Raw genomic sequence first — 144179 nt, forward strand, 5'->3', positions numbered from 1 at the left:
AGTATTTGAAATAGATGCCGATGCTTTCCCACCTGCTCTATAAATAAATAACAAACTCTCGTGAATAATGTGAAACGAATTGTGTATAATGTTTCCTATGTAAAGATTTGTGATACCCAAACATATGGATGTATATATGTATATAAGGGCGATCAACGTAACTGAGGTTAAGCATGTTCATTCTATAATATGTAAATGAATCTATTATTTACAAGTTAAACTGATATCACCATTTATGAAAATAATCAAAGCTAACGTAGCGTTTGAACTATTTCCAAAATGAAACTCGATATGAAGTAAGTGTGAGTGGAATGTCAGCAATAATATGTAATATATCAGTGTATCAAAGTTGTAACTACGTAAATAACGATTTATTTAAAGAGTAACAGCATACGAAAGCAGATACTTTATGCAAAATAAATGATTAATAGAGTTGGACGGCAGTTAGGGAAAGAACCTGTGTAAAAGTGATTTTTTTTTCAAAAGTGAAGTGTGTTGACACTTAGTACGTGTGTGCAAACCTACAAAAATTTTTACTAACCTGCACTCTGAATAAATGGAGGAGTGTTTTATAAGGAACTCTCCTTATCGGCGGGTGCTTATCGACCGATTTCCTCTCCACTGAATAAGTGCATTACGACGGGCAAACAATGGGTCCTGTGCCGTAAAATTGGAGGTCGTCTGACACAGCATCGAAATTACCACAAGGGCGCACACCGTTTCCAAGAAATGAAAAAATATTTGTGGAGGAATCCATGGTGCAAAATATGACGACTTCGCTGTTTCACTCTGTGTGAAGTGGACACGCACGAGTTAAAAGTATTCAGCGAGGACGCAACTGTTAAGGTCCCAGTGCCCGTCTGCCAACTACTTGTCACACGCGTGGGCTCAATAATGAGAGAGACTTGACTAAACCAAGCACTGTTGAATACGCACAGTATTTGGTATTTGTACCCGTATTTTATAACTTGTTTTCCTTTTTGTATTAGAATATGTAGATATAATAGGGTAAAGCTGATATCTCCACTCAACATAAGACTACTAAAAGACAGAGAAAGAAAGTGCTTTGACCCCAACCCTCCATACCGGCAATAGATAGCAACCAATTAATCATATACCACTGCCTAACACTATACACCTCCATACAATGTCAGTGTACAGTGGGAGGGGGGGGGGGGGGGCAATTGTGTGATACGACTTTTGTTTCAGTCTCGCTTCAGACTACTTAGCCTGTGTTTAAGATCTCACACGTAAAGGTAATGTGTAATTTTTACTCGTGCGTCAACAGTGTGTGTAGCAGATGCTATGTGTGTATAAAAATGCAAGAAAATACATATATTAAAAATCATCACAGCTGCAAGAATATTTTTATTTATTACGCCAAAATATTCCAAGATTCGTTAATTAGCATGACTTTTGCCTGGAATCATGAGAAGAGGCAATAATTTCTTCCATCCTGCAAGACATCTTAAAATATGTATGTGCTAATTATCAAGATTTCGTGGATGGAGTGTATGATCGGCAACCACAGAAAATTAGAGGTAAATTAATGATATCAGTGCAAAGTAATAGTGACTTCTATTAAATATATATGTGTAATAATCGAATAATTGACTTTTTGCTAAGCACCATGTTTGCTGCAAAGTCAGACATTCTAAAAATCTCCATGGAAGGAGTAAGAAAAATTATCCTCTATACATTATTCATTTTTGTGACTTCAGTATTTGTACGTTGCATTGTATTTTTCTTACACTATGAGGAAAACTGTTCACGGCACCGATTTAGTTCCTACAAGAATCCATGCTTTAATTCCAGTACTGCAAGTATCAATTATCTCTCATTATGTAAATTTCATGCCGATTCATACTCTTTGCGTTAGCTGTTGGACTGATTCCCAGCACGGTTATTCCGAAACCGATCGACAGACTAACACAAAGTGCAAGATACTGTGAAACTTTCTCATTTCTTGTCAGTGGCCGGCATAGGAGTTTACCGCCTCGCTCAGAAGTTATTTCCGACTCGTAGGGCGGAGTTGCTAGTTTTTGAAGACTCACAAAGTATTGTGAGAATCAAGAGCAGGTTGTTGCAGCTTGTCACAAGTTCTTTCGATTTCGGAAAACGCCAAAACAGGCATCGTCAGTGGGTCACTGAACTTCAGGGTTTGGCACGACAGTGTTGTTTTCAATGTAGCTGTGGACAGTAGTGCAGTGATACAATGATTCATAATGCAATTACGTACAGTGTGCCAGACAGTCGGATTCATGCGCAAATTCCTAAACATTATTCTCCTACTTTGTAACAAGTGTTACAGATTATTGAATAGCAGGACTCATGTAACAGTTTCATGGGAATCTTGGAAGTTTAATGCAAAGCTTCTTCAACTGAAGAGGGCAAATTACTCGACTGCAGACAGTTGACAGTATCCACTACACTGTGATACGCAAGGTGGCATCCAGTGTGCTACTGTTCCTTTTGCGTATGGTCCCATAAAGTCAGCTTTCGGACTCCACAGACCTCGAAACCGACTGGAGAACACGTGTCTTTGTCGCAGTACTGAAAAGAGGCAAAAGACAGCAGTCAACTTTGTACCAAACGATTACGATTTCCTTTTGTATTGAAGAAACACTGAAACGATTAGTTAAATAACAGTTGGAGTGGTGACCGGAATCACACAACCTCTTGGCTTCTCCCAGATTTGGATTTAGAAGAGGAAAAGGAGAAATTAACGATATCGTTCTTTGGCAACAGATATCTACACCCATTTCAAAGGATGGAAAGATCACAGTTATGCTTCTGTATATCAAGGGATCATGTGACAGTGTAAACATAGATCCTTGAGAGCTCTAGGTGTATCAGCAGAAATCAGCCATCACTCCCCAGCAGAGTAAGAAGGTGAACAATACCATCACATTTGAATGTCAGAAGTATTATTATTACCAATTTCAAATTCTTACAGTTTTTCTTCTTTTCAACAGCACAGCACTAGCTGCCATATTGGAGCAGGACACATATCTCTTCAAGCATATATAGGCTGAATTGCCACCACTCATTGAGCCACAGTTCAGTGGTCCCAGTGTACTATTCATGCACAGGCTACCAGATGTATCTGATCAGGACACATACCTACAGTTAAGTGGTTCTAATGTACTATTGTTTGTCACGACATACAATTTGACAACTTGCAGGTCTAAGCATGTAAATACAGGCATACAAGCAGAGACTGAATGTCATGTAGTAATTGAAACTGAGTGTGTCAAGTACAGTGTTAATGTGCAGCTTGATCTTGATCAGATATGTTGAACGAGCTATTCATGCAATGCCATAAACTGATATTCAGTGTACCCCACCTCAGCTTCTCTTTCAGAGATCAGCTGCTATGGCTTGAAACTGTCTCTCATACAGATGTATTGAGGTACAGCACTCAAGATAGCATCTGGAGATTCCTGTATTTATCTACATCATTCAAGTGTTATGAACTTATGTGACGTAGGGAGTGCATTATCGGCTGTGTATGACAGGTTGAGTGTGTGTCAGCTATATGTTGAAGCTGTATTCAGTGATCTTGTATGTTACCTGTTTGAGCACAGTGTACGTGTGAATGACTTAGAGCGGTGTATAAGTTCATGCGTCTGCATAGTACCAAAGTCAGACACTAGTAGACCATTAAGTATTAACTCCATACATGCTAATTTACAAATGGGATACCAAAGATTATTGTCTCTCCTATATGTATGTATGACATGCTGGTTGAATTTATGATGTGTGAGAAACAGTTACTTGGAAAATGCTGTACAGATGTTGATGAAGCAAAAAAGGAACCAGTGAAACATAATTTGCTGCACCTGATGTATGATTATTATTGTGTAATAAAATATTTCACTACATATTTTTTTTTATTTCTTCAACCCCTCATTTAAATATGAGTAACAAACTTTATAAAGATATACAGCCATTGTAGCTCAGTGAGTAAGGTAACAAAAGAAACAGTCACTTCCAAACTGGTTAAGCTAAGGTGGCTGTGCCTTTTTAAAGAAAAACACATATATGAAAAAATTATGTTATTTGTTCCTTTTTACAGACCCTATAAAGCACTTTAATAGGAGAAGGTCCATCAATTTGACATCATGTATTCAAAACATAACGTTTACAAATAGGTTCATCTTTAGAAACGAGCACATCTCTCTGAAACACTTGAGATAGCCATCGAAAGCTGTGTAAATATCACATAACAATAATATCAGAGGTTTAGGAAATAAATAACACTCAACTGCACTCAAACTTCGACGCCATTCTGTAAGTTTCCCATAAATGTCAAAAGTACATTACACACATTTCAAGACTTAAACCACCTGAACAGGGAATAAGCATCTACACCCTCATCCTCTTCCTTCACATCAAATCTATAGTCCTACAACTGCAGCATTGAAACATATTTAAGGACCAATGGGTACCTGCAGTTAGTTTTTATATGAAGCTCTCTACACGGGTCACAAATTGCAGTACTAGTATTGAAGCTGAGACAGTTAATTGATTTAACATTTCAGGTACTTATCATTTATCCAAAGACATTTTACATCACCATATCCCAATAAAATATATTTATGTAATTATTTTTTTATACATGGTAGGCTACACACAAATCACACCCTCTTTGCATGTGCAAAATGGAAGAGGCATAAACAATCATTTTTGCAACAGTTACAATGTCTGAAAGTAGTGTTTCTTATGAGTGCTGCAGTTCTACTTACTTTGATCACGTATATACTAAGAGACTTTTTAAAATTTTACATGCTGCCAAGTAATAGTTTCATGATAATACGTACATTGATGAGGCAAAAGATTGTGACCATCCTGTTTAATAGCTTGTTTACCAGTATTTGGAACGAAATTCGCCACAGATTCTATGTATCAGGGATCCAACAGTTTGTTGGTAGGTTTGTAACGTGGCAGTAGATGTCTACGCACAGGTCATGAAATTCGTTTAGTAAAGAACGGGTCTCTGATATGCGTACCCAATGATGTCGCCCCCTGCTGGGTTCCACAGGATTTACGCCAAGAGAATTTGGACGCTGAGACGTCAACATGAGTTCACTATAACGCTCCACAAATCACTGTAGCACGGTTCTGCCTCCCAGGCATGGACAATTATACTGCTGAAAAATGTATAAGGTGGCTGTTTTTTGATGATGTTATTGGATGTGTTAATATTTGTAAAGGAAAATGTTATATTTGAAGAATTGTGGTCAGAGAAACAGTTGTTAGGCAATAGTATCTTTGTCTGCGATGGCAGCACTGTGGAGTCGTAGAATCTTTGACAGTCATACGAGTAAAGACTACTCAAGTACTCAATTACACTAGATATCGCCGTCGGGGAAGACATTGAGCATGCAGGGATGCAGATGGTTCGCGGCTGTCAGCGTGTCTTTGATTATTACCAAAGGTTACATGGAAGCAGAGGAGAATGTCTCCCATAACATAACCTTGATGCCACCAGTCTACTTCCATGACCCACTGCACGTTTCGAGCCGCCGTCCACCTCAATCATGGCGTTTGTGGAGACGACCATCGACCAAGTGCAGCAAAAATGTGATTCACCCGAAGAGTCGACACGTTTCCATTGATCGGCTGTCGAATCCCGATGACCTGTAATCATAACTGACGATGTCGATGGGTAAACGTGTGAACACGTAGGGATAGTCTCTTGCGGATCTCCATGTTCAACCATGTGTGCTCCAAAACACTGGTGCGTGCACCAGCATGGTGCTCTTTCAGCAGAGATGCCACAGATAACCATCTATCCTACTTAATAGAGCACACAAGATTCTGAACTCCACGTTCCAATGAAGAGCTGTGGGCGTTCAGCCATTTAGCGCCCAGCGGTAGTTTCACTGTACTTCTACCTCTTTCCGTAGATTCTCAGGACAGTAGCATGTGAACATTCGACCGCCTTCCCCGTTTTCTATGTACTCGAACAAAGGCTTTGTGTAATAATAATATGCCCTTTACCAGAATCACTAATCTCAATGGATTTCCGCATTTGCAGCCCATAGGTTCGCTAGGATGATGACCCGTCAGTTTCTGCTCCGCTTACTTACTTGTGTTACGGCATCACGTGCCTGCAATGACACCAGAAGATATTCAACGTCGCGGGGGGCAGTTGTCTTAATGTTTTCGCTGATAATGTATGGTTATTTCAGTTTAGGCTCTCATCATTTCAAGTGGTCTACGTTTGTCATTATTTATATTTGTCCCAATATACTACAGTTAATCTCTAAAGTTGTTATATTGTTCTTCCATCTTTTCCTTCAAATCACCAAGAAGCTTATGTGCATGTTTTCCAACATCATATTCTCAAACTCTTTGTTATACTTGTATCACTATGCTCAGTTGTTTTGTACTGTGTCAGTTTCAACTGGCTAAAGACCATTGGCTGTCAAAGACGAAGTAAATAAATAAAATATAGTCTCTGCTTCCATCCAAACTCGTTTCTTTCCACTGGACCAGTAATTAATTTTAAAGATATTTTTGCAGGTTCTTGTTTTCACCAATACAAGGGAAGAGAAGACGGCAGGAGATTATCAGGGAGGAGAAGGACAGTGGTTAAGTTCTTCAACTTGCACTATGGTCAGTTAATTCAAATACCGGTCACGGACCGACAAAGAGTATAGAGAGTGTGCATGAGGCCCAGGAACTTTCAGTTATTTATTGCACAAGAACTAAACGTTGTACAGATGTCATACATATTGCATTTTGAAGAGAAACTCTGAAAGTTTTTTCTTTTTTCTTTCAAACATTCGATATGTGAACCATGAGTGACCCGGCAGACATCAATACCGTAATCGAATTCTTGCCATACCCATCCCAGCATGGCATCGTCGACTGTGGCAGTCGCTTCCCGTATTCTCTCCCGGAGCTGTGCTACATCACGTGGTGGAGGCGGTACATACACCAGATCTTTAATGTGTCCCCACAGAAAAATGTCACACGGAATGAGATCTGATCGGGGAGGCCATTTCATGAAGCAGCTGTCCCCTTCTGTAGCACGGCCGATCCTACGATTCGGCAGTTCCTTTTTCAGGTACCCACGAACTTCACGGTGAAAATGGGGTAGAGCCCCATCCCGCTGAAAGATGAACGGAGAGTCCGATTGCATTTGAGGCATCAGCCATTGCTGCAACATGTACAAGTAGGAATATCCAGTGACAGTGCTCTTGGCGAAGAAGATTGGGCCGTACAGTTTTCGACGTGACAAGGCACAAAAAACATTTACTTTTGGGGAATCACACTCAAATTCAGTGCATTGGTGTGGATGCCTTGGACCCCAGATTCGACAATTACGCCTGTTCACTTTCTCATTAGTGTGAAAAGTAGCTTCGTCGCTAAAAATTAAGCGATCAACAGTGCTATCCCCACCCTCATTCAACTGTTGCAACTCAAAACGCTTCTCTTTGTCGTCGTCACTGAGCTTCTGTACTAGCTCCAGTTTGAATGGTTTCAAAGACAGCTTCTGTCGCAGGACTTTCCACACTGTTTGGAGCCATTTCGAGTTCATGGGATGCACGACGCACCGATTTCTTTGGACTCTTTATGAATGTCTCTCGTACGCGTTCCATATTCACTTCACTCACGATGGGACGTCGGCTTTGTGGTATCGATAGCAACGATGCCACGGAATAGTTTCTCAAGTTGGCACTACGAGAGACACAGACGACAGCGCCCTCTAGCCGGTGCTGTTGAGGTCTACGAGCTCCGCGACTGCTTCAGCCCCTTTGATCAGGTGCAGGCAGCCAGGACACTTCGCTTCAGCATCGCACCTACGTACAAAGTTATGTAATCGTTTATCACCTTGTTTTTACACCAGTAAACCATTTTCTTGCAGTACCGACTTATTACCTTTTCCCATTCCTACCGACACGCCACCCAGCTCCCAGACGGGATACAAAATTTTTGGCAACGTGGATGCCACATTTCATCTCCTATCGTTTCCTTTTTTCTCGCTAATGCTTCAGCTTTTCTTTTTATTTCACTGTGTGATCGTTGGGTGTATGACTGTTTCCCCCAGTTCCTATAAAACTTTCATTTGTGTGCACCATGGCTTCACCATAGGTACAGGCTTCGCTGTCCGATCTTGTACGTTTTCAGGCTCAGCAAATGACCCAGCTGCTTGCTGCCATGAATAGACTGGTCACACTACAGACCGCAGCTACTTTGGCGTCTCCGACGCCACCGCTTGTACCGACGCAGTCGCCGACGGCGCCGCCATTTCGTGCTTTCAATCCTGATGTTGAACGCTGGCCAGAATGCATCGCCCAGCTCGAGGCACACTTCACAGCTTATAATGTACCACGTACAGAGCAGATTGCTTTTTTTTCATTGCCAACGGGGATGTTGTGTTGTACCATGTGCTCGTGAAATTGTTTCCCACCACCCGCCCAGAAACTAAAACTTGCGACGAAGTGATTGAAGCTTTGAACTCCGTATCGGTGTAAATGTGGTCGCTGCACATTACAAATTCTTTCGCCTACGGCGTGGCCCTACTAAGTCGAATAAGTCTTGGTTAGCGGACCTTCAGGGACTAACTTCTGATTGTGATTTTAATGGCTCATGTGGATATAATTAGAGACGCTACTGCGCAGAATGTGTCGGATCATCGCATCCGGGAACAAATTCTTAGCGTTAAAAACCCGTCTTTGCAGGAAGTAGTGGACTTGCTAGACAGACAAGATACATTAGACATGGCTACTTCCGCGTTCGACGTGACTCCGGGTGTGTGTACTGTTAGCGCGGCACAACACGTGTCCTTCCGCCTGGTCCTAGTACTCCTAGCCACACCGCGCCGTTCGCGCGCAAGTAAACATGGTTCAGGCCAGGCACCCTCTAAGAAACTGAAATCATGTCCTAACTGCTTTCGTGCCCACCAATGGGACAGTTGCCCATCCCGTCAGCACAGTGCTATTTTTGTAGCAAGAAAGGACACGTGCAAGCTGTGTGCAGTAAGAGAAACTCTAATTCCCAACTTGTCTCCCGTTCGCGTGACTCGCATCGCTGTCACCGCAACGGCAACCGCCATGATTCACATAATTTATTCCAAGCCTTCTGCTTCACGTGCTTCTACAGCTCGTCGTGTGAATCAAGTTTTGCCAGACACCTCTCGCATTCAGCACGATGCGAGAAAACTTTTTGTTACTTTGAACATTTGTGGACGTTCTGTTCGCATGCAGCTGGACACTGGTGCGTCAGTTTATTTACTGAACAAATCAACGTATGACTTGCTTGGTTCGCGCCCGCTCCCGCTTTGTCGTTCGCATTCCAAACCGACTGCATTTACTGGACAGGAGACCTCAGTGCTCGGTGTGTGTAGTTTGCAAGCCACGTATGGTGCAACGACCCGTACAGTGTCTTTCCATGTGCTCCGTTCTAGTGATGCTACGAACATTTTTGGCATGGACGCATTTGAACTCTTTGGCCTCGCAATTCAGTACAGTGTACTTTGCATCAACGCTAGTGACCATGCAGACAGTGTTGCCACACTATGCGATGATTTTGCTGGTCTCCTTTCTGATGGACTTGGCTGCGCCACAGACTTTGCAGCACATGTTGTAGTTAAAGACAATGCCATGCCTGTTGTCCGGCGCTCACGCTCGGTACCGCACGCACTGCGCGACGCCGTAGCTGCTGAACTTACGCATTTGCAAGACAGTGGTGTCATTGACCCTGTTTCTGCTTCGCCATGGGCTTCGCCTACAGTGTGTGTGAAGAAACCAAACGGTCGTCTCCATATTTGTGCTGACTTTGAGTCTACAGTAAATCCCCAGACAGTGGTAGCTGCCGGCCGCGGTGGTCTAGCGGTTCTAGGCGCTCAGTCCGGAACCGCGCGACTGCTACGGTCGCAGGTTCGAATCCTGCCTCGGGCATGGGTGTGTGTGATGTCCTTAGGTTAGTTAGGTTTAAGTAGTTCTAAGTTCTAGGGGACTGATGACCACAGATGTTAAGTTCCATAGTGCTCAGAGCCATTTGAACCATTTTGAACAGCGGTAGCTACATTTCCCTTACCGCGTCCTGAAGACATTTTTGGTAAACTTGATGCGGGAAAATTCTTTTCCACGATTGACTTGCGAGACGCCTACTTTCAGATTCCGCTCGACAAATAGACGCACCGCTATTTTGTGATAAGCACCCACCTTGGCTTGTTCAATTTCGCAGCCTTTCGTTTGGTTGTACTTCGGCTCCTGCTATTTTTCAGTCTTATTTGCAGCAGTTTTGTGCCACTGTCCCTGGTTGTGCCAATTATCTGGACGATATAGCTGTATCAAGTCGCACCCCTGACGAACATTTGCAGAATTAGCGTGCCTTATTTACTGTACTTTCGCAGGCAGGACTAAAGTGTAACAGACAAGTGTAAATTTTTTCAAACTGAGATTCAGTATTTAGGACATGTGATTAATGGACAGGGTATCCACCCCTCACCGTCACATTTCAGTGCGATTAGAGACTTGCCACCGCCCAGGAACTTGAAAGAACTTCAGTCTCATCATCATCATCAGCCAATTCAATCATTAGATGATGTGGCCCCTTCGAGTCGTGGATTCAGGTAGGCTTTCAGAAGTCTTCTCCAAGTGGGACGGTCTTGGGCAGTTCTCTGCCAGGTGTTACCAGCGATCTTCTTGATGTCTTTGTCCCATCTGTCTGGTGGTCTTCCTCTAGGCCTCCGGTGCTCTCTCGGACTCCACTCCAGTACTAGCTTCGTCCATCTGTTGTCTTTTCTTCTTGCGACGTGGCCAGCCCACTGCCATTTCAAGGAACCTACTCTCTCTAAGATGTCATTAACCTTCGTCACAGACCGGATGTCATCTGCCCTTTTCCTGTCCTTTCTTGTATAGCCCAGCATTGATCTCTCCATGGCTCTCTGTGCTGTCCTAAGTTTCCCTTTTGTGGATGAGTTCAGTGTCCGTCTCGCATCCGTACGTCATCACAGGAAGAATGCATTGATCAAATACTGCTTTCTTCAGATTTACTGGCATTTTTGATCTGAATACTTTTGAATTCTTCCCAAATGCTTGCCAGCCAAGCTTGATGCGTCGATAGATTTCTGGTCTTATGTCTCCCTTCATATTTATAATCTGGCCAAGGTAGACATATTCACTGACCTCTTCTAGTAGACTGTCCTTCACTTTCACATCTCCAGCTGGGACCCATTTGTTGGATATTACTTTTGTTTTGGGAAGGTTCATGTTTAAGCCAACCAGCTGACATTCCGATACAAGATCTGTAACTAAGTTTTGGAGCTCTGCGAAGTCTTTGGCCAGTAAGGCAATATCATCAGCAAATCTCAAGTTGGTAAGCCTTCAGTCTGTGTTGGGCAAATTACTTACTATATTCGGTTTATACCAAATGCAGAGCAGATTACAGCGCCTTTGCATCGCCTTCGGTGTAAGAACGTTCCCTTTGTTTGGTCTTCGGAATGTGACGCTGTTTCCACAAGCTCAAATCTGCTTTGTTGAGTGATCGCTGTTTGATTCCTTTCGATCCCTCCAAACCAATTGTTTCGGCTGTCGATGCATCTTCTCACAGCATCGGAGCGGTTCTCTCGCACTGCATTAATTCTGTCGGTCGCCCGATCGCTTTTGCGTCTAAATTGCTCAATTCTGCCCTGAAAAACTATTCTCACATCGAGAGGGAGCTTTAGCTATTGTCTATGGAGTAAGTTTCATGATTTCTTGTACGGTCGGAAGTTCTATTTGGTCACCGACGATAAGCCTTTGACGTCGTTGTTCCACCCGTCAAAGCCAGTGCCGGCCCATATTGCACAAAAGTTGCAACGTTGGACTTTGTTTTTGTCCAACTATAATTACGAAATTTTGTTTCGGCCTACTTCCCAGCATGGCAATGCTGATGCTCTGTCTCGTATGCCTATCGGTCCTGACGCAGTGTTTGATTCTTCCGAACTGTCCTGCATGTTTATCGACTCGTTTGATAAGGACTTAGCTGATGGTTCTGTGGTGTCACCGCCAGACACCACACTTGCTAGGTGGTAGCCTTTAAATCGGCCGCGGTCCGTTAGTACACGTCAGACCCGCGTGTCGCCACTCAGTGATTGCAGACCGAGCGCCGCCACACGGCAGGTCTAGAGAGACTTCCTAGCACTCTCCCCAGTTGTACAACCGATTTTGTCAAAATACGTTCTCATTTGCCGAGACGATAGCATAGCCTTCAGCTACGTCATTTGCAACGACCTAGCAAGGCGCCATTATCAGTTGCTATTGATATTGTAAATAATGTACAGACAAGAGCTACGTTCAACATTAATGGATTAAAGTTAAGTATTCCACCATCTGCGTCCGTTTTCTAAGTTCTAATTTCCTTGTCCTGTTCCAGACCTCACGCCAGCCTGCGTGAGCTAAAACGCGTGCCTTTCGGCTTCCTCTATTCATACGGGTTGGCTCTCCTGCCAGCCCACAACAGGTTCACGGTGGATTTTCGTCGCATTGTTGCCACGACAGCCGCCAATGCTTCTTTACAGATTCTTTTGCAGTATATTCGTACTCAATGGCAACCAGAAATCCTCCGATTGCTGCACGCTGGTCATTGGGGTATAGTGTGGACGAAGCAATTAGCGCGTCGTCACTGCACTTGGGTCGGCATTGATAGACAAATTGAGACTTTGCTTGCTAACTGTCGCTCTTGCGCAGAGCATGAATCTGCTCCCCGCCAGCGCTTCTTTGCGTGGCCAACTCCTACTGCGCCTTGGCAGCGCATTCATATTGATTTTGCGGGTCCTTTTTGGGACACCCGCTGGTTGATAGTTATCGATGCGTACAGCAACTTTCCTTTTGTTGTACATATGGCCTCTACTACCTCTGCCAGCACTATTCGGGCTTTGACATCTATTTTTTGCATTGAGGGCCTTCCTGAAGTTATTGTCTCCAACAATGGCCCCCAATTCGTGTCCTCAGAGTTTGAAGCGTTCTGTGCTGCCAATGGCAATCGCCATCTGACCGCAGCCCCGTTCCACCCCCAGTCAAAGGGCGAAGCCGAACGCTTTGTGCGTACGTTTAAGTCGCAGATGAGCAAGTTGCGCGCCACGCACTCTCGCGAACGTGTGCTCTTGACTTTCCGTGCTTCCCATTGCTTTCAGCCGCGCGCCATCCCTTCCCCAGCGGAGCTGCTACATGGCCGTGCCCATTGGTCGCTCCTGCAGCTATTGCACCCCGCTCCCGCTGCTTCGCATCGTTCTGGCTTGGCACTGCATGATTTGGTGTTCTATCGCGTTTCTCTGGCAGGCAGCGCTGGGACAGGGGCGCATTCTTCGCCAGCTTGGCCGCGCCTTATTTGTCATTTCTGGTCCCTCCGGCACTGTCAAGCGACACTGGAACCAGATTCGTTTGTGCCGTCCTCGGCTTTCTGCGGTTGGTTGTTTTCCGTCAGAATTGGAGGCTTTGCGGCTTCCACCGCCACGGCCCACAATGCCACCGGCGGCGTCTCTGCAGCGGGTTCGCCTCCAGGTGTCGCCGCTGCCGGTCCAGTCACCTGCTCCGGACGGACGCCTCCCGCCGTCGCCGCCGTTGCCGCCGTCGTCGCCGTTGCCGCCGTCGCTCATGGAGGTCGTTGCTCTGCCGCCGCCTCCTCCTCCTCCGAACATACCCAGTAGCGGTGCACGGTGTGGGCAGGTTTTCCACAGGTCGTTTTCCTCGCCCCCTCGCGAGCAATTCGGGGTCGCAGGTGGACAGCGCGCCCCGGCAGTTCCACTGTCCGCCCCCTCAGCTGCGCTGCTCCTGGGTCCCTCCACCCGCCGCCGGAAACCATACTCAACGACGGTGCATCGTTTCAGTGGAAAGGATGTGGTATCAATAGCAACAATACCACAGAATAGTTTCTCAAGTTGGCACTACGAGAGACAGACGACAGCGCCCTCTAACCGGTGCTGTTGAGGTCTACGAGCTCAGCGACTCCTTCAGCCCATTTGATCAGGTGCAGCCAGGCAGGACACTTCGCTTCAGCATTGCACCTACGTACAAAGTTATGTAATCGTTTATCACTTTGTTTTTACTCTAGTAAACCATTTTCTTGCAGTACCGACTTGTTACCTTTTCCCCTTACTACCCACACGCCAACTCCCAGGCGGGATACCAAAGGCTTCTCTTTGCCGCGCACAAGCAACCTGTCGTAACGCATTTGTTGTGCCAGTGGTAAATGGCCTTCTTTGTTGGTGGCTTCCTACCGTACTTGGTCCTAAGCATCCCCTGAACAGCTGTAGCACACATGTTTCTGCCAAACTCCAACACACAGAAAGGTCGCTCTGCACCTGAACTCACCATGTTAGCGACTAGTGTTGACTATCGGCAAATTACCAAACTACGCTTTGACGGTATATATGAAAAAAACTTTCAGGGTTTCTCTTCAAAATGACATATGTATGATCTGTACAATGTTTACTTCTCGTGCAATAAATAACTGAAAGTGTCCCTGGACTTTATGTACACTCTGTATATTCGGCGAAATTTGAATGTGAACTGAAGCAGCAAAGGGTGTTTATGCATTCTTGTCCATCCTGTTTGTGCCTTCCTATGGTGTGATCATGGGAGGGTGCAACATCCATATGTGCGTGAAGAAAACAGAAAATGGTCCCTCTAAGACTCCCAGCTTGGCAACACCATCAGTGCTATCTGTACGCATTTGTTGAACGTTTAAAAATGTACCTGCGGGCAGGCGACCCCTCAGATTCCGCGTGCCCACAAAGGAGCAGTAGAGAACGAAATGCAGATGAATTTCCAACTGTTCCAGCTATTACGTAGTGCACCTCTTCGTCACAGCCAGGGAGAGCATGTTAAAATAACTAGACGACACTCTTAACCAGTTTCTCTGAACCGTCTTCTCACAGTTAGACATAAATAAACATTTGACATTGTCCTTAATTGCATCTGTGATGTATGAAATCATAGGTGCACTCGGATCTGCTTCAAATGTTTGATGACAAGGGAGTAAAGTGATCTCACTTTGATTGCCCACCTGTATTATGCCAAGGAGGCGTAGCATTTCACATAACTGCTCTGAGACTACACTTACCACTGTTCAGTGCCTCAAAGGTGCATTGTTACACACACTGGTGTATAATTGTCTCAAAGATTCCATACGTAAGAAAAAGCATAAAATTTCAGTTTACTTCATGCATTTATTGCTAGATGAACCGGTCTTGAAAGAAAGTGAATGCATATCGTTTACCATTTATTACTAACTAGAAATGTCAGCTGAGTGGTCATCGCAGAACGCCATGCAAGGGGCCTAGATTTGGTTCCTACCTGGGTCAGAGACTTTCTTCGCTTGAGGACTAGGTGTTGTATTGTCCTCGTCAATTCATCCTCATTGATGTGTGAGCTGCATCAATTCATCCTCATGTGTGAGCTGCCGGGGTGGCGTCAACTGAAAAGTCTTGCACCACGCGACACATGAGCTTAAGGCTCGTTTCACACTGGCACACTTGTGATGGTCACCGGTGACTGTGGTCAACACTGCTGGGTCACTGGTGTCCCACACTGCAGCCGTTGCCAACTGATGAGTCGGTGAAATGCACTCGAGTGAGGAGGAACTGTTGTTAGTACTTGTGAGGAGGAGGAGGAGGAGAATGAAGACAAAACGTTCATTACCCATACATCCACTGCTACGTGATCGGCTGGAGAAAGGATTGTATTACACCCTTTATGACGATCTGAGACACTCTGAGAAGTTTTTCAGTATTTTCGAATGTCAAAAACTTCATTTGATGAACTACTAGAAAATGTGAAGGAAGCAATCACAGGAAAAGACACTATACTAAGGAAGGCTATACCACCAGAGGAAAAACTTGCTCTTACATTAAGGTAGGTACTGTAGTATTATTTTATTTTATTGAAAGCACATTTCACAGATTTTAACTGGTATTAATATACATTACAAAATATTGTAAAACTTTCACTGATAGTTTTAAGTTCACTGTTTCTCTGCCTGTGCTGTTGAAAAGTATATCAAGGACTCGTAACTGTACAGCTAGTTACAATACATGACATAGCTCCATTCAGCAATACTAAACAGTCCTCCAAAGTAGTACGTTCAGTCAACGATTTAACAATTGCAAATTTCAGGGAAAGCCTACAGCAGTTAGACTGGGATGAGGTGTACCGTGAACCTGATGCCAATTTAAAATATAATTTATTTCATGACATTTTTGTAAATGCATTTGAAAACTGCTTCCCCAAGAAAATAGTTAAATATGCTCGTAAGAAACCTTGTAACAAACCATGGCTTACTAAGGGTATAAAAATATCTTGTAACTGGAAAAGGGAAATGTATCTGACAGCAAGAAAGAGTAGTGACCCAGAAACTATCAAACATTATAAAAACTACTGTTATATTAAGAAAAGTTATTAAAAATCCAGAAGTATGTGTATCATGTCTGAAATCAGCAACTCTGATAATAAAATTAAAACAATTTGGAATATTAAGAGAGACAGGACAAAAAGTCAGAAGTTGAAAATATTTTTAATAATCATTTTCTAAACGTTGTGGATATAGTAGGATCCAGGTGTTCATTAGAAGATGTTAGGCTGTTAATGGAAGAGGCCATACCTACGCAATTTGATACAATTGAAATCTCACCCACTTCTCCCTCTGAAATTAGGAAAATAATAAACTTGCTTAAAAGCAAAAACTCACATGGAATTGATGGCATTTCCAGCAAAATACTAAAAGCTTGTTCTCAACAGAAAAGTAAGATTCTCAGCCACCTGTGTAATAGCTCTCTGGAACAGGGCATTTTCCCTGATAGACTGAAATATGCTATTGTTATACCTTTGCATAAAAAGGGGGATAGATCTGATGTCAACAATTACCATCCAATCTCCCTTCTAACAGCTTTATCCAAAATTTTTGAGAAATTAATGTATTCAAGAGTAGCTTCACATATCTGTAAAAATGAAGTACTAACAAAATGTCAGTTTGGTTTCCAGAAAGATTTTTCAACAGAAAATGCCATATATGGTTTCACCAATCAAATTTTGAATGATCTGAATAACCGAACACCACCCATTGGGATTTTTTGTGATCTCTCAAAGCCTTTTGATTGTGTAAATCATGAAATTCTGCTATACAAGCTAAAGTATTGTGACATGAGTGGGACAGTGCACAAATGGTTTAATTCGTACCTAACTGGAAGAGTGCAGAAAGTTGAAATAAGTAGTTCTCATAATATGCAAAGATCAGCACATTCCTCAAACTGAGAACTATCAAGAATGGGGTTCCACAAGGGTCAGTCTTGGGTCCTTTGATGTTCTTAATATATATTAATGACTTGCCATTCTATATTCATGAAGAGGCAAAGTTAGTTCTCTTTGCTGATGACACAAGTACAGTAATCACACCTGACAAACAAGAATGAACTGATGAAATTGTCAATACTGTCTTTCAGAAAATTACTAAGTGGTTCCTTGTAAACGAACTCACTGAATTTTGATAAGACACAGTACATACAGTTCCATACAGTGAATGATATGACGCCATTAATAATTATAGACCTTAATCAGAAGCATATAGCTAAGGTAGAATATTCCAAATTTTTAGGTGTGTCCATTGATGAGCGATTAAATTGGAAGACACACATTGATGATCTGCTGAAACGTTTGAGTTCAGCTACTTATGCAATAAGGGTCATTGCAAAATTTGGTGATAAACATCTTAGTAAATTAGCTTACTACGCCTATTTTAACTCATTGCTTTCATATGACATCATATTTTGGGGTAATTCATCACTGAGGAATAAAGTATTTATTGCATAAAAGCGTGCAAGCAGAATAATAGCTGGAGTCCACCAAAGATCATTCTGCAGACATTTAAGGATCTAGGGGTATTCACAGTAGCTTCTCAGTATATATACTCTCTTATGAAATTTGTTATTAACAACCAAACCAAATTCAAAAGTAATAGCAGTGTGCATAACTACAATACTAGGAGAAAGGATGATCTTCACTATTCAAGATTAAATCTAACTTTGGCACAGAAAGGGGTGAATTATACTGGCACTAAAGTCTTTGGTCACTTACCAAATAGTATCAAAAGTCTGACAGATAACCAACAAGTATTTAAGAAGAAATTAAAAGAATTTCTGAATGACAACTACTTCTACTCCATAGAGGAATTTTTAGATATAAATTAAGAAAAAAAGGAAAAAAAAAAACAAATATTTAAAAAAATTAAAAAATAAAATAAAAAAGACAAAGATAAAGTTGTTATATTAACTTAAGTATGTTGTTAAATTAACTTAATTATGTCATGTATTGGAAAATTTGACTCGTTCCACATCATTACGAATTATCATATTCATGATCTATGGAACTAGTATTAATCTAATCTACTCGGAGGCCGCTGGCGAGCACACAGCTGGTAACTGATCGGACAACCTCGACTGTCCTCCAGTGTAGCCTTGAACTGTTCCATGATATGCACGGTCGTGATGCAGATCCCCCGTAGCGTAATTTGGTACCGGCACAAATCCTATTTGGGACGAAGAGGAAGCAGAAGCGCTGTAATATTGTTGGGCATTAATAATGACATTTATCAAATCTGATTCCACTTTCAATCTTGCATGACTGGGTAATTTTTTTAATTCAGGTACTGTGCTGTGATGAATTGTCTTTTCTGGCGTACTTTTCCTTCAAAATGTTATATAGGATACCTTCTTCTTCAAGACTCTTCTTTTCACGTGGCCTTTTTTGCCGTCGCTCAGCAGTTTTTTCACGTGCCTCCTGCTCTAAATTTTCTCCTTCACCAAACTCGTTTCTGTCTTCACCACACTCGTTTCTGTCTTCGCCGCTCTCGTTTCTGTCTGTCTTCGCCGCGCTCGTTTCTGTCTGTCTTCGCCACACTCGTTTCTGTCTGTCTGTCTGTCTTCGCCACACTCGTTTCTGTCTGTCTGTCTGTCTGTCTGTCTTCGCCACACTCGTTTCTGTCTGTCTGTCTGTCTTCGCCACACTCGTTTCTGTCTGTCTGTCTTTGCCACACTCGTTTCTGTCTGTCTGTCTGTCTGTCTGTGCGTCTTTGCCACACTCGTTTCTGTCTGTCTGTGTGTCTTTGCCACACTCGTTTCTGTCTGTCTGGCTGTCTGTCTTTGCCACACTCGTTTCTGTCTGTCTGTCTGTCTGTCTGTCTTTGCCACACTCGTTTCTGTCTGTCTGTCTGTCTGTCTGTCTGTCTGTCTTTGCCACACTCGTTTCTGTCTGTCTGTCTTTGCCACACTCGTTTCTGTCTGTCTGTCTGTCTGTCTGTCTGTCTGTCTCTTTGCCACACTCGTTTCTGTCTGTCTGTCTTTGCCACACTCGTTTCTGTCTGTCTTTGCCACACTCGTTTCTGTCTGTCTTCGCCGCGCTCGTTTCTGTCTGTCTTCACCGTGCTCGTTTCTGTCTGTCTTCGCCGCGCTCGTTTCTGTCTGTCTGTCTTCGCCAATGCTAGAAGTAGTGTTCTTACAGTCAGTTGTTAGTAATAGCAGCTGATCGAAGTAGATATACTTCTTCCTACCAGTTGCTGCAGAACCACTCTTTTCTGTTTTTTGCCTTAATAACTCTCTGGTATAACTAGCCCTTAAGCTCTTCCATTTTTTTTGATGGATTGTCCCTGCAACAAACAAAAACCACCACAGTATTCTAATATCTAATGTATAAAAATGACTGTTTGTTTGATTTTGTTCGGTTTTGTTCGTATTCTATGCACAGCGATGAAACTTTGTCACTTTTTATTTATTTATTTATTATTGTCACTTGCGTGAAAGTTATAGGCATAGTACAATTATTAACATTTATTAAAATTATAGTTGCCAGGTGTTTCAGCTGGTTATCTATAATGTCTGTGTGTTGTGCGTGTGTATGCTTGTGTGTAACCTGCATGATTTTGTAGTTTTGTTCCATATGCTTTATCTTTTTTTTTTACAGGTACTTGGGGGCCGGATCATCCATGATGGACTTACATTTTCAGTACAGAATTGGTGTATCAACTATCTCGTATATTATACGAGACGTTTGCTCTGCCATATGGCGTAAAATGAAGTCAAAATGTTTTCCCAACCTCTCGAAAGATCTATGGCTTGCCTCAGCTGAAGGATTCCATAAGAGGGCCAACTTTCCTCATTGTGTGGGTGCAGTGGACGGGAAGCACATCAGAATTGTAAAACCGACTTCCAGTGGTTCACTCTACTATAATTATAAGAACTATTTTTCCATTCTGTTGTTAGCTGTTTGTGATTCGATGTACAAATTCTGATAATTTTATTATCAACGCCAAAAACAGGTATCTACGACTGCCAGAGTTAAGTAGAGAAGAGCCTCAGGTAGGACTAGGAATAGGAAATGTACAATACATTTCAACCAATATCAGGAAGCCTAGGAGTATGCAAGGAGTTGGGAAGAAAAAATGTGGTGCTGCTAGGTAGTAGCGTAGCTCACGTAAGAAACAGATTGCCCAATCGCTTGGTCTAGCAGGCAACCCTTGTCAGGGAACGGCCACCAGGCGGCAAAAGCGTCGCACCCTTACTTGTGGAATCAACCACTTGATGGCACTCCGTTCTGTGAAATATGTGGCAACATCGGCCCAACGCGTGCAGCTTTCCACTATTTGGCGTCTGTGAAGTACAGCTGTTTCTGAGATACCAGTGGTAGTGGATCGAGTCCTCATGCCGAGGGCCTGAGAGTATATCAGCTGTGGAAGGAGTAGACGAACAAATCCTGAACTAAAACTGTTCAGATTTCCCATCAAAGATAAAGAAAGGTTACACGAGTGGATTTTAAATTCAGGTTAATCAATAAATTAGTTATGAGTAAGAATTAATGAAGAGCCCTAAGCATTCGATCCTATCTACATTTTGTCGATCTTATATTCTGATATAACGTGGCAGCCCTTCCTGTACAACAATCATATCATATAATTTTTAAATGAAATCTTTGCTGCGATTTGGACTTTTTTAAATGTTTAAAGACAAGTGTAGTAGAACTGTCTCAAAACTGAAAATTATAAATATGTAGTTTATTCATATTGTATTTAAGTACCAAATAAAGATTCTCCGTTCGGCTGCACAAATAAGTTTCGTTGCCTTTCCTTGATCACTCTACCACGTTTAACTAGAAAGAAGTAATGTGTTAAATCTGAGCAAAACAGTACTGCTTGTGACAATAGTAGATGTGCTGGCTGCAAAGTTAAGATGTTTACCATCACAGAATTTTTTTTGCTCAAGATATTTAAAGTTTCACAATATTTATTTTTTTTGAAGATATCATTGTTAAGTGCATACATGAAATTATATTCGTTTACAACTAACAGTAAGCAAATGCAAAATGTGGTTATACTTAAGAACACTTACAGAAATACTTAGAAAGGAAGCAAAACTTATTTACAGTCTCAATGTGAAAAAATCTTGTGATTATAACTCACCTAATCCCTATACATGCTTTATGCAAAACAAATAATAATGTCGGTAATGTCAAGACGTGAAACCCACTGCTCAGTGCAATATTTGTCAGTAAATTAAAGGATTATATTTCAAAGACGTTGAGGTTTTGAAAACTTTCTAGTGTTAACCCGCACGTGGAGATCTTTTTTACCACCATAATCTGTATCAGAAGAGCTGTATAACAAAGGGGATATAGACGGCATGGAAGGCGAGTGTAAAACCTATGCGACTGCAATACAGTCTGCATTTAAACAGTAACTCACGAGAAATATTTGTGTGTTACTTTTCATTTATTTAATTTCTCATATGATTGTGGGAAGTATCCCTATAGAAGAAATAAACTTGGTTTGTAGAATTACAGGAGCTAATCTACATTCTTCGATTGAAAACTCGGGAAAAACCATAGCCGATCATGGTCTACAGTCAGCTGTGTGACGAATGCATTTCGCGCGCAACGCTCTAGCCGAACACAAATCAGTGTCATTCACGTCACCGAAGATACAGCGTTGCCAATTCCGCGAGATGGACAGGTCAGTTAGCATTGTAGCGTCACCTGCGACATCTGTTGACCGACGGGAAAACTATTTTTACGGTTGCCTGTTCCGCCGTAAGGACGGTCAATCTGTTTCTTACGTGATCTGGGGTAGTAGTCATAGGCAAGATGTAGGCCTCAGTTACAGAAAAAATTAGGGTAGCATACAAGGTCATGAGTATATTCAAACTAAATTCAGGGCTTTGTCAAATGATGGGGGATTTAGGGTCTTTAGCTACGGATTTCTCAACAGATGACCATGTGGTGATGGTGGGTAGGGGTCAGAAACAGTTGGGACAGGAATGGGGCATAAGACATAGGTGGTGACCTGGACAAGACAGTTTCCCTGACTTATGGCACAAATGCACACTTAGAACAAGTTGTTCCAGTGTCATGATCAGCCACACATATATGGAACTTCGAGGCAGATTAATGTGGGGTTACAGAAGGCATTGATGGCAGCCAGGTTCACACATGTTGCTGTCATGCCTGTTGATATCACGGCTTGTCACTAGACATGGCCTAGTCCTAAGAGGAAGAGAAGATTAGTACAGTAGATTCATCACAGTGTGTGGGGTGTACCTTGGGCCAAGCATGGTGAAATATTTGATGTCATACACAGGAGAAGCAAATCCTTTTTATGATAAATCCAGATAACAATTTCCCCAACTAAAGAGTATCTGCAGCAGATAAAAAAATCTGAAACAATAGCTTACAATATGGATAATTTTACATGTCATAAGAAAACAAGAACCCATCAGAAGAAGTATCATGGGACATTCCAGAGGCTTAACAACTCTTCATCAAATCATACAGTCAATAAAACATAAAATACAAAAGTCTGAAGGTGAGATCCAATCTTTGTACTGCACAGTAGTTTCTGTCACTGAGCACTGGTGTAAAGACACAGAAATCCAACATGTATTATTAGCATCGTATGAAAGGACAGACGTTTCCACATGGCTACTTCGAAAGGGTTGAGGATTGTGTATTTATACAAGAAAAGGAATGTGGCTCAAATCAAGGTGTGTCCTTGGTACAATAAGTGAAGACAAACACTTAGAAATATCAGCTACTGAATTAACAGGGCTTGATACAACCAAAAAATTAATCATATTGTGTGTGCATCAAATTCCTGGTAGTAATGTGGGAACTTTCTTCAATACATTAACAGAAGTTCTAAAACTCAGATACTAAAGTAAACAAACCTCTCTGTGGAGACATAAACACAAACAAAGCGAGTATAACCCTCATCAATATTCTTCAGAGTTTTTGCATGTCCCTGTTGGTCAATAGTGTAATAAATATTACTGCAGTGACTCCATTGGTGATTGACAATGTGGCCACAAACATGGACAGGGAAAAGTGTGATGTAGCTGAAAAATATCTTTGGCTGTCAGACCATTTCTGGCAAATAACAGCAGTAAAATCTGGCTTGGGAAAATCCCTGAAACTGCAAGCTTGCGGAAGACATCTATCAGAAATAAAAATAGAAGAAATTTCAAAATAACAAGCAAACCAAAGTTGAGATGAATCATATGGAGAAACTGATGTAAATGTGAAAATCTCTAAATTCTCAACATTTTTAAATTGAATTTTGAAGACATTTCCAGAGGTACCTACATCATATAAGTATCTCACAAAACAAATGGATAACGGCAGATATTAAAAAGTCCTTCTGAGCCATTAAGTGCCTCAGTTCCATGAAAAAGTCATGGTGATTCAGTTCTTAAATAATTATCTGAAAGCTATGATAAAACTATCAGGGTTCAAGTATCTAATGATATAGTTTTGATGGGAGAAGGGAGGGATCTTCTGAGAAGCTTTCCCCAACTCCCCCATTTTGGCTGAGCTGCTGTGGGTGGCAGTTGTGTGTGCGTGAGATGTGCTTGCTTGTGTGAATGAATGATGTGTTTCTCTTTATCTGATGAAGGCTGTGGCTAAAAGCTTGTGTTTAAGTGTCTTTTAATTGTCTGTCTGCAATTTAACATGTAAACTTTATGGTAAGCAGCAATGTGTCTTTTCCTACATTGTTGATATTCTTCCCTGGAGTTTCCGTTGTTTGAATTTTGACAATATGCTCTAATAATGGGCCTGTTTAATGGCATACTACCTATAGAGAAGGAAACAGTGAGGCTGGCTTCTATGCTCCAAATAGTAGAAAGGGTAATATGTAGAGACCTCATGGACATGATTTTAAAATATGAAGCAGCTTCTCAATGGAGCATGGATTCAGAACAAGTCACTAGTAGGAACAATAAAGACCTGGAAAAAATGTTACATTTATTATGATTTAGCATTCCTACTTACCACAGTATGTAAACACAGGTGTGCAGTGGCTAGGGCATTCATCATCAGCACCATGCGATGTTTTAAATATCACTAGTTGGGTCTTATGGTAATGACCTACAAGGGTAAGACATCTTACAGCAAATATGTTGAGGCACACATGAAGCAGGCAGCATGTACCCCATTGATGTACATTGACCAGATACCTCTCAGATTTGAGAAGTGATTACCCTATTTTCCAAGCAGAGAAAGGTTGTAATAAGTAAAAATAATGAAAGGAATCACATTCAATGGACTCAGGGTAATTGTAGGTCACCAAATCACAGCATTTGTGGCCTATGCTGTTACAGCGGTGAAGACAGTGTGAGGATGTGGAACCACTGGCTTTACCCCCCAATAATATTGCTGCCCTATACTGCAGCAAGAACTCTCTCTTTGCCAGATCAATTCTTTTTAGTTCGCGCTCTATGCTACATCCATTGTGTATATGCTGCAAGAATACAAGTATTCATAGCAAGTGCTGAGTGATTATTTATCATCGTAATTACCAGCTCCTCACTGCCTACATCAACAGAAATGTATGCACTAGCCAACTGTCAAACGATCAAAATCCTCCACCTTCAGCTGCTCTTGTCATAAGGAAATAAGAGTAGTGGTCATGGCAACTGGAAGACTGTGGAAGAAAATGTTTCAATGTCAAACTCTAGTGGTTGGCTTTCTACCCAAAAGCCAAATACTCCCCAGCCCACACAACACTGATGCTTACACATTAGTGTCTGTAAGTCCTTTTCCTACCCCACTGATCAGTTGCCCACTGTCACAGTAGGAGGGTAGAAGAAACAAAGTAGATAAAATTGCACCCATGTAATGGGTTACAGAATTCACATAGAGGAAATGAAGCTCATAGTGCTGGAAAGACCATTGTCTGTTTGCAAGGAACATTTTTGAACCTATTGACACTCCTGTAATGGTAGACAATAGCCTCCACTGAAGAGAAGACAGTACCAATCACAGAACAAAATGCGGGCTGGCTGTTTTGTCAATGACATATATCAGCCTTCAGAGCACCCTTAATCACATCAGCATAGGCAGTTGCTGTGATGGTACATGCCTATTTAATGTCACAGTGTCTTCCACCACATGATCCTTGACAGTGAGACCCTCTAAGAGGTTATCGCTCAGTTTTCACAGATAATTCTCCTGCTAGAAGATTTTTATGCATACAGTGTAGTATGAGGGGAGTGTCACCTGGCTGAGGATTTGAGAAAATGAGGGTCTCACACAGACAGAAAATGTCATTCTATGCTATGCAATGCATGCTACCTGCTTCAGCACTGCTACAGGGTCACCTACTACCATAGATCTGTTCTCATCCTGCCTGCTCTTCTTGACAGAAACTGCACATTGGGAGGTGGCTGTCAACTTTTGTATATGTGACTTCTTCCCCATCTAAACCCACACAACAGATAAAGTAGACCTGACAGAGGGAATGCCCAAAATGGCTAACTGGGCAGTAGCCAGCCAGTTGGCTGTCTTTAAGTATTATGAAAGCATTTTATTGCTTCCATGTTCCACCAAGCTACTCACACATTCATCCTCATGAACTTTGCTTAGCAAAGAAATGTCTACTGACTTGAAGGAAAATAATTAGAGAGGTTAAGTAGAATTTGAGTTCCTTCAACAGGTCAACTTTTGCAAATATTTGTTACTAAATTTTGATTGTTATTTTAGAACTTTTAAAATGATTAACAGAATTGTTTTTCTAAAGATGGTGGATAATTCACATTAGTCTAGTGATTACTCAGTGACACTACTCTTGTTTGTGTCTGATTATCTCATTAAGTTTGTCTTAAAGACCCTCTGTCGTTTTCTTTCATGGGAAATTTTAGTGTGTTCAGAGGGTGGCTGGGGTTGGCCAAATATGTTCCACATTTACTAAGCAGCAAAATTATTCTATTATATTAATTATTTTCCCCTTTTTGACAAGAGTTTATCTAATGACTCAATGTTGTTGTTTAAATTTTGTTTCTCTGAACTTTTTTTTAATCCAAATCCCCCAACCACATGTTGGGGTGGGTGAAAACTAACCATACATAAGTATTAAATATTACTGTTTTATTTTGTATAATAGTATTATTATACCATCTCTATTATACATACATGACTTAAGCAGGGAGATGCCATGTCTCCGCTACTTTTTAATTTAGTCCTAGAATATATTGTACGAATGACAGCAGATAATTCAGAGGGTGTGGAGTTAAATGGAAATATTAAGATATTAGGGTATGCAGATGATCTAAACATCATTAGCAATAGGAAAAAAACTGTAACAGCAAATGTGAATGCGTTAATCAAGGCTAGTGAAGATGTAGGTCTAAGGATAAGTGGAGACAAAACTAAATACCTGGTTACTACTAGAATGCCGACAGCAGTAAATCAGGAAATGTTAAGAGTTGGAGACATGCAGTCTGAAAAAGTGAACACATTTAAGTATCTTCGAGAAATGAGATTGCATCTGAACTGAAGAAGAGATTACGGGTGGGAAATGTGTGCTACTTTTCACTGAATAAATTACTTTCATCACAGATATTGTCTAGGAATTTAAAGATTAGAATATACAAAACTATTAGTCTACCAGTAATGCTGTATGGGTGTGAGACTTGGTCTCCCACTGTGCAAAATGAAAAGCCGTTTCGAATATTTGAAAACAAAATTTTGAGGAAAATTTTCAGAGCAAAAAGGGATGACATTAGCGAAGAGTGGTGAAAACTGCATAACAAAGGGGTTCACGAACTCTATTCAAGCTCTGACAGAATCAGTATCATTAAATCACGTAGGCTGCGATGGGTGTGTCACGTAGCTCGAATGGATGAGGGCAGGGCAGTGCGCAGAGTACTGGTAGGGCACCGAGAAGGAAAACGTCCTGTGGGGAGACCGAGGCACAGATGGGAGGACAATGTGAAGGCTGATTTGAGGAGCCTAGGTATTGAAGGTGAATGGAAGGAAATAGCCCAAGACAGGGACAGATGGTGAAAATATGTTGCTGCGGTAATGGACTCTAGAGTCAGGTATGTCTGTTTTGTGTCTATCTACCAGTGCTTTCTCATTTGGTAAGTCACAGCCTTTTTTAACATAATGTAAGTTTTCTTTATACATAATTATTTTTTGAGTATTATTTTGAAAGCCCTCACTCTAAAGTTAAAATGTCTGACTTCATTTCTGATTTAAATTACTACTCATAATACAGTAGTACATCAGAAACAACACACACTGAAAACATAACAATGCATAACGCTCTAAATCAGAAAGTTATTTATATCAGTTCATAATTTATTTAGCTGCAGTGTACTTGTGTTAAGTGTTATGCATCCTACATTTCATCAAACGTCATTTCACAACAAAGACAACTACCAACATACCTCAGATCATAATAAGATTAGGTTGACAGAAATTCTGGAGGTAGTGAAAGTGATTATATAATTGAATTTGCTGTGAAATTGACATTTATCACAGTAATGCAAATTTCCTCCTATGAAAAGGATTAATTAGTCTCATTATAACACTAGATCCAGTATATTTCATGACTCTTGACAGTTAATTTCTCAGTAGTTAGCATACATTTCTTTCTTGAGATCATTCTTGGTATGAAGGTACTGATCACAACTGACAATGTAGCTATTCTATTATCCTCTGAAAAGTTTTGTGTATCACCACGAGACTTCAAATATTATCAATTATCTATAGTGTGAGACCTAATATTTTTATTTTAAAAGTGTTCTGCACAGAAGTAAAAGTTTCATTAATTGCATCTTTATGCAGTCACCATCTTGGCTATTGGACATAGAGATGCATAACAAGAACCCCAGGGATTATGTGTAAACACACAGAACATAGAAAAGATTCTTGTTTGGGTGATATACCCTGGCGAGAAAAAAGGGACCAGACTCCATTCTGGCTCAATGTCCGCTGTTATTAAAATATCCTGACTAATTGTTCAATAAGTCATGTGTATTGGCATGATATTATGTGTTACCAGTTCTCAACTCAAGCAAGCATTAGTACTGTGGTACATGGTGACAGCACTTGGATTTCGTTGAAAAAAAAAAAAAAAAAAAAACAAGAAACTGGTCAGAAATATATTCCAAGGAACTGCAAGATAATGTGATTAATGGTGACTTAATTCCTTCATTTGCTTGTCACATCCCAGTTTTTCCACTATTAGATATGAACAATAACCTAGCTTCATGGGAAGTGATATACCAATTAGAACCATGTGTGATATATACACTGCAAAAATGAAATCTTTCACAGTGCAGTGGAGTGTACTGTTTTTGAAATATTAATGAAACATGAAATTTGTGAACCAGCCCGAGCCCGAATCTGAATCCAGATACCACACTGGTTTTTGTAGAATAGCTCTTGCCAATTGAGCCAGTCATCAAACTTTGATAATCTACTACCTCTTTCCATATCTTTCCAAACAAACCAGTGGCTCTCTCCAAGACCTTCCAGGAAGACCTTTATTGATTGAAATGATAGTGAAGAATTCGTACTCTCAGCCTAGGGGCTGATTTTCTGTTAAATGTAGAGAGATATGGAGGGAGGTGCTGGGGATAAAATTGTGAACCACCTGTGAGATTTGCTTCAGAGGCTCAATTTGTTTTCACCTTCAATACATTCACATTACATAACATATTTCGGATGGCTATTTTCTTGACACCACAGCACAGTGAATAGCATTTAATTATGTGTAGAACAGGCAATGCAATAATGAAAATGAAAATTCTTCAGTGATATAATTTTATTGAATCATTAACTTTCTATAAATTACTAACACAACAGAGTAAACCAAATGTAGGGAACTAGGTGCATTTAGCCTGAGACTCAATATCTGAGGTTCCAAACTACAGTCTCAATCATAGATGGTTAAATTCTCTCACTGGTCATACAAATGATGTAGCAAACTATATTTGAATATTCAGATAACTGTATTTGATAACACAATCTGTGCTATACTACATGCCACAATTTCTATTGTTTATTTGGATAGTGCATCACATTAATATTGAAAAGTTGTAAAATTTAGAACATTATGAAATAATTCCACACATACAGTACCAACAGTACAATGAAATACATACATTGTACCTTGTATAAAATAAAAATTTACTGAGTACTCTGACAATATACAACCAATCATTTAATTGCAGATACATCAGTACATAATGAAATGACATGAGTAATAAAGTATTACAAGAAACAGATTACAAGTGGACATACAAAAAACATAATTACATTGGCCACTTAAGGAGAAATACTGCTTCTACCATGATGACAGTGAACAATCTTACATTACTATAAATGACAGACATAAATCTTAAGAGTTGAAAGTACCTATTTGTCTTTACCTCCAGCATTTTTGATGTTCTTTTCAAACCTTTAAAAACAAACTTTTGTAGGTCACAAGTGCAATAGTAAGGACATGGAAAACATTCTGAGAATCTATCATCAGTGTCCAATTGGGACATTCTTATGTTTGTCAATAGTCGTGCATTAGAACATGACTTCTGCAGTGATAAGGGTATACCTAACTATTTCAAAAAGCTAAAATTAATAACTTTTGCAGCTGTGTTACATTACATCAAAATGTTTCAGAGGACACATTCATTGTGTGAATTATGCTACAAGAAATCTTGCGCAATGATGATGTTACCATCATTTGTGTTGAAATTGTCAGAAAGACACACACACAAATTCCCATCTGTTCATGTCAGAGTAGCACTTACATCCATGTCTTAAATATTTGCTCCATGTATTTGAATTAAACCAGCAATTAATGCTGGTAAGTCAAATGAGTGCTTTTAAATGCGAAGTGTGTTGGCAAGAGTATAATTACAGAAAGAATGTCAGCATGTTTGCAAAAACCATCAACAGGAGCTGCCTGTTGCCACTAAAGCTACTGTAGCTTCTTATCAGTGCTACGTGTGTGACAAAATTTTTTCTCTTAAAAATAATTTGTATCACCACCAACGAAATATTCACGGTTGATAGGAAGGGGGGTTGTTCTTCAAGTGTACATCGTGCCCATTTGAAAGTAGTTCAAAACGCGGTTGGATAGATCATTTACAAACTGCTCATCAAATTCAAGTTAATTCCGGAGATCTGCAGTTCTCAAATGAAGATGAGTTTTTACAGTAGAAAGAAGACACTGAACACACGACACATTCAAAGTTTATTAAAACGCGTGGGTCTACTAGCTCTACACGTTATTATGGCTGCCATCGGACAGGTAATTTTATCTCCAAAAGTAAAGGCACAAGACATCTTAAACTGACAAGTCAGCAACAAATTTTTGTGTTATTATTCAGACAAAACTGATAGTTCTATGAAGGTGGCATATACTCCATGCAAGTAACTTTTACATCAGAATCCAAACACACTACATTGCTACTGAACTGCAATTATTGTAAATATTACTTAATCTGACATCTTTAGTTGATATGAGGACATTAGAGCAGTATGAGATACATTGGGAATAATGGGTCCAATTAAGTGTTACCTGTTGTGCTGTGTTGCACATTTGGTATGGCATAACCATGCTGCGCAGCAACAAAATGGTTCATGTTCAGCCCTGTAAATTAATTTTATATTATATTGCAGACAGTAAAATAGAATATCAAAGTATCAATATACATATATAACTTCAGATTTCATTATACTCAAATAATGTTATCTCCATTAGATTTACTTTACACACACCTGAACCACCATGATGAACACCTGGCTGTCATGACATAGTGTGTGGTTGTTCCACAACATGGACCTGATTGTGGGTGTCAAGTCCTGCAAATAATTTTTGTGTTATTATACAGACAAAATTGAAAGGTGGCATATACTCCACTGCAAGTAACTTTTAAATCAGAATCCAAACACACTACATTGCTACTGAACAGCAAACATTGTAAATATTACTTAATCTGACATCTTTAGTTGATATGAGGACATTAGAGCAGTATGAGATACATTGGGAATAATGGGTGCAATTAAGTGTTACCTGTTGTGCTGTGTTGCGCAATTGGTATGGCATAACCATGCTGCGCAGCAACAATGTGGTTCATGTCCAGCCCAGTAAATTAATTTTATATTATAAAGCAGACACAGTAAAATAGAATTTAAAGATATCAGTATACATATATATGAATTCAGAATATCATCATATTCAGATAATGTTATCTCCATTAGATTTACTTCACATACACCTGATGCACCATGATGAACAACTGACTGCCATAACATACTGTGTGGTTGTTCTGCAACATGCAATTGATTTTTGGTGCCAAGCCCTGCAAATAAATTTCATATCACAATTGAGGCAAAATTGATAGGTACTGAAACATAGCATATACATATACTGTACTGCAAGTAACTATTGCATCAGAATCCAAACACACTGCATTGCTACTGAACAGCAGAATTCTAAATTTTACTTAATGTGACATGTTTATTTTGTGTGAGGACATTAGAGAAGTACCACACATATTTGGAATGATGGATCCCATCAAGTTTTACCTGTTTTGTGTGCTGTACATCTGGCATGGCACGACTATGCTCCACAGGAACATCATGATTCATGTCGAGCTCTGCATATAAATTTCAAATTATAATTCACACAAAGTTGACAGGTACTGAACACAAATTCGTATATTAACCATGAATTACATTTTACTCTGCCAAGGTTCAACACATACATATCTACTCAATAAGTTGAAAAATATTACATGCTGATTTCTTCTTAGTGGAAAATAGCCTCCTCTGTGGCATTAGCTTTCTTTTCTGGCCCTTATCTGTTTGTCTGAAATAACCGTTTCGGGTTCGAACAGCTCCTACATTTGCCTTTAAGGATAACACAGTTTTTTGGCCAACTGCAGTTCAGTCTCTGTCATTACACTGACAATATTGGAAAACACTGAAATAAGCTTCTGTATCCCTTCTAACAAGGATTTCGGTGTCTTTGAAACAGATTTTGTGCTTACTTCGGCTAATATTGCTGCTCTCTCACTGGTAGCTTCAACATCAATATCAGTACCCAGTACCTCTGGACTTTGCAGGGGATTTTCACCGACACTGTCATCTCGGCAAAGAGTGTGAATGTGCTTACACATATTGAATTTAATGCTGTAATCCATACATGTACAGTAATACCTATGTATGCACACATTGCAATCACTACATTTTAATTTGCACTCACAGTTGACTCTTATCTTTAACAATGTACACTTCTGAAGATGATGTGGATGACACTTCCCAACCACCATCTACCTCAGTGATGAGGTCCTTGTCTATTAACAAACTAGTTTTGTTCTTATTACGAATGTCTTGAACTTTGCTTGTAACCTTCCCTTTCACATTTGCTATAAGCCAGTCAAACACCTTGGCTGTAACTAACAATTTCAGGAAATATGCAAAACGTATCCAAATACAAACTTTCTTTGTACAGATTCTCTTAAGAGAGACTGCTTCACGAAACATGGGATGCATCTGAACAAAAAGGGCAAGAAACTTTTGTGTGGGAAAATCAGTGAAATGTTAGAGAGACTGAACAAACATAGTGACAGCATGTCATTACCATTAGCTCCAACAGTTTTAAAGCAAGCACCAGCAGAAGTATTTCCTCAAAACATGCTAAAAGCATCAGAAACAATCACAGCAACAACAACAAAAGCAGCAACAGCAGCTACATCAACAGCAGAGCCACCTCTGCTACCAGCAACAGCAACAATCAATGGCAGCTGGACCAACTCCGCCAAAAGTAGTAAAAGCATCAAGAACGGTTACACTAACAACAACAAATGCAGTAACATCTCCATCAACTGCAGAACCAGCCCTAATACCAGCAGGGAAATCAACAGCAAAAGCAACAGAACCATCATTAGCAACAGCAGAACCATCCACAATAGCAGCAGAATCAACTCCAACATTATCAGAACCAGTACTGTCAACTAAAAAAACTTCAGACAGCAGACGGAAGCCAGTGCCTCCATCCCATCTAAATGATTTTTTAGTGGAAACCAGAAAGAGGAGGAAGCCCACAAGAGAAACAGAGATTTGACCTTATTTAAGTCAGTAAAGTAGAGAAATCTACAACAAGGTATTTACAACTTTAAAATAATCCACCAGAATGTACAGGGCTTGAGTAAGAAATATGAACAATTAGATGTGTTTGTAAATGAAACTATGACTGATGTGCTTGGTATTAGTGAACACTGGCTATCTGATGCCAAATTAGAACTTTAAAAACCTCTAAACATGGTACCAGCTAATAAGTTTTGCAGTTCTACTATCAGAGGTGGGGGTGTATCAATGTATGTAAAGAGCACATTTGATTTTAATTCTGTAAATGTAAGTAAATATTCATTAGAAGGAACAATTGAATTATGTGCAGCACGTATAAAGATACCAAATGATGAAATTTATGTTATATGTTTATATAGACCACCAGGTGGAAACTTCGAAGTTTTCTTAACAATGTTTTGTGACATGATAGAGAATGTTTTGTGACATGATAGAGAATGTTTTTATATCACACCTGAACAAGTTAGTAATTACAGGAGATTTCAACATAAATGTTTTAGCAAATAAGTTAAACACTAGACTATTCAAGAATACTCTGCTTGAATATAATGTAAGATACCTGATAAACACTCCAACCAGGGAGACTGAAACATGCGAGTCTGCAATAGATAACGTAATCACTGGTATTCATCTTTATGATCTTACATCTTCTGTTATTATAAGTGTTTGTCAGACCACCATGCTGTAGAACTATGTGTGCACATAAAAAAGGTTCCTACACACAGTTGCTATAGATATATTAGGATGAATACAAACCAAAATATAACTCAGTTGAATAATATGCTAAGGAATGTGGATTGGAACAGTGTTCTAACGACACTCCATAGTTATGGCAAATTCTCAAGTGAACTATTCTACATTCTTAACCAAGCCTGCCCATTAATAAAAAAGAGAATTCAGTCACATGCTGTAACCCGAAACTGGATATCAAGTTCAGTCACTGAGGCTAGAGAAAAACTAAGATGGTATGAGTATGCTATGTTAAATGACTTGAGCAATAAAAAATTGAAAGAAGAGTTCAAAAAGTATCAGAAATACTATGTAGACCTCCTAATTTCAGAAAAACAGAAACATTTTGAAAGTGTCATTCATAACTGAAATAATATCTCCAAAACATCATGGTCACTAGTAAATAGAGAAATAGGTAAATCTGGGAACCATACAACTGAAAATCACTTGCTGATAAAGGGCACAATAGAAACTGATCAGAATAAGATAGCAGATCTATTTAACAATTACTTTGCTTCTGTTGGCTCCAACATAAACAATCAGCTTAAAAATCATAAATACATGTTCAGAGGAACACCAGTGTCAGGAAGTATATTTTTGATGCCAACAAGTAAAGAAGAAATAACTAAAATAGTGAGTAGCTTAAAGAATTCCCATGCAGTAGGATATGATGGTCTTAGTCTGAACACTCTTAAGAAATGTATACATAAAATTGTATCACCTTTATCAACAGTTATCAATTCTCGTATGGAAGATGGTATACTTCCAGATGAGTTGAAAATTGCCTGAGTTATGCCTATTTTCAAGAAAGGAAACAGGAATTTAGTAGAAAACTTTCGACCCATTTCTGTTCTTCCAATAATATCCAAAATCTTTGAGAAAGTAATATACCCAAGAATCTGGAACTTCCTGGTATGCAAAAAAGTGATTTCTAAGGGGCAGTATGGGTTTGTCAAGGGGTCATCCACCATTACAGCAGCATCCAACATAATCGAAGGTGTCACTCAAGCAATAGATAATAAAGAACATGTATGTGCCGTCTTTCTAGACTTACAAAAAGCATTAGACTGTGTTGATACGACCATATTGCTGGACAAACTGTGGAACTATAGCATTCGAGGCACAGCCCATAATCTGATGAGGTCCTACTTGACAAATAGGAAGCAGTTTGTGTCTATTAGCACTGCAGAGGGAACATACAAACCAAACACCACTGACATAAATTTTGGTATCCCACAGGGGTCAATATTAGGACCACTTCTTTTTATTATCTATGTAAATGATATTCAGTCCATAACAAACCATGCAAGAGCTATCTTATATGCAGATGATACCACATTAATATGCAGCAATCCAAGCTATTCACAGCTCGAAGTGGAATCCAATACTGCAGCAGGCTTAATTCATTGTATTTTAATGAAAACAAACTAAAATTAAACACAAATAAATCTGTCTATATTGAATTTGATCTTGGGAGGCAAAAAACTCATGAAAACCAAATCTTAATGGGTGATGAATACATTAAAAAACAATACTCGACCAAATTTCTTGGCCTGACACTAGATGCAGAGTTAAACTGGTCTGATCATGTGAATTATATTTGCAAAAAGCTATGTACTACCATATATGTCCTAAGAAAACTAACACCTTTTTGCAACATCACCACTCTGAGGCAAATATATTTTGCACTATTTGAATCCCATCTAAGTTATGGGATAGAGGTATGGGGATCCAGCAGTAAAGGTAATATGAAAAGTGTACTTACCTTACAAAAGAAGGCACTTAGTATTATGGGAAAGAAATGTGCCAGGGAGTCCTGCAGAAATTTGTTTAAAGAATTTAAAATACTAACTGTTCATAACCTGTATGTGCTGAAGATAATCATTATGGCAGTAAACAGTAACAAAACACTTAATAAAGAAATACACAATCACAACACTAGAGGTAGAGAGAGACCCCACATCATCTCTCATAGAACAACACTTTATGAGAAAAGCCCTCACTATGCAGGCATAAATCTACTGAATTGCTTCCATCCTAATATCTCCAAATTGCCCATTACAAAACTAAAAATGAAATTAAAATTATGGCTCCTAAACAATCCTGTATATTCAATAGATGAGTTTCTAGATTTAGTACACTCATATGACGGAAGACCATCTATCTAAAAATATATGTAATCTCAGGTCTTAGACTGTGTCACAAACTGTAAATATTTGAATGTCAGATATGAATACTATGTTACAAACTGTAGATTCCTTAATCTAAGTATGGCAATAACAATTTTTTTATGTATAGTCCATATATGTAACTCTGTTCTCTCAACTAAATTTAGAAAAAGTTGTGTAGATAAAAGTGCCAGCCAATAATATGTAACCTTAGTAAGTAAGGCTCTGACTTATCCAGAAGACTGGAACAAAAAAAAAAACAACCTTTTTTTGTAATCAGTTGATGTTGGATCAAAATAAAATAAATAAATAAAGAGGGACATTAGTGTAGATATGCCTTTCTCCAGTCGTTTTATCTGCCTTGCATTACCATGTATCTCCTTTAACGTCCTATGCATACTTTCCACATGCTTGTTGGTACTGAGACCAGCATACATGACAGTAGGCACAACACTCCACATTTCCCTCATAGTGTGTCTTTAAGTATGAAGCAAATTCTGATGTGTGTCGGTCACTACTGAGCTTCTGCAGTGCTTTTTGCAGTCATTCCTGGAACATACATTTCTCAGCATTGACACTGATTTAATGAGCTGATACACACAATTTCTTTTATCCAGATCTCCAATTCTCCACTTGATATTAGTTTTTCATGCTCTGTCCACATGCCAGGTACAATAGTCTCATCTTAGGAGCACCCATTGTCCTGTTCCATGCAATACTGCATGACTGCCAAATCAGACATGAATACATTGGGGCAAATTGGTCCAACCTGTGATTTTACATACTGTAAAAATATACTTAAAACATCGGCGCCCTTCCTGTTCGAAATTAGAAAAGCACATGGGAATCCCTGCCTGAGATCATCCAGTACTAAGAGAATGGTCACTTCGAAATCATACCCCTTAAGCTCATGGGTTCCATCAATACAGATACAGTCTTCTAAATATTTTGATAACATTTCGCGTTGTGCTCTGTTCATTATCACTAATACGAAATCCTCACTCCTCAGTTCTTGATGTTTACTAGTCGAGTCTTGTGATTTATAGAATAACACACATGGATTCTCACTTTCGTTCATTTCTTTTACCCAAGCTTTGACACTGATTGCATCATTTTTATGTCTGACCAACTTGGAGGAGAGGTTATGGCTTGCTGCAATGTTATATAAGTCTTGCTTGGTAGTCAAATGGATTCTCTGCAAGTCCGAATCCTGCAAACTTGTCCGTACGTTATCTAGAACTTTGTCATACGGAAGTCCCATTGCAATATCTATTGCTAAGGTTTCCCGCCCTTATTGACTCGGGCAGGTGCCTTAAATCTTGTTTGTGACCAGCATAGGGATACACAAAACTTACTTGGTATGTTCCTCCTTTGTGTACAGTTACTTTCATCTCTGCAGGGCACTTTCCATTCATTTTGTTGCTGACTGTCAATTTAAGATGTCTTTTGCCTTTACCTTTGGAGATAAAGTTACCTGACCGATGGCAGCCATAATAATGTGTAGAGCTAGCCCAGATAGCACAGTAAGCCGGTTTCAAACTTGTTTCCAGATGTAAAGTTCAAGTATATAAGCTTGATCAAAGCTGGAATATTCGTGCCTGTTAGTTGGATTCAAGTTTGAAACAAACATCAAAGTTGGCAGAGTTCAAGCTATATTTCAAGCTTGACTTATCAAGTTTGGCTCCAGCTGTATATACACATGTGGAATACAGCCTGGTATTTACAGCTTGTTTTAAGCTATATAAGTATTAATCATAATTTATTGAACCTACTTAATTAAATAAATATCAGAATGGAAATGGTGTGAAAAAAATTATCAAGACATGTATGTTTAAATTTTTTTATTTTCAAAGTGTTTACAATTGTTTTATTTTAAAATTTAATTATTCTGAAGCCCCTCCTGCCCCAGCACACAGACCAGAGCAGGATCAAATATCGCTGATTTCTGCCAGTATAATGGTAAAAGAAAATGTTAGCCATACCTAAACATAAAAAATGTAGAAAGTTGAAACTGATCAACCTAAATATAATTTATGGCCCAGATTAGCAAAATAACTTCAAACTCACTGGTGTAGTAAGAATCATTAACTAGTATAAACGTCATTGAGTATTCATTCATGGTGTGACACATGCAAGTACTTACAAGAAAACAAATGTAATAGGGTGATATATATAAAAAGGTGAGATTTTAAAAAGGTAAAATAACATTAAGTTTTAATTTATTGGTGCCACTTACTAGAGAGCTAGTTTAAAATAACCTCTTTTTGCTGAACAACTTGTAATATGTATTCTTAGCTGGTAATCCATTTCACTTTCATCCAGGCTCAATTTTTCTATGTAAAAGAATACGATATTTCTTTACGTTATGTAATAAGATTTAACATTTGTAATATTAACGTATCAATAGAAAAAATGCACCAACGTACCTGTAATACACTATATATCCTCTTCAGATCCAATGTAGCAGTAAGGCAGGAGACGCCACACACTTACTGAACTATTTTCCAGTATAAAACAAACTTCACAACAGTCAACAATCATTAACGTGCGTCACAAAGGTAAAATGCCGTAAAACTAGCAGAGTCAGTGCAAGGCTTATAAACGCTTGTGGCGCTTCCCGTGGACGTTCCGTGGAAGCTATGCTGCACGCGCATCTGCTGTACAGCCTTCCAGGGAAATTACAGTTTATTTCAAGCTTGGGAAAATTATTTTAATTCAAGCTAAATTTTTACAGCTTGATGTAAACTGTGTAACAGGTTGATTTTTCAATCTTGAATTTTCAGCTGAACCTAAACTCAATATCCATCTTGAAATAAACTGTGTAACAGGTTGACTTTTCAATCTTGAGTTTTCAACTGAACCTAAACTCAATATCCACCTTGAAATAAGCTTGAGTGCTAGCTGGGAGTAGACCCATGCATTTTAATAAACTTTGAATGTGTCGTGTGTTCAGTGTCTTCTTTCCACTGTAAAAACTCATCTTCATTTGAGAACTGCAGATCTTCAGAATTAACTTGAATTTGATGAGCAGTTTGTAAATGATCTATCCAACCCCGTTTCGAACTACTTTCGAATGGGCACGATGTACACTTGAAGAACAACCCCCTTCCTGCCAACCATGAATATTTCGTTGGTGGCGACACAAATTATTTTCAAGAGAAAAAATTTCTGTCACACACGTAGCACTGATAAGAAGCTACAGTAGCTTTAGTGGCAACAGGCAGCTCCTGTTGATGGTTTTTGAAAACATGCTGACTGAGATTCTTTCTGTAATTATACTCTTGCCCACACACTTCGCATTTAAAAGCACTCATTTTCGTAACACAATCGCTACACTGTAATCACAATCAGTAAAAAAAAAAAAAGACGCACAAAAAAAATACCACGGGCACTCCACACTCAATGATTTAAAAACAAACTAAAATACCACGCGCACTCCGCACTCACAATGAAAATAAAGAAAGCACGAAATACCACGCGCAGTCCGCACTCCCAACGATTTAAAAACAAACGAATATACCACGCGCACCCCGCACTCACAATGATTTAAAAACAAACGAATATACCACGCGCACTCCGCACTCACAATGATTTAAAAACAAACGAATATACTACGCGCACTCCGCACTCACAATGATTTAAAAACAAACGAAAATACCACGTGCACTCCGCACTCACATTGATTTAAAAACAAGCGACGCAAAAACCAAAATAGCACGTGCACTCCGCAAATGCAGGTACTGTTTCCAGTCTTCCGTTGTGGGGGAACTATAGGCGGTGGGGTGAGGTCCCGTTCGTGAGCGAGGTATGGGGATGGGGTGGAGCGATCTATATGGGGTGGGGTGAGTGTCGCAGGGAGGTAGAGTGGGGGGGATCCTCGCTGGGATCTTCACAGGTTTTAACGTTTACTCACGCGACCTGTCTATCCGACAGGAAGCCCCAGCCCCACACACGTTTCATTTCACTATAAATATCGCTGATTCAAAACTTCACTTGTCAGCAAACGCAATAAACCTAGAATATAATTTTCATGTTTTGAGAACGCCTTACCCTTTAGCTTCCTGTTCTGATTCCATGCTTTTCAGTCCTTTTTTTTTCTTTTTTCTTTTTTTTTACAATATTTATATTTCTAAAAGTCCGACACTACCCTAGAAATAAACAACAATATCGCCTGAATAACAATATCTCGAGTCCGTAATTGTTCCGCGTAAAATAGAAATTTCCTCTCAGAAGATTAATTCTCTTCGGTTCCGCTGCTTCTCTCTACTGGCAAATTCTTGCGTATGCTGTTTCATCACATTTTTCATAGAGCAGGGCTTTGTCGTCTAGTAATGCATCATTCGACAATTCACGCCCACAATTTTACATGTCAAAGAATGAATAGTAATTTTAGAATCTTGTTTGTAATATCTTAGAATATTCATTCATAACTGCTTCCACTTACGCTATAAAACATGCCGGAGGAAGGAAAAAAGAAAGCAAAACGCACGTTGGATTTAATTATGTGAGGACAAAGTACGGCCCGACAAAATCGCACACTCAGCTGAGAAGTTACTCCGAGACATCTAGCGTGCCGTCTTCTCCTTGAAAAACTGGCACTGAAAAGTTGAAGCTCTGCAGTGTGCATGATCAGGTTAGGCACGTTGGAATCCTGTCATTGCTACGGTTTTAAAATTAGTTAATTTGTATTGTTAGAGCAACAACAGCTAAGATTTGGACGAGTAGTCTGCTTACAGCGCGCGTTTAAAGAAACTTAGGTTGTGGTGGTGATGATGATGATGATTAATGTTTCAGGGTCATCATCATCATTGTAGACGGGAGCGGAGCTGGTGGTGTCTACAAGCAGATATACTGTCTAGTTCTCCTATGTGAATTGACAAAACACCCACAGTGAGAAAGTATTCATATAGTGGAGACATTTTCAATTTATTAAATGAGTATTTATCTGCAGTAATTAAGGGGGATTTCATGGAAAATACGGCTCTGTAAAGAGTGGCTGAAAAGTGCTTAATTTCTAAATGTGACGTTGTCAGTGAGTTATGTAGTGTTGGTGGGAAATGAATTGGATTGATAAATGTGGCATCTCATTTCTGTCTATGATTAACAGTGTACTGTAAAGCCGTGAAATTGTGTTGTAGTCACTTTGTGGTTTAATTAATGATTAGAAATGTAACTGCATCTTTCTCACCATTAATTGTGTTGCTGGTAGACAACATAAATATTTTTCATTAAGGAATTGGTGGCACTTGTAGAGTGGGACACCCACAGTCTATATTCCAGCATGTGTGTGAATTCATCTGTTGGAATGTGACTGATCATGTGCAAGTCTAGAACAGTACTTTGCTGCAGTGCATTTCTTGACTTATGACGAAATATCTCAAGTTGGATAACACTTGGGTGTCCTACTTCTACTCCAGAGGGAGAAAATACAAATGTCTGGGCCTCTGCAGATGTTGGGAAAGCTGAGGCTGGGGTGATGCATTTGATACGCCTGTGGGACAGTGTTAGCGGAGGCAATGAAATAAACATTGTCTAATACATACTGTATAAATTACTCACCAATGGAAGAGAGTGCATTTCAGTATTTGCTCAGTAAAGCGGCTCCTAATAATCCAGAATACTCACTTGACTAATGCCCTATGTGCAGAAGAGAGGTTCATCAAAACACTGCGATTTCTTGCTACAGGAAAGAGCTACTCTAACTTACTATACTGTATAGCTCTCGAATGCCACAGTGCATATTAACCAAAACAATTCCAGAAATGAGTGAAGTGATTCATAAAGCACTGAAGGAGGAATATCTGAAGATAAAAATAAATGTTTAGTGCACTATATGGGCATTAAGTACTGGCGCTAGGGTGTTCTACTTGCATCGCTGACATCGATATTCGGCTGTCTCGCTATCTTTGACTGATCCCCCCGGCAGGTTTTCCAAATGAACGTGTGACGGAGGAGTCTCCGGTTGGCGTTTGTCGAGCTGACTTGTGTTGAAAACAAGCCGGCGTCCCTAACTGTGGTGCATGGGCCTCGCCGTACTCGCCGTCCTTGTCTTTTGTCGCGTTGGATGTACGGTGCCGACGATTGGGCGCCTTGACATGTAAAATTGTGGTGGGTTCATCGTCTCACACTGAACAGCTTCCCAGCTTGTACTTTGCAAGCTCCAGGATATTCTGTGTTTAACTAAGAAGATTGTTGAAACTTATTGTGGCATGGGTAGCTACTGGAGATGGTTCTGAACTTGGTTCCACAGTGGCCATTTTAAGGAGGCTGATAATCCTCATTTCGTTTCTCATCATTTGTGGAGTGTGTGTTTTAAGTGGTTTTTGTGCAAGTTTTAACTTGTTTTAGGACATATTCACCACTTGGGGACTGGTTGCCCTTGTGTACGCTCCCGGCTGCCATAGAGTTTATGGTTTAATCATTTTTCACAGCAGGATCTGGTATGTTTATTTAATGTTGAAAGTGCCTTAAGGCAACTGTAAGTGATCTCTAAGTTTCCTGCTAATTTACTGGCAGACAGGTACTGTTGGAGTATTGCTCCATACGAATTTGGGGGCATGCTTATTATACAGGCTGATTCAAAAAGAATACCACAACTTTAGAAATTTAAAACTCTGCAACGACAAAAGGCAGAGCTAAGCACTATCTGTCGGTGAATTAAGGGAGCTATAAAGTTTCATTTAGTTGTACATTTGTTCGCTTGAGGCGCTGTTGACTAGGCGTCAGCGTCAGTTGATGCTAAGATGGCGACCGCTGAACAGAAAGCTTTTTGTGTTATTGAGTACGACAGAAGTGAATCGATGACAGTTGTTCAGCGTGCACTGAGAATCCGCGGGAAACAACTCAGTATGAACGTGACTCGCCTAAGGGGAACGTTTTCTGTGCCATTTCAGCCAATAAAGTTTTTGGTCCCTTTTTCTTCGAAGGTGCTACTGTAACTGGACTACAGTATCTGGAGATGTTAGAGAATTGGCTGTTCCCTCAGCTCGAACAAGAAGCACAACAATTCATATTTCAGCAGGATGGAGCACCACCACATTGGCACTTATCTGTCCGTAACTACCTGAACGTCAACTACCCGAGGTGATGGATTGGCCACCAGACAGCCCGTGACAGAGCACTTCATCACTGGCCTCCAAGAAGCGCTGATCTTACCCCCTGCGATTTTTTCTTATGGGGGTATGTTAAGGATATGGTGTTTCAGCCACCTCTCCCAGCCACCATTGATGATTTGAAACGAGAAATAACAGCAGCTATCCAAACTGTTACGCCTGATATGCTACAGAAAGTGTGGAACGAGTTGGAGTATCGGGTTGATATTGCTCGTGTGTCTGGAGGGGGCCATATTGAACATCTCTGAACTTGTTTTTGAGTGAAAAAAAACCTTTTTAAATACTCTTTGTAATGATGTATAAAAGAAGGTTATATTATGTTTCTTTCATTAAATACACATTTTTAAAGTTGTGGTATTCTTTTTGAATCACCCTGTATATTCCAGTGTGACTGTGATTTGACCTTGTTTTCATTGCAATCTATTGGTGCTGCAGGCCATTTGTTAAGTCTGCTCGTTTCCTGGCGTCGGTGCCGTTATGGATTCTTGTCAGGACCGCGCATTGTGAGACAGGTCGGACTGTATATAAAGATATACCGCCTGCTTGTGAGCCTGTGCACAAGCCGTGGGGAGTGAACGCTCTGATTGCCTGCCGTCTGTAGCGTTATTGCTTCCAAATACTACTGTGGGCCTTAACGCTCTTCTCTAAAGTTAAGTGAGGCCACTTTGTTAATATTAGCATTTCTGTAAGTTGTTTTACTGATTATTACTAGCCATTCTTATTCAACACTTATGTTAATCATTTGTGTATCTTTAATCTTGTGACACGAGTGTTTGTTCATGTTCACTAATATGTTTTGCTCTTGCAGGAAGTTGCCCATCATGAGGGGACGTACCTGCCCTGGAATTAAGAAGGGTGTAAGACAAGGCTGTAGCCTTTCACCCCTACTCTTCAATCTGTACATCGAGGAAGCAATGATGGAAATAAAAGAAAGGTTCAGGAGTGGAATTAAAATACAAGGTGAAAGGATATCAATGATACGATTCGCTGATGACATTGCTATCCTGAGTGAAAGTGAAGAAGAATTAAATGATCTGCTGAACGGAATGAACAGGCTAATGAGTACACAGTATGGTTTGAGAGTAAATCGGAGAAAGACGAAGGGAATGAGAGGTAGTAGAAATGAGAACAGCGAGAAACTTAACATCAGGAGTGATGGTCACGAAGTCAGTGAAGTTAAGGAATTCCGCTACCTAGGCAGTAAAATAACCAATGACGGACGGAGCAAGGAGGACATCAAAAGCAGACTCACTATGGCAAAAAAGGCATTTCTGGCCAAGAGAAGTCTACTAATATCAAATACCGGCCTTAATTTGAGGAAGAAATTTCTGAGGATGTACGTCTGGAGTACAGCATTGTATGGTAGTGAAACATGGACTGTGGGAAAACCGGAACAGAAGAGAATCGAAGCATTTGAGATGTGGTGCTATAGACGAATGTTGAAAATTAGGTGGACTGATAAGGTAAAGAATGAGGAGGTTCTACGCAGAATCGGAGAGGAAAGGAATATGTGGAAAACACTGATAAGGAGAAGGGACAGGATGATAGGACATCTGCTAAGACATGATGGAATGACTTCCATGCTACTAGAGGGAGCTGTAGAGGGCAAAAACTGTAGAGGAAGACAGAGATTGGAATACGTCACGCAAATAATTGAGGACGTAGGTTGCAAGTGCTACTCTGAGATGAAGAGGTTAGCACAGGAAAGAAATTCATGGCGGGCCGCATCAAACCAGTCAGTAGACTGATGACCAAAAAAAAGTACAGGTGGAGATGGGTAATCTTTCCACCGAGCAAGTGTGCGGGTTAAAAGAGGTCCTAGAACGCTATCCTGAAGTGTTGTCCGAGCGGTTAGGCGAGACGAAACTGCTGGAGTAAGAGATAATTTTGACTGATAGTGTTCCTGTGCGCTAGGCGCCGTATAGATTTTCACCCCCGAAGATGGTGATACTAAAGCAAAAAATTAATAAGATGCTCCAGGAAGGGGTAATTAGGCCATCCACCTCGCCGTATAGTGCCTCAGTATTTTTGGTTCCGAAAGAACAGGGTAAAGATTTTTGGGTTGTCATTGACTATCGTCATCTTAATAAGAAGATAGTCCTGGAGTCGGTGCCACTGCCTGACTTACACAATTGTTTTACCTGGTTTTCTGGCACAACCGTCTTTACCATCCTTGATTTAAACCAGGCGTATTACCAGAGTCCTTTGTCGGAAGTGTCAAGGCTGGTCACGACATTTTGCACCGACTGGAACCTTTTTGAATTCAACTGGGTGAATGAAGACCGAAGAATATCGACTGGATGAAAAAAATTCGTATAGTCACAAATCTTTGTGCAACGGTAGGTAGAAATGCCATGAAAAATATACCAAAAATCCTGACGATCGGATGTGAGGGTTGGGTTGAGGGGGAGTTTACAGATTCCTATGTTCTTCTTCAATAACTCAAAAACACGACTTGTAGCGAAAATGGTTCGTAGTAGAGAATTAAACCGCATTAAATATCCCACAAGAAAGATCCCATTCGTGTATTCTGTAGCATTAATAACTTCTGCGTTGCAGGAAATGAAAAAATCGCAGGTTACTAAAAGTATAGTTTTAACAGTAAACTAATTTTATGTTCAAATTAAGTGGGTTGAAAACAAGTATTAAATGTTTTGTTGGGCTCCATAAGGTTCCCTCTCTGTGCAGCGACCGTAGTAACCAGTTGCAGAAACATAATTTATTTATCTTGTTGCAAATCTATTTCGACTGATATCAGTCATCATCGGTCCTAAAACAAATATAAGAGACAGGCCATAAACAGCTGCTTTAACAAACGAAAAAATTGTCAATAAAACATAGTTACATCAATTACAACATATACAGATGTCTGAAATTAAAATTCAAAGTCATAGCATACCATTTTTCTAACCGATACATGCCATAAGTAGAAGTACTGTCCTTGGCAGATTTCTATTATGAAGTAACACATAATAGGTCAACACTACAACAAGACCACCTGAGGCGGCACCACGGTGCAGTAATCGCCCTCTATGTAAAATACAAAAGTAATGTAAAATACAAGCAATAAGGAATATATCACATTACAAAAAATTTTTCTTTTTTTTCTTTATTGAATTTCAATTCACCATAGGGGCGGGTTGGCAGCATCATATGCGCTGCTCTTCAGCCAAAAGACAATAAAGATACAACAGAAGACATTGAAAATGACAAAGGAGAAAATATGACGGACAAAAAAATAAAAAAAAGGGGGAACATAATGGACGAGAACAGACAAAAAGGGGGCCTCTGAAAAATGGAGACAAAAACCTTCAAAAGTATTGATCACAAAAAAACCACACACTGGTACAATTAAAAGAACACAAGCCACAATATGGCTGCAGCATAAAAGTGTTGAGGGACGGCATAGCACATAATGATCACTGACAGTAACAATCTGTTCTAGTCCAGCACACAATTAAAATCACAGCTCGCGACACACAGCAGAACAGCACCAAACACAACACTGATGTAGCACAGTTATGACAATGAGCAAAACTCAGAATCTGCCAGGCGACTGGAGATGAGGGAGGGAGGGGGGAGAGGGGAGGAGATGGGTGGGGGCGAGTCAGAGAGGGCTGGGGAAGGGAGGACGTGGGAGGGACACAGTTGAGGAGGGGATGCTGGGACTCAGGGGGGAAAGAGGAAAATCCGCTCTGGGAGGAGGAGGGGAGAGGAAAAGAAGGGCCCTGGGGAGGGGAGGGAGCAAGGTAAGGTTACAGTTAGAAGGAAGGGCATATGTCACAGAGAAGTTCAACATCTGGGAGGGGGAGGTGCTGAAAATTGCCCTGATGAAGGAGATGGAGGGTGCAGAGGTGGAGAGAGGGAGGGAGGGAGGGATACAGCGATAGAGGCATGGAAACGGGTGGGTGGTGGAGAGTAAGGAGGAACCCAGGGGGTGGGGGGGAATCGAGCCTGCAGACAGTGTAAAGGATGCGGAGATGTTGGAGGAAAAAGAGGAGGTGGGGGAAGAGGATGAGGTCGTACAGGAGCCATGTGGGGGAAGGAAGGTGGATATGGAAAGCAAGGCGTGACGTTCAAGGACTTGAAGGACCTTGTAAAAGCGGAAGGGGGCAGAGATCCAGGCAACACTGGCATAACGGAATAGGACAGATGAGGGATTAGTAGGTGTGGATGGTGGAAGGATGAGCTCCCCAGACGGGAGTTTCAGGAGGTGGAGGTGGGAATGGGCTTTCTGCTGGATGGTCAGGAGGTGAGGAGTCCAGTTGAGGTGACAGTCAAGGGTGAGGCCAAGGTACCTCAGGGTGGAAGTGAGCTGGATGGGACAATCATAAAGGGTGAGGTAGAAATCATGGAGACAGAAGGAGCGGGTGGTGTGGCCTATGATGATTGCCTGGGTTTTGGAGGGTTTGAGACGAAGGGACCACTGGTTACACCAAGTGTTGAACTGGTCAAGAGCCAGGAAGGCGGTGTCATCAGCATATTGGAGAAGGTGGACGGGTGGTGGTGGCTTGGACATATCAGCTGTGTACAAGAGATAAAGGAGAGGGGAGAGGACGGAGCCCTGGGGGATGCCAGCAGTGGGATAAAAGATAGGGAGTTGGTGTTGTAGAGGGTGACATAGGAAGGACGACGCGAGAGGAAGGAAGCACCAGATGGACAAACTTGGCAGGCAGGACGTAGGTTTGGAGTTTAAAGAGGAGACCAGGATGCCATACATGGTCATAGGCATTTTGGAGATCGAGAGAAACAAAAATGGTGGAGAGTTAAGCTGGAGGGTGAACGAGGTTAAGGAGTTGGTCCTCACCAGAAAAGGAGGGTCGGAAGCCACAGTGGACAATGTGGAGGAAGTGTTGTTGATTAAGGTGCTGATGGATACGATGGGAGAGGATGGATTCGTAGACCTTACTGAAGATGGAGGTGAGGCAGATGGGACGATAGGAAGTGGTGATGGAAGTGGTATTGTTTTGTTTGAGGAATAAGAGGACGCAGGAAGTCTTCCACAGGTTGGGGTAGAAGCCCGTAGAGAGGATGACATTACAGAGATGGGCAAGGACTGTCAGGAAGGTGAAGGGGCTTTCTCTAAGGTGGTGGTGGGTGACACAGTCGTGACCAGGGGCAGTGTTGCATTTGGACCGGATGATAAGTTTAATTTCTTGTGCTGTGATTGGAGTATTAATGTTGGAGGGGGAAACTGCCCCAAATACTGGAGACTAGGAGCAAGTGGAGCGATTGAGGTATCGGCGCATTCCATGATGCTTGGGAAAAGAGAATAATCAAAGTGGGGATCATCAGGGAAGGATAAGACCTCTGGAAGATGGGAAGCAAAGTGTTTGGCCTTACTGAGGGTGTCAGGAAGAGGGTGGTCGTTATGGAGAAGGGGGTAATAGGGTGCAGAATGGGAACCAGTAAGGCGATGGAAGGTGGACCAGTACTTGGAGGAGTTGATAGGGAGGGTGGCATTGAGTCGTGTGCAGGTCTGGCGCCAGTCCTGGCATTTCTTTGCTGTAATAAGGTTCCGTATGTGTCGCTGTATTTTCCGGTGGTGTTGGAGTGTATCCCCATCATGAGTGCACAGGAAGGAGCAATAGATGTGGTGGGATTCATGGAGGAGGAGGACAGCCAATGGAGGGAGAGTGTGATGGTGGGTGTGGATGGTTTTATTAGGAACATGGGCCTCCATGGCATCAGTAATAACTTTCTGAAGAAAGGAAGAGGCATGGTTGATGTCATCAGGATGGTGATAGGTAAGAGGGTGGCTTTTCACCTGGGTGGCAATGGATTCCCGGTAGGCATCCCAGTTGGCATAATGGTAGTCATGGACGACCTTGGGAGCGGTTGCAGGGTGAGGAGCCAGAGGCAGGTGGTGAGCAGACGTGACGGTGAGGAGGACGGGGAGATGGTCGCTACCTGTGGGGTCAAGGATGTCAATGGTGATACACCCAAGGAGGTTCGTGAAGGCAACGAGAACATCGGAGGTGGTGTCACTTTTGGGATGGGTGTGCTGAGGAAGGGGGACAAGGTCACCTTGGATTATGGAGAGAAACTGATGCCACTGCTGAAGGGCAGCAGGGGAGCGGCTATGGATGTTGATGTCGGTGCCAATCACACAGTTGGAGAAGGTGCGGTGAATGTGGGAGATGAAGTCATAATGAAGAGAAGCAGTGGATGGAACATAGATGGTGGCACAGGTAATGGTGAGGGAGGGGAAAAAGACGCTCAGGATAAGGTGTTTGGTGGGGTCATTGAGGAGGGGTGGTAGTCATATGGGAATATGCTTAACGTGGCCAATCGCGGCTCCACCCTGGGCTCGAGGACCAGGAGCATCAGTGTGATGGAGGATATAGGGAGAGGTTCAGATAGAATGGCAGGGCTGGAGAAAGGTTTCATTCAAGAGGAAGGTGTCGACCTGGTGGTGGGAGAGGGTGTTTATGGGTAGGTATTTGTTGGAGCGGATTTTCTGGAAGAGGATGCGACACACGTGCCATGCCCTGACTGGAAGAGAGGGGGGGGGGGGAAGAGAGGGAAGGCAACAGTCTTAAACTATGGTGTCGAGGCAGGTGAAGGTGAAGTGGGCTTGGTTGTGTGAGTAAGTGGCAAAGGTGTTCAGGTGGAAGATGGAGCGCACGGCAATGGACATCTGTTGGAAGTTGTGGGGTCTTTGAAAAGGGTGAATGTTTTGGAGGACAACGGTAAGAAACCAGATGATGTAATCAGCTGTGGGGGGTAGAGGGAGTGAATTGTTGGAGTGGATGGGGGGGATCAATGGGATGGACAGGGACTGTAACCTTGGGGGTGGCAGGAGGGGGTTTAGCTTTACACCTGTGGGAATAGGTGGGATGGGGGCTGTTGCAGGTGTTACAGGAAGGAGGAGCAGCGAGGTTGGGACAGTTCTTAAGAAAGTGGGAGGCCTTGCAATGGGGACAGGTGGGGGGTTTTGCAGTTGGGGGTCAGGTGATCATTGTACATGAGGCATCGCTGGCAGTGGTATGATTGGGGAGGGGATTTGGAGGATTCAACAGGGTGGCGATGGTGGTAAATCAGAGCACCCTGGGTAAGGATATGGTCAGTGGAGGGGGTGAACTCCAAAAAGACCTGCATGAAGTAGGTGGGACCGGAGGAATTGTGGATATGGCGGGCAGAGCGGATTCCCAGGTCTGGGTGGGAGTTCAGTTCCGTCAACACCTCATCTGCCGTGATCACTGGGCTGAGCTTAGTGATAACAGTGGTGTAGGTGGGGGGCTGACAAGGAGAGGAAGGGTGTCAGGGACACATGGGGGCCAAACATAACACGTGGTAGTTTACGGAGGAGGTCCGTGTGAAAGGAGGGGGATGGGGACTTGATAAGGACTGAGTCGCTGCAGGGAATCAGTTGGGCGATAGGAGCACCAGGTAGATAATTTCGTATCTCCATGGTGAGGGGTTGACAGGGCAAAGGTGTGGAGGGTGGGGGCTGGGGCATGGGTGGCTGGAGGAGGGGTGGTGTCCATGGAGACAACCAGAGGAGGGGGAGGAGGTGGTGACTTTTTGTGGGAAGTGGTGGGAGCAGAGTCGGCAATGACGCGCTTTTAGGGTTTTTTGGAGCCTGTCGACTGAGAGGAGGGGAGCGGGATGGAGAGGAGAGTGAGGTGGCGGGTGGCAGATCCCAGTGGCATGGTGGAGGTACCGGGAGAAGCAGCTGGTTCAGTGGTCTCGATGGTGGCCCAGCGTGACATGATGCATGTGGGAGATGCAATGGTGAAGTGATGGGAGGGGATGAGAAAGGGGAAGCCAACCACCTGAGGGGTGGCAGCAGAGACGTCGACGGAGGCATACATGAGAGCGGCAGCAGGAGTGGGAGCTGTTGAGGGTGTGGAGGCTGGAGGAAGGGTGTAGAGGTGGGGGTACACAGCAGGGGAGGAGGTGGGGGAATGGGTGAGTGGGGAAAGGGGTGGCGAGGTATAACAAGGATGGCCAGGGGCAGCAGCGACGATGGACGGCGACAGACGGACAGCAGGCGGCGCCGAGCCCTGAAAGGTGACGAGCAGGCAGGCACACAAGTTGGACAGACGACAACAGCAGCAGGCGGCGGCGGCGATGGCAGAGGAAACACACAGGCAGACAGACCGACAGACAGACACACTAACAGCAACAGCAACAAGCTCATTGAAAATGTAGATTTCACCCTGAGGGTAGCCCAGGCTCTGGAATCTGTTGCCTTCGAAGGAGGGGATCCAACCCTCTAGATGAACAAAAAATTATACAGTAGAGGTAATTGATAATACCAATTTAAATAATTACAACAAGTGAAAATGTCTGAAACATTGTTTGTCAGATAACAAATGACTGAAGGCCTGAATTAGAAGTCAGAAGAACAATTCCAAATAGCACACATTTCAACAGATACTTTACTTTTAAAACAAGTTTGCTTTAAAAAGAAAAAAAACTTATGGTAACACGGCTGAAGGCCTTATTATGAAAGAAGTGAAATTATTACTCAGCTGAAGACCACACACAACTTCAAATCACAAACGGCTGAAGGCCTGAATTAGAAGTCAGAAGAGCAATTCCAAGTAGCACATATTAATATGAATACTTCGTTTTAAAACAAACTGTAACATGGCTGAAGCCCTTGTTATAAAACAAGTGAAATTATTACTCGGCTGAAGGCCACAAACAACTTCAAATAACAAATGACTGAAGGCCTGAATTAGAAGTCAGGAAAACAATTCCAAATAGCACCTTTAAAATAAATGCCTTGCTTTTAAAACAAGTTTGCTTAAAAAAAAAACTTACTGTAACACGGCTGAAGGCCTTATCACGAAAGAAGTTAAATTATTGCTCGGCTGAAGGCCACACCAACAATAATTAGAAAATTACAAATATCCTTAAAACAATCATCACAATCTAAGGAATCAGGACAAGTGGTTCTCAGCAAGTGTTCCAAGGGTCGGCCTGGGAAGATAACTCAAACATAAGGTAAGGTGAGACAGGCAGCCAAGAGTTGTACTCACGTAACAGAATCGCAACTCAAACTAGGGGCAGCTTAAGCGCCGGTCGACCGACCAACCAATCCGCCTAACGTCCAATCACCGGTATAACAGTGGATTATTTTTAGGCAAAGGCGAAGAGACAGACCAGGGCCGAAGGAAACACTAGAACCGAGGTAGACCTCCCAAAAAATTTGCACAATAGGCTGTCGGACTACATGCCGTGTCGGACAGCATCAACACGACAAGGAAAGGTACACTGCCAGAAAAGTACGCTAACCTCCAGGGTAGGTAACTGGGGCGTTGGCGGCCACAAGGCAGAAAATATCGCTGGTTGCACTTCACTAGTAAGAATAATACTAAATTCAATGATGAATAACAAATAGAGAAAGACAGCTGCAATATTTCACCACCTCCAGAAACTTCACTCGTTGCCACCAGGCGCAGTGGCTGGAAGCAACAACCTGCTGACCAAAGGCGAGATCCCAGGTTGCGTTAGCAGTTAACTCTTCACTCAACTGAACATCCAGGGTTCGGTGTGCAATGAAGTTGTCGCTCTCGCAGCTACCCCTCCTCGATCCGGCAGTGGCAGCACGTCGCCAGTCGTTCCGGCTTGCCCGCACACTGCGCGGAGCTGCTCGCTGTTGCACCCCAACCGAACTGATGTCTGTTCGCAACGCCCACCGAATCCAATACACAGACAGCATTAAAACAACTGCTCATTCAAAACCACAAGATACACACGTATCCGGGAAAACAGTTCCACCAACAGCGCACAGTACTAAAACCAGTCACTGTGAAACATCACAGACGAATTATAAGTCGACACAAACACAGAGAAGCCGAAGCCATTGGAAGACCAAATCCACGTCGTCCGCTGTGACGACCGACCGAACGATCAACCAACGGTCGTCCCCACTGAGGTCAGGCACGGGAAAGATCCCACTATAAATCGTCGACTGACAATTTATTGCCATGAGGTCACTTCAATGCGCGGACACACACACACACACACACGTGAAAGTTGCACTACTCGTATATCACGGTCCATTCAACTAAAACTCGCTGAATCTGGTCCTTGACGTGGTCGTGCACTCTCGCGTCAACATCCTTCTGTCATGAGATTACAATTAAAGCAATACGATTAGCTGCTGATGGGCGTTGATATTTATCAACGGGGACAGTTGAAAATGTGTGCCCCGACGGGGACTCGAACCCAGGATCTCCTGCTTACATGGCAGATGCTCTATCCACCTGAGCCACCGAGGGCACAGAGGATAGCGCGACTGCAGGGATTTATCGCCGGCATGCTCCTCGTGAGACCCACATTCTCAACTCATAGACCATACACTACATTCGTAGTGTCCCTGCTACTATACCCATTACTTGCGGCATACAATCCAACAAGTCTTGTAAGAGTTCAGGCAATTCGTGTGCATCCGCACTGAAAAAGGTCATCAGCCAGTTAGCCTTAACGATATGAAGATGGCATCTGTTCTTTCGGACTTGTCCGAAAGAACAGATGCCATTGGTGACCGTGCAGCTCTCTAGAATGGATTTATAATTAAATCAATACCATTAGCTGCTGATGGGCATTGATATATATCAACAGGGACAGCTGAAAATGTGTGCCCTGACCAGGACTCGAGCCTGGGATCTCCTGCTTACATGGCAGACGTTCTATCCATCTGAGCCACCGAGGGCACAGAGAATAACGCGACTGCAGGGATTTATCGCCGGCACGCTCCCCGTGAGACCCATATTCTCAACTTATAGTCCACACACTACATTCGTAGTGTCCCTGCCATTACACCCGTTCCTCGCGACAGACAATCTACAGAGTCCTGCAAGAGTTCAGGCAATTCGTGTGCATCTGCAGTGAAGAAGATCATCAGCCGGTTAACCGTTCTTTCGGACATGTTTGAGAGAACAGATGCCATCTTCACATCCTTCTGTCGGACAGAGCATGTGGGTCGCCAGTGGTCGGGCGGGTACTGGCTGTCCGGACCTCATTGCTGCTCCGTCCCGACTCAACTAGCTCGACACACCACGACCCGGAAATACTAGAGGCCGCTCCAAAGATGGTAACACACTATGCGCTATTGATAAGCGCTGCTGCTGCCATTCACGGACAGACAAGGCGAGCAAACGTAGTGGCGCCAGTGAACACACTAAGAAAACGAGACGCCACTATGCCAAGCTATGAACGGCATCAATGTGGGCCGCACACGGCTCAATAGTTTCTGTAGACCGAACCAAGCAAAGTGTCTAAAGAATGTATAAAAAAAATATTGGTGGGAAAGAGAGAGAGAGAGAGAGAGAGAGAGAAAGAGAGAGAGAGAGAGAGAGAGAGAGATGGAAAGAGGGTTGAAAGAGAACGAGGTAGAGTGAGACAGAGGGAGAACGAGAAGGTATGCACAGAGAGAGCGCACATGTTCAAGTGGCTCTGAGCACTATGGGACTTAACATCTGAGGTCATCAGTCCCCTATAACTTAGAACTACTTAAACCTAACTAACCTAAGAACATCACACACATCCATGTCCGAGGCAAGATTCGAACCTGCGACCGTAGCGGTCGTGCGGTTCAAGACTGAAGCGCCTAGAACCGCTCGGCCACCTCGGCCGGCAGCACATGTTCACTGCCTGATAGAATGTGTGCAGGCTCCCTTTTGTAATGCGGAATTCACCACTAAACGTCACCATTGGTGGACCCGCCAGAGTAGAACGAGGCTGGGAATACTGCACTGTCAGCAGGGAAACAGGGAAGCAACAGGTCGGCTAGGAGAGGTCGCTCGCTAGTCACTGGATGTCACCTGAGAATCGAATCCATCAGGGACGTTCCACCATTTCTACAGCAGCCCAAGTCGACGGCTGCCGATGTGGCTCTGGAGTGGAAACGCGAAGAAACGACCGCAGCTAAATCGAGACCGGGCAGACTTGTACGTATACTGACGGACAGGGACCGTCCAGCACTGGGAAGGCTGGTTGTAAAAAGTCGCATTAATCAGCGGAAGGAACGACTCGTGAGTTCCACAGTGCCGCCAGCAGCCCGTCTAGTGCAATGGCCACGCATCTGAGAGTGAATGTTCTGTTAGTCAGTCAGTTACTATCATGTTCCACAGATCATTTTGCACGATAAATCATCATGACGTGGAACGAGTAATTTTACATTCTATTGCAAATTAATATGTACATCTATTTGTACTCTAAACATCACCATATAATTCTTTTTCTTTTTCCCAAAATGAAAACAAGACATAGAGATTGAGTTAGCGATTCCTACCCACCACATTTTCCACATTACAAACATAGCAATTCTTCTGCGGAATAGGAGTAGTTGTCAAGGAGAAACTTTTTTAATTTATTTTCAAGTCTTACCTTGCTGTCTACTAGACATTTTACACCACTGGGTAAGTGGTCAAAAGTTTTTGTTGCAGCGTTGTGCACCCCTTTCTGTGCTACAAACAACCTTAATGTTGGGTAAGGAATGTTATTTTTTCTTCTAGTGTTGTAATTATATACCTCATTGTTCCTTTCGAACTGTAGTGGATTATTTACAACAGACTTCATGAGGTAACAAATATACTGTGAAGCAGTAGTCAGAATGCCCAACTCCTTAAACAGATGTCTACAAGATGACCGCGTTTGAGCACCACATATTATTCATACAGCACGTTTTTGGGCAATAGAGACCTTCTTTCTTAAAGATGAGTTACCCAAGACCACTACTTCATACGACATTACTGAATGAAAATAAGCAAAATACGCCAACTTACTGATTTCTCTCTCCCCAAAATTTTCTATGATTCTGAGTGCAAATGGGCCTGGACTAAGTTGTTTTAGGAGTTCCAAAATGTCTTTTTTCCAATTTAAATTCTCATCAATATGGACACCTAAGTATTTTGAAGTTTCCACCCTATGTATTGTTTCATCACGATGTGTTGCACTTATCACTGGTGCAGTACCCTTACAGGTGCAGAGCTGAATATGACGAGTCTTTGTCAAATTCAGGGTGTGACCATCCGCAGAAAACCAGACAATGATACTTTTGAGAACTTTGTTCACCATTCCTTCCGTTTCTGTATGTATACTGGGAGTGATTACAATACTGCTATCATCTCCAAAAAGAACCCATTCTGCTTGTTGTACATTAGGCGGTACATCATTTACATACACGAGAAACGGAAGTGGACCTAAGATTGAGCGTTGGGAAAACCCCTACGTGATTTCTCCCCAGTCAGAATTATGTTCTTGGATTCTGTTGATTCAATTACTACTAAGTACAAATATCTGCATTCTTTTGGTTACATATGACATGATCCATTGGTTGGCTATGCAATCAGTCCCACAAAACATCAATTTATCTAGGAGTATACTATGATTCACACAGTCAAATGCCTTGGATAGGTCACAGAAAATACCTACCGGTGCTATTTTGTTAGCTGGCCGCAGTGGCCGAGCGGTTCTAGGCGCTACAGTCTGAAACCGCGTGACCGCTACGGTCGCAGGTTCGAATCCTGCCCCGGGCATGGATGTGTGTGATGTCCTTAGGTTAGTTAGGTTTAAGTAGTTCTAAGTTCTAGGGGACTGATGACCTCAGAAGTTAAGTCCCATAGTGCTCAGAGCCATTTTGCTATTTTGTTATTTAATGCTTGTAATATCTGGGGTGTGAACGTGTAAATGGCATTCTCAGTAGAGTAACCCTTGTGAAACTCAAACTGAGATTTGTTGAGAATATTATTGTTGCCAAGGCGACATACTATTGTAGAATACATCACCTTCTCAAAAATTTTGCAAAATGATGTCAGCAGTGAAATAGGTCGGTAGTTACTGACGTGGGCAATAACGTTACTGAAACGGACTGGTTTTAATGAAAATATATATATATATAAAATGAATGGATGAAAATGGGCAAGAAATGGCTTTAAATATTTTTTTTATTTACTCTTTCAGTACGAACTTTGTTGTAGAACCCTTTTTTTACGTGTGGTAATAAAAATTCATTTAGACGGAATTAAGCACATTTAAAATTACGTGAACTTTAGCAACCCTCTCATGCTGATAAATTTAAACTAACTGATTAATAACATTTATGACTTTGAAAATTATTTAAATTAAATTTTTTACGTATTTCGGTCTTGGCACACATTTTCTAAATGCAGTGGGTTTTTAAATATTTAATGAATTCTTTCCCGGCGTTAGCTATGGAACACAAGACTGTCTCTGTTAGCATAAAATGGTTAAATATTGCCAAGCCGACCTGAACGTTTAATTATCATTGACAAAACACACTTCACTATACGTTTAAGTCATTTGCTTTAGAAATTGAAAGAACCAACAGATTAACGACTTCAACGTTAAGTATCCGCCTATGAATGCACAAATGTAAAACCAGTAATAAATTCAGTCAGCCGGCCGAAGTGGCCGTGCGGTTAAAGGCGCTGCAGTCTGGAACCGCAAGACCGCTACGGTCGCAGGTTCGAATCCTGCCTCGGGAATGGATGTTTGTGGTGTCCTTAGGTTAGTTAGGTTTAACTAGTTCTAAGTTCTCGGGGACTAATGACCTCAGCAGTTGAGTCCCATAGTGCTCAGAGCCATTTGAACCCTTTGAATAAATTCAGTCAGCCTCAGGATCGCTGTAAAAGAAAAATATTTCGTAATTCACTGCTAATTTTACCTGCTCCCGATTTACGGGTTTGGTTAATTTTATAGCGGAACAATTTTTTAAATGTGCCGCCGCTGCAAATCGTTCGGTCGCATCACCAACGATAATCGCTGAAAGTGCTGAAAATTCTTTAAAGAGATATTATAGATGACATGGGCAAGCTAATTTACATTAGTAATACATAATTTTGATAAATTATAATGTATTTAGACTACAACAATAATTTAAATTACACACCTTTATAATTTCTTCTCTAATGGCGGCTAAAGACAGATACAGACAAAAGAAGTCTACCCATGCAAATAATGCTCTCGAGGAAGACGACAAAGAATGCACATTATGTAGTGCTATTTATACTATTGCTGATTATTAATATCTCTTTGTAATCTTACAACATTATTTTCCTCTGTGGCTATATTTTACATTTTTTTCATCGCAGATATTAACATATTTCGTAATTACATTATGAGTATAGAAATAGTACAATCATAAATACATCGAGAATATTATTACAGAAAATATTACAATAATAACCAACGTCCTTTATACAAAATTAAATAATATTTTTTGTTAAACAATTACAGTACATACGAATTGCTTCATAGCGGCGTACATAGTACAATTAAACGTCATTTCAGTTTATTAACAGTGTGTGTGCTGCCAGGGAACGTTACATGGTGTACCCAGTGGAACGTCGACTTCACGCCAGACCCCACCATGCAAGATCAGTGCCTCCTCTGGCGTCGGTTCTTGAGGGAGGATGCGCCGCCATTCCTCGCAGACATTGAGACACCTCACTGAAAGTGTCTCCAGGAGTCGTCAAGCAGTCATAAAGGCGAAAGGTGGATACACTAAAGCTCTGTATAAAGGAAAGTATGGCCATCACATTCCCCTGCGTTTGCCGCAGTCCGCAGTTAGTGGATTGGCTGAAACCGCGTCACGTGACTTAGCTGCTATTGTGGGCCCAAGCGTTACGTGTGAAGCATAGGAAGTGTTGTGTATTTCATAAGTTTTACGTAGAATAATGCCTCAGTACTGTGCTTTTGACTCTTCATTTCGAGGAGAAAGGGGAGGAAAACTGTATAGAGTTCCTTCCGAAGGAAGAGATGCAACAAGAAGGAGAATATTGGTCGCAGTGGGGAAGGTTGCAGGAACTCGACTTAACCATTCAGTTAATATTATTCATTTCTGACCTTTCGCTTTTGTCTCCTTTTTATACGTCTGTTACTTAGTTTTCAATCCATTCGAACAGCAAAAAAGTCAGAAGAGATAATAGGATAGTTTAATGGTAATATAATTACAAAGCTGAAATCTTAGAGATAAAACTGCCACTTTTAGCATATAAAACGAAAAATAGTGAGTAGCACCATACAAAGTTATCATGACTGGTAAAAAATTTGATCTGATTGAGTGTACAGTATGGTTTCAACTTATATTTACGATGCTCACAATAGTAAATTGTACTTTTTTCCACACAATATAACGTATAAAAAGGAAAAAGAAAATTCCACTAGACATGTACCGAACCAACGACCTTTCTTTCAGTAATCATAAACATTACTAGGAAACTATTATTACTGTTGCGAGCTTGCTGCTAATCTACATTGTATTAATACGAATACAGTTGTTACTGTCTCCTACAGCCTACTTCTGATCGTAGGTCAGGTTTTATTCTAACACATGTTAAAAATATTGTATTGTCTTGTACTTTCGTAATCATTCTCCTAACGTCACAGAACAATTTCCAAACGAAATTTCATGGCATAGATCTGACAAAAGTATAAAGCATGCCTAATCATATAGGCACGTTTATCTTGTATTTACTAAGGCGCTCCGCGTATATATAGGGTGCGTCAAAAAATGTGTACACACTTTGAACTGTCATAGACAATTTATTTCGCGTTCTACAAGGTTAAATATCTGTGAGAAAGTAATGTTATGTTTCTTCAAGAGGTGGCACCAGTGGCAAGAAAGTAACTACAACATGGCGGACGTGCGTTTGAGCTTTGAAGTGCGGAAGTAGATAATTAAGTGGTACTGGAAGTTTGAAAATGTAGCTGCGGTTCGAAGACAGTGGAGAAGTGAGTATGGTACAAAACCACCTTCAAAGTTAACAATTACGCGTCTAGGAGACAAATTAGAAATTCGTGGAACAGTGTGTGATGTGCATAAAGGTCGATCGGGGCAACCTCATACAGCTACAAGTGATGATTCCACAACTGCGGTCTTGGAACTGTTTCAGCGTTCGCCTCAATAATCTTCAAGGCAAGCGGCACTGTAAGTGCTAGTAGTGTGGTACGCATTCTGAAGAAAGGCAAGTTTCGTGTGTACATTCCAAGGCTGGTGCAACAGCTAAGTGACGACGACCCAGATCGAAGGTTAGATTTTGTGAATGGGTTCAGGAGATGGTGAGATGTGAACCGGGATTTATGGCTAGCATAATTTAGTCGGATGAAGCCCAATTCAAACTCAATGGAACTGTCAATAGGCACAGTTGTGTGTACTGGGCTGAAGATAATCCACACATTACATTTGAAAAGGCTGCGAATTTGCCTGGTGTAAATGTGTGGTGTGGTTTGTCTGCAAGGGAACTCATTGCGCCTTTCCGCTTTGAAGGTACTGTTACTGGTGAAACGTACCTAACAGTGCTTGCTGACTCCATATTCCCTGCCATTCGTGCATTATACGGTAATGATGAGTTTTATTTCCAACAAGACGGCGCCTCGCCGCACTGTCATAAGGACGTACGAGCATACCTCGATCACAATGTACCAGGCTAGTGGATAGGACGCAGGGGACCAATCGAGTTTCGTGCACGCTCTCCAGACCTCACGCCGCTGGATTTCTTCTTATGGGGCACAGTAAAAGATGAGGTGTACAAACGTGAACCACGTAACCTGGACACACTTTGGAATGAGATTCAGGTGGTGTGTGCAGAAATTTCGTTGGACACTTTGGTACGATGTACGGAATCAGTGGTGACTCATATTCAGAAATGTATTGATGCTGAAGGCCCCCAGTTTGAACATTAATCACATTTGCATAGTACATTTATTTTTCCAATTGGACCTTAAGCTTTCCATTTCCAGAAATTTAACATTGCAGAACAGGAAATAAATTTTCTATGACGCTTCAAAGTGTATATACATTTTTTTGACCCACCCTGTATTTGAATCCAATACTTTATTTCGTATAACAAGAGAGACATTGGACGAGTTTTCTTAGAACCGAGTAGCACGAACAAGAAGTAAGTCGGTATAGAGCTTTAAATTGACGATGGATTTTTCCTTGTACTTGCGAACTAATATTGATTCCCTTTTGTCCTGCTGACTATTGGATAGGACCAGTCTAACTCTAATTACGAAAACAGGTGTTCAAATTCGATACCACAACAAGAACTGCGAAATTTGCTTTCGCTATTACATGCAGCTTTACTGTATGATTAAATGATGATGGCGTCCTCTTGGGTAAAATATTCCGGAGGTAAAATAGTCCCCCATTCGGATCTCCGGGCGGGAACTACTCAAGAGGACGCCGTTATCAGGAGAAAGAAAACTGGCGTTCTACGGATCGGAGCGTGGAATGTCAGATCCCTTAATCGGGCAGGTAGGTTAGAAAATTTAAAAAGGGAAATGGATAAGTTAAAGTTAGATATAGTGGGAATTAGTGAAGTTCGGTGGCAGGAGGAACAAGACTTTTGGTCAGGTGATTACAGGGTTATAAATACAAAATCAAATAGGGGTAATGCAGGAGTAGGTTTAATAATGAATAAAAAAATTAGAGTGCGGGTTAGCTACTACAAACAGCATAGTGAACGCATTATTGTGGCCAAGATAGACACAAAGCCCATGCCTACTACAGTAGTACAAGTTTATATGCCAACTAGCTCTGCAGATGATGAAGAAATAGACGAAATGTATGACGAGATAAAAGAAATTATTCAGGTAGTGAAGGGAGACGAAAATTTAATAGTCATGGGTGACTGGAATTCGTCAGTAGGAAGAGGGTGAGAAGGAAACGTAGTAGGTGAATATGGATGGGGGGGGGGGGGGGGGAAGAAATGAAAGAGGAAGCCGCCTTGTAGAATTTTGCACAGAGCATAACTTAATCATAGCTAACACTTGGTTCAAGAATCATGAAAGAAGGTTGTATACCTGGAAGAATCCTGGAGATACTAAAAGGTATCAGATAGATTACATAATGGTAAGACAGAGATTTAGGAACCAGGTTTTAAATTGTAAGACATTTCCAGGGGCAGATGTGGATTCTGACCACAATCTATTGGTTATGAACTGCAGATTGAAACTGAAGAAACTGCAAAAAGGTGGGAATCTAAGAAGATGGGACCTGGATAAACTGAAAGAACCAGAGATTGTAGAGAGTTTCAGGGAGAGCATAAGGGAACAATTGACTGGAATGGGGGAAAGAAATACAGTAGAAGAAGAATGGGTAGTTTTGAGGGATGAAGTAGTAAAGGCAGCAGAGGATCAAATAGGTAAAAAGACGAGGGCTAGTAGAAATCCTTGGGTAACAGAAAGGAGAAAATATAAAAATGCAGTAAATGAAGCAGGCAAAAAGGAATACAAACGTCTCAAAAATGATATCGACAGGAAGTGCAAAATGGCTAAGCAGGGATGGCTGGAGGACAAATGTAAGGATGTAGAGGCTTGTCTCACTAGGGGTAAGATAGATACTGCCTACAGGAAAATTAAAGAGACCTTTGGAGAGAAGAGAACCACTTGTATGAATATCAAGAGCTCAGATGGCAACCCAGTTCTAAGCAAAGAAGGGAAGGCAGAAAGGTGGAAGGAGTATATAGAGGGTCTATACAAGGGCGATGTACTTGAGGACAATATTATGGAAATGGAAGAGGATGCAGATGAAGACGAAATGGGAGATAAGATACTGCGTGAAGAGTTTGACAGAGCACTGAAAGACCTGAGTCGAAACAAGGCCGCGGGAGTAGACAACATTCCATTAGAACTACTGATGGCCTTGGGAGAGCCAGTCACGACAAAACTCTACCATCTGGTGAGCAAGATGTATGAGACAGGCGAAATACCCTCAGACTTCAAGAAGAATATAATAATTCCAATCCCAAAGAAAGCAGGTGTTGACAGATGTGAAAATTACCGAACTATCAGTTTAATAATTCACAGCTGCAAAATACTAACGCGAATTCTTTACAGACGAATGGAAAAACTGGTAGAAGCGGACCTCGGGGAAGATCAGTTTGGATTCCGTAGAAATGTTGGAACACGTGAGGCAATACTAACCTTACGACTTATTTTAGAAGAAAGATTAAGAAAAGGCAAACCTACGTTTCTAGCATTTGTAGACTTAGAGAAAGCTTTTGACAATGTTGACTGGAATACTCTCTTTCAAATTCTGAAGGTGGCAGGTATAAAATACAGGGAGCAAAAGGCTATTTACAATTTGTACAGAAATCAGATGCCAGTTATAAGAGTCGAGGGGCATGAAAGGGAAGCAGTGGTTGGGAAAGGAGTGAGACAGGGTTGTAGCCTCTCCCCGATGTTATTCAATCTCTATATTGAGCAAGCAGTAAAGGAAACAAAAGAAAAATTCGGAGTAGGTATTAAAATTCATGGAGAAGAAATAAAAACTTTGAGGTTCGCCGATGACATTGTAATTCTGTCAGAGACAGCAAAGGACTTGGAAGAGCAGTTGAACGGAATGGACAGTGTCTTGAAAGGAGGATATAAGATGAACATCAACAAAAGCAAAACGAGGATAATGGAATGTAGTCAAATTAAATCGGGTGATTCTGAGGGAATTAGATTAGGAAATGAGACACTTAAAGTAGTAAAGGAGTTTTGCTATTTAGGGAGTAAAATAACTGATGATGGTCGAAGTAGAGAGGATATAAAATGTAGACTGGCAATGGCAAGGAAATCGTTTCTGAAGAAGAGAAATTTGTTAACATCGAGTATAGATTTAAGTGTCAGGAAGTCATTTCTGAAAGTATTTGTATGGAGTGTAGCCATGTATGGAAGTGAAACATGGACGATAACTAGTTTGGACAAGAAGAGAATAGAAGCTTTCGCAATGTGGTGCTACAGAAGAATGCTGAAGATAAGGTGGGTAGATCACGTAACTAATGAGGAGGTATTGAATAGGATTGGGGAGAAGAGAAGTTTGTGGCACAACTTGACTAGAAGAAGGGATCGGTTGGTAGGGCATGTTTTGAGGCATCAAGGGATCACAAATTTAGCATTGGAGGGCAGCATGGAGGGTAAAAGTCGTAGAGGGAGACCAAGAGATCAATACACTAAGCAGATTCAGAAGGATGTAGGTTGCAGTAGGTACTGGGAGATGAAGAAGCTTGCACAGGATAGAGTAGCATGGAGAGCTGCATCAAACCAGTCTCAGGACTGAAGACCACAACAACAACAACAACATTAATAAAGAATACCAGGGGAAAAACTGTGTTTAATGCTCGCCACAGCAAATGATTTTCGATTCATTTAGCAAATTTGTTGAGATTTTTTGGTTGCTTAATATCCGACATTTTCCGTTTGAAGCCACTGATCAGTTTTGGTAGTGCATTAGACTTCTTTAATATATATGGCTAAATATGTTGCAGATGTCAATGTATCACCAGCGGCGCAGTGGGCCCAAAATGGCAGCCACTCGCAAGTTGGCCGTACAGAACTGTAGGATACACCATATACAGAATTAACGCCTTCTAATAGATGTGCGAGTTCAAAATGGTTCAAATGACCTTGAGCACTATGGGACTTAACTTCTGACGTCATCAGTCCCCTAGACTTACAACTACTTAAACCTTAGTAACCTAAGGACATGACACACATCGATGAGCGAGGCAGGATTCGAATCTGCGACCGTAGCGGTCGCGCGGTTCCAGACTGTAGCACCTAGAACCGCTCGGTCACTCCGGCTGGCAGATGTGCAGGTACTATTGACCACATAGTGTATGTTAACCATGACAGAGTTATCGGCTGTTGAGAGCGTGATTCCAAACGGTTTCTCATTGTGAATTAGCTTATTTGGAATAGCTAAATAAAGGCGAGTGGATCGAGATAGTGAGAGTTCTGATGTGGGGTTGCATTTAGCAGCAGTGCAAAAGTTAATGGTTTGTATACTAGTTGATGGCTGTATTAACATATATGTATTAGAATATTGATAAACTGCTGAGGTAACACATAAATCATGTGTATTAGTAACATAATGAAACAGTAGGACGTATAATTCGTTCATGCTTCATTAATTCAAATAAACTTGCTTCATAATGGAGGCAGAGTCACGCGAACCCTATAGCGGGAGGAACAATAAATATGTCCGGTTACAGTAATTTATATTTTCAATTGATGTTGATATTGGTCACAGTCATGCATGACCCAGACTGTTCACATTTAAAATCAACTGGCGTTGATTGGGCAAGAATCCATAAAGCAATCTACCAAATACTGATGCGCCGCATTATCGTTGTACGCTCCGCTACGCACGCAGTTTCGTACTCAAAACATCGCCTGACTGCTGGATCCGCAGTAATCTATTCTCCCGATGGGAAAGTAATTGTTGTCACGGTTTGTTGGACAGAAATGTGGATTCTGCACGCGAAACACTTGCGCAATCGAACGCTCGTTATAGTTGACGTCTGTATTTCCTCGGGTGACAGACGAGCTCGGCCGCGAGACGGACGTCTGCTATGTGCGCATGCGCGACGGACACGTGCGTGGCGGTCGGCGGCGGCGCCGGCGCGCTGTTCGCGCAGCTGCTGGCGGCCGTGGCGCACGCGCAGTGCGCTCTCGCGGACCGCGGCGCCTACCCGCCGGACGCGGCGCGCCCGCTGCCGGAGTACGACTTCGTGGTGGTGGGCGCCGGGTCGGCCGGGAGCGCGGTGGCCGCGCGCCTCTCGGAGGAACCCGCCTGGACGGTGCTGCTGCTGGAGGCCGGCGGAGACCCGCCGCCCACCGCCGACGTGCCCCTCCTCTTCCCCGCCCTGCAGAAGACCGAGGTACGGCCAACTCGGCCCCGCACACAAACGCGTGTCTGTTCTCAGCGCTGGCCTCTGTCTGGAAGGGGCGGCCGTCGCTATACTTCGTTCGTCATAAGAAGAGGGAACCGGTTGGTGGGACATGTTCTGAGGCATCGTGGGATCACAAATTTAGCATTGGAGGGCAGCGTGGAGGGTAAAAATCGTAGAGGGCGACCAAGAGATGAATACATTAAGCAGATTCAGAACGATGTAGGTTGCAGTAAGTACTGGGAGATGAAGAAGCTTGCACAGGATAGAGTAGCATGGAGACCTCCGTAAAACCAGTCTCAAGACTGAAGACCAGAACAACAACAACAACAAACACAAGCTCGATGATTGGACAGCAGCCGTAAGTCTCGTACACTGGTGTCGGTCCGCTTTTGGAACTATGTCCAACTTATTATTGTTGTGGTCTTCAGTCCAGACTGGTTGGATGCAGCTCTCCATGCTACTCTATCCTGTGCAAGCTTCTTCATCTCCCAGTACCTACTGCAACCTCCAGCCTTCTGAATTTGTTTAGTGTACTCTTCTCTTGGTCTCCCTCTACGATTTTTACCCTCCATGCTGCCCTCCAATACGAAATTGGTGATCTCACGATGCCTCTGAATATGCCCTACCAACCGATCCCTTCTTCTAGTCAAGTCGTGCCACAAATTTCTCTTTTCTTCAATTCTGTTCAGTACCTCCTCATTAGTTATGTGATCTACCCATCTAATCTTCAGCATTCTTCTGCAGCACCACATTTCGAAAGTTTCTATTCTCTTCTTGTCCAAACTATTCATCGTCCACGTTTAACTTCCATACAGGGGTACACTCCATACAAATACTTTCAGAAACGACTTCCTGAGACTTAAATCTATACTCGATGTTAACAAATTTCTCTTCTTCAGAAACGCTTTTCTGGCCATTGCCAGTCTACATTTTATATCTTATCTACTTCGACCATCATCAGTTATTTTATTCCACAAATACCAAAACTCCTTTACTACTTTAAGGGGTGTAGGACGTCAAACGGGTCGACTTGGAGCAGGAGAGGCATCACAGGACATTTTAATTTCCAGTGTCTATACTTTTACAAATAAATTCAAAAACTTTGTCAGCATGACCAGGAAGGATTCAGGATTCACAATCATAGCAGTGGAAGTTCAAAAAAATAACAAAATACATTTTTTTTACATGTGAAAGTTCATCATTTTTTCACTTCTATTGGCTGCGTTTGTTGCTACAGGTACACGTTTCTCCATACGTAAGAGAGATTCTTCGATGAATTTTGCACAGCATACAAACCATACTTACAGGTGTATGAAACTCTAGAATTTTCCAAATCTATTGAAAACGGTGGTAAAAATTGAGATAATTAACTGCAAAATTTGATTTTTTCTAAACATAAAGTTCAAAACGTAATAGCTTATTAATTTTTTATAAATGAAATAGATTCTAGAGTTTCACACACCTGTAAGTATGGTTTGTATGCTGTGCAAAATTCATCGAACAGTCTCCCTTACTTATGAAGAAAAGTGTACCTATAGCAACAAATGCAGCCAATAGTAAGTGAAAAAATGATGAAATTACACATGTAAAAAAATTATTTTGTTATATTTTTGAACTTCCGCTGCTACGAGTGTGAATCGTGAATCCTTCCTGGTCATGCTGGCAGGTTTATGAATTTACTTGTAAAAGTATAGACAGTGGAAAATAAAATGTCCTGTGGTGTCCCTCCTGCTCCAAGTCAGCCCGCTTGTCGTCCTACCCCCCTTAAATCAGTTAATAAAAGCAAATCTTCTGGTCCAGATTGTATACCAATTAGGTTCCTTTCGGAGTATGCTGATGCATTAGCTTCGTACTTAACAATCATATACAACCGTTCGCTCGACGGAAGATCCGTACCCAAAGACTGGAAAGTTGCACAGGTTACACCAATATTCAAGAAAGGTAGTAAGAGTAATCCGCTAAATTACAGGCCCATATCGTTAACGTCGATGTGCAGCAGGATTTTAGAACATAAATTGTGTTCGAACATTACGAATTACCTCGAAGGAAACGGTCTATTGACAAACAGTCAACATGGGTTTAGAAAACATCGTTCCTGTGAAAAACAACTAGCTCTGTATTCACATGAAGTGCTGAGTGGTATTGACAAGTGATTTCAGATCGATTCCGTATTTCTGGATTTCCGGAAAGCTTTTGACACTGTACCACACAAGCGGCTCGTAGTAAAATTGCGTGCTTATGGAATATCGTCTCAGTTATGTGACTGGATTTGCGATTTCCTCTTAGAGAGTTCACAGTTCGTAATAATTGACGGAAAGTCATCGAGTGAAACAGAAGTGATTTTTATCGTTCCCCAAGGTAGTGTTATAGGCCCTTTACTGTTCCTCCTCTATGTCAAGGATTTGGGAGACAATCTGAGCAGCCGTCTTCGGTTGTTTGCAGATGACGCTGTCGTTTATCGACTAATAAAGTCATCAGAAGATCAAAACAAACTGCAAAACTATTCAGAAAAGATATCTGGATGCTGCGAAAAGTGGCAGTTGGCCCTAAATAACGAAGAGTGTGAGGTCATCCACATGAGTGCGAAAAGGAACTCGTTAAAGTTCGGTTACACGATAAATCAGTCTAATCTAAAAGCCGTAAATTCAACTAAATACCTAGGTATTACAATTACAAATAACTTAAATTGGAAGGAACACATAGAAAATGTAGTGGGGAAGGCTAACCAAAGACTGTGTTTTATTGGCAGGACACTTAGAACATGTAACAGACCTACTAACGAGACTGCCTACACTACGCTTGTCCGTCCTCTTTTAGAATACTGCTGCGCGGTATGGGATCCTTACCAGATAGGACTGAGGGACTACATCGAAATAGTTCAGCGAAAGGCAGCACGTTTTGTATTATCGCGAAATGTGGGAGAGAGTGTCACTGAAATGATACAGGATTTGGGCTGGACATCATTAAAAGAAAGGCGTTTTTCGTTGCGACGGAATCTACTCACGAAATTCCAATCACCAACTTTCTCCTCCGAATGCGAAAATATTTTGTTGACACCGACCTACATAGGGCGCAACGATCACCACGTTAAAATAAGGAAAATCAGAGCTCGTGCGGAAAGATATAGGTGTTCATTCTTCCTGCGCGCTATACGAGATTGGAATAATAGAGAATTGTGAAGGTGGTTCGATGAACCCTCTGCCAGGCACTTAAATGTGATTTGCCGAGTATCCATGTGGATGTAGATGTACACTGGTGTCGGTCCGCTTTTGGAAGTAGGTCCAACTTACGTATTAGAAATCTTATTACTATGTCGTAAATAAAACTTTAAGACATTCTAATGTATTAACAGCCATCAACGTTTTTCTTAACCGTACTTTAGTTACGCCATTTTTATTCCAAAAATCGTGTACAGTCACAGTCTCTGTAAACGCTACTTGTGCTCGGATTGTCTAACTGTGAGTACGTACTGAGCAAATGGGTGAGACTGCTTCCTGCTTCATATGGAAACATGCGAGCGGAACACAGTTAATGGAAAGAAACAAACTGTTCTTAATGTTTTTCACAAACTTACAGAGAAAAATCAGCTCTTTCGTTTTTCGAGAAACACTATGTAATAAATAGGCGATGGGAGTTAAGCAATGTGTGTGGCGCAGTCGGTAGCGGCAAAAGTTGAAAATCGTATGTGATTGGGGGTTACAGTTCGAAGCTAGTTCTGGTATACAATTTTTTTCGGTTTGAATACATAGATGCTTTAAATATGAAATTCATCAAGCATAAGTTAATTACCTCATACTTAACCATCATTTTTTTTAAAAGTGTAAGTATTCTATTTTCTAAATACAAATTCCCCCATCCCCATGAACCATGGATCTTGCCGATGGTGGGGAGGCTTGCGTGCCTCAGCGATACAGATAGCCGTACCGTAGGTGCAACCACAACGGAGGGGTATCTGTTGAGAGGCCAGACAAACGTGTGGTTCCTGAAGAGGGGCAGCAGCTTTTCAGTAGTTGCAAGGGCAACAGTCTGGATGATTGACTGATCTGGCCTTGTAACAATAACCAAAACGGCCTTGCTGTGCTGGTACTGCGAACGGCTGAAAGCAAGGGGAAACTACAGCCGTAATTTTTCCCGATGGCATGCAGCTTTACTGTATGATTAAATGATGATGGCGTCGATGGCGTCCTCTTGGGTAAAATATTTCGGAGGTAAAATAGTCCCCCATTCGGATCTCCGGGCGGGGACTACTCAGGAGGATGTCGTTATCAGGAGAAAGAAAACTGGCGTTCTACGGATCGGAGCGTGGAATGTCAGATCCCTTAATCGGGCAGGTAGGTTAGAAAATTTAAAAAGGGAAATGGATAAGTTAAAGTTAGATATAGTGGGAATTAGTGAAGTTCGGTGGCAGGAGGAACAAGACTTCTGGTCAGGTGACTACAGGGTTATAAACACCAAATCAAATAGGGGTAATGCAGGAGTAGGTTTAATAATGAATAGGAAAATAGGAATGCGGGTAAGCTACTACAAACAGCATAGTGAACGCATTATTGTGGCCAAGATAGATACGAAGCCCACACCAACTACAGTAGTACAAGTTTATATGCCAACTAGCTCTGCAGATGACGAAGAAATTGAAGAAATGTATGATGAAATGAAAGAAATTATTCAGATAGTGAAGGGAGACGAAAATTTAATAGTCATGGGTGACTGGAATTCGAGTGTAGGAAAAGGGAGAGAAGGAAACATAGTAGGTGAATATGGATTGGGGCTAAGAAATGAAAGAGGAAGCCGCCTGGTAGAATTTTGCACAGAGCACAACATAATCATAGCTAACACGTGTTTTAAGAATCATGAAAGAAGGTTGTATACATGGAAGAACCCTGGAGATACTAAAAGGTATCAGATAGATTATATAATGGTAAGACAGAGATTTAGGAACCAGGTTTTAAATTGTAAGACATTTCCAGGGGCAGATGTGGAGTCTGACCACAATCTATTGGTTATGACCTGTAGATTAAAACTGAAGAAACTGCAAAAAGGTGGGAATTTAAGGAGATGGGACCTGAATAAACTGAAAGAACCAGAGGTTGTACAGAGTTTCGGGGAGAGCATAAGGGAACAATTGACAGGAATGGGGGAAAGAAATACAGTAGAAGAAGAATGGGTAGCTTTGAGGGATGAAGTAGTGAAGGCAGCAGAGGATCAAGTAGGTAAAAGGACGAGGGCTAGTAGAAATCCTTGGGTAACAGAAGAAATATTGAATTTAATTGATAAAAGGAGAAAATATAAAAATGCAGTAAATGAAGCAGGCAAAAAGGAATACAAACGTCTCAAAAATGAGATCGACAGGAAGTGCAAAATGGCTAAGCAGGGATGGCTGGAGGACAAATGTAAGGATGCAGAGGCTTATCTCACTAGGGGTAAGATAGATACTGCCTACAGGAAAATTAAAGAGACCTTTGGAGAGAAGAGAACCACTTGTATGAATATCAAGAGCTCAGATGGCAACCCAGTTCTAAGCAAAGAAGGGAAGCCAGAAAGGTGGAACGAGTATATAGAGGATCCATACAAGGGCGATGTACTTGCGGACAATATTATGGAAATGGAAGAGGATGTAGATGAAGATGAAATGGGAGACACGATACTGCGTGAAGAGTTTGACAGAGCACTGAAAGACCTGAGTCGAAACAAGGCCCCGGGAGTAGACAACATTCCATTGGAACTACTGACGGACTTGGGAGAGCCAGTCCTGACAAAACTCTACCATCTGGTGAGTAAGATGTATGAAACAGGCGAAATACCCTCAGACTTCAAGAAGAATATAATAATTCCAATCCCAAAGAAAGCAGGTGTTGACAGATGTGAAAATTGCAGAACAATCAGTTTAATAAGCCACAGCTGCAAAATACTAACACGAATTCTTTACAGACGAATGGAAAAACTAGTAGAAGCCGACCTCGGGGAAGATCAGTTTGGATTCCGTAGAAACACTGGAACACGTGAGGCAATACTGACCTTACGACTTATCTTAGAAGAAAGATTAAGGAAAGGCAAACCTACGTTTCTAGCATTTGTAGAGAAAGCGTTTGACAATGTTGACTGGAATACTCTCTTTCAAATTCTAAAGGTGACAGGGGTAAAATACAGGGAGCGAAAGGCTATTTACAATTTGTACAGAAACCAGATGGCAGTTATAAGAGTCGAGGGACATGAAAGGGAAGCAGTGGTTGGGAAGGGAGTAAGACAGGGTTGTAGCCTCTCCCCGATGTTATTCAATCTGTATATTGAGCAAGCAGTAAAGGAAACAAAAGAAAAATTCGGAGTAGGTATTAAAATCCATGGAGAAGAAATAAAAACTTTGAGATTCGCCGATGACATTGTAATTCTGCCAGAGACAGCAAAGGACTTGGAAGAGCAGTTGAATGGAATGGACAGTGTCTTGAAAGGAGGATATAAGATGAACATCAACAAAAGCAAAACGAGGATAATGGAATGTAGTCGAATTAAGTCGGGTGATGCTGAGGGAATTAGATTAGGAAATGAGACACTTAAAGTAGTAAAGGAGTTTTGCTATTTGGGGAGTAAAATAGCTGATGATGGTCGAAGTAGAGAGGATATAAAATGTAGACTGGCAATGGCAAGGAAAGCGTTTCTGAAGAAGCGAAATTTGTTAACATCGAGTATAGATTTAAGTGTCAGGAAGTCGTTTCTGAAAGTATTTGTATGGAGTGTAGCCATGTATGGAAGTGAAACATGGACGATAAATAGTTTGGACAAGAAGAGAATAGAAGCTTTCGAAATGTGGTGCTACAGAAGAATGCTGAAGATTAAATGGGTGGATCACATAACTAATGAGGAAGTATTGAATAGGATTGGGGAGAAGAGACGTTTGTGGCACAACTTGACCAGAAGAATGGATCGGTTGGTAGGACATGTTCTGAGGCATCAAGGGATCACCAATTTAGTATTGGAGGGCAGCGTGGAGGGTAAAAATCGTAGAGGGAGACCAAGAGATGAATACACTAAGCAGATTCAGAAGGATGTAGGTTGCAGTAGGTACTGGGAGATGAAGAGGCTTGCACAGGATAGGGTAGCATGGAGAGCTGCATCAAATCAGTCTCAGGACTGAAGACCACAACAACAACAAATACAAATTGCACGCAAAATTTTGGTTTTCATTGCAAATACAAATTATTAAGTATTGATATTTTATAGAAGATTCCACACTGCTGCTACGGTCTCAGGTTCGAATCCTGCCTCGGGCATGGATGTGTGTGATCTCCTTAGGTTAGTTAGGTTTCAGTAGTTGTAAGTCTATGGGACTGATGACCTCAGATGTTGAGTCCCATGGTGCTTATATCCATTTGAACCATTTTTATAGAAGATTGTTAAAGATTGCTGAAGTTAAAAAAACATTACACATTCAATCTTTTTGAGTAAAATGAAAAATCGGATACTCTTTATTTGAATATGCTTATTGCTTTGTATGAGAGATGCGGTCTCACACGAAACACAGCGATAAGCATCGTAGAAACATGGAAAACAAAAATATTCACGGCGTTGTGCGCAGTGTAGATAGTCTGCATTTTTACAGTAGTCAGCTTACTACTGCTATCTGAACCCGGTAGGACTGATCTAGAGCGAAGTCGAGGGGAAATAACAAGACGTTCAAGCTGCCAGACGTACTGGAACTAATGCATGAAGTGATTCTTGAGTTTCTCCCGGCGTATTTGATAGTCAAAATATCCACGGCTGTGCTGCCGGTCTATAGTGTCCAACGGGCACAATATTTCGGCGATCATACATGTCGCCATCATCAGGTGAACTGACGGACTGAGCTCCTGTGAACGTGCCGGCACGGAGATCCGTACGCTATGACTGCTCAGAGGGAACTGGGTTCGGTCGCGGCGGCGGCCGATTTAAATACCCTCCGCCCGCGGCGCGCTCCCTCCACCGTCCGCGCCCCGCGTCACGGTCGCACGGTGGAACAGATTGCGACGGCGTCTGAGATGACGTCGATGTGATGGCTCTGTCCGCCGTGGTCGTCACAACTATACGTTTGCTCGATTTACTCTTGATTAACCCGATCGCTGGTTCCCAAGCCTTGCTAAGATTATAGCCACAGTCACGGTTTATGAGGTCGTCATTGGTGCGAATTTCGATGGCCTCTCGAACAACGCTGTCCCAGTATCTCGACGTCTGTACCAGAATCCTCGTGCGGTCATATTCCATGGCGTGATTTTCCGACAAACAATGTTCAGCGACCGCCGACTTGCTCGGATACATCAGGCGAGTGTGCCTCTGGTGTTCACGGCATCGATCCTCGACGGTACGCATCGTCTGACCAATATACGACTTGCCACATTGACACGGAATCTGGTACACGCCGGCCTTCCTCAAACCGAGGTCATCTTTGGCGCTCCCCACCAGTGCACGAGTTTTATTTGGAGGACAAAACACAGTTCCGACCCGGTGTTTCTTCAGAATGCGAGCGATTTTCCCCGAGTGTGCGCCTGTGTATGGAATAAATGCAGAGCCTACTATGATGTATCATGCAGCGTAACTTGCTGTGACAGTGCGAGAGAGAGACAAAGATATTGTTTATTACTCTGTGGCGGACAGCGCTCACATAATTATTCTTAGGATATAGTTTTGTTTTGTTCTGGTTAAGAGTAATTTGAGTAGAGGAGAGAGCCATTCTTGTGATGTAAAAAATCGACGCCATTGCGAGTTTTTGATTCACATTGTAAAATATAAGTGCATATGGAAGGAAATCAGTTAATAGAACAATAAAATATTGTTCATTTCAAGAAGCTGAACACGGTATCTGCGGCATCTGGAGCAGATTTCTACGACAGCGGAAGCGTGTAATCGCCATCAGTTTTGACACACCGCCCTGTGTACGCTGTATGTATTTACCCACAACAGTGAACATACAGTTACTCACACAAATAGAAAGACAATACTAGGTGGTGTGGGGAAACATTTCAGTATAATGGCCCTGTAGAGCTAAACAGTAATTAGCCTAGTAAGAAAAGGAGTCGTTATAAAATGTCTACCGTTAGACAGGACACGATCCTGATACAACACTCATAGTGAACCTGCAATACAAATATGTTAGTAATTTAGTAAGTATGTTTCATTGTGCGTATATATGTCTAGTCTTATAGAGTAACTACATTATGGTCCTTTGTATGTTTCATGCTAACGCTAACGTGCGGGAGTATCTTGTGAAGAGAACGAGTGCGCCGTCCCAGCAGTCGAGCAGAAACTTCAAAAAGGCCAGAACATTTGAATTACTAGCTTTCTTGAGCATTTATGCATTGTAGTGACCCTTCATGTAGAAATTTTCTAAGTATAAATAGAGTTGCTATATTACCCTTACTAGAATTCCAGTATTTCAGTAGATATAGTAAGACAACATTTTATGTGTTATCTATGCACTGTTTTTGTGTCACATTGTAAAGTGTACATTAACAGCATTAGGACATTAACGTTTTTGCGTGTGTAAAAGTTTAATAGTCACTTTTGTAGGACTTACTTAGAGCAGAAACTGTCAATTGCTCATTTACATGGTGATAACTAGATCTATGTTCAAAGCCAATAAGCAAGCACGCATCACAATGCCACAAAATGAATTAAATAGTGTGAATGCATCGTCAACTAGTGCCACAGAATTTAATACCGCCGTAGTTAGCGATATGTCGATTACGGCTGAGCAACCAGCAATAATTAATGCGCTCACGCCATCGACACAAACGGTTGCTAGTTCCGACATTCATATATCGAAAGAAGTCCAGAGAAATATGCAGCAACCAACAAACAACATGAATTTCATCTCTGACACAGACGCGTGCGAAAACGAAATGACTGTGCCGAAAATTGTGTCGGTACAATCCTCATTAAGCCCAGTGCAATCGCCAATTGCTGAGAATACCGATTTGTTATCCCAGCTGATGTCAAGTTTGACTGTCATAACACAAGGGATTAAAGCATTGGAAACATCGCAATCTAATCTTGCAACGGCACAATCCACGTTTGCAAACGACATGAATCGTAGATTCCAGGCATTGGAGAGTGCGCAATTTAATATGGCTCAGGAGCAATCTAATAAACTAAAAGAAATAAATGATAAGATTACTGAAAAATTCCAGAGTTTGGAAACAAAGCAGAGTCACTTGATTACCAGTCAGGCACAACTCATAGTTACACAAGAACAACAGTATCAGGAATTAACAAACAAATACAAAGACATCTTATGTCGTCAAGATACACTAAATCATCAAGTGCAAGAAGTTATTCATGTACAGAACACTATTGCGCAAGACGTGAATACAATTAAGCACGATAACGAGCAAGCTGTCATTGAGCTTACTCGGAGGATAGACACTCTCAGTCTCGAAGGCGAGAAACACATAGAGAAACTTTTCAATGAACATAAGATCGCATTTTCTAAGGACATTGAAGATTGGGCGAAAGAGCAAACCGAGACAGTGCGAAATTATGTTGACAAAACCTTGAAAGAAACGGTTTCTAACGTGCAAGTTAACAACGAAGCTGCACAAGAACAACTTAAAGCAGAAGTTAAAGAGATTAAGGAGAATATAGGAGATGAATTTCCTGCTTGGAAAGCAAAGATAGAAAATACATTAAAAGCATGCCAGCAGGGTCTAGTTAATACTAGAGGGGGACATACTACTTGCAGTTTATCAAAAGCAGACATTATTCCTGATGAAACCAGTGGAACCGAATCCATGCAACAATGTCCATGTACTGGTGCATATTTACGTAATCAACCAGAAACAAATTATCGAGATTATCATTCACCGTGTAGTAGCCACCAGAATACACCTGTGACTATGAATGAAGAAAAAATGCTTAAATATCGTCAGTTCCAGATATTTATTCCCGAAAGGAAGTCGATCAATCCCGTGGTATTTATCAAGCAATTTAAAGGGATATTGCCGCGAATGTGGACTGAGCAACAAAAAATTATGCACGTTGCAGGTTTCACACATGGAGATGGATCGATGTGGGCGTCAGAAGCATCCGATTGGTGTCAAGATTATGACCAATTTGAACGCGCTTTCTTGCACAAATACTGGAATAAAGGTGTACAAGAAAGACTACGTAAGGAAGTTTTTGACCCACAACCTTTTTCTTTCAAAAATGGATCTTTAAGAAAGTATTTCGAGAAGTATATAAATAAAAGTAAATACTGGAATGAACCAATCCCGACGCAGGATATCATTCGAATATTAAAGGGCAAACTTCCACTTGAAGTTAAGGACAAACTTCTACATGTGCCTGAACAACATGTGGAAGATTTTCTAGCCACATTGGATTCAATAGACATTCTGTTCGAAGAATCTCGTATGCGCTATAACCAGCCAAGTTACCAACCTAACAAATACAATAGTTACAACAAACAGTATGGAAACAAACCTTTTGCACACAATTCACCAAACCCACAGGTGAATTATTTCCAGAAAAACGTGAAATTTGGTAACGAAAATCCCGACAAGTGTAATCATGACCAACAATGTGAACAAACATATAAACGGAAATGGAGGAAGAATAATAAGAAGAGGAAAGGATACTATCAAGAAGGGAATTATCAGCAAAAACGCCGATATCAGCAACCAACCCATGAATATCACAACCAACCACAAACTTCAGGTTGGGTACCAAATAATAATGCAAATGAGTGGAGAAATCAACCACCAATAATAACCGACGTAACGGAGCAGACATCTACTAATAATGGACAATCGTCAAACTAAACTCGACTGTCAGAAGCCCCGACGGTGCAGTCGAGGAAGTTTTCAGGGGCGAAAATTCGAGCGTCAAATTTTTCCGGTACAATGAAGGCAGATTATTAATAGAAGAACTTCAGCAGGATATGATGCCTTGTCAAGAGGAACATATCACTGTACCTGTTGCGAAAATTCAGGCGGCGATTGAAGGCATTACTGTGCAAGTTACTTTAGATACAGGAGCAGCAGTAAATGTCATTTCTGAGAAGTTATTTCAAAGAATACTTCAGAAAGCCAATCCACCGATTTTTCCTGTTCAATGTTGTAGAATTGTAGGTCCTACTGGTCATAAGTCTTCTCAGGTTAAAGTGCAGACTCAACTCCAGTTAGATATAGGAAATGTGGCTATAAATTGCACGTTCCTTGTAATAAAAAAATTGGTTGAGGACTGTATCCTGGGTATAGATGAATTTAGAGAGAGAAATTGGCATATCGATTTTTCTCTAGGCCGTGCCAGTTTTACAACAGTGGATCAGAAACATCAAGTGAATCTTCTCAGGGAATATAGTACCCATGGAAAGTATTGTCATGGACGAAAGCTGCAAATAAAGTGGATACATAGCAAACCTGTAAGGTATTACAAAATTAATTACTTGCAACCAGTTTTAAACCCTGAAGATATGGTATATGAAAAGGTACAAGAACCTGAATATTTGCAACAACATCAAAGAAAGCAATTATATGATCTTCTACAGGAATATCATGAAGTCTTTCAAGAAAGACCTGGTGTAATCAAGGGATACACATGCCATTTAGATGTGATACCACACCAAGTTTTCTGCCGTATTTTTTATCCAGTACCGTGGCACCAACGAAAGGCAGTTGATGCGGAAATCCACCAGATGCTTGAATGGGATCTGATCGAACCTTCGACGAGTCCATACTGTAGTCCGCTTCATGTTGTCTCGAAAAAGGGAGGAAAAGTTCGTCTCGTGCTAGACGCACGGCAGATAAATAAGATTATCATGCCCGTGCGAACTCACCCGGAAAACATCGATGAGCTAATTCAAAGGTTCGAGGGGATGAAATACTTAACAAATATTGATTTGAGAAGTTCATTTTGGCAGGTGGCTCTAGACGAACCATCAAAAAAGTACACCGCATTTGTACATGCAGGTAGAAGCTATCAATTTAAGGTTTTACCTTTTGGGCTAAACGTGAGCTCAGGAGTTTTTATAAATGCTCTAGATCATGCATTGGGACCTGCACTTCGAAGCAATTTAACTTTATTTGTGGACGACATGCTCATAGCTACGAGCACATGGGAGGAGCACGTTGATTTATTGAGAAGAGTGTTAGAACGTTTCAAGGAAGCAGGCATAACTGCAAATCTGCAAAAGTCCCATTTTGCTCGAGATAAAATCAAATTTTTGGGTCATCTTATAAATGGAAAAGGCATCTTACCGGACTCCGAGAAACTAAAGGCAATCAAAAACTTTGCAGTTCCAACAACAAAAAGACAGTTAAAGGGCTTCCTCGGAGTTGTCTCTTTTTTCAGGCGTTTCATTCACGACCACTCTATTAATGCAGAACCGTTGTACAGCTTGTTGCGCAAAAAATACTCCGTGGGTGTGGACGCAACAATGTCAGAATGCATTTGAAGCAATAAAACATGCCTTAGTCAATTCACAAATATTATATCATCCGGATATGAGCCAAGAATTCGGTTTAATGGCAGATGCTTCGGAAATTGGAATAGGTTCATGCCTCTTCCAAGTAAAGATGATAGATAGGAAATCAACTTTCTGTCCAATAGCTTTTGCTAGCCGACTCTTAACTGCTTGTGAAAGAACATATACGACTACCGAAAGGGAAGCATTGGCCGTAGTCTGGTCATTTAAGAAATTTTACTATTACTTATATGGAGCGAAGACAACAGTATACTGTGACCACAAAGCGTTAAGTTTTTTGCAAACATGTAAATTATTACATCCAAGATTAGCAAGATGGACGCTCTCACTCCAAGAGTTTCAATTTGAAATTAAATACCTAAGCGGACAGGATAATTTCATTGCTGATGCACTGTCTAGAATGCCAGATGGAGATTTGTCAACTATCAACATCACCGGCAATCCGTCTGAATTTAATGTTCTTATAATGACTGATAGAATATATAGGAAACATTTTCTTGACATGTGTAAGAACATGGAAAAACTACAGAATGAAGATCCTCGTTGGCATTCAATAAAGGAAACTTTAGCAAATCCTGGAAACGATGATCTGAAGAGACTGTACAAAGTTGAGGACGATGTCTTATTTTTCAAAGGGCATCTTGATTCAGATAATTGGAAGGTGTGTATTCCCGAGAAGAATGAGAATGACTTAATTTTGCACACGCACATCACTTGGGGACATTTTGGAGTATTAAAGTGTGCTCGGAAGATTCAAGCATATTGCTACTTCCCAAACATTCGCAGGAAAGTGCACAGACAGTTAAGGAAATGTAAAATTTGTCAGCTAGCCAAACCAGGAAATTTTTGTGTGAAAGATTTCCTACATCCTATTATACCCACTAAACCGCTGTCAATCATTTCGGTCGACGTCTGTGGTCCTCTACCATCATCAAGGGGAGGATGCAAATACATTGTAGCTTTTCCTGATATATTCACTAAGTATGTCAAACTTTATCCATTAAAATCAGCTACTGCTGCATCCATAGCCAAGAAGCTGGTCAAAGATTATATAGTCAAAGTAGGCAAACCAGAGGCTATTCTTTCTGACAATGGGTCAATGTTCACTGGATTTCGTTGGAGGCAAACATTAGCCAGTTGTGGTATAAAACAAATTCTAACATCAGTGTACCACCCTTCGGCGAATCCCGTGGAACGAATTTTTCGTGAATTAAACCGGTTCATGAGAACATATTGCCACAACCAGCAACCCAAATGGATCGATTATCTTCACGATTTTCAGGAAATTGTAAACAATATGCCACATACTACGACAGAATACACCCCATACGAACTGATGTTTGGAAAACAGGAACAGAATGACCGGATTCGACCAATTCCTAAAGTAGCTATTAACAAAATAGACCTACAAAATAAAGTACGACAATCCTTACGCAATATAATGGACAAGGCAAGAAAAAGGAAAATATATTTTGACAATCGACTTGGAAAAATAAAAACATATAAAGTGAAAGACCAAGTTTTAGTAAAAACTCATCCTAAGGCTTCACTTATACAGAGGAAGAACACAAAATGGCAATTATTGTATCAAGGACCATTTGTGATTACCAAAATACCCCATCCAGGAACTTATGTTTTGAAGGATGTGAAGAATGGAAAGGTGAAAGGAATGTATCCTCATCACTTGTTAAAGCAATTTCATGATGACTGAAGATTCTGAATACTGAAAATACTATTCTTATCAAATAATATTGATTAGAGAATTTTCATTAAACCTATGAATCATACTTAGGATAGTTTCTTTTTTTTTTTGCAATTTAGTAGTTAGTTTTCTTTTCAGGCATACTGTACGAGAGATATGCAGACATTATGTATAGGTTTTCCACTGTAAGGATAAGTTTTCTTTTCAGTATGCAGAGAATTTAGCTATAGTATGAATGATTTCTTTTAAAAAAATTTTATTTAGTAGATAGTAATTTCAATCAGGTTTCACAATGCATAATGACCATGGGTTAGTGACTCAAATGAATCTGGTCTATGGCAAGATATTTTTTCTTATGTCAACTTAACAATCTCAATGTATGTTTGTATTTGCTTTTTTACTCGCTGAGCTGAAGTCATGCTGTTCGGAAGGGGTAACCCGTTCTCAGTTTTAAAAGGACGCCTATTACTTTGTTTCAATCTTTTGTGATGAACATTGTCTTTAGAATTGTACTATTGTTGTAACATACCTGTGTATGTAAATTATGTTATATCAATTGTTGCTCGCGAAGTTACTAACTGAGCGAATGCTTTTCAGTTATAAGCCAATCAACAAGTGTTAAAGTCCATCTGAAGGATGACGAGCATAAGTTGACACGGCAGCTCCAGTTGGATTTGTGTATAGTGCATTCTAGGGTTGTTGATAGAAATGAAGAACACCTTACGACTTCCGAATATTTCGAATTCAGGACAGAGAATTAGAAAGAACTTTAGATTAGATTCTATTTCAGCTCAGCATAGATCAAACACCTTTTCCACGGAACTTACACTGACTCTTATTTTCATGTTAACCATACGCGGAAAACCATAATACCCACGAGGAGACGGTGAAATGGGAATAGAATTCAATCAGTTATCCAGAGATGACTGATTGAAGGGAATCGTAGATGGACGTAAACCAACGCGTCGACGGTTCACCTCAAGACACAGAAGATTAACAGTGTTGTGTTTCTTTTGTGAACAGTGTTTAAATTCATTCAACAAAAAAAATCCATATTGTAAATATTTTTTTTTATTTTCGATTGTAATTCAATTAATTATCCTTGCAAATGAGAAATACGAGGATGGTAAATCTACCCCGAGGTTTTCCTTGGTTTTCCTTTGTGGGGCTTGGCCGAATGGCTAGATTATCCGTTTGAGACATCCCAAGGCGAGTGACAGAAGCTTTAAATGATGATAAAAAAGGTTTCTGATCACATCTCATGCCATCCTCGACAAATGAATAAAAGCAAGCATGTAAGCTATGCATATATGCTGCATCAGGAATTCAGCACAGCCTTTGTCAGCAGTATATGCACCCAAATCTATAATTTACATTTAGATAGTCATTCACTAATACCAAAATATCATAAGAAATACAGTGGGCATTAATACTCTAGTGGACTTTAATACAGCGTCATAAACAATCACCGATATAGTGTTGTGTGAACGCTCGTGTTTGTTTTTGCCCAAAAACGTTCGTCCACAAGAGGGGCATATATGATGTATCATGCAGCGTAACTTGCTGTGACAGTGCGAGAGAGAGACAAAGATATTGTTTATTACTCTGTGGCGGACAGCGCTCACATAATTATTCTTAGGATATAGTTTTGTTTTGTTCTGGTTAAGAGTAATTTGAGTAGAGGAGAGAGCCATTCTTGTGATGTAAAAAATCGACGCCATTGCGAGTTTTTGATTCACATTGTAAAATATAAGTGCATATGGAAGGAAATCAGTTAATAGAACAATAAAATATTGTTCATTTCAAGAAGCTCAACACGGTATCTGCGGCATCTGGAGCAGATTTCTACGACAGCGGAAGCGTGTAATCGCCATCAGTTTTGACACACCGCCCTGTGTACGCTGTATGTATTTACCCACAACAGTGAACATACAGTTACTCACACAAATAGAAAGACAATACTAGGTGGTGTAGGGAAACATTTCAGTATAATGGCCCTGTAGAGCTAAACAGTAATTAGCCTAGTAAGAAAAGGAGTCGTTATACTACCTCCTCCCTCGTGACTTCATCCATCTCAAAAGGTTGTGCTGCAGTGGTTGGGCGGAGAGCACGTTGAATCTGCCACTCTGAGTACCCATTTTTTCGAAATACATTTCTCAGATGTTCCAATTCCTGGGGTAGACTCTCTGCGTCAGAGATAGTGCGCGCCCTATGAACTAGAGTTTTAAGTACCCCATTCCTCTGTGAAGGGCGGTGGCAGCTGTCTGCGTGCAAATACAGATCAGTGTGCGTAGTCTACCGATACACCCCATGACCTAGGGTGCCGTCAGCCCTTCTCTTGACCAAGATGCCAAGGAAAGGTAATTTACCCTCCGTTTCAGTCTCCATAGTGAATTTGATATTGGGGTGTATGGAGTTTAGATGTGTAAGGAAGTCAAGGAGTTTATCCATACCATGTGGCCAGATGAGGAACGTGTCGTCCACGTAACGGAAAAAGCAAGTAGGTTCCTCATCTGGCCACATGGTATGGATAAACTCCTTGACTTCCTTACACATCTAAACTCCATACACCCCAATATCAAATTCACTATGGAGACTGAAACGGAGAGTAAATTACCTTTCCTTGGCATCTTGGTCAAGAGAAGGGCTGACGGCACCCTAGGTCATGGGGTGTATCGGTAGACTACGCACACTGATCTGTATTTGCACGCAGACAGCTGCCACCGCCCTTCACAGAGGAATGGGGTACTTAAAACTCTAGTTCATAGGGCGCGCACTATCTCTGACGCAGAGAGTCTACCCCAGGAATTGGAACATCTGAGAAATGTATTTCGAAAAAATGGGTACTCAGAGTGGCAGATTCAACGTGCTCTCCGCCCAACCACTGCAGCACAACCTTTTGAGATGGATGAAGTCACGAGGGAGGAGGTAGGCACTGCATTTATTCCATACATAGGCGCACTCTCGGGGAAAATCGCTCGCATTCTGAAGAAACACCGGGTCGGAACTGTGTTTTGCCCTCCAAATAAAACTCGTGCACTGGTGGGGAGCGCCAAAGATGACCTCGGTTTGAGGAAGGCCGGCGTGTACCAGATTCCGTGTCAATGTGGCAAGTCGTATATTGGTCAGACGATGCGTACCGTCGAGGATCGATGCCGTGAACACCAGAGGCACACTCGCCTGATGTATCCGAGCAAGTCGGCGGTCGCTGAACATTGTTTGTCGGAAAATCACGCCATGGAATATGACCGCACGAGGATTCTGGTACAGACGTCGAGATACTGGGACAGCGTTGTTCGAGAGGCCATCGAAATTCGCACCAATGACGACCTCATAAACCGTGACTGTGGCTATAATCTTAGCAAGGCTTGGGAACCAGCGATCGGGTTAATCAAGAGTACATCGAGCAAACGTATAGTTGTGACGACCACGGCGGACAGAGCCATCACTCCGACGTCATCTCAGACGCCGTCGCAATCTGTTCCACCGCGCGACCGTGGCGAGGGGCGCGGACGGCGGAGGGAGCGCGCCGCGGGCGGAGGGTATTTAAATCGGCCGCCGCCGCGACCGAACCCAGTTCCCTCTGAGCAGCCATAACGTACGGATCTCCGTGCCGGCACGTTCACAGGAGCTCAGTCCGTCAGTTCACCTGATGATGGCGACATGTATGATCGCCGAAATATTGTGCCCGTTGGACACTATAGACCGGCAGCACACCCGTGGATATTTTGACTAATGCATGAAGATTTGTGACATGTCACTGCCGAGCGATGGCAAAATGCAAAACAGCACGTCATAAAAAAGGAGGAGGAAATCCTGACTTTTTTGGTGGATCTGGATTCTGTTGCTGATCGCCTCGTTGTCGACGTAGCTGTACTGAAATGTATTCCTTGGAGTTAGTTATGGAACGAAATCAGAGATTACCAGACGACTGACTGTAATACATTCAGTGCCTTCAATATTTAACTGCATGGGAAATCAGCACTGCGCTTTTACGCCACGCATAACTCATGCAGAAAAATTGCCCTTGTTACATTCAGAAATTTTCATCACTTTTATCTTTAATTACAACACTGTCTTAGCTAAGATCGGGCACGTGCTATATTTTTCGTGTGGTCACCTATGAAGCGCATCATTTGAGTTTTGCCATACATAATCTCCTTCCGTTTGAAACTTAAATGACATGCAAAGCTATTTTGTCCTCTGCTCATCTGTTTTCACGACTTTACTGCGACTGTTCATATCACTGCAGGTTAGTTGGATCACTTGCCTGGTCAGTGCTGTCCTTGTTAAAAACGCCGGTGAAGCTGTTGGGTCGTATCATCACTGAATCGATGCACGTGTAACGCACGTATCCTCGTTATCGTACGAGGATGAGTCAAATGAAAACCTTAAATATTTTTTTAAATATTATTTATCGTGCAGAAGTGGAACAAAGCTGTATCCCTTTTCAACATAATCTCCCCCACGCTCAAAGCAAGTCCTCCAGCGCTTACAAAGAGCATAAATTCTTTTAGAAAAAAATTCCTTTGGTAGTCTGCGCAACCTCTTCATCGGAACGGAACTTCTTTCCTCCCATTGCGTCTTTGAGTGGCCCAGACATATGGAAATCACTTGGGGCAAGGTCTGGTGAGTATTGTGGATGAGGAAGACACTCAAAATGCAGGTCTGTGATTGTTGCAACTATTATACTAGCAGTGTGGGGCCTTGCATTGTCATGTTGCAAAAGGACACCTGCCGACAGCAATCCACGTCGCTTTGATTTGACTGCAGGCCGCAGATGACTTTTTAGGAAATCTGTGTATGATGCACTGGTGACAGTGGTCCCTCTGGGCATGTAATGCTCCAAAATGACGCCTTTTTCGTCCCAAAAGAGAGTCAGCATAACCTTCCCTGCTGATGGTTCTGTTTGAATCTTCTTTGGTTTTGGTGATGAGGAATGGCACCATTCCTTGCTCGCTCTCTTCGTTTCCAGTTGGTGGAAGTGAACCCCGGTTTCGTCCCCAGTAACGATTCTTGCAAGGAAGCCATCACCTTCTCGTTCAAAGCGCCGAAGAAGTTCTTCACAAGCATCAACACGTCGTTCTCTCATTTCAGAAGTCGGCTGCCGTGGTACCCATCTTGAAGACAATTTGTGAAACTGGATCACATCATGCATTATGTGGTGTGCTGACCCATGATTAATCTGTAAACATGCTTCAATGACATTCAGTGTCACTCGGCGGTTTTCCTTCACTATGGCTTCAACTGCTGCAATGTTCTGTGGAGTCACAACTCGTTGTGCCTGACCTGGGCGAGGAGCATCTTCCACTGAAATCACACCGTTTGCAAACTTCCTAATCCATTCGTATACTTGCTGCTGTGACAAACATGCATCACCGTACTGAACCTTCATTCGTCGATGAATTTCAATATGTTTCACTGTAGTGTTGGCAGAAAAGCCAACACTGTTTTTCTAGAGGAGGCCGAAATGCACGCGTTTAATTACACGCTGACTGGCGTGAGGTCTGGAACAGGTCAGAGAAATAAGACTAGCAAAACAGGAGGTAACTGGTAGAATACTTAACTTTAATCCACAATTGTAGAACATCTCTCGTTACGGTACATGCTTCATAATATTAATTATCAATTGAATACGGCGCCCTGCTAGGTCGTAGCAAATGTAGCTGAAGGCTATGCTAACTATCGTCTCGGCAAATGAGAGCGTATTTGTCAGTGAACCATTGCTATGAACGTCGGCTGTACAACTGGGGCGAGTGCTAGTACGTCTCTCTAGACCTGCCGTGTGGTGGCGCTCGGTCTGCTATCACTGACAGTGGCGACACGCGGGTCCGACGTATACTAGCGGACCGCGGCCGATTTAAGGCTACCACCTAGCAAGTGTGGTGTCTGGCGGTGACACCACATTCACACCTTCACTACGCAAAAACCGAATAACAGAACGCTGTTCTTCCCTGGTGCAGGTCGCAAGTGGGGCGGCCATCTTTATACTGATACTGCGACGGGATGTGTTCATTTGCACTATGCTGCCACCTACAGGTCATTCTGCACGCTGTTCGTAGCACGCTTACCAACTTGCAGGATAACGGCGAGAAATTTCGATTTGTTATTACAAAGCTTTCATTTGACTCACCCTCGTATTTGACTGGATTCGAGACAGCTTGGCTTCCGCTCCACATGAAACGAAATCCAATGAGGTTCCAGCAAACGCGGAAGGATTCATAGTGTAATGTTTACCTGAGACTGTGGTCAGCTGTTCGCTGCGTCCGTTACGCCGTCATGAGCGGAACATTTCGCTGCCTGCGTCGGCTACACTGCGTGAACGGAGGCGTGCGCACGCTGGCTGCTCTGCTGTCTTTCCGGAACTGTTTTAAAGAAACTATTCTGTAAAAAAATTAACTCCTTCGCGTCTCGTTGCGTCGTTCGCCAGCTTCGTGAGGAACTTTCTATCGTTTCGTTAACATTAGTAATCATTGTTATATTCGACACTAAGCTACTGCGCGAAAGTGCAGCTAACATACTGAACTTTTCTTTAAACTTCACATGACATCTATGTATGTCTCCAGTCTTAAGATAATATTATATGTAGTGCACTCACTTCTGCTTACATGTGCAAATGATAGTGCAAAAGTGAAAAATTGGTAACATCCCTGACATTTCATAAGCGATTCGAGATATCAACACGCATTTTTGGCTAACGATAGCACGCAGTGTATATGGTATTTTGACGCATAGTTGACGCGCAAAACTTTTATGTCCACAGCGATATACTAATAACTGCAGAATTATTTCTGTGAAACAATGTAGTTATTTTAAGAGCTGTACACGGCCGGTCAAGTGAGAATTAGTATGGGTTCGTAACAATGTAAGTGAATAAATAACACCTTTTTAATGCTGAGGATGATCTTTTCACAAGCTACTGGCTGCACGGAGCAACCCTGCTGTCAGGGGCGCCTTGCCACAGTTCGCACGGGTCCCCCTGCTGGGGGTTTGAGTTCCCTCGGGTGTGGGCGTGAGCGTGTTCCTTAGCGTAAAACAGTTTAAGTTAGATTAAATAGTGTGTAAGCCTAGGGACCGATGACCTCAGCTGTTTGGTTCCACAGGAACTTACCACCAGCACAAGCTGCTGACTTCTTTTGTCCTCATTGTTTCTTTACTACACTACTGGCCATTAAAATCGCTACGCCGCGAAGATGACGTGCTACAGACGCGAAATTTAACCGACAGGAAGAAGATGCTGTGATATGCAAATGATTAGCTTCTCAGAGCATTCACACAAGGTTGGCGGCCGTAGCGACACCTACAACGATTTCTCATACACAAACAGCAGTTGACCGGCGTTGCCTGGTGAAACGTTGTTGTGATGCCTCGTGTAAGGAGGAGAAATGCGTACCATCACGTTTCCGACTTTGATAAAGGTCGGATTGTAGTCTGTCGCGATTGCGGTTTATCGTATCGCGACACTGCTGTTCGCGTTGGTCGATATCCAATGACTGTTAGCAGAATATGGAATCGGTGGGTTCAGGAGGGTAATACGGAACGCCGTGCTGGATCCCAACGGCCTCGTATCACTAGCAGTCGAGATGACAGGCATCTTATCCGCATGGCTGTAACGGATCGTGCAGCCACGTCTCGATTCCTGAGTCAACAGATGGGGACGTTTACAAGACAACAATCATCTGCACGAACAGTTCGACGACGTTCGCGGCAGCATGGACTATCAGCTCGGAGACCATGGCTGCGGTTACCCTTGACGCTGAATCACAGACAGGAGCGCCTGCGATGGTGTACTCGACGACGAACCTGGGTGCACGAATGGCAAAACGTCATTTTTTCGGATGAATCCAGGTTCTGTTTACAGCATCATGATGGTCGCATCCGTGTTTGACGACATCGCGTTGAACGCACATTGGAAGCGTGTATCCGTCATCGCCATACTGGCGTATCACCCGGCGTGATGGTATGGGATGCCATTGGTTACACGTCCACGTCTCGGTCACCTCTTGTTCACATTGACGCCACTTTTAACGGTGGACGTTACATTTCAGATGTTTTACGACCCGTGGCTCTACCCCTCATTCGATCCCTGCGAAACCCTACATTTCAGCAGGATAATGCACGACAGCATGTTGCAGGTCCTGTACGGGCCTTTCTGGATACAGAAAATGTTCGACTGCTGCCCTGGACAGCACATTCTCCTGATCTCTCACCAACTGAAAACGTCTGGTCAATGGTGGCCGAGCAACTGGCTCGTCACAATACGCCAGTCACTACTCTTGATGAACTGTGGTATCGTCTTGAAGGTGCATGGGCAGCTGTACCTGTACACGCCATCCAAGCTCTGTTTGACTGAATGCCCAGGCGTATCAAGGCCGTTATTACGGCCAGAGGTGGTTGTTCTGGGAACTGATATCTTAGGATCTATGCACTCAAATTGCGTGAAAATGTGTTCACATGTCAGTTTTAGTATAATATATTTGTCCAATGAATGCCCGTTTATCATCTGCATTTCTCTTGGTGTAGCAATTTTAATGGCCATTAGTGTAATTGCCTATCTCAGGGCTCTGTTCTAATTACAACTGCAGCAACATGGTGGTGATGTGAAATTGTGTAAATCCTGCTATGTCTTGTTAAAAAAGATAATTTTTATATTTCAACAAGAGAAAGGAAAAAGGTTTACAAATCAGATGAAAGTAAACCACCTCTGTTACAATTTGAGTGCAATCCTGTTGTGGTGTCACCGCCAGACACCACACTTGCTAGGTGGTAGCTTAAATCGGCCGCGGTCCATTTAGTACATGTCGGACCCGCGTGTCGCCACTGTGTAATCGCAGACCTAGCGCCACCACCAAGGCAGGTCTCGTGATACGAGAGAGCACTCGCCCCAGTTGTACGAGAGCCTAGCTACCGCCCAGTTGTACGAAGCCTTTCTCTCTCATTAGCCGAGAGACAGAATAGCCATCAGCTAAGTTAATGGCAACGAACTAGCAAGGCGCCATTTGTATCAGTGCCTATAGCTTACGAGTATTCAAGAGAGATGTATTCCAAGGACTAATAAAAAGATAAGTAATAAGCATCTACATACTTTTCTTCTTATTCATTTATAAGTTCTCATGTTCCAGACTTCACGCTCGTCTGCTTTAGCCTTGCGTGCCCTATCGGCTACAGCGTTAGTCTAGCATTCCTTTTCAGCCATCTAAACTTCACGGTGTCGGCCCAGCTACCGACACAACACCTGTAACCTATTGCCTTCTTAGTAATAAACAGCTGACTTGTCAAATTATTGGTTGTACTGGCGAAGCCTGTAAATACGATCGTCTGCAGACTCACTTGTGGTTGTGAGTAACCTGCAGTTGTTGAAAGAAGGCGGCACGGCAGCTCAGCGCGTTCGGTCAGTGGGTTAGCTACCCTCTGCAACAAAAAAAAAAGAGTTAATTGATCAACAACGAACTTAAACGGGTGTCTTACGACGTCCGCCCCGAGCAGATCACGGTAGCTGAGCGTGTTCGGTCAGAGAGCTGGTTGGCCTAAAAAAAAAAAAAAAAAAAAAAAAAAAAAAAAAAAAAAAAAAAAAAAAAAAAAAAAAACTGAGTGAAACGATCAACAACGAACTTAAACGGATGTCATGTGATGTCCGCAACGACCAAATACAACGATCAGCCACGGAAAAAAAAGGGCGCTTCCCCTGCCTTGCGGCCGCCACCCGCAATCGAGGGCCGGCTACTGCTCCTGTCCCCTCCCCTGCCATGCTGTCCGTGCAGGCAGTGGTCAAGTTATTTTGTGTACACTGTACACGTTTCCTTCCAACACCAACACTTGAGGCTTGTTACAAGTAGTAACCATTCCGCGTTTCGAGCACATTCACACGTGGTCTTCCATATTAACATTCTCGAGGCAGAAACACACAAATACCTAGACTGTCAGAAGGGAATGAGGTAGTGCTGCAGTCTATTCCCAATGTTATTCATTTAGTGCATTGTACAACCTGTGAAGGGAAGGCTTAGAAAAGGGAATTTAAGTTCTTGGAGAATAAATAAAGACTCTTATGATCTCCTCCATCACTTTCCAAAGAGAATTTTATTGCCAGGTCCATAGCTGATAAAGTATTTGTTTTGAAAATAAGTGTTCCACACCTGTACTGTTCATATTTTATTTGTTTGTCTTTCATTGTTGCTATGACACTTAAACTAGTAACAAGGAAGAAAGATAAATAAAATGTAAATATGGTAGGTGTGGGTTATTTGCTTTAAAAATAAAGACTGTGAGGTTTGACAATGACATTCTGATTCTGTCAGACATGCAAATTGACAAGAAAGAGCAGTGGGACAAAATTGCTAGTCAAACTTCCTGGCAGATTAAAACTGTGTGCCGGACCGAGACTCGAACTCGGGACCTTGCCTTTTGCGAGCAAGTGCTCTACCGACTTTTTTTTTTTTAATCTCATTTTGTTCGCTTTTGTTCGTTGCAGCTGCTCGGGGCGGACGTCGTAAGACATCCGTTTAAGTTCGTTGTTGATCGATTAACTCAGATTTTTTTATTACAGAGGGCAGCTAACCCTATGACCTAACACGCTGAGCTACCGTGCCGGCGACCGACTGAGCCACCCAAGCACGACTCACATCCCGTCCTCACAGCTTTAATTCCGCCAGTACCTCGTCTTCTACCTTCCAAACTTCACAGAAGCTCTCCTGCGAACCTTGCAGAACTAGCACTCCTGGAAGAAGTTAGTGTCTTAAAAAGAGGTTACAATGAAAATAAAAAGGATGATGGAGTCAAGTAAATTTAAATCAGACCAAGTAGAAGGAAACTGATTGAGAAATGAGACTTTAGAAGTAGCATGTGACTTTTGTTACCTGCACGACAAGTAGAGAGGATACAAAATGCAGACTGAGAGTAGCAGCGAAAACTTTAATGAAAAACGGAAGTTTGTTAACATCATATATGAGTTTAAGTGTTAGATATACTTTTCTGACGGTATGGGTGTGAAGTGAAGAGATGAAATGTGGACGATAAATAATTCAGACAAGAAGAGAACAGAACTTTTGAAACGTGGTGCTCTAGGACAGTCTTGAAACTAAGACGGGCAGATTGAGAAATTAATAACGAGACAAGCAGACACTGAACTGAATCGAATTGCAGAAAAAAGAAATGTATGGAACAACTTGACCGAAAGAAGGGATCGCTTGATTGCATGTATGCTGGGGCGTCAAAGAAGCGTCAGTTTTGTAATAGGGTGTGAGCTGGGGACAAAAATTGTACAGTTTGTCCAAGGCTTGACTACAGTAAGCATCTTCACATTGATAAAAGTTGCAGCAGATACTCAAAGATGAAGGCGCTTCTGCAGCAGCATGGTGAGTTGAATCAAACTGTTCTTCAGACTAAAGACCGAACAACAATGACGCAAACTGACAGCCAAATCAGGAAATAAATAACTCAGACTGGGAAAATTGAATCTTAGTTTTCATATTACATGGGCCCAGAACTTCACAACCTCCCAGTCACTCAGTGAGGCACGAATGATATCATCGTGTGTGCAGGATGTTGGGCGCAGGTGGCACTAGAGCATGTAACCTGTGGTTTGCTCTTCAGTTCCCACTACGTGACGGCGCCATAATGTCCACTCCATCGGTAAACTAAATGAACTTTGCAGTATTCTGTAACATTCTACATGATTTTCCAAAAACTGAACTGTTCAACATTCAAATCATTTCATTCTTTGAGCAAGGGAAACTGGTTGAAAGGGATCCCACAGGTGATACTAACAGGTTTCATACACAACCTGAGGCACTGCTGAAGGTTTCTCTAATGACTGTAGGTAATGACGCGACGTTTGTCCCCCATTGTCCTCAACAGCTTCGGGATGGAAACGTTTCACAGGACTAGGTGACCCGCACATAGAGCAAGTCACTGTGCTTTTCGTGCAGATGGGTTGGATACTCCAGCTCTACCTTCAGAACATTTCCCTCACCAGCATCCTCAGCCACGTCAAGAATGTCTCCTTCCTGAAATGTGTCGATTTCCTCCTTGGGCAGTCATTGGAACACAATGAACGGTAGACTTTGTTACATGGCTTGCCTATAGAGGTTCTTTACATCCAGGCGAAGAATGTGACGTAAATCGTCAGAGGGCCTGTACTCAATTGCGGGTTGCTTACCTTGGCGTACTTGTGCACTCACTATCAAAGTCCCCCGCCAGACTCACGTTCGGAGAAGAGCAGCATGTCAACGTCAGTCAAAGGTTCGATGTTTCACTGCCAGACTTTAACGCTTTTTTTTACACTTTTTATAGTAGTACGAGGGCTATCCACAAAGTACATTACGTTTTGGAATTAAAAATAAATAAAGTATTGGAAATTTTTTTTTATTATATACAGATGAAAGCCACACTTCAATACTACTTTTCTACACAGTTGCCATTTAAATTAAGGCACTTATCGTAGCGATGGACGAGCTTGGAAATTCCTTCGTCGTAAAATTCGGCCGCCTGCGCCTTCAACCACGTGGTTACCTCTTCTTGAAGCTGTGTGTCGTCATCAAAACGCTGCATAGCCAACAACTTCTTCATTGCTGGGAATAGGTGGAAGTCACTCGATGCCAGGTCGGGACTGTACGGCGGATGAGTAAACAACTCCCACTTAAAAGATTCGAGAACTTCACGAGTGGCATTTGCCGTGTGGGCCCGGGCGTTGTCGTGAATCAGCAAGATCTTTGAGCCCAACTTTCCCCTGCGCTTGTTTTGTATTGCTCTTCTGAGGTTGTGCAGAGTTTGGCAATACCTTTGAGAGTTTATTGTAATGCCTCTTTCCAGGAAATCCACAAAAATCGTATTTTTACCGGGTTACTGATTAACCACGCGGTTGAAGGCGCTGGCGGCCGAATTTTACGACGAAGGAATTTCCAAGCTCGTCCATCGCTACGATAAGTGCCTTAATTTAAATGGCAACTATGTAGAAAAGTAGTATTTAAGTGTGGCTTTCATGTGTATATAATAAAAAAAATTTCCAATACTTTATTTATTTTTAATTCCAAAACGTAATGTACTTTGTGGATAGCCCTCGTATATTGCGCACAGCCCATTCATTACAGAATTCCTTTCGGGTTGCATACTTTTTTCTCCATTATATCCTCAAAGTAAGCGACACTGCGCCTTATGGCACTTTCAATAACTACCCATGGTGTTGAGGTTGGGACTTGACTTCGCTTCTTCGCCTGAACTGCTCCTACATCGGTACTACGAGGGCGAGTCAAATGAAAACCTTAAATATTTTTTAAAAATATTATTTATTGTGCAGAAGTGGTACAAAGCTGTATCACTTTTCAACATAATCTCCCGCACGCTCATTGCAAGTCCTCCAGCGCTTACGAAGTGCATAAATTCCTTTAGAAAAAAATTCTTTTGGTAGTCTGCGCAACCACTCATGCATGGCGTACCTCTTCATCAGAACGGAACTTCTCTCCTCCCATTACGTCTTTGAGTGGTCCAGACATATGGAAATCACTTGGGGCAAGGTCTGGTGAGTATGGTGGATGAGGAAGACACTCAAAATGCAGGTCTGTGATTGTTGCAACTATTATACTAGCAGTGTGGGGCCTTGCATTGTCATGTTGCAAAAGGACACCTGCCGACAGCAATCCACGTCGCTTTGATTTGACTGCAGGCCGCAGATGACTTTTTAGGAGAACTGCGTATGATGCACTGGTGACAGTGCTCCCTCTAGGCATATACTACTCCAAAATGACGTCTTTTTCGTCCCAAAAGAGAGTCAGCATAACCTTCCCTGTTGATGATTCTGTTCGAAACTTCTTTGGTTTTGGTGATGAGGAATGGCACCATTCCTTGCTCGCTCTCTTCGTTTCCAGTTGGTGGAAGTGAACCCAGGTTTCGTCTTCAGTAACGATTCTTCTCGTTCAAAGCGCCGAAGAAGTTCTTCACAAGCATTAACACGTCGTTCTCTCATTTCAGGAGTCAGCTGTCTTGGCACCCACCTTGCAGACACTTTGTGAAACTGGAGCACATCAAGCACTATGTGGTGTTCTGACCCATGAATAATCTGTAAACATGCTTCAATGTCATTTAGTATCACTCGGCGGTTTTCCTTCACTATGGCTTCAACTGCTGCAATGTTCTATGAAGTCACAACTAGTTGTGCGTGACCTGGGCGAGGAGCATCTTCCATTGAAGTCACACGATTTGCGAACTTCCTACTCCATTCGTAGGCTTGCTGCTGTGACAAACATGCGTTACCGTACTGAACCTTCATTCGTCGATGAATTTCAATAGCTTTCGCACCTTGACTACGCAAAAACCTAATAACAGAACGCTGTTCTTCCCTGGTGTAAGTCGCAAGTGGGGCGGCCATATTTATGGTTCAAATGGCTCTGAGCACTATGGGACTTAACATCTTAGGTCATCAGTCCCCTAGAACTTAGAACTACTTAAACCTAACTAACCTAAGGACATCACACACATCCATGCCCGAGGCAGGATTCGAACCTGCGACCGTAGCAGGCCATATTTATACTGATATGCGACGGTATGTGTGCATCTGCACTATGCTGCCACCTACAGGCCATTCTGCACGCTGTTTGTAGCACGCTTACCAACTTGCAGGATAACGGCGAGAAATCTCTATTTGTTATTACAAATTTAAGGTTTTCATTTGACTCACCCTCGTAGGATTCGTGTGGCTCGTTGGACACCGTGCCTGTAAGTCTGAAACCTTATCTCCCATCTCGTCGTCACCACCTCCTCTTGTAGCTCACAGTCGTAAACCGACGTGCGTGACGACGTGATTTAGAAGCTCAGTCTCAGATCTGAGATAACGCAGGATTCTGAGGTCATCCGTTTCATGGTACGTGAGCGGCTGCTGCATACAGGACTGAAACGGCGATGTGATCTAGCTGAGGTTTTTCAGGTCTCTGCGGTTGGAGACAGCGCAGAACGACTCGGATCTTAGGCTAAGGAGGTACATGTGGTGATGATAGGGGAAATGAAAGTCTTGGTTGGCTCACTGGTATGCTTTTAATTGCTTCTCCACGTGTTAGCCAAGTACACGCGGAAGAGCACAGGAACTGGTTTATAAAAACATATGCGAAACTTACTAGATTCTCTAATCAGTTACCAGAACAAAAGGCCACTATGGCCTGTCATTTGTTATGATTCAGGTATACATAGTTATGTGTGGTACTGCAGAACACGAACAAAGAGATGCCGGGTTCTATAGTTCTATTCGAACTCTTAGGTTCAAGTACTCGTCACTGTGAAAGTCGTTTAATGAAAAAAGTAAGAGCATATGGACTATCAGACCAATTGTGTGATTGGATTGAAGAGTTCCTAGATAACAGAACGCAGCATGTCATTCTCAATGGAGAGAAGTCTTCCGAAGTAAGAGTGATTCAGAGGAGTGTCGGAGGACAGTTGCTATTCACAATATATATTGGACAACATCGGAAGTTCACTGAGGCTTTTTGCGGATGATGCTCTAGTATATCGAGAGGTTGTAACAATGGAAAATTGTACTGAAATGCAGGAGGGTCTGCAACGAATTGACGCATGGTGCAGGGAATGGTAATTGAATCTCAATGTAGGCAAGGGTAATGTGCTGCGAATACATAGAAAGAAAGATCCTTTATCATTTAGCTACAATATACCAGGCCAGCAACTGGAAGCAGTTAATTCCTTAAATTATCTGGGAGTAGGCGTTAGGAGTGATTTAAAATGGAATGACCATATAAAATTAATCGTCGGTAAAGCAGATGCCAGACTGAGGTTCATTGGAAGAATCCTAGGGAAATGCAGTTCGAAAACAAAGGATGTAGGTTACAGTACACTTGTTCGCCAACTGCTTGAATGCTGCTCACCGGTGTGGGATCTGTACCAGATATGATTGGCCAGCCTAGGTGGCCGAGCGGTTCTAGGCGTTACAGTCTAGAACCGCGCGACCGCTACGGTCGCAGGTTCGAATCCTGCCTCGGGCATGGATGTGTGTGACGTCCTTAGGTTAGTTAGGTTTAACTAGTTCTAAGTTCTAGGGGACTGATGACCTCAGAACCTATGTCCCATAGTGCTCAGAGCCATTTGAACCAAAAAAATGGCTCTGAGCACTATGGGACTCAACTGCTGAGGTCATTAGTCCCCTAGAACTTAGAACTAGTTAAACCTAACTAACCTAAGGACATCACAAACATCCATGCCCGAGGCAGGATTCGAACCTGCGACCGTAGCGGTCTTGCGGTTCCAGACGGCAGCGCCTTTAACCGCACGGCCACTTCGGCCGGCATTTGAACCAGGTAGGGTTGATAGAAGAGATAGAGAAGATCCAACGGTGAGCAGCGCGCTTCGTTACAGGATCATTTAGTAATCGCGAAAGCGTTACGGAGTTGATATATAAACTCCAGCTGAAGACTCTGCAAGAGAGACGCTCAGTAGCTCGGTACGGGCTTTTGTTGATGTTTCGAAAACATACCTTCACTGACGAGTCAAGCAGTATATTGCTCCCTCCTACGTATAGCTCGCGAAGAGGATAAAATCAGAGATATCAGAGCCCACACAGAGGCATGCCGACAATCTTTCTTTCTACGAACAATGCGAGACTGGAACAGAAGGGAGAACAGATAGAGGTACTCGATAACCTCCGTCACACACTGTCAGGTGGCTTGCGGATTCATACTTGGATGATTTTTCTTTTTTTCTGGCAACCTTTCACGATTCGGTCGTTACATCAGGTTCATCCGCAACTAAAGAGGAGAGATATTCAGGAATATTAATATCTTTCTATTGATTTATTTCTAGGCGAAAACTTACTGTTTACACATCAGCTGTTAATCGAACAGAAGCAAAAAACGTGCGACGATGCTGTAACATGACCATGGAATGTTTCCAGAATGAGATTTTCACTCTGCAGCGGAGTGTGCGCTGATATGAAACTTCCTGGCAGATTAAAACTGTGTGCCCGACCGAGACTCTAACTCGGGACCTTTGCCTTTCGCGGGCAAGTGCTTACCATCTGAGTTGGCAGAAGTGAAGCTGTGAGGACCGGGCGTGAGTCGTGCTTTGGTAGAGCACTTGCCCGCGAAAGACAAAGGTCCCGAGTTCGAGTCTCCGTCGGGCACACAGTTTTAATCTGTCAGGAAGTTTCATGACCACGGAAGTTTTAATAACAGTACTGTGTCATCCCCCTCCACATCCACTTCTCCAACCAGCTCCTCACACGTGTTCCTCCACTACCATATTACGACATGGTCAGCAGAGGATTCAACTGACAGTAATTAGTGATGGATTATAAAATGTATAATTCATTTTTGGAATTGTTTCTTCTCCTAAACCCAGTACGAACTAAACTTTCATTTTGAAAAGACCTATAGGCGGCCAGTGCGGCCGAGCGGCTCTAGGCGCTTCAGTCTGGAACCGCGCGACAGCTACGGTCGCAGGTTCGAATCCTGCCTCAGGCATGGATGTGTGTGATGTCCTTAAGTTAGTTTGGTTTAAGTAGTTCTAAGTTCTAGGGAACTGATGATCTCAGATGCTAAGTCCCATCACTATGGCCAGAGCCATTTGAACCATTTGAAAGACCCACATACCAAAACACATAACCAAGTTCTTCAACCACAGCACGAATAATTGAACTTCAGATTATCTCCAGATAGGTGCAACTTCATCCCTATTGTATAGAAACACACGGCCTAACACGCCTGCACCTCAAGAATGCTGGCGACCAACTGGCGATGATTAAGACACTTTAAGAAAATAGGAATTATCCGGAAGGGACCAAAATCCTTAGATGTGAAGGGCTTATTTCAATAGTAGTCCATTACCACCACTTTTCTGCCTATAATGCATCTGAAATTAATGATCCAAACAAACAGAAAGAAAGGTTCATCTCTAGCAAGAAGCCATATGCTTCAATATTTCTGGTATCTCAACTGCAGATTTATCAGCGTTCATTTAACTTTAGGACTCTAGATCTCAAAAGGAACAAATATGGACTTGTACCACTATTGAAATAAGCCCTTCATGTGATGTACATGTATAGACACACAAATGAATTGAAATAAGCCCTTCATGTGATGTACATGTATAGACACACAAATGAATTGAAAGAAGCCCTTCACGTGATGTACATGTATAGACACACAAGTGAATTGAAATAAGCCCTTCATGTGATGTACATGTATGGACACACAAATGATTACAAGTTCAGAAAAATTGGATGATTTATTCAAGAGAAAGAGCTTCACAAATTGAGCAAGTCAATAACGAGATGGTCCACCTCTGGCCCTTATGCAAGCACTTATTTGGCTTGGCATTGATTGATAGAGTTGTTGAGCGTCCTCTTGAGGGATAACCTAGCGAATTCTGTTCAACAGCCACGTTACGTCGTCAGAATCCCAAGATAGTTTGACAGCCCTGCCGACACACTGAGGTGACAAGTCATGGTATATTTACTAATATTTTGCTGGAGTGGTGCAGCGACTCGACTTGCGTTGGACTTTAAGTGGTTGGAACTCCTCCGCAGAAACTCTGAGCCATATTACCTCTACAGCCATCCATAACTGCGGAAATGTTCCCAATGCAGGATTTTGTGCACGAAGTGACCTCTCGATTATGCCCCATAAAAATTCGATGGGGTTCATTCAAAGCTGGGCGATCTGTGAGGCCAAACCATTCGCTCAAATTGTCTAGAATCTTCTTCAAACCAGTTGAGAACGAATGTGACCTGGTGACATGACGCCTTGTCATCCATGAATATTCCATCGTTGTTTTTACATGAAGTTCACGAATGGCTGCGAATGGTCTCCAAGTAGTCAAAGGACCCACTCTATTCCATGTAAACACAGCCCACACTGTTTTGGAGCCACCACCCACTTGCACAGTGCCTTGATGACAAGTTGGGTCCATGGCTTCGTGGGGTCTGCGCCACATTCGAACCTTACCATCAGCTCTCTATAGATGAAATCGTGATTCGTCTGACTAGGCCACGGTTCTCCAGTCGTCTAGGCTCCAACCAGTATGGGCACAAGCCCAGGAGAGGCGTTGCAGGCAAAGTCGTGCCGTTACCAAAGGCACTCGCGTCTGCCGTCTGCTTCCATAGGCCATTAACGCCACATTTCGGCGCACTGTCCTAATGGATACGTTCGTCGTACGTCCCACACTGGTTTCTGGCGGTTATTTCATGTAGTGTTGTTTTATCCTTTAACACTGTCAACTCCATGCAAACGCCGCTGCTCGTGACCGGCAAGTGAAGGACATCGGGCACTGCATTGTCCGTCATGAGAAGTAATGCCTGAAATTTGGTTTTCTCGGCACGCTATTGGCGCTGTGTATTGTGGAATATTAAATTCCCATGCGTCTAGCTCCAAATACTATTCCGTGTTCAAAATCTGTTAATTCCCGCCGTGCGGCTATAATGACGTCGGAAACCTTTTCTAAGGTGACCATCCGTCCCGTTTTTTTTCGGGACAGTCCCGATTTTTGTGTGTCTGTCCCGAATTTTTTCAAAGGTAATTCGGGAGACCTGCTTGTAACGAAATTAACAATCTTGACCCAATTTGTTCCGAATCAGACAGTCGTTTCACCTGTATCAGTATATTTTATTATTAGTTTTAGTTATGGCGGGAAATTGTTTGACAAGAGGGTACGACAAATTGTCGAAACCATTATCAAACTGTTTCTACTGTGCAAACACGTGTTGGTCGCAGCTCGAACAGCTAATGGGCAGTCAGAGACCACGGCAACTGGGAAAAAGTCGCACTCGATCGCATTCGCGCGGTCGAAACGGTTCTAACAGTAACTCGAACAGAAGAAGGAAGAAAACTGCAATTTTTCTGATAGCCATGGAAGAGGCAGAGGAGGTTTTATGTCAGACATGTAGACGAAATACAAAGTAACTCGAACAGACGAACAGTAATATACGCTCTCGTTGACATTAGCGTCGCCAACGCAGTGTATGCTGGCTCTAGAATACTACCATTTGTCATCTGTGTGCGCCGTATTATATCAGATTGAATTTTGTGTTACGTCGTGTTATGGTATATTACGTTTGATAAGTTTAGTTGTTTTTCCTCGTCAATAACAATAACAATACTTCTTCGCAAGAATGAGTTCAAAGAAGTTCAAGTGCTCCGTCAATGAACAATTGCAGAAAGAATTTCCATTCATCAGTGACATTAGTTCTTCGGACTCAAAAGGAAAAGTGAGGTGCAACACATGTGCTTATAGTTTCTCACTAAGTCACAGTGGACGTGTTGATATACAACTACATTTAAAAAGTGACAAACATGAAAGAGCAGTCTCTGCAGCAGCGTCTAGTGCAACATTAAAGTCATTTTTTACGTCAGAGAAACTTTGTGGTCAGGAGGAGAGGTTAGTTGCAACTGAGGGCGTTTTTGCGTATCATACAATTCAGCACATTCATAGTTTCAGATCTATGGACTGTACATAGAAGCTTCTTCAAGCGACATTAGAGTCCGCCAATGCACTGCCCTTTTAAGCCTGGTGTACGCGATACTGCCGCCATATGTATACGTGTACATCGCTGTCCAATGACTTTTGTCACTTCAGTGTAATACTCCGAAAGTTCTCAACTGAGGGGATATCCGGTGACCTCGATGCGAAGGTAAGGTTTGACAAGCATGAAAGCAAGCAGTAGAAACACTCGCTTTGTGCAGTTGGGCATTATCTTGGTGAAATGTAAGCCCAAGACGAGTTGTCATGAAGGGCAGCAAAATCGGGTGTAGAAAATCGCCGACGTACTTCTGTTCTGTAAGGGTGGCGCGGATGACAGCCATAGGTGTCCTACTATGAAAAGAAATGGCATCCCAGAACGTCACTCCTGGTTGTTCGGCCATATGATGGGCGATAATCGGATTGGTAACCCACTTCTGTCCAGGGCATCGCCAGACACATCTTCGTCCTGGAATCTCATTGACTGGAATAGACCTGCCTTCACTGATGAGTCCCTCTTCGAACTGAGCCCCAATCACAGCACAGCGGTACATCGACGATATTCTACGCCTAGTTTTGTTGCCCTTAGTGGCAAGCCACCCAGTGCTTACATTTCAGCGAGATACTGCTTGTCTACACACGGCCAGAGTTTCTATCGCTTATCTTTGTGCTTGTCAAATCCTATCTTGGCCAGCAAGCTCTCCAGAACTCTCACCAACTGAGAACGTTTGGAGCACTGTGGACAGAGCCGTCCAAATAGGCAGAATTTGGCACGATCTCCTTCAGGGGAACATCCAATAACTTTATCGATCAATGCTATGCCGAACAGCTGCCACAGTAAGGGCCACAGGTGGACCAACGTGTTACTGACTTGCTAAATTTGTGAAGCTCTTTGTCTTGAATAAATTACCTAATTTTCTAAAATTGTAATCATCGTTTGTCTGCACATGTATATAATTATCTATCTACTGATTTGCTTACCTGTCAGATACGACAACATCTTCTGCACTAATGTTTTAACACTTGATGCATGGTGAAGAAAGAAATGTAATTTGGTAGTGCAAGACACAGTTGTTGCATCCTTACGAATAATAACAAAAAAGAAAAGAAAAAGGAATAAGACATGTAAGAGAAGATTGATGAAACATTAATAAAAACCGTGAATAAATCAACCCCAAGAAAATGAGCCAAAACAGAAAGTATGCCCGTCTGTATTATTAACTTCAATAAATTTCTGAACTTGCTGGCAAGGCGGACTGAAATACGTCACAATGGTCATTGTGCTGACTAAATAACAGGGCGCGCTGGACTGTCTGGCGAGCACTGTAGCCTGATGGCCGGTGCAGTGTGTAGCACGTGTGACTTGTGGTACTTTTCTATTTGTCTCATTTTTGTGTGGCTCCGTCCAGAGTTCCGAAATCCGAAAGAGCGCCGAGAGAATGTACGACACTGTTTGGCAGTTAAGTAGCAACAGTATTCAGGGTGACAGGTCTGTTTCAAGGGCCTGCCTTAGTAACGTCTGAATTGTGTCTGATAAAAAGTATAGTGCATGCAAAATGCCGTGGCCGCTAGATGCGCAGTCAGTTGGGAAAGCGTTGGGAGACGGCAGTGGTGGGAGGTCGCTCAGAGCGCTTTTGGGAAATGCCGAGTGGGGAAGTGCCATCCTAAACTGAAGCCTACACTCACATATTAAGTGGGGCCCCTCTACGCCCACACTTGCATGGTGAACATTCAAAATGATCTGTAACCTCTTCTTTGGTTAATATCTAAAAGGAATTCTGGCTGAAAATGCAGCGATTTATTTTCGCCTGGTTTGTTAACCATTTTTACTTTCAGAGGAGAGTCACGAGTGGGGAATTTTGAGTAAAACCTACACGTTTCTCCTGTTTCCCTGTTAAAATTTGCTTCTTTCGCCAAAACTTCTATCATAATAATGTGTTTTGGACTAGAGTTGTGTAATGACAGTTCTTTTCAAAAAAGTGTATTTCGTTGCAGGCGGATTGGTCATACCTGACAGAACCAGATGGGCGCAGTTGCTTGGCACACAGAGATGGAAGGTGCGCATGGCCACGGGGCAAGACGCTGGGTGGTTCCAGCGTGCTCAACGCCATGATGTACGTCAGGGGCAGCCCGCAGGACTTCGACGGCTGGGCGTCGCTCGGCAACGACGGCTGGTCCTACGAGGAGGTGTTGCCCTTCTTCAAGAAGTTGGAGGCCTTCGACGAGGAGGAGCTGGAGAGGAGACCGCACGTGGCAGCCGTACACGGGCGCGATGGGGCCATCCGCGTGTCCAAACCGGCGCGTCTGGATCCCGCTTATGACGCTTTGGACGCTGCCGCCACAGAGCTGGGCTTCAGAATTATCGAAGACTACAGCGCCGAGCCGATGGTGGGTTTCGGACAAATACACTGCTCTATAAAGAACGGAACGAGATGGAATGCCGCTCTCGGATACCTCGCACCTGCCAAAGAGAGGGTAAACCTGCACGTCCTAAAGTCCGCTTACGTAACGAAGATACTGATTCGGCCTGACACGCAAAGTGCGTACGGGGTGCAGTTTGTTAAAGACGGAAAGGTACAGGAAGCTAGAGCGACGAAGGAAGTAATTGTGTCAGCAGGAGCTATCAACACACCTCACATACTAATGCATTCTGGTATCGGACCAAAGTCCCATTTGGAAGAAGTCGGTATAACAGTGATAAGGGACCTCAGAGTAGGGTATAACCTGCAGGATCACTTATCGTATGCCGGGCTCTACTACACGAGTAAGCCTTCGGCGAGAAAAATGTTAGAAGAGTCCGTGTTCGAATACCTGATGAACAGGACAGGTATCCTGTCGACGACAGGCCTTACTTCTTACACGGGATTTGTCCAGACGCGGCGCGCACTGCACAGCATTCCAGGTTTTCCCGAGGTAGACCCGGCGGGCTACCCAGATATACAGCTGATTTTTGTCTCTGTGGATCGTTCTACAGCCAGCTTACTAGCAGACGTCTTCAACTATAAGGAAGAGGCGACACTCGCTCTGAAAAATATGACGGTGAGCGAGGACGCGGTGATGGTGATGACGACGCTGCTGGCGCCGCGGAGCCGAGGTCGCGTCAGGCTGAGGAGTGCCGAGCCGCTGGACCCGCCGCTGATCGAGACCGGCTACCTCGCCGACCCGCGAGACCTCGAGACGCTACTGGACGGCGTGGAGCTGAGCCACCGTTTGGGTTCCACGGAGGCGATGCGGGCGGCTGGCTACAGCGTCAGGGACCTCCCCTTGAGCGAGTGCGGGCGCCGGGCCCGGGGAGGCCGCGACTACTGGAGCTGCGCCGCGCCCCACCTCGGCGCCACCGTCTACCACCCGGTGGGCACCGCCAAGATGGGACCCTCTAGCGACGTCGGCGCCGTCGTCGACGCGCGCCTCAGGGTGCACGGCGTGCGCGGCCTGCGCGTCGCCGACGCCTCCGTCATGCCGCTGATCGTGCGCTGCAACACCAACGTGCCGTCAATCATGATCGGGGAGAAGTGCGCCCACATGGTGGCCGAGGACTGGCGCCAGCGCGGAAAGCAGTGAGGGTGCTGTCTCGACTGGGGAAGAGCAGCCATAAAAGGCTCTACCGACGCACGACGTCGGCGTCGGGATAACAAAGTGACTAACGGCCAGCTGTTTACAGGTCAGCTGCCATAGCAACAGCCAGTCAGAGCTCAAGATTGGTCACAGCTGCTGTCCTGCGCTCTGTAACCTCAGCAGCCGGTTGCCAGTCAGCTGTGGACAACGTTTTCGGAGTGTTACATAATTGTTGTGACTGTTATCATGCAGGGTGATTCAGTGATGATCTTGCAAACTTTCACGGATGATGGACAAGAATAAATGTATCTGAGGTAAGGGATCCTGATGCGGAAACTATCGAGTCGAAAGCTGTAGTGAAAATCGTTCTGATACCTCTGACAGCAGAAAACATTTACTGCTGCCGTTGTTGCTAAGATTGTAGGGGCGGCAACTTCGAGAGTTCATAGTATGCACGAAAACTAGAACAAAATGTCCAGTAAACACGGGCTCCAAAGTGCATACCGTTGCCTTAAGAGCGATGAGCACTTGTTCATCATCGCTACTGTGATACTCTTCTACTGAAAAAGTGCTCATTGCTCTCTTAAGGGGGGTAGGATGTCAAACGGGCTGGCTTGGAGCAGGAGAGGCACCAGAGGACATTTTAATTTCCACTGTCTATACTTTTACAAGTAAATTCATAAAACTTTGTCAGCATGACCAGGAAGGATTCAGGATTCACACTCGTAGCAGCGGAAGTTTAAAAACATAACAAAATATTTTTTTTTTACATGTGAAATTTCATCATTTTTTCACTTACTATTGGCTGCATTTGTTGCTATAGGTACACTTTTCTTCATAAGTAAGAGAGACTGTTCGATGAATTTTGCACAGCATACAAACCATACTTACAGGTGTCTGAAACTCTAGAATCTATTTAATTTATGAAAAAATCAATGAGCTGTTACGTTTTAAACTTTAGAAAAAAATCAAATTTTGTAATTAATTATCTCAATTTTTACCACAGTTTTTAATAGATTTGGAAAATTCTAGAGTTTCATACACCTGTAAGTATGGTTTGTATGCTGCGCAAAATTCATCAAAGAATCTCTCTTATTTGTGAAGAAAAATGCACCTATAGCAACAAATGCAGCCAACAGTAAGTGAAAAAAATGATGAAACTTCATATCTAAAAAAAATTTATTTTGTTATGTTTTTGCACTTCCACTACTATGAGTGTGAATCCTGAATCCTTCCTGGTCATGCTGACAAAGTTTTATGAATTTATTTGTAAAAGTATAGACAGTAGAAAATAAAATGTCCTGTGATGCCTCTCCTGCTCCAAGTCGACCTGTTTGACGTCCTACCCCCCTTAAGGCACTTGCTCATCGTCGCTACTGTCAAACACATCTCTTCTAGTGAAAAAGTGCTCTTAGCTCTCGTAATCTTACCCTCCCATTTATCACCATTAAATTCCTCTTAGTCTGTTCGTTATTTTCAAAAGCTTGCGTAAAACACACAAAAGAAAGACTTTACACTTATCCTCATTATCTCGTTGTTGTTGACTCCAAGTCTGGCGTCTAGGGTACATTCTTAAGGCCGTAATTTTTATAATGTTGCGGGTTGTCGAACTGAATAACTGATGAAGATTTGATTGTAGCTATGGATACCTTTTTATTTTATCCCATTCTTCAAAATCATTCCGACTTTACAATCTCCATTTCAGAACACTAATTCAATTTGTTGTTGACAAGATTAGCAAAATACGTGCGTTTCCATCAGAGGCATGCCCACTACCACTAACATTCTGCGGTACTCACAATATTCCAAAGAGTTTACAAAGCAATAGAGTTTACGAACTTCCTCGACCAAAGAAGAATCTTCACCAAGTTATATCACTATTTTATAAATGAGTCCAGGAATACTTTTAATAATTATTGTCACGTGTTGCAATTAATAATATGAATTTTAAGAAAACCAGAAATTTCGTAATTTCAGATATTTTTAAAAGAAGAGTAATTTTAACTGTACGTACATAGTACTAACGAATTAATTTATTTTTACATATTTTAACTCGAAACGTAACACATCACATACAAAATCATATGAAGTTCATTCAGTTAAACAGCTGATATAATGCTCACCTATACAAGAATCGATAGTACACATAGTACGGGTTATCTCTAAATAAAAAGGGTAATGTTAGAAGAGGGTGACCCATTACACTCTTAAGGCACTTGTTCATCGTCGCTACTGTCAAACACATCTCTTCTAGCGAAACAGTCCCCATAGCTCTTAAGGACTTGTTTATCGTCGCTGCTGCCAAACATACCTCCTCTATCGAAAAAGTCTTCATAGCTCTTAAGGGATTGTTCATCGTCGCTACTGCCAAACACATCTCTTCTAAAGAAAAAAGTGCTCACAGCTCTTAAGGTTTGCATTTTAGAGCCCATATTTACTGGACTTTTTTCTTGTTTGGGTCCATACATCTTCTCCAAAAATGTGGAAATCATAGAGCTTGCAGTAAAAGAGATGAGTCTCACGGCGTCCAAGATGAACAAATGCTCATAGCTATTAAGCGATGCATTTCAGGGCCCACTTTTACTAAACTTTTCTGCTTCTTTTGCTCGATACTACCGCCTCTGAAAGTTGCCTATCCTGCAGTATTAGCGACAACAATATCAGAACATGTGTTCCACTGCCAGACGCATCAGAACGATTTTCGCTTACAACTTTCGACTCGGTCGTTCCCGGACCAGGGTCCCTTGCCTTACATTGACACATCTACCCTTCTCCATCATTCCTGAAAGTTTGTAAAATCATCATGAATCACCCTATGTACTTCGTTTCTCTCGACGGTATGTTCCTTTTATGGAGTATCAGAAGCTAACAGTGCAACAGTTACCTCGGACAGTGACCAGATTATTAGGATCATGTAATGCGAACTTCATGCTGCTCGTTAATGGCGAACTGCTCGTTAATGGCGAACGTATGAATGTTCTCAGTACAGAACTCGACAGCCGCAGCTACCACAGCCGTACTGCGTTTGCGCGTAGTGACAAACCGACAACACACTCCTTTTCCAAGCTCAACTGTCACTTTGTTGCTCCGATCCAGCAATATTGCTTACTGTTACAACTGTATCCTTGCCCATGGGTATGCACGGTAAGAACGCCACATCCTATCAACTTCCATCTTTTGCAAGCTGGCTATTTCATTAGAAAAACAATTTATTGACACCAAACTTAATATGCAAGTTGCTTTGTATAGAGAATCAAATATAATAAAGAGATGTGTATAACACCTGCGTGTTTGTTCTAGTAATTCATTTCAAATTTAAGATGTATTCGAATGGTGAATATAACGTAAATTATGATTGCACGCTAATGATCCGTATCTTACTCACAGCCTTTGAACACAATGCTCAACAAAAACAAAGTACTTCTCTTATCACTCATGCCATTACGTTGACCACCTGCGTGAACCAGCCTAAAATTATCCACCGATTCCTTTTGAATAAAAAAAAAATACACGTGAAAATCGAGTATCTCTTTTTTTCAATGTCGTGTTCGTAATTAAAAATCACCCATAAGCTGATAATATGAAACAGTTTCATTGGTAAGGTTCATAGTAACTCATTCTTCCGTCGCTTTTTGGTAGAACGACTTCATAATTATAAATGATAAGCACAATACTTAAGTGATACCTATGACAGACATTTGGTTGTCGTCGTCTTGAATACATAGGCAACGTTTGCCTTTCATGTTCAAGAAGTTTAGGTGTGTCGTTTCCTTGATCGACCTATGTCTTCCTTACCTTTTGGCTTCTAGTTCAAGATTTTCTAGAGTAATATGTTTCCAGGATGTTTCATATCAGCACACACTCCGCTGCAGAGTGAAAATCTCATTCTGAAAACAATACAGTTCATAAGTCACTGTTGTAGCGTTTGTTATGACGGCTCGGTTTCTACTCCCTCGCGGCTAGGCGGCGCGACGCTTACGTTCTCTTAGCGTAGAGGCCGCCCTTGTCTTTGTTTCGTCCTTGAGAGGGAACCTTCAGCGTACTATTGGCTGACGTCATCACACAGCCCTCCCTGCTCTTCCATTCTTCATCGTCGTGCCGGGGCTTGTCGTTACGCCGGGACACCTACAAAAGAAATATCCAAGCAAAATACCTTTGGATTTTGCTGTTCAAAGTTTCAAACCAAGTTTGTTGCTGATATCGATGGAAAATGAACGTGCATGCAGAATCCACAGAGTGGAATCTGTCTGTACTAACGATGTGACGCATTGTGTTTATGCTGTACCGAAGTCACGTGACTAGGGAGACAATGTGTGTTGACAAAACTCCTGTTTCCGTACATTTGCATATGCTGACGCCACATATAGCCCTGCTCTATGTAGGTAAGTTTTATGTTCCATTGGACAGATGGCTGTTAACGTGTGCAGCGTGGAACGACTGTAAGCAAACACCCAGCAACCAAGACGGAGCGTTATGATCTGGAGAACGCTTTCGTGGCATTCTCCGGGTGATCTCGTTATTGTGGAAGGCACAATGCACCAACATAAGTACGCATCTATTCTTGGGGACTACGTGCACCCCTACATGCTGTATTTTTTTTCCCTCAGCAGTATGGAATCTACCAGCAGGATAAAGCAAGGTGTTACACAGCTCGCAATGTACGTATGTGGTTGGAAGAGCACAATGATGACTTTACTGTACCCCTTGGCCACCAAGCACACCGGAGACAAATCCACTCGAGAATCTGTGGGACCACCTCGATCGGGCTGTTGGCGCCACGGATCCTCAACTGAGAAACTTCAGGCAGTTGGCCACGGCGCTGGAGTCGGTAAGGCATGGCTTCACATCCCTGTCGGTATCTTACCGCACCGTCACTGTATCTCCTCCTGCACCTCTCGCAACGGTCTGCGCTGCAAAAGATGGTATTAGTGCTGGTGACGGGTGGTCAATGTCACTGGACAGTGCAGCGATCGTGAATAATTCAATTTGCCACGCCTCTAGTGACGTAGTCAAAGAAAGCCGCGCTTCCATCTAGCGTAGGTGCTCTATAGGTGCGACCCTGCTTTTTAATAACTGTTGACGTTATTATGTTCACTATTAACCACCTCTGATGGTTCGGCACGAAAATTAGAATACTTTGCTTATTTTTATTCGCTTACATCGTATGGCATTATATTTTGGGGCAACTCTTCCCATTCTAAAAGGATATTTTTGGCTCAGAAACGGGCAGTTAGGGCAATAAGTGGTGTAAGTCCGCAGACCTCTTGTCGTCCCCTGTTCACTAGTCTGGGTATTTTGACATTGGCCTCTCAATATATACATTCTTTGCTGTCGTTTCTTGTTAATAATATCAGTTTATTCCCAAGAATTAGGAGCTTTACTCAGTTCATACCCAATCTGCATTTGGATCTCACTTCCTTCACTCTTGTGCAGAAAGGCGTGCAGTGTACTGCTGCATCCAACTTCAATAAGCTACCACAACTGAAAAGCTTCCTTATGGGTCAGTTCTCTTCTCTTGAGGAGTTCCTTGAAAAATTAAGCGGATTCTTCTGTTATAGTGTTGATAGCGTTCATTTAAACTTATGGCTTGACTTTTTTTTGGTTCATAAACATTTTATTTTATCTGTTATTACTTTGCTGTTGTAATTTCATGTACTGCCTTGCGAAAATGCAGACGCCCCCAGACGCGGTCCCATGGCGTTAGTTACTCTTCAAGGAATTAACATGTAACTTCATATGTCGTCTAGACGCTGTAGTAGGTTGTCACCGTAGAACGCTGTAACCAACAGGCACGTACTAGTGTATAAAGCTAGCTCGATACCAGCTCTGAGAACAGCATCGTCAGTAGACTCACAAGGGTTAGAAAGAGAGCGAAAACGCCGAAAACTGTTGACGCAGCAGTCCCTACTCCGGGGAGCCCGAGGGGCGGGGCTAAATGATGTCTAGCAATAATGTTGCAAGCCTTATTTGGCAGAGCAGTTACGTTTAGCTTTCAGCTGAACTGGACCTTACTAAACCGTGATTGGCAGGCACCTGCAAGAGACCTACGGGATTGGCTGGATGGCTTTAAGTGGGAAAAACAGTGCCCCCACGCGACTCTTTAAAACCGCTAGAGTCCTCAGTCAGACGATCTGGGCGCCAAATCTGCGTCCGTCGACTCCAGCCTCGGTCCAGCTCTGCGTAAGTCTGCTGTCTCTCCCCTGCAGTGCCTCAGTGAACAGTGTCACATTCAGTATGTTTTGTTTTGCAACTAAGTTGTTGCCTTAAGATACTGCTAGTGTTTGCGACTGTGGTTAGCATCCACTCCTGGGACTTCTGCACTGGCTTCTGTTGTAGCAGTGTTATTCATGCTTTTTCTACCCCTAGAACTAGCCTCCAGTGTATTAGTTAGTCCTGACTGGAATAAACAACTATTTCAAAACCTTGTTTGTCCAAGAGTCTCCACAACGGGTTCCCTACCGAGTCTCACCACCTGCATTTCTAGTAAATGCCTGTACCAGTGTTGGTTCAGATAGAAGAAAATCAAATGCCTTCACTGTGAATTGTCCTTCTGCCTTCTGCTCTGTACCGCTCGCGAACGCAGACCTATGTCAGGACACGACAAAGTCATTAAGTAAACAAATTTTTTTCTGCACCGTAGTTTGACAGCTCAGGTTCAACACTGACACGCCTTAATCTTTTATTCTTGTGCATTAGCTGGGTTGCTTAAGTGAAGAATTCGTAGTGATTTCGGAGAATTTAATTATGAATGTGCTATTTTCCGTACGAATCAAGGAAGAAATGAGAGGAGTTATTCGTATCCCGTGCTCTGATGGCTCTAATGTTGAGGAGGAAATTCAAAGAATGCAGCTTTTAAGCTTCGACGACGACAGTACGTGTGCAGCGGCGTTGGTAGGTTCCCTCGGGAGCGGCAGTTGGCGGTGCACCGAACCGCCGGCAGGCGCGCACGGTTCGCTCAGCGTCCGGTCCTGGCTTTCAGTGATTTCGTGTTGCTCTTACAGTTTTCTCTCGCAGTTTTCGATACCCTTGAACAGTTTTAAGGGCAATTTTGTTAATACGAGAGTTATTTCCCTGTGAACGGTTTACGCCGTTACCTTTCGCATAATCTCGTTTTACAAAATTAAAGTTGAAATAATTGTGCGAAATATACCTTGTGTGATGGGCAGCGCGGCCAGGGACACAGACATCACGCACCTGGAAATTCTGCTGTCGCAGATCACACAGTATGTATTCCGGCGTAAAGTCAAGCTCCGGCACGCGGGTCTGTGAAAAAGACGTCAGGCAATTGCACGCTGACCGACCCCTCTCTGGGACGACGAAGCGACGGCAACGCCCTCTACGCGAAGAGAACATCAGCACTCCATCCGACTGGCCACGCCCAGTTCTGCGAGTTCGACAGAAGCGTCAATACCAGCGACCTGAATGGAAGCGTCAACTGTGTTACTACACTTGTATTACGAATTGTATATACTGGAGAGATTTCTTATTTGCACGTCGCCCTTTGTTAGCGACACATCTATGCATTTCTCAAAGTTAAGTATTGTCATTTATTTTCTGTAATAAAATTCATTAATATGATTTGCTTATATTGTTGTCTAGCGATCTGAGAAGCAGGTTTCCCAGACACCCCATCTTTGATGACTAGGCATTATACAACAGTATGTATGTTAGCACGCAATCGACTGTTGACACACTATTAGAATACCGTTTATCTGCTGTTTCAAACGTGACACGATGGAGAGACATACTGGAGATACTGTACAACACATCTCTTGAAACTCCTTTATTTAAATGAGTGTGTGTCTGTACTTAAATTGCTCAATGACTGAGAAGATGAAACTTGTACGTTATTTGATTCTGAAACAGCTGAGTAAAACTGAACGTACAGAGCCTACTTTCTCTTTAATTTTTCTTATCATGTCAACACTGACCCACAATATTCTAGAGCAACGCAATCTGACTGCTCAAACAAATTACAACCTGGCTTAAAATAATTAATACAAAAGAATTGCCCTGAATAAAAAGCAATCCTGACAATAACCCAAACATTTCATTAAGCACTTACCTCACAAAAATCTTCATTACACGAACTACTACAGTACAGCCAGTGTCAGTACTGCGAGCTAAAGAAAAGATTCTAACTACTAAAGCCACTAACTACTAATAGGCATGTGGTTAGCAAAGGAAAGATTTTGTTGCAAACCAAATAACGTATTTTTTACCTTAATAATGTGACATCCAGTTCAAACACGAATATAAATCGTCATTGACATCCAGTACAAAGATATATAATCATGAATAATTTTTAATCTCCAAGTCGAACATGTACCGATCATTAGTCTACGCTAACACTTCAGACCTCTACCATCCATCAATGCTAACTTCTCACATCTAACATCCATCAGTACTGGCTGTTCACCTCCAACTGCCCAACAGTACTTCCATCACTGCTGGCGACTAACTTACAACTGCCCAACACTACTGGCGATTAACTTCCAACAGAAGTCCAACCAGCCACAGAGTCTCTTACAAGATTAGATTAGATTAGATTAATACTAGTTCCATGGATCATGAATACGATATTTCGTAATGATGTGGAACGAGTCAAATTTTCCAATACATGACATAATTAAGTTAATTTAACAACATACTTAAGTTAATATAACAACTTTTCATTTTTTTGTGTTTTTTATTTTTTTATTTTTTATTTTATTAAATATCTTTTTTTTAATTTACATCTAAAAATTCCTCTATGGAGTAGAAGGAGTTGTCATTCAGAAAGTCTTTTAATTTCTTCTTAAATACTTGTTGGTTATCTGTCAGACTTTTGATACTATTTGGTAAGTGACCAAAGACTTTAGTGCCAGTATAATTCACCCCTTTCTGTGCCAAAGTCAGATTTAATCTTGAATAGTGAAGATCATCCTTTCTCCTAGTATTGTAGTTATGCACACTGCTATTACTTTTGAATTGGGTTTGGTTGTTAATAACAAATTTCATAAGAGAGTATATATACTGAGAAGCTACTGTGAATATCCCTAGATCCTTAAATAAATGCTTGCAGGATGATCTTGGGTGGACTCCAGCTATTATTCTGATTACACGCTTTTGTGCAATAAATACTTTATTCCTCAGTGATGAATTACCCCAAAATATAATGCCATATGAAAGCAACGAGTGAAAATAGGCGTAGTAAGCTAATTTACTAAGATGTTTATCACCAAAATTTGCAATGACCCTTATTGCATAAGTAGCTGAACTCAAACGTTTCAGCAGATCATCAATGTGTTTCTTCCAATTTAATCTCTCATCAATGGACACACCTACAAATTTGGAATATTCTACCTTAGCTATATGCTTCTGATTAAGGTCTATATTTATTAATGGCGTCATACCATTCCCTGTACGGAACTGTGTGTACTGTGTCTTATCAAAATTCAGTGAGAGTCCATATACAAGGAACCACTTACAAGGGAACATCCCCATCGCACCCCCCTCAGATTTCGTTATAAGTTGGCACAGTGGATAGGCCTTGAAAAACTGAACACAGATCAATCGAGAAAACAGGAAGAAGTTGTGTGGAACTATGAAAAAATAAGCAAAATATACAAACTGGGTCGTCCATGCGTAAGATAGGCAATATTAAGGGCAATGTGAGCCGAGGAGCGCCGTGGTCCCGTGGTTAGTGTGAACAGCAGCTGGTTCAAATCTGTCCTCGACTGAAAATTTTGCTTTCTTTATTTTCGCGAAGTTATAATCTCTCCGTTCGTTCATTGACGTCTCTGTTCACTGTAATAAGTTTAGTGTCTGTGTTTTGCGACCGCACCGCAAAACTGTGTGATTAGTTACGAAAGGACGTGCCTCTCCAATGGGAACCGAAAACATTTGATCGCAAGGTCACAGGAAAACACGTCTGATATTTTGTATACGACACTGGTGACAGCATGTGCGTCACATGACAGGAATATGTTGTCGACCCACCTAACTAGTACACTTGGCGAATGGGTGAAAAGATTCTTCTACCTTGCCTGATTTAGGTTTTCTTGTGGATGTAATAATCACTCCAAAAAAAGTGATGAAAACATAAGAGTTTTTCAGATAAACTGAAAATAAAAAGTTAAAATTTTCGGTCGAGGGAAGATTCGAACTGATGATCTCTCGTTCTGCAGCTGTTCACACTAACCACAGGACCACAGCGCTCCTCGTCCCATATTGCCCTTAATATTGCCTATATCACACATGGACGACCCAGTTTGTATATTTTGCTTATTTTTTCATAGTTCCACAAAACGTCTTCCTGTTTTCTCGATCGATCTGTGTTCAGTTTTTCAAGGCCTATCCACTATGCTAACTTATAACTAAATCTGAGGGGGGTGCGATGGGGATGTTCCCTTGTTAGTAATTTTCTGAAAGACAGTACTGACAATTTCATCAGTTAATTCTTGTGATTACTATACTTGTATCATCAGCAAAGAGAACTAACTTTGCCTCTTCATGAATATAGAATGGCAAGTCATTAATATACACTCCTGGAAATGGAAAAAAGAACACATTGACACCAGTGTGTCAGACCCACCATACTTGCTCCGGACACTGCGAGAGGGCTGTACAAGCAATGATCACACGCACGGCACAGCGGACACACCAGGAACCGCGGTGTTGGCCGTCGAATGGCGCTAGCTGCGCAGCATTTGCGCACCGCCGCCGTCAGTGTCAGCCAGTTTGCCGTGGCATACGGAGCTCCATCGCAGTCTTTAACACTGGTAGCATGCCGCGACAGCGTGGACGTGAACCGTATGTGCAGTTGACGGACTTTGAGCGAGGCCGTATAGTAGGCATGCGGGAGAACGGGTGGACGTACCGCCGAATTGCTCAACACGTGGGGCGTGAGGTCTCCACAGTACATCGATGTTGTCGCCAGTGGTCGGCGGAAGGTGCACGTGCCCGTCGACCTGGGACCGGACCGCAGCGACGCACGGATGCACGCCAAGACCGTAGGATCCTACGCAGTGCCGTAGGGGACTGCACCGCCACTTCCCAGCAAATTAGGGACACTGTTGCTCCTGGGGTATCGGCGAGGACCATTCGCAACCGTCTCCATGAAGCTGGGCTACGGTCCCGCACACCGTTAGGCCGTCTTCCGCTCACGCCCCAACATCGTGCAGCCCGCCTCCAGTGGTGTCGCGACAGGCGTGAATGGAGGGACGAATGGAGACGTGTCGTCTTCAGCGATGAGAGTCGCTTCTGCCTTGGTGCCAATGATGGTCGTATGCGTGTTTGGCGCCGTGCAGGTGAGCGCCACAATCAGGACTGCATAGGACCGAGGCACACAGGGCCAACACCCAGCATCATGGTGTGGGGAGCGATCTCCTTCACTGGCCGTACACCACTGGTGATCGTCGAGGGGGACACTGAATAGTGCACGGTACATCCAAACCGTCATCGAACCCATCGTTCTACCATTCCTAGACCGGCAAGGGAACTTGCTGTTCCAACAGGACATTGCACGTCCGCATGTATCCCGTGCCACCCAACGTGCTCTAGAAGGTGTAAGTGAACTACCCTAGCCAGCAAGATCTCCGGATCTGTCCCCCATTGAGCATGTTTGGGACTGGATGAAGCGTCGTCTCACGCGGTCTGCATGTCCAGCACGAACGCTGGTCCAACTGAGGCGCCAGGTGGAAATGGCATGGCAAGCCGTTCCACAGGACTACATCCAGCATCTCTACGATCGTCTCCATGGGAGAATAGCAGCCTGCATTGCTGCGAAAGGTGGATATACACTGTACTAGTGCCGACATTGTGCATGCTCTGTTGCCTGTGTCTATGTGCCTGTGGTTCTGTCAGTGTGATCATGTGATGTATCTGACCCCAGGAATGTGTCAATAAAGTTTCCCCTTCCTGGGACAATGAATTCACGGTGTTCTTATTTCAATTTCCAGGAGTGTATATTAAGAACAACAAAGGACCCAAGACTGACCCTTGTGGAATCCCATTCTTGATAGTTCCCCAGTTTGAGGAATGTGCTGATCTTTGCATATTATGAGAACTACTTATTTCAACTTTCTGCACTCTTCCAGTTAGGTACGAATTAAACCATTTGTGCACTGTCCCACTCATGCCACAATACTTGAGCTTGTCTAGCAGAATTTCATGATTTACACAATCAAAAGCCTTTGAGAGATCACAAAAAATCCCAATGGGTGGTGTTCGATTATTCAGATAATTCAAAATTTGATTGGTGAAAGCATATATGGCATTTTCTGTTGAAAAACCTTTCTGGAAACCAAACTGACATTTTGTTAGTACTTCATTGTTACAGATATGTGAAGCTACTCTTGAATACATTACTTTCTCAAAAATTTTGGATAAAGCTGTTAGAAGGGAGACTGGACGGTAATTGTTGACATCAGATCTATCCCCCTTTTTATGCAAAGGTATAACAATAGCATATTTCAGTCTATCAGGGAAAATGCCCTGTTCCAGAGAGCTATTACACAGGCGGCTGAGAATCTTACTTATCTGTTGAGAACAAGCTTTTAGTATTTTGCTGGAAATGCCATCAATTCCATGTGAGTTTTTGCTTTTAAGCAAGTTTATTATTTTCCTAGTTTCAGAGGGAGAAGTAGGTGAGATTTCAATTGTATCAAATTGCGTCGGTATGGCCTCTTCCATTAACAGCCTAGCATCTTCTAATGAACACCTGGATCCTACTATATCCACAACATTTAGAAAATGATTATTAAAAATATTTTCAACTTCTGACTTTTTGTTCGTAAAGTTTTCATTCAATTTGATGGTAATACTGTCTTCCTGTGCTCTTGGTTGACCTGTTTCTCTTTTAATAATATTCCAAATTGTTTTAATTTTATTATCAGAGTTGCTGATTTCAGACATGATACACATACTTCTGGATTTTTTTATAACTTTTCTTAATATAACAGTAGTTTTTATAATGTTTGATAGTTTCTGGGTCACTACCCTTTCTTGCTGTCAGATACATTTCCCTTTTCCGGTTACAAGATATTTTTATACCCTTAGTAAGCCATGGTTTGTTACAAGGTTTCTTATGAGTATATTTAACTATTTTCTTGGGGAAGCAGTTTTCAAATGCATTTACAAAAATGTCATGAAATAAAATATATTTTAAATTGGCATCAGGTTCATGGTACACCTCATCCCAGTCTAACTGCTGTAGGCTTTCCCTGAAATTTGCAATTGTTAAATCGTTGACTGAACGTACTACTTTGGAGGACTGTTTAGTATTGCTGAATATATTGTCATATATTGTAACTAGCTGTGCAACATGATCAGAAAGACCATTCTCAACAGGCTGAGCATTTATCTGGTTAAACTTATCTTGGTCTATAAAGAAGTTATCTATCAGTCAGCTGCTATCCTTTACCACCCGAGTAGGAAAATCAATAACGGGTGTCAAATTGAAAGAACTGAGTAATACTTCAAGGTCATTTTTCCTATTACCCTCTTTCAGAGAATCTACATTGAAGTCCCCACAAATAATAATTTGCTTCCCCCTGTCTGACAGATAGCACAACAAGGAGTGCAAATTTTTCAGAAATAGATGAAAATTTTCTGATGGGGACCTATATACAGTTACAATTATAAATGTGCCTTTATTTAATTTAAGCCCACAGGCACATGCTTCTATATGTTTCTCTACACAAAACTTTTTTGTTTCTATACTTTTTGCACAATGATAACTTTTGACATATATGGCAACTCCTCCTTTCTCCATATTTTCTCTCATTACATGTACAGAGAGCTTATATCCACTTACATTTACCTTATCCATATCAGTAACAATGTGATGCTCAGACAGGCATAGTATATCTATTTCATCCTCAGCTTGTAAATCTTCTAAACAAACCAGAAGCTCATCTATTTTATTCTTTAAAATCCCAATATTTTGATGAAATATACTTACATTATTTTTAATTATACTTTTATGAGAACCTTTCCTTATTCTAACATTTGCAGTACTCTCCTGTCTGAGTTTCTCATTGTGCTTAGGCCTAGTTGCTATACCAGTGGTCACATGGTGTTCAGAGAGGCAGATTATGTCAACTGGGTTGGGTGACTTTAATTCATCAATGCAATTACCTAGGACTGAGATACAACTTGGTGGAGATAAAATTTCTGGTGATTGGTGAAAATTTATAATTGACAGCTGTGATTGGTGATCCAATGTGCTAGAATTGTGCTGTTTAATTTCTTTCCTAAACTGAAGATTTGTTTCGATCCTGACCTCTCGTAGAACTTGACATCTTTCTGTCTTACCTATCCTAAAAAAGGTGCTGCTCCAACACCCGTAACCACTGGTATTTTACCATTCATGGCAGTGCCTCCCCCTCTTAAATTTCCTGCTATTACCCCAGCCAGTTTCCCCTTCCCTTTCCTGTTGAGATGTAGGCCGTGCCTGGTATAGTCCCACCTACTGAGAGAATCAACAGGAACCACACCAATATGAGCCCCCGCACCCGACCCAAGCAGCCGTTCCAACTCCAAATTAACTCTCCCAACAGAAGAGTTCAAATGAGGACGGTCATGGCGTCTCAGGACAGATACAAATTCAACATTGGTGTGTCTCGATGCCGACGCAATCTTTACCAGGTCACACTCAATACTGTACCCAGGATCTCTGTCGATGCTGTTCCCTGGCCCTCCCACAATAACCACGGTGTCTTCCCTGGTAAATCCTTTACAGAGTGAACCTAAATCCTCTGTCACCTGATCCAGACTAGCACTTGGTTTGAAAAAATTTGTGACCTGGTATTCTGGTCTTAATTCCTCCTGCAGAAGTTGGCCTACACCTCTGGCATGAGAACTGCCTAACAACAAAACTTTCTTCCTTTTCGATGGCTTTCCTACATTCTTTTTCAATTTCCTATTGAAAGTTTGTTGTGTCCTGTCTACACCTACCTCTGCTTGAGGCTCATCAGTTTCTAACGGAAGCAACAGGTCAAACTTATTTTTGACATTCACCACAAAACTGTCAGACTTAGTTCTAGGCCTGTTCCTTCTGCTACCTGTTGCCACTTCCCACCTCTTTTTGCCCTTCTCCCTCCTTAACCTGTCCAGATCTTCCCTAGCCTGATCTAGCTCAGCCTGAAGGGCAGCAATTTTCCCCTCCTGTTCCACTATCTTCCTATCTCTGCTGCAAATCCTACATAGCCACTGATGAGCCTGATCCACTTTCCCGACACCCACGCCATTGCAGTCCCCCCCAATGAAAAAAACTACTGCATCCATCACACCAAATCCCGGAACTAACAATTCTACGGCAAGTCAGGCACTTCTCACTCATGGCAAAAATAATTCTTTAGCTAGAATAAATCAATTAAATTACCGAAAATCAAAAAAGACGTTACTAGAATTAAGCCTATTCACAAATGTATACAAGCAAGTTTCTGATTTAAAATTCCGCTGTTTTTTCTGAGATCTGTATTAAAACAATGAAGGTATACGCTATTTATTTTATATTTCACTCGATGGAATGAAGAAAAGGACAAGTAAACGAGATACTTTAACTTTGATTCTCCAAAAACGTTACGAGAATTAGGCCTATAAACAAATGTATATAAGCAAGTTTCTGATATAAAGTTACACTGTTTTTCTGAAATCTGTATTAAAACAATGAAGTTATACGCTATTTACGGTAGTTTACTTATTTGTTACCGAGAAATTAGTTAAATTACCGTGAAACAAGAAACATACACGTTTACAAAATTTAAGCCTAAGCGCGACTTCGCGAAGTTACGATCTTTTCGTGTAGAAAGCGTAGTCAGAGATCCAATGCAAAGCGCTACACAGTGCTGCCAATACAGAAGCAGCCAACTTCGCTGCGGTTCATTGGAATTTCACAGTGGTTTCCACTTACAGACCGATCGGACCTTACTTTCCGAATAGCCCTCATATCTATCAGATAACCGACTCAAAGGTACAAGTGGTTTTTTGACAGTTTTGGGTATCTGTGTCGCTTACAGAGAAGGAATTCATACGTTTAGTGCATTTAATGCACGATACTCACAGGACAGTACAAAGCGGAGAACATCACAGCTTTAACTTTATTATTTGTTTCATGTGGGGCATACCACAGCTGTATGTTTGTTAAAAGATGTATTGAAGTGTGGAGTCCTGCCCACTCGTCTCATATAGGGTGCCTAAGGATGTTGCTTTCTCGGATAGCTATACAACAGTTCAAGCAAATCACATTAATGGTTTTTATTACAATAAATTCGATTGACAATGCTTAACTTTGGTTTACAATGGTGTTGCAAGCATTGGGCGACACGCAAATAGTCACCGTCCTTCACTACATACAATGTCCTTGTAAGCAATTGACATAAAGCACAATTCTCAGTGTAACAGTTAGGATGAAGGCTCTTCTAATGCCTGGTCTGTTAGTGCCAGTCTGCTACTTACTGTCCAGTCGAGGCTGGCAGGAGCGGCGCTTATATTCTTTGCGGATAAGAGCCGCTCCTGTCGTGACGTCCTAGTCTGCACGCTACTGGCTGACGTCATCTCACAGCCTTCTCTGCTCTTGCATTCTTCATCTTAGCGCTGGCGCTTGTCGATAGGCTGGAACGTGAAGTCTACCACCTAGTATTCACATTGCTACATCTTGCACGACCTTGCAGGTCATTTTTAAGCATACCTGCAGCCCGTCAACTGCGCAAGATGTAATAAAGTCAATACCTGTAAAAACCAGCAAAGGTGGAATACGTCGACATGCCTTTTAACTTCATTTCCTGTCTTTCATTTACGAATCTGAGCTTCTTTTTGTCTCAGTGAAAGTAATATCCAATATTGTCTGACCCAGGAGAAGCCAGTGTACTAATAAACATCTTCATGATCAGTGGATAAATAAATTAGCTGTGTGGCATCTAACGCTTGTGGCTGTGGCGCCTGAGCAGGGGGCAGGATAGGCGGGGTAGTTCAAATGGCTCTAAGCACTATGGGACTTAACATCTGAGGACATCAGTCCCCTAGACTTAGAACTACTTAAACCTAATTTACCTAAGGACATCACACACATCTATGCCCAAGGTAGGATTCGAACTTGTGACGATAGCAGCAGCATGGTTCCAGACTTAAGCTCCTAGAACCGCTCGGCCACAACGGCCGGCAGGCGGGGTGGGCATGTTGAAAGAGACAAATGCTACAAACAGACAAGGCAAGCAAGCAAAATAAGTACAAAAGCAAAGAAAATTTCTGCAATGCCCACCTAAAAACGCTGATTAGCAGAAACGACAAGAAACTGTTAAAGCAAATAAATGCCTCTGAAAAGTAAAGACAAGATAGAATCAAGGCGCCTGCAAAATACAAAAATATTACAATGGTGTCGCAAGCGATGGGCGACATGCAAATAATCACTGTCCTTCACTATAGACAATGTCCATGTAAGCAATTGATATAAGGCACAATTCTCAGTGTAACAGTTAGGGTGACGGCTCTTCTAATGCCGGGTCTGCTAGTGCCAGTTTTCTACTGTCCAGCCAAGGCTGGCAGGAGCGGCGCTTATATTCTCTTTGGATAGGAACCGCTCCAGTTGTGGTGACGTTCTACTCAGCGTAGCGTTGGCCGACATCATCACACAGCTTTCCTGCTCTTATGTTCTTCATTCTCGTACCAGCGCTTGTCGTTAGGCCGGAACATTCCTCCCCCACCCAAAGCAACGGACCATCGTCGTGTAGGGAGTGCGACTACGGCGGGGGTGGCAGGAGGGTGGGCGCATCGCTGGACCGGAAGCTGTGGCTGCAGGAGACGTCAAGATTCCGGTCATACCCCGCCATCTGGCCTTCACTCTGGCGGAAACGTCCCTCTGAAAACGACCAGAAGGGTATGCGTCCACCTCCTGATGCCACGAACCAGATGAAGAAGGCGGTGACTGCTGCAGTGAGGGCAGGTCTATCGGTAGGATGTGAGGAAGTGGAGGAGGCGAAGGCTCTGACCCCATGGGGTTATCCCTCGGTGTCGTGATGACACCCTCTGGTGGCAGCAGTGGCCACGCTGTCCTCTGGATCCGTGAATCTGGAGGAAGAAACACTGAAAGATCATCGTGCAAACGGCAGAGGCGAAGTTAATTTTGATGTCGGCACTGCAAGTCATCTGCACATGAAATAAGATACTTGCAACTGCCAAGTCGACGGAAGATCTCGCCTCTCGCAGACTGCTTCTGCTAAAAAGCCTGTAGAAGACAATATCATGTAGCGCAAAGCGATACTTGGGACCTTCCTTTGGCACTGTATGCTGAGGAGGGTGGTGCAGGTAGAGCGGTGTCCGATGGCGGTGGCCGTGAAGCAGTTCTGCCGGCGATGGTCCATCTCGTGGGTGCGAACGATAGAAGGCAAGAAACAGTTGCAGTGCTTGATCCCTGGTGGGTGCGGTGTGAAGTTTGGCCATCTGCTGCTTGAAAGTTCTGACAAAACGTTCCACTTCGCCATTTGACTGTGGATGGAACGGTGCACTGGATAGATGCTGTATGCTATTGGGTTCAAAGAATGTTTCAAATTCATTAGACATTAACTGAGGTCCGTTGTCTGATACTATCACTTCACGTAAACCTCCGAGGCAAAAAATAGAGGACAACACCTGAGTTGTGCTATGTGACATTGTCGAGTTCATTGTCACAGCAAAAGGAAACTTGCTATAATAGTCTACCACAACCAACCAACAAGTGTTCCAAAAAGGTCCCTCAAAGTCTATGTGCACGCGTTTCCATGGTGATTGCGACTTAAGTCAAGCAGAGAATTTTTGTGGCAGAGCGGATTGATTTTCCCCACATGGGTGACACTGTGATGTCATATGTTCTACACTCCTGGAAATGGAAAAAAGAACACATTGACACCGGTGTGTCAGACCCACCATACTTGCTCCGGACACTGCGAGAGGGCTGTACAAGCAATGATCACACGCACGGCACAGCAGACACACCAGGAACCGCGGTGTTGGCCGTCAAATGGCGCTAGCTGCGCAGCATTTGTGCACCGCCGCCGTCAGTGTCAGCCAGTTTGCCGTGGCATACGGAGCTCCATCGCAGTCTTTAACACTGGTAGCATGCTGCGACAGCGTGGACGTGAACCGTATGTGCAGTTGACGGACTTTGAGCGAGAGCGTATAGTGGGCATGCGGGAGGCCGGGTGGACGTACCGCCGAATTGCTCAACACGTGTTGCGTGAGGTCTCCACAGTACATCGATGTTGTCGCCAGTGGTCGGCGGAAGGTGCACGTGCCCGTCGACCCGGGACCGGACCGCAGCGACGCACGGATGCACGCCAAGACCGTAGGATCCTACGCAGTGCCGTAGGGGACCGCACCGCCACTTCCCAGCAAATTAGGGACACTGTTGCTCCTGGGGTATCGGCGAGGACCATTCGCAACCGTCTCCATGAAGCTGGGCTACGGTCCCGCACACCGTTAGGCCGTCTTCCGCTCACACCCCAACATCGTGCAGCCCACCTCCAGTGGTGTCGCGACAGGCGTGAATGGAGGGACGAATGGAGACGTGTCGTCTTCAGCGATGAGAGTCGCTTCTGCCTTGGTGCCAATGATGGTCGTATGCGTGTTTGGCGCCGTGCAGGTGAGCGCCACAATCAGGACTGCATACGACCGAGGCACACAGGGCCAACACCCGGCATCATGGTGTGGGGAGCGATCTCCTACACTGGCCGTACACCACTGGTGATCGTCGAGGGGACACTGAATAGTGCACGGTACATCCAAACCGTCATCGAACCCATCGTTCTACCATTCCTAGACCGGCAAGGGAACTTGCTGTTCCAACAGGACAATGCACGCCCGCATGTATCCCGTGCCACCCAACGTGCTCTAGAAGGTGTAAGTCAACTACCCTGGCCAGCAAGATCTCCGGATCTGTCCACCATTGAGCATGTTTGGGACTGGATGAAGCGTCGTCTCACGCGGTCTGCACGTCCAGCACGAACGCTGGTCCAACTGAGGCGCCAGGTGGAAATGGCATGGCAAGCCGTTCCACAGGACTACATCCAGCATCTCTACGATCGTCTCCATGGGAGAATAGCGGCCTGCATTGCTGCGAAAGGTGGATATACACTGTACTAGTGCCGACATTGTGCATGCTCTGTTGCCTGTGTCTATGCGCCTGTGGTTCTGTCAGTGTGATCATGTGATGTATCTGACCCCAGGAATGTGTCAATAAAGTTTCCCCTTTCTGGGACAATGAATTCACGGTGTTCTTATTTCAATTTCCAGGAGTGTATTTAGGTGTCAATGTACTAACTGTTTTGTACGAACAATCCCTCAGTGTCCTTGGTGAAGTAACTGCGTCACTTCTTTTTGAAAAGCTTTAGGGATCAACACACGTTACTGTCCACTGTCATTTTGACAAGAATCAAGTCAGAGCCATAAATGTACAGCGAGGCTATGCCAATGGGCAAAGTATTGGCCCACTACAGAGTTCTTTATGCTGTGCAAGGAACGAGGTCAAGATGTGAGAATGTAGTTTAACAAAATGTTCAGATCTGAAGCAGCTGCCGTGGCCTGTGCAATTTCCCTACAGTTCAGCGGAAAAGACTGAAACAATTTAGAATCCTGAGCATCGATGTGACAAGATGGCAACAAAGCGTCAAAGTCTATATCAGGGCCAATCGCAAGACGTGAAAGCGAGTGCGTATTACAATGTTGAGCTGTCGGATGATACACAATATCATACTGGTATTGAGACAACTACAAAACCCATCTTTACAATTTCTGGGCGGTTCGTACAGGAACCGGTTTTGTCGGATGAAACAAGGACTGCAAAGGTTGGTGATCCGTTACGAAGTAGAATTTTCTGCCATACAAATAGTGTCGAAATTTGGTGACACCATACACAACAGCCAAAGCCTCTTTCGCAATTTGTGAATAGTTACGCTGAGCTTTAGACAACACTTCTGATGCGAAAGCAATAGGCCTGTCTTTACCACCAATTCTGTGCGAAAGCACTGCATCGATTCCATAAGAGGAAGCGTCAACTTGCAATAGAACTGGTTTGCCAGGATCAAAGTGAACTAAGCATCGATCACTGAGTAATGCATCTTTAAGTTTTTGAAAAGCTACTTTGCAGATGTCCAAATAAAGGGGACATTCTTGCGACGCAAGCGATGTAATGGAGCCGCGATTTGCGTAGCATTCGGCATGTACCAAATATAATCGCTTATTTTCCCCTAAGACTGACTGAAATTCTGTGACATTGCGAGGAACTGGCAAATCTCGTATGGCTAACAAATGTGACTGAACAGGATGTATACTTTGACTGTTTATAACAGTATCAAGATACTGCAACACATGTTTAAAAATATCAGTCGATTGTACACTTCAATCCCTCATCAGGTAGCACACGAAACAAAGCACGTAAATTTGCAATATGTTCTTCAGGTGCACGAACTGCTACGACAATATCGTCCAAATAGTTTGAACAGTTTGGCACTTGCGCAGTCAGCTGTTGCAAATACCGTTGGAAAATGGCGGGTGCGGAAGCACAGCCAAAAGGCAAACGCAAATATTTAAAAAAGCTCAAATGAGTATTTACTACACACGCTTATTGAGATTCTTCATCGAGCGGTATTTGAGGATACGTGTCGCGCAAATCAGTTTTTGAAAAGTTGCGTCCAGCGCCTAATCTGTCCATGAGATCCTCTGGGTGTGTCAATGGATGCTTAAGGGATGCTGCTTTCTCGAATAGCTACACAACAATTCAAGCAAATCACATTAATGGTTTTTATTACAATAAATTCGGTTTACAATACTAAACTTTGGTTTATAATGTTATCGCAAGCGATGGGCGACATGCAAATAATCACCATCCTTCACTATATACAATGTCGATGTAAGCAATTGATATAAGGCACAATTCTCAGTGTAACAGTTAGGATGACGGCTCGCCTATCACAGTTTGTGGGTTGACTGTAGACTTAAAGTCAACACAGAGGCGAATGCGACCTGAAGATTTGGGCAGCAAAACCAGTAGACTTGCCCACTGACTAGCTGATGTGGGTGTAATAACTCCGCTACCTTCCAATTCTTTAAGTTCAGCAGCGACTTTGTCCCGTAATGCAATGGGAACAATTCTGGTCCTGCAAAATTTCGGCTGAGCATTGTCTTTCAGAGTAATATGTGCAACCAAATTGTTAGCTTTGCCTAAACCTTCACAAAAGAGTTCCGGGAATTCTTTTAGCAAGCTAGCTACACTGTCTTTTCCATTGAATGCAGACATTGACAACATATTGTCCTGAGTGTTACAGCCAAACAAATCAAAAGAATCAAGGTCAAATATGTTGACACACTCGCATGATTGTAGCATTGTAAAAGTCACTGTTTGGGTATGGGTGCGATACATAGCAAGCAAAGTACGTGTTCCAAGAATGGGAATGTTTTGTCCATTATAAGCCGTCATTGCATGTTAGTTTTAGACAGGCGTGGGGAGCCTAATAGTTCATATGCATGACGATTTAGCAATGAGACAGAGGCACCCGTGTCCAACTGAAATTTCACTCGTTTCCCACAAAGAAATAAATGAACAAAAAATTTGTTCGACTGGCGTATCATTGAAGAAACTGCACAATTGCTAGTTTTGCTGATGCCTGTTGCAGATGTTGAATATATAGCATTAATGACATGGGCCTTGTGACGAAATTTTTGTGAGTGGGCCCAATTGTTATATTTGTTCCGTTGCAAACATACAGATTTCAAATGTCCTTTCCTAGCAAAAGCGTAACACCAAGCCTCTTGGGAGGGGCAGTCTTGGCGTTTGTGCCGTGAATAACACTGAGGGCAAGACTTAATTCTGTGTGCGGCTGGTCCCGGAGGTGGTTCGAGTCCTCCCTTGGGCATGGGTGTGTGTGTTTGTCCATAGGATAATTTAGGTTAAGTAGTGTGTAAGCTTAGGGACTGATAATCTTAGCAGTCAAGTCCCATAACATTTCACACACATTTGAACATTTGAACTTAATTCTGTTCGCCTGTGTAGCGAACTCATTACACGGCGTGGAGCGGTATTTACTCTGCATTGCTGCCGGCCTATGTGGCCGAGCCGTTCTAGGCGCTTCAGTCTGGAACCGCGCGACCGCTACGGTTGCAGGTTCGAATCCTGCCTCGGACATGGATGTGTGTGTCGTCCTTAGGTTAGTTAGGTTTAAGTAGTTCTAAGTTCTAGGGGACTGATGACCTCAGATGTTAAGTCCCATAGTGCTCAGAGCCATCGGCATTGCTGGGGCAAGCTGCCACTGAATGGGCCAATCACAAACAAGGGACTCTACCCGACAAATAGCTGGTTGCTCAAATTTATCAGCTGACAGGGCACCACAATTGTACTGATCTTGTATTTGAACTACCTGCTGAAATGATGGATCGGACTGTTTCAAAATCTGTTCTCTGTGTTTCACATCAGGTACATTGTGTACGATCGCTTCACGCGATGTAACATCTGAATATAAAGCACACAAGTACATTTGAACTTGCATTTCCTCGTCATACGATGAAAATCTGTTACCCACTCGCAGTAAGTTTTTTTTTACTGTTTTTGCAATGAAAGAATTGACACCTAGCTCCTACCACATTCACTTGTTGGTCATAACAGTTTGTTAGCAACTCGTTAACTTTGTCATATGCAAGTTCACTCGGAGTGGCGTTAGGAAACAACTTCTCAATTAAATGGAACACTACACTTCCTGCCATGGATAATAGATATGGCGGTTTCACACTACCTGGTACGTTGTGAGCTAGTATGTGGGCCTCGAAATGGGACAATCACTCGAGCTGTTCCTCTTCTTGTTCACGAAACTGTCGAAAAGGTGGTAAACCAGCTGCGGTAGGTGATGCTTGTTCCATCGGGTGCGCAGCGTTGGACAGTAGCTGCTGCACTGTGTTGACTAGCATAGAAATATGCTGCTTCTGCAACTGAAACATCTGCATTAGCTGTGTGGCATCTAACACTTGCGGCTGTGGCGCCTGAGCAGGGGGCAGGATAGGCGGGATAGTTCAAATGGCTGTAAGCACTATGGGACTTAACATCTGAGGTCATCAGTCCCTCTCAGAAATACTTAAACATAACTTACCTGAGGACATCACACACATCTATACCCGAGGCAGGATTCGAACCTGCGACGACAGCAGCAGCACGGTTCCAAAATTTAAGCTCCTAGAACTGCTCGGCCACAACGGCCGGCAGGCGGGGTGGGCATGTTGGAAGAGACAAATGCGGCAAACAGACAAGGCAAGCAAGCAAAATAAGTACAAAAGCAAAGAAAATTTCTGCAACACCCACCTAAAAACACTGATTAGCAGAAACGACAAGAAACTGTTAAAGCAAATAAACGCCTCTGAAAAGTAAAGACAAGAGAGAATTAGGGCGCCTGCAAAATACAAAAATATTACAATGGTGTCGCAAGCGATGGGCGACATGCAAATAATCACTGTCCTTCACTACATACAATGTCTATGTAAGCAATTGATATAAAGCACAATTCTCAGTGTAACAGTTAGGATGAAGGCTCTTCTAATGCCGGGTCTGTTAGTGCCAGTCTACTACTTACTGTCCAGTCGAGGCAGGCAGGAGAGGCGCTTATATTCTTTTCGGATAAGAGCCACTCCTGTCGTGGTGACGTCCTAGTGTGCATGCTACTGGCTGACGTCGTCTCACAGCCTTCTCTGCTCTTGCATTCTTCATCTTCGTGCTGGCGCTTGTCGATAGGCTGGAACGTGAAGTCTACCACCTCGGTAGTTTTTGACAAGTATTCACATTGCTACATCTTTCACGACCTTGCAGGTCATTTTTAAGCACACCTACAGCCCTTCAAATTGGCCTGTAAGGCCGAAATTGACCAACTGCGCAAGATGTAATAAAGTCAATACCTGTAAAAACCAGCCAAGGTGGAATACGTCGACATGCCTTTTAACTTCATTTCCTGTTCTTCCATTTACGAATCTGAGCTTCTTTTTGTCTCAGTGAAATTAATATCCAATATTGTCTGACCCAGGAGAAGCCAGTGTACTAATGAACATCTTCATGATCGGTGGATAAATAAATCAAATCACAAATAATTTTAAGTGTGTTTCCTTTGACCAATAACATTCTTGTACCGCACTTACCAAAAACGAATTGATGAACTATCGATATTCCATATGAGTGCATAATGCAGTGTACACTGTTGAAAATACGTCATCATGGTACACACAAATAAAGTGAATGCATCAGAAGTTACCCACTGTTTCAAATATCATGCCTACAACAGTGATTAATATTCGTAGCTTCATTGCCATCACAGAGTATATTTCAGTGTATGTATCACCACCTACATTACAAGAGAGTTACCGATTACTACATGTTTCTTTTGTGCAACCTGCTCATTTCACAGAGTAGCATTTCATCACCGCTGCAGAGACAAAAGATCTGCTGGAGGTTAATCAGTTTACAGGGGTAATGCACAAAAAAAGGTGGCACATCGCATGTGGCACTGAACACTTGCTTTTCTTGGTCTAGTTCTGTCTGCTCCGTCAGGCACGAACACCTTAGAATGTTATTACAGCGCACTAGTAACTTATCTGCAATAAGCACCATGTGTGCACTCTGCATGAAGAACTGCTTTTCGCCCCCTGTGGCCTCAAATGTCCACGTGGGGGAAGAGGACGCTAGAATCTGGCTTATTCGTCTCTTCGTCGCTGTGTTTCTCAGGCAACTGCTTTGTTTCACTGGCTTCGTGTTCGGAGGCAGTGGTCTTCGCAATAGGCACTGATGTCGTGTTGCGCGGTTTTTTATAAGCGCAAATCTTCTTTGAACTTCGAAGTTAGATTTTCCAGTAGGTGGAAAAAGCACCGAAGCCGCGCAAACACGTTTCAAGCGAATACCGAAGCAATTTTCCCGCCTTAGTTTCCTTGCTTGTAGATGCTTTTGCCGTACTTGGATTTGGTAGACTGGTTACTCTATAAGTAAACTGCTATCCGAGCAGTCGGCATCATCGTCATCTTGTGTACGTGCGATTCGGCAAATTAGGTGGACGTGTTTGCCCATTAAAAGGAAAATGTCCCACTGAACTTTGGTACAGAAAATGGGTGTTACTAATTTCAGAAGTTATAGATGTAACTGTTGTGTTTTGAGTGAACGTCACAAATGAAGAAGGATGGAAAAGAAATCAAAGGAAAGAACCTTTGCCCCTTATGATTTGGATTCGTCCTGCTACAGAATTTACTTACGTAATGGAAAAGACAGTGTCTCTGACAGAGACATGTTTGATAAATAAATCAAAGATAAAGAAGAAGTTTCACAAGAGAAAAGGAAAATGAAACTGAGTATCTAGAAGACTATTTACGAGTATTTCATGTATGAAATGATTTGTAATTTTGTGTTCTGCAAAAATACAAGACCAGATTTTTCCTATCATACGATTATTTACAATGAACTTTCCCTGGCTCCAGCAGAGCCATCATAATAACATACGAGTATTTAACAAAATTAGGAGTACTTCCCTTAAAATCCAAAATATGGCTAATTTAGGATCGTCAAATGTTCAGAAAAATTTAGGCTAGTATATCATCAAAACAGATTTTAGAAACGTGACATGGCACAAATTTGGCTGGTGTTTGGCAATTAGATCTTAATTAATTAATAATTTTTGAATCATGGAACTTTTATTAATAATCAGGAACAACAGGTCTACAGTAGTGACTAGGCTGTAGTATCCTGAGCTTCAGTTTCTACACATGTATTTTTGTGTAGAACCAGTACTGAATTTACAATATTTTTAAATCAGAAGATCTCCTGAACTAATTAACTTTAATTAAAACCAACAGCATCACACTATTCAGAATTCAAGAAGTTATATCTATGATAATACTTTAAAATATTTTTACAAAGTAAAAAAATTGATAAATGCATGTTCACTAAATGGTGCGATCACTATTTTATAGTCATAATAAAGAGATAATGAGGGTGTCTATAGCATATTGATTGTTGAATGAAACATGCTGTATTTCAATCTGTCTGATCCTATATCTGTGCACATCATTTCTGAAAAAACAAATCATAAAGCAGGGACCAGAAATCCACGCAGGCATAAGATTTGAACAAATCTGGAAGTTGGAGTTAAAAATCAGAGCAAAACTGCTAAAATCTGTGGCCTCAGATCATATCAGCACAGAAAAATCATCACAAACCTGGAAAGTGGTAAGTGGTTGAGTCTGCCATTTGTTCAGTCTAGTGATTCACGTCTTTGTACGCAAAGTGAATTCTAAAATGGATGATGCACTTCAGTGCTCTAGAGCTTAATTGACAAACATGGTAACCAGAAATGCTTGTGAAAAGCTTAGAATAAAGATTACAGTGATCAGCATACGAAAGCAGCTGCATATGACTCAAAAACTCTATAACAGTATGCTGGTAGACTTGAGGTGTGGAATTTAAAATCCCCATATATACCACTGTGACCAGTCTACAATTTAGCAGAACATATGGTATCGCAAGCAAGACTGAAAACATAAAACATATATCTGTAAACTGTTTCTGTTGATCTAATACATGACTGAGGTGGTACTTAACCTCATCCTTCTTCAGAACAATGTATATAGCTTTGCATATTTTAACTACTGGCCATTAAAATTGCTACACCAAGAATAACTGCAGATGATAAATGGGTATTCATTGGACAGATATATTGAACTAGAACTGACATGTGATTACAATTTCATGCAGTTTGGGTGCACAGACCCTGAGAAATCAGTACCCAGAACAACCACCTCTGGCCATAATATTGGCCTTGATACGCCTGGGCATTGAGTCAAACAGAGCTTGGATGGCGTGTAAAGTTACATCTGCCCATGCAGCTTCAACACGATGCCACTGTTCATCAAGAGTAATGACTGACATATTGTGACAAGCCAGTTGCTCAGCCACCATTGACCAGACGTTTTCAACTGGTGAGAGATCTGGAGAATGTGCTGGCCAGGGCAGCAGTCGAACATTTTCTGTATCCAGGAAGGCCCGTACAGGACCTGAAACATGCAGTCGTGCATTATCCTGCTGAAATGTATGGTTTCGCAAGGATCGAATTGAGGATAGAGCCACGGGTTGTAACACATCTGAAATGTAACATCCACTGTTAAAAGTGCCGTCAATGTTAACAAGAGGTGACCGAGACGTGTAACCACTGGCACCCCATACTATCATGCCGGGTGATACGCCAGTATGGCGATAACAGATATACGCTTTCAATGTGCGTTCACCACGATATCGCCAAACACGGATGCGACCATCATGATGCCGTAAACAGAACCTGGGTTCATCCGAAAAAATGGCATTTTGCTATTCGTGCACTCAGGTTCGTCGTTGAGTACACCATTGGAGGCCCTCCTGTCTGTGATGCAGCGTCAAGGGTAACTGCAACCTTGGTAATAAATTCAACTGGGAGGAGCACACGACAGAACTACTGAGGCGTCTTAACAGATCTCTGTTTGCAATGCGAATTTTGTCAGACATAGGGGATATAAAACTGAAAAAGCTGGCATACTATGCTTACTTTCATTCCATAATGTCATATGGGATAATTTTTTGGGGTAATTCATCAAGCCAAGCTAAAGTTTTTCTTGCACAAAAACGTGCAGTAAGAGTTATATGTGGTATGAACTCAAGAGCATCCTGCAGAAGCCTGTTTAGGGATACTAAATACTGCTTCTCAATATATTTATTCCTTAATGAAATTTGTCATTACAAATATATCACTTTTTCAAACCAACAGCTCAATTCATGGAATCAATACTAGAAATAAGAATAATCTTCACAAGGATTTAAAGTCACTTAGTCTTGTACAAAAAGGTGTGCATTATTCAGGAACACACATTTTCAAAAACTTGCCAGCAGCCATAAAAAGCTTAACAACCAATGAAATTCAGTTTAAGAGAAGCCTAAAGGATTTATTGGTGGCCAACTCCTTCTACTCCATTGATGAATTTCTCAGTAAAACCAACTGATTTGTATATATATATATATATATATATATATATATATATATATATATATATATATATATATATATAAAAAGTACAATATAACTTCTGCGCAATTTCAGTGCAGTAATGTGTTCATTGTAAATGTGTTTGTGTGTGTGTGTGTGTGTGTGTGTGTGTGTGTGTGTGTGTGTGTGTAAGTACAATAAAACTTCTGCACCATTTCAGTGCAGTAATGTGTCATTGTAAATAAGTATTATAGCAGTTGTATTACATGTTTATAACCTTATAAATAAATAAAAAACTTTTTTATTTTAAATTCAGTGCATTAGTATTTGTAAAATGACTTTCATATAGTGTTCATTAAAAAATGACGATCATTCCACTTCCTGTGGAATGGCACATTAGCTTATTTGTTTTAGTTGTAAATATTTGTCATGTTGTTTATCTGACATGTTCCACATCCTGGAGGACCTCCTCACTACTGATCAATTGTGAAAGCGAATCTAATCTAATCTAATCTGGTCTCCGAGCTGATAGTCCATGCTGCCGCAAATGTCGTCGAACTGTTCGTGCAGATGGTTGTTGCCTTGCAAACGGCCCCATCTGTTGACTCAGTGATCGAGACGTGGCTGTACGATCCGTTACAGCTATGCAGATAAGATTCCTGTCATCTCGACTGCTAGTGATACGAGACCATTGGGATCCAGCACGGCTTTCCGTATTACCCTCCTGAACCCACCGATTCCATATTCTGCTAACAGTCATTGGATCTCGACCAACGCGAGCAGCAATGTCGCGATACGATAAACCGCAATCGCGATAGGCTACAATCCTACCTTTAGAAAAGTCGGAAACGCGATGGTTCGCATTTCTCCTCCTTATACAAGGCATCACAACAACGTTCCACCAGGCAACGCCGGTCAACTGCTGTTTGTGTATGAGAAATCGGTTGGAAATTTTCCTCATGTCAGCACGTTTAGGTGTCGCCACCGGCGCCAACCTTGCGTGAATGCTCTGAAAAGCTAATCATTTGCATATCACAGCATCTTCTTCCTGTAGGTTAAATTTCGCGTCTGTAGCACGTCATCTTCGTGGTGTAGCAATTTTAATGGCCAGTAGTATAGATATTGTTTCATTCAATGCCTGCTTGTACATTTCAGCAGAAAATTATAAATATTTGTTGCGTCTTCCTGTTACCAGCGATCGTAATATCACTGTACTGAAATTGCTTTCCTTACACAAGTATTTTGGGAGGAGTTAGGAGCGTCGATAGCTCTTTGTGCATTTTCATGTCCAATCGCAAGTAATTTCGCGAGTCATCATGATCGCCCTGTAACACATGAAGTTAATGACGTTAATTAACATAGTTAACTGCTATCACTGAAGCAACCAGTTGTGGCTATTTAGACCATTCCTTCCATCTAATAGTTTGTTCGCATTTTTCTCGCAAGAGAAGTTGCTAATGCAGACCATAGAACAATCTCCTGTCACGAGTTAGCGTCCTGAACTGAAGTTGCAAGGGCATAGCCTTTGAAATTACTTTCCTACAACACAGACGGCGGGTCAGCGGTAGTGTCATATTTGTTGCATACACAAACATCTTCGAAAATATCTATACAGATTGAGTAATCCTTGTGGTCCAGCCTTTGGGGCATCTCCAGTATCTATAATAGAAAGTTTCAGTGAATAAAGTGAAATGGACTGACAAGGCAGCCAGTCCACAGTGACGGGTAGCCGAAAGAAAGGCACGCGTACACACACACGCCGACGGGCGTCAAGTACTGGAACAGGCTACGTAATTAATGCTATGAAGAAAAGTACGTAGCTGGATTAATACTTATCTTTAATCAATCATTGTGGTACATCGCTCTTGACTATACACAGGAGACTTTAATTACAATCACTGTAAGGCTAATGGCGCCTTGCTAGTTTGTAGCCATTAACTTAGCTGAAGGCTATTCTGTCTCTCGGCTAATGAGAGTGAAAGGCTTCGTACATCTAGTCGCTAGCTAGGTCGTCCGTCCAACTGGGGCGAGTGCTTGTTCGTATCACGAGACCTGCCCTGTGGTGGCGCTAGGTCTGCGATCACACAGTGGCGACACGTGGGTCCGACATGAACTAAATGGACCGCGGCCGATTTAATCTACCACCTAGCAAGTGTGGTGTCTGGCGGTGACACCACATAAAGTTTTGAACTTACTCGAGTTGGAATTCTTTATAACATGCACTTTGGTGTAGTCAGGTATTGGGTTTGGCTATGGCTAATTTTCGAGAGGCCATAAGAAAGTCATATTAGTCATACATGAATCGATAGATGTGCCGTAGGGTACCGTTAGGGAGCTGATACACAGAGAGAGTGTCCACACGTCTATGGTGGCTATGTTTCTTTCAGACTGCAGTGGAATGTATCAATGGACGATATCAGAATATGAAGTTCGCTGTAATACCGCTGTCACTAAGCCAAAAATAAGATGAAATTGCGAAAAATGCAATAATAAATACTTTTGAATTATTAGATCGTTCCTAGAATAATAAAACAGTTCCCTTGTGCTGTTCACACTCACAGTACATGGAGTTGACATAGAAAATGCTAAAACCCATTTAGGCACCAAGATCTTCCTACTTTGATCAGACACAAATCATAGTGCTACTAAATTATACATTACAAATTAGGTGTTGTAAGATTTTCTTTGCATGTGAAGCACAAAAAGTTAATGAAATCATAAACAATTTTCTAATTTTGACAGTCAACATGTGTTCAAAGGCGTAACTAACAGTAATCATGTACCATTTCCACATTCGTGGATTCTTTACCTGGATTGAGGCTGAGTGCCTTTCATTACTAACTTTGTGAATAACAAGCAGTTCTGAGATCCCATAATGTTAAACTGCACTGCAACAACGAAATGAAATAACAAATATAAGAAAAAAACAATCTCTGTCCCACAATAAATAATAATGTAAATCAAATCTGCAGATGTGGTCCATCGTTAGACTGTGAAATATCACCATGTCGATTTTTTCACGAATCTTTTCAAATAGGCACTTGTTTATAGTTAAGAGTAGTACAAGGATCACCTATAAATCCAATATAGATATGCTAACAATTTCTCCACACAACAATCAGTTGGTGTCTTGAAGCATAACAAAACTCTGTTGTTTATGTTCCTGCAAGGGCTGCACGATATGGGCCTCACAAAGTCTGATAGTTGTATGAACGAAAATTTAAAGAAATGTAATGTTTCAAATAATCAGTACATTGTAATACTTTGTGATGTGAATAATCTCAACAGTCACTTGAAACTCTGAGATTCACTTTTAGTAAAATAAATATGCAAACAATCATCATGACAGGCATTCTGCACAGGAGTCATCTGATGAATCTAATGAATATATTTTTAATTCATTTTCATATGACCATTAATTAAATATAAAAATATGTTTGTGCTTAGAAAGCTATTATTCATCATTGCTTTATATCTTTTCTTTTTGGTAATAAATATAGAATTTAAGTAAAGGTAAAAATTAGTTATCACTATAGAGATTCAAACTAAAGACTTGCCAATCGCCATTTTTTTTAATTACACAATTGTATTTATCAAATTAAAACAGTTTTTCTCCACTCTACATAATAAACAAGAAGCAAAATTAGTTCTTTTTGCAGATAACACTAGTATTATAACCAATCCAAGTATATGTACAGAATCAGAAGAAATGGGATAGAATGTTCTTAAAAGTATCATTGGCAAGTTTTCTGTGAGTGATTTCACTATCAATTTCTAAAAAGCACAATATAGAGGTATTACACCAATGATAAGTGTAATACATCGTGAGAAAATAATAAGCAGGGTGGAAACTTCAAAATTCTCAGATGTCCATATTGATGAGGATTTAAACAGAAGCATATTTTGGAACTTCTGTACAAACTTAGTTCAGCAATTTGCACTTAGAATCATTGCAATTTTGCATATTTTAATTCAATAATGTCGTATGGAATAATGTCCTAGGGTAACTTATCTTTAAAAAAGAAAGTCTTCATTACTAGAAAAGGTGCTATGGGAATAATGTGTGTTACTCATGCAAAATCATCTTGTAACATCTGTTTAAAAGTTGGGCATTTACACTACTGCTTTAGAGTATATTTACTTCCTCACAAAGTTTGTAAGCCACTGCAGTTCAAAAGACGCAATGATGTACATAATATCATGTACATACTATAAGAAGAAATCATGACATTCTTTACTCCACACTGAGGTTGTCTTCAGCACAAGTCGGTGTGCACAACGCTGCAACAAAAATTTTTATCACTTTCCCAGTAACATGAAATATGTGGCAGACAGTATAGTAACATTTGAAAACAAACTGAAAAAGTTTCTCCTTTGCAACTCCATCAATTCACTAGAAGAATCTCTGTTATTGTAATGGGTATAAAGTGGTGGGCAGGGATTACTAACCCATGATTGTCTATTGAAAAAAAATAGAAGCTTATAAATATTCAGAATATAGCCATATTTAAAAATTAATTTGCAATGTTGATGGAAAATACCTCATTCCACATAATTACCATGTGAATGTAAAATGACTCATTCTACGTAATTACAATGTGCATGGTGAGCAGTTTCATTGAAAGGAAAACCAATTTTACAATTTTTTTTCGAATTTTCCATTCTAATTGGATTCCTTACGATATACGGTACTGCGTCTTTGGTAAGATACTGCCTGAGCGTGGGTTGGCATAGTCCCAGACGTTTTGCATAGCACCCACGCTCAGTCTGCGTGAACATCATCCCACACTGACTACGAATGCTACGTTTGAGTGCTGAGATGATGGGACACAAACTGAAGCACCCTCCGCCCACCAATAGGAGGACTGGGAGTCAGTCATATGAGGCACGCTGTACAGGCTGGTGACAGTGCGTCGTTATTTGGAATGCTCTCTTGCCTGACAGCTTGCTATGCGGCTGGATGTGTCCACTAGTTCCTCTCTTCCAGTTAAGAGGGGAGGAATTAGTACTAGAAAGTAAGCTATGAGGGAAGTGTTTGATTTTCGTCCCAACATGAGAAGTGTGCACTCAAGGGGCTTATGTGAGGAGATAATCATACTGGCTGGAACATGTTTTGTCGATTTGGATACGGACAGCAAAAAATATGGGTTTGACATGGAAGTAGTGAGGAGACTGATGAGATTTGGATGCCATTTTAGGGAATGATTTGCTGCACTGTTTTCAGGTGGCGATAGATTACAAAACAATTCAATTCAGTGAGGCAGTCCACTGCTTTGCCATTAAGTGGACGCCTCAGTTGCAAGGATCTTGTGGTATGAGGCATCTTCCATAAGTACCAATAAAACCCCTCACGAGTGTGTTAAAAATTACAACCCCTGTCAGAATCAGCGGAGGTATGGGAAAAGTTCTCTAGATTGATGTGAAAACTCGAATACCGCCGAGGTCGGACTTTCTGATCGATCCGTCGACCAGAATGACTTCTGCAAATCCATATTAAGACAGGCATAAGCAAACCAGAAGTTTCAGGAAGGAAGTTTAGAGTACGAGCTTGTGTTAAATATTTCAGCCAAAGCGACATCAAGATTCCACGTGCAATGCTATTTGCAGGTGAAGAAGAGGTTGCAGAAACAGAAGTACAATGCAAAGAACAGTTTGAGCATAGAATTTTCCAGTAACAAAGGTTTGTGAAATTACACCTCTGTTAAGGAATCAATTGTGGGAGAAATTGGGGCATTTTCTTAAGTCAGATCAGAATCTTTTGTACCTAGCTATAGGCAATATTCGTGGCTATTTGAGGAATGGCAGTATTTCCCAGCAACTGACCTTGTACAGGAGGAAATTCCCACAGGAGATTCTAGACAGACCGCTCAGAAACCATTTCATATACCAGAAACATTTCATATGCAATCTGTCATTGAGCAAACTATTCAGTATCAGTTGGTTGGAGGGATACTTCAACCTTCTGCAAGCCCATGGTCGTCACCAGTAGTTGTTGACAGGAAAAATCTTTAAATGGAGAAAATTCCTGTCGTCTATGTGTCAATAGCAGGGTGGTAAATAAAGTCATTACCCCACATACATACCCTCTACAATGTATCGATGAAACATTGGACCAGTCAGGGAATTGGAAGTATTTTACCACCTAGGATATGTCTCCTGGATACCACAAAATTCCGATTGCACCACAAGATGGACCCAACACCTCTTTCTGGTTCCTACTAGATTACATGAGTTTATATGTATGGCTTTTGGTCTAAGGAATGCACCTGCCACTTTTTAGAGTTTTCCTGACATACTGTTGAGAGGTCTGAAGCTTAGTATATGTCTTGTGTATGTAGACTGCATAATATTTTTTTTCAGGACAACTGAGGAACACAGAGATAGATTAACGAGTGTGTTGCCTATGTTGCAAAGTGCACACTTAAGTTCGAGGATAGAGAAGTGTTCATTTGCTAAGTCACAAGGCCAGTACCTGGGACATGTTATTAGTGCAGATAGAGTTTCACCAGACCCTAGATTAGCAGCTGCAGTACACAATTTTTCAGTACGTAAAAACGTTATGGGGACCACACCCTGCCTATCTAACCCATGTTAATTTAGGCAAGTATTGGACCCGTTTCTAAAAAACTATTTGATGCAGGACCTTCATATTTTTCTGTATGTTACGTGATGCTAATAGAGTCAACTGTACTAAAATCTAATTTATTCATTTTATAGTTTTTAAGAAATACTTTTTTTAAATTTGTTGTTGTTGTTGTGGTATTCAGTCCAGAGACTGATTTGATGTAGCTCGCCATGCTACTCTATGCTATGCAAGCTTCTTCATCTCCCAGTACCTACTGCAACCTACATCCTTCTGAATCTGTTTAGTGTATTCATCTCTTGGTCTCCCTCTACGATTTTACTCTCCACGCTGCCCTCGAATACTAATCTGGTGATCCCCTGATGCCTCAGAATATGTCCTACCAACCGATCCCTTCTTCTAATCAAGTTGTGCCACAAATTTCTCTTCTCCCCAATTCTATTCAATACCTCCTCATTAGTTATCTGATCCACCCATCTAATCTTCAGCATTCTTCTGTAGCACCACATTTCGAAAGCTTCTATTCTCTTCTTGTCTATTTATCGTCCACGTTTCACTTCCACACATGGCTACACTCCATACAAATACTTTCAGAAACGACTTCTTGACACTTAAATCTATAGTGGATGTTATCAAATTTCTCTTCTTCTGAAACGCTATCCTTGCCATTGCCAGTATACATTTTATATCCTCTCTACTTCGACCATCATCAGTTATTTTGCTGCCCAAATAGCGAAACTCATTTACTACTTCAAGTGTCTAATTTCCTAATATAATTCCCTCAGCATCACCCGACTTAATTCGACTACATTCCATTATTCTCGTTATCCTTTTGTTGATGTTCATCTTATATCCTCGTTTCAAGACACTGTCCATTCCGTTCAGCTGCTCTTCCAGGTCCTTTGCTGTCTCTGACAGAATTACAATGTCATCGGCGAACCTCAAAGTTTTTATTTCTTCTCCATGGATTTTAATTCCTTCTCCGAATTTTTCTTTTGTTTCTTTTACTGCTTGCTAATTATACAGATTGAATAACATTGGGGAGAGGCTGCAACCCTGTCTCACTCCCTTCCCAACCACTGCTTCCCTTCCATGTCCATCGATGCTTATAACTGCCATCTGGTTTCTGTACAAATTGTAAATAGCCCTTCACTCCCTGTATTTTACCCCTGACATCTTCAGAAACTGAAAGAAAGTATTCCAGTCAACACTGTCAAAAGCTTTCTCTAAGTCTACAAATGTTAGAAACGTAGGTTTGCCTTTCCTTAATCTATTTTCTAAGATAAGTGGTAGGGTCCGTATTGCCTCACGTATTCCAACATTTCTACGGAATCCAAACTGATCTTCCCCGAGGTCGGCTTCTACTAGTTTTTCCATTCATCAGTAAAGAATTCGTGTTAGTATTTTGCAGCTGAGGCTTATTAAACTGATAGTTCGATAATTTTCACACCTATCAACACCTGCTTCCTTTGGGATTGGAATGTTATATTCGTCTTGAAGTCTGAGGGTATTTCGCCTGTCTCGTACATCTTGCTCACCAGATGGTAGAGTTTTGTCAGGACTGGCTCTCCCAAGGCCGTCAGTAGTTCTAATGGAATGTCGTCTACTCCCGAGGGCCTTGTTTCGATTTAGGTCTTTCAGTCCCCTCTCAAACTCTTCACGCAGTATCTTATCTCCAATTTCATCTTCATCTACCTCCTCTTACAATTCTAAAATATTATCCTCAAGAACATCGCCCTTGCATAGACCCTCTATATAGTCATTCCCCCTTTCTGCTTTCCCTTCTTTGCTTAGAACTGGGTTTCCATCTGAGCTCTTGATATTCATGCAAGTGGTTCTCACTTCTCCAAAGGTCTCTTTAATTTTCCTGTAGGCAGTATCTATCTTACCCCTAGTGAGATAGGCCTCTACATCCTTACATTTGTCCTCTATCCATCCCTGCTGAGCCACATTGCACTTCTTGTTGATCTCATTTTTTGACGTTTGTGTTCCTTTTTGAATGCTTCATTTACTGCATTTTTATATTTTCTTCTTTCATTAATTAAATTCAATATCTCTCCTGTTACCCAAGGATTTCTATTAGTCCTCGTCTTTTTACCTACTTAATCCTCTGCTGCTTTCACTATTTCATCTCTCAAAGCTACCCATTTTTCTTCTGCTGTATTTCTTTCCCCCATTCTTGTCAATCGTTCACTAATGCTCACCCTGAAACTCTCTACAACCTCTGGTTCTTTCAATTTATCCATCTCCTTAAATTCCCACCTTTTTGCAGTTTCTTACCATTATATAATCTATCTAAAACCTTACAGTATCGCCAGGCTTCTTCCATGTATACAACATTCTTTCCTGATTCCTGAACCAAGTGTTAGCTATGATTAAGCTATGCTCTGTGCAAAATTCTACTAGGCAGCTTCCTCCTACATTCCTTACAACCATTCCATATTCACCTACTACGTTTCCTTCTCTTCCATTTTCTACTATCGAATTCCAGTCGCCCATGACTATTAAATTTTCGTCTCCCTTCACTATCTGAATAATTTCTTTTATCTCATCGTACATTTCCTCAATCTCTTCATCATCTGCGGAGCTAGTTGGCATATGAAGTTGTACCACTGTGGTAGGTGTGGGCTTCGTATCTATCTTGGCCTCAATAATGTGTTCACTATGCTGTTTGTAGTAGCTTACCTGCATTCCTGTTTTTTTATTCATTATTAAACCTACTCCTGCATTACCCCTATTTTATTTTGTATTCATAGCCCTTTATTCACCCGACCAAAAGTCTTGTTCCTCCTGCCACCGAACTTCACTAGTTCCCACTATATCTAACTTTAACCTATCCATTTCCCTTTTTAAATTTTCTAACCTACCTGCCCAATTAAGGGATCTGACATTCCACTCTCTGACCTTTAGAACGCCAGCTTTCTTTCTCCTGATAACAACGTCCTTCTGGGTAGTCCCCGCCCAGAGATCCGAATGGGGGACTATTTTACCTCCAGAATATTTTACCCAAGAGGACGCCATCATCATTTAACCATACAGTAAAGCTGCATGCCCTGGGGAAAAATGATGGCTGTAGTTTCCCCTTCCTTTCGGCCATTCACAGTACCAGCACAGCAATGCCGTTTTGGTCAGTGTTACAAGGCCAGATCAGTCAATCATCCAGACTGTTGCCCCTGCTACTACTGAAAAGGCTGCTGCCCCTCTTCAGGAACCACACGTTTGTCTGGTCTCTCAACAGAGACCCCTCCATTGTGGTTGCACCTATGGTACAGCTATCCATATCGCTGAGGCACGCAAACCTCCCCACCAACGGCAAGGTTCATGGTTCATGGGGGGAGGGATTAAATTTATTAGCAAAAAATATTAATTTTTTTGCAGAAAATATTTTTTGTGAACTTCCTAA

General features: G+C 42.2%; 1 protein-coding gene and 1 non-coding gene across 2 annotated transcripts; one reads left to right on the forward strand and one right to left on the reverse strand.

Annotated features, from left to right (window-relative positions):
• The first annotated feature begins 13463 nt into the window (after positions 1 to 13463).
• LOC124796145 (glucose dehydrogenase [FAD, quinone]-like) lies at positions 13464 to 105696 on the forward strand. The gene is made up of 4 exons (XM_047260237.1): positions 13464 to 13841; positions 32971 to 33270; positions 65814 to 66056; positions 103655 to 105696. Exons 1-4 carry the CDS (start codon positions 13464 to 13466, stop codon positions 105218 to 105220), a joined length of 2487 nt encoding a protein of 828 aa, XP_047116193.1. The 3' UTR covers positions 105221 to 105696.
• Trnat-ugu lies at positions 53587 to 53661 on the reverse strand. Its single transcript has one exon. It is a non-coding gene; the product is annotated as a tRNA-Thr (tRNA).
• Positions 105697 to 144179: the final 38483 nt, after the last annotated feature.

The sequence above is a fragment of the Schistocerca piceifrons genome, chromosome 4 (genome assembly GCF_021461385.2).
Source record: "Schistocerca piceifrons isolate TAMUIC-IGC-003096 chromosome 4, iqSchPice1.1, whole genome shotgun sequence".
In the NCBI taxonomy this organism is placed as follows: Eukaryota; Metazoa; Arthropoda; class Insecta; order Orthoptera; family Acrididae; genus Schistocerca; species Schistocerca piceifrons.

What these genes read in the sequence shown, in the direction of transcription:
- LOC124796145 (XM_047260237.1), top strand. Translation starts at nt 13,464, where the DNA reads ATGCCACCGGCGGCGTCTCTGCAGCGGGTTCGCCTCCAGGTGTCGCCG. An exon ending in CTCCAACATTATCAGAACCA is followed by an intron (nt 33,271 to 65,813) that starts GTACTGTCAACT and finishes CTGTTCGCGCAG; the next exon opens with CTGCTGGCGGCCGTGGCGCA. An exon ending in CCGCCCTGCAGAAGACCGAG is followed by an intron (nt 66,057 to 103,654) that starts GTACGGCCAACT and finishes ATTTCGTTGCAG; the next exon opens with GCGGATTGGTCATACCTGAC.